Here is a 144179-nt window from a genome sequence, read left to right as displayed (position 1 = left end):
AGATATGTGTAACGACACGCCGAGCCTTATGAGGTACCTAAGAGCTCGAGATACGTGTAGACCCCTGCGCGCGAGTCCCGACGTCGTTGCGGGGGCTGGCGGGGTGCACGCCGCGCCGCGCGCCGCCGGTGAAAATTTTGCAGGAATCCGAAGCCATATTGCGAGCGCGCCGCGCAAAGTCTCTCTCTCTCTCTCTCTCTCTCTCTTTCTCTCTCTCTCTCTCTCTCTCTCTCTGCGCGTCTCCCGATATCTATCTCTCCGCATTGAAGACGCGGCGCGACGACGGCGGTGTAGAGTTACTTTGTATGACGGGACCTATCGGAGATATTGAAAACGCCGAAGCCTCGGGATTCTCGTTGCAAGAGGACGACGACGACGACGAGGACGATACGTTCCGCAGACCGAGCGACGGCGGAGGGATCGATCGAACGTAATATATTTTTCGGTTATTACCGATAATCGGACCGATTCTCACAGGGTGAGCTCGCGACACGTGACACGACCGTCTTCCTCCCCCCTCTCCCGCCCTCCTCCTTCTTTTCTACCTCTCGCCAGAGCAAGTGTACCGGTGAGAAAAAGCGCGACTTCTATACGTCGCCCGAAGGAAGACGGCCGTTCGGCCTTCGGCGAACAATAACGACGCGGCGGCCGATGCATCGCTCGGCGAATCGATCGGCCGCGGCGAGCGAGTGCTATGATTCTCTCGCAGAGAGCACTTCCGCGCTCGCGAAATATTTCTCCTAATTAATTCCCGGTCGCGCGCGCGCTCTCTCGTCTCGCTACCGCTGAAACGCCTCGGCGGGAGATCGGCGACGGGTTGCGTTTTAAATGAGTTTCGCTCTCCCTCTGGCCGTTGCCTCTCCCCTGCCAGCCGGAACTCCCAGGCTGCCTGGTGGTGCAGCCCCTCGGGGACGGTCAACGGCGCGCGCGATGCGGTCCCGCCAGTGTCGTTTCTTATTTTAATCGCGATAATGGCGACTCCCTCCCTCCCCCGCCCCGACCCTGCCGCCGTCTCCCGCGAGCGTGAATATCCCGCGGTGCGGCGACGTGCCGCCGCCGCCACCGCGCGACGATCGTCAAAAGTTTTACGACCGAACTTTCCGCGCGCGGCGTCGCGTCGTCGGCACGCCTGCTGTCTCGCGACTTGCGGCGAAACGCGCTCTCTGATCTCTACGGGATATTAATTTCCGATTAGACACGCCGTTCGAATGGCGTCGTCCGCTCGCCACTCCATTGCGACGCGGCTAATCGACGCACGGGATGCCGGAGAGTTGCTAGACAGCTCGGAGAATGATCCGACCGGCGCGGCGCGCGGCATCGAGAGATGATCGTGCGATCACTCTCGGGGGAAAGAAAGTCCTTTGATTTTGCGAGAACGTTGTTTTGGCGATCATCCGGAATTTAGTCGAATGCGATCGTAAGCGCCGGAATTTATCCGATTATTTGCGCACGTCGTTTCACGGCGTGCTGCGTCGCGACGAGTAAATCCGGCCTTTGTAAATTGGAAAGTTTCATTATCATGATAAATGGCGATTCAGATTGATATCGTGTTAAAATAATCGAGCGCGCTACATCGCGAGCTCGGTGAATCAGAATCGCGCGTGTAACATTGACTGGCGGCCTTCTTAAATTGTTTATCGCGCCATTCGCGATATCACGATGGCAATTTCGAAGCGTTCGATGTGTGTAGACGCGCACGTGTGCGTGTGCGTGTGTGTGTGTTTTGTGCGCACGCGTGTGTGTGTGTGTGTGTGTGAGCACCGGCTGCCGCATTGTGCGACACGCTCGCCAGAAGGGCTTTCCGCTAATTTTAAACAGCACGGACTTATAACGCTTATCAATCATTGCACGCGCTGCTACGCGCGATTTATTCGGGCTTGATCGAGGCAAGTTTACAAACCGCCCGTGAAATCGATCTAACCTTGAAAATTCTAACAGCTTTGTTGCCGCGACGCGACGACCAGTCGCGTAACAGAGTGTAAAGGAATTTCATCGTTAAATTACAATCGAGAAGAATCGGGTCGGTTTTGTATACTTCATGAAGCTGCGCGAACGTGGGGAATTGCGACAATGGCTTTCCTCGATATTTTCATCGGGAGAAAGTCGAGGAACAACGCGATAATAATATTGCAAACGCTTTATCACACTTCCTTAAAAAGAAAGTTCCCGAAAAAGACCTCAGATCCTTGTGGTACTGAATAAGGATCAGATGGAGTGACGAGAAAAGACAGCTCTGACTGATCGGGAAAGTTCGCCTGGACACGCAGCTGTGTTAAAAAATGTGTTGAAAACTACTCGGTTGGGGAGGAAACTGAAAAGCTGGGGAGGAAACTGACCTATTAGAAAGCTAGAAGAGGCTTTCTCGGCTCCCCGACGTCTCCCGTTTAGTCCCGCAGCGTTTCCCAATGGGAAACTCGCTTACGCTGAAGCGGAACTGTCTTTTCCTGTAATTTTCTGAGCTAGAGAGCTTCCGCGGGGAGAAAGTAGGCAGGGCAGATTTCGCATTAGGCTCGCGTCTATCTGAGAACCGTTCGCCGTGAAATCTCGGCAACTTGCGCAGCGCAGTTACGCGACTATCGCAGGGCTCGTCTTTTCGTCGCTGATGTATGAAGAAACGCGTTTATATAGCCTCGGCTCAGAATGGAGGGATACATCGGCTCGGGATAAAATACGGCGCCACCGCGCGAGCGAGCGCCTGTGTGTGTATCGTGTGTTTCGTATTATCCGTCGGCATACGGGCGCCAGGATCGCGTATCCTGCACCGGTCCGCGCGGTGTCTTCGAAGGAACATATTTAGAAAGCTGCCGCGATACCTTAATCTGGAGATTGATCGCGCAACGTCGGACCAATGCAGCCGTTCGCGATAAAACGACGATATGCAAAAGCGGCGGAGGAAATTTCGCGACGCATCGATCGCGAGCGTTCGATTGCCTGAAATAGATAATACGAGTTCCCGCTTAACGCACCAGCTCGCGATGCGATCACCTTTCCGCGTCGCGTGACCGGAATTCGTATGTGTCTCCTCCGTAGGTCCCCTCTTATCGGTCTGCTTATCGGACGGCAAGCGTAGAATCTCGCGAGAAGGCTCTGCGAGGCTCTCAGAGTCGGAGAACGCGAGATGAAGGTAATCGCTTTATCTGTAATGTCGCGCCCGCCGACCAGCCTTGGATGTTTCGTCACAATTTCGCGAAGCCGAACAACGCGGAGCTCTCACTCGGAGCCACTCGACGACAGCTCGCTCGCTCGCTCGCTCGCTCGCATCGAAAAGGCGAAAGTCGCGCGAGAGGCGCCGCCAAAGTTCTGACGATCCTCTTCTTTGATCACAAAGGATTTATCTACCAGCATACGATGCAATCGCGCACGGGCGTTGCTGCGTGCTATCTTACAGTTTTGCAGACAATGACAAAGCGTTATCAAAAGAAGCTTCCACAAAAGGGGATCGGGGATTTTTGTCGCTGCATTACGATAACACGCGCGCGCGTCACGCCGAGTCGAGCCGAGTCGAGCCGCGCGCGAGAATCATGTCCGATTTCCCCGGCGAAAAAAGCGTATTACTCCCGTCGCGGCTGCTTTTTTGCCCGCCGCCACGGGCTATTTCCGAAAGTCGAAAACGCATCGAAACGTCGAGCTTGGCGTTTTCCGTCGACTGAAGAATTCATAGAGAGATAGAGACCTCTCTTTTTTCTTATTTTCCGACCAGCGCCTTTCGACCGATGGATTGAGTTCCACACGCCGAGTGCGCGGCGATGACGGCGGCGGGGAAACGCCTGAAAATTGTTCAACGCAGATCGCCTTTCGTGACAAAACGCAGCCGTGCATTATCGCGGTTGATCCAGGCATTTTACAGAAATCCGCGCACTCTCGGTCGGTTACACCGCTGCGTGCAAAGGGCGGTTCTTAATCCGCCGTCGCCGCCGCCGTGCGAGGGATAAAAGCCCCGAAAATCATCCACGCGTCTGACGACAGACTAGAAATTTAATGTCGAAAATAGTACTCAGGTAACACAATGTATATCGCTACTAGTATTATTATTATTAAACTACTTTGCTAGATTTATCTGTGCACTGTGATTTTATGCTTATATGATGGCAAATGAATCTGCACTAGGAAAAATGTATATTGTTGCGTGAACCAAAATTTTGTTGTAACAAAATAATTTGGTTAAAATATGCCCAACAAAACTATTTAATTCCTGTAAACAAATATCTTGTTTGATTACGGTTTGTTCGTATAACGTAATACTTTTGTTATAGCACCTAAAAAGCATTAACTATATGAATTTTGTTAAAGATACTATAATTTTTTCTTAATATATAAAATCTAAATTTTAGTGCACAGAAAGACAAAATAGTATCCACTGGGCATTATTTTAGTTTATATAAAATAATATTTCGTTATTATGTAATTTTTATGGATAAAATAAAACTAAATTGCTTAATATTTATATATGAAGTCTAAGAACAAAATCATTTGGTCCAGAGGACAAAGCAGAAAAATATATTTAGTTGAGACAAGTAAATATTTTGTTATATAAAACAAGATATTTGGTTGCCTATTAAGAAATGCCTCAACTAAACAGTTTTGTTAGAGATACTAAATTTTCTTTCCTAGTGTGTTACGTGTATTATATGAAACGGATGAATAATTGTTCCAACTTAACCGCTGCGATGTCTTTGCGCTATCTTTTTTATTTAAAGCGTTTATGTATACGAAAAGATTAGGCGACTAGAGCATTAGATGAACAAAGATGTCAGATATGGCATATATGTACATCGGACATATATCATTAAAAGAGACATTATTAATCTCTCACATATTAATCTTGTTTGTCTGATAAAAATCCATTTAAGAGCACTCGCTTGAATCACTTGAAATAGTCCCAGCGAAATTCACGGCGCTAGGAAGCGGGTGGTTTTCGGAAACTCACCCCGCGCGAGCGTCGGAGAGGAGGCCCTCAGGGCGCACCCGACCGCCTCAGCGACGTTTTTGTCTCTCGAGGAATGGAGAGCGATTTCGGCCGAACGAGTAGCGCCGTCGTGTCGCCGCGTAATGGAGTTAATATTTTAGCGACGACGACGACGACGACGACGACGACGACGACAGAGACGAGAAGGGGTTTTGCGTTACGCGTACCCTTCACGCGGCCTGGAGGGACGGGGAGGACGGGCCCCTGTACGCGCCAACCGGCTGAGGGGAAATGACTGAGAAACTCCGTCGGGGAACTGTCGCCCGGTGAATGGGGGCGCATACATTTCACGGCTGTTTTCGTGACAAACGTTACGCGGGGAGCTCCGACACGCGCTAGAACGAGCTGCGAGAAGAACAAAGTGCCCTTCCCCGGCAGTTTCATTCTTCAGCCCCGTGTTAACCCCTTCGCGCCCTCGCCGTTTGCACGATGACGACGACGACGACGACGACGACGACGACGACGACGAAGGTAACGACGAGTTGCCTTCTCCTCCTTGCCTCCTTATTCTCTTTCCCTCAGCAGCGCGATAGCTCGCTATTTGCGAATCCGTCACGATACCCGTGCTGCAATTCCGAAACTCTTCTCCGCGACTCCTTTTACACGAGCTAAAGCTGCGAGAAATATAAAGGACGTAACAAGAGGTGTCTGCGTAAATACGACAGCAGATTAATAACGAATGAAATATAACAAGTTGACTCATAAATCGAAAGGGAGGATTTTTTCTGAATTTGTCGTGGAACGAAGAAAAACGGTGGATTATTTTCATCAGGTGGATTATTATCCAGGTACTCTCGATTATCCTCCATTGTGAAAATGAGAAATCCTTCTAAATTCAGCCGCGGCGAGCGCGGCCACAAATATTCCCCGCTCGCGTAATTTTAGCCGGACTTCCATTTGACTGAAGCGAGAACCGAGACACGACGAGACCTCCAGCTGTCCTCGCCGATTTCAGTTACACATATCGGAGCGTTCGACGCAGCTGCAGCTGCGGCTGCAGCATCCCCATCGCGCGGTCAGGTCAGACGCGGCTGCCGCAAGGATTCACGTGCGAGGCGGCTCGTAGATCAATGGACGCGATCTCACGGGGCGACGTAAGGATGTAAATACGCGACAGTTTGTTGCGATAAGTCGCCGGCGGGGGTGTGGGCTGGCTTTTACTATTTCAGCGATCCGTTTTACCACGTCGCGACCTTACGGCGGCGTACGACCTCGGAACGTGCAACCCCGATTCGTCTACGTCGTCCGTCGAAGCGTGATAAGTCAGCGTCGGCGGATATCGCCGCAGACAGACGATTGCCGCCGCCGCCTCCTCCTTCGCCCCGCGCCCATCGTCACGCTCGCGTTCCGCCGCGGTGCGCCGTGTGGACGGAATTATTCCGCTGAAATATTTTTCGTGTCGAAGACGTTCGACGCCGTCCGACGAAGCCGGGGGAGAGGGCGGACGCTCGCCTCGCTCGCTCTCGTCCGCTCCTCGGAGGAGCTCCTCTCCTTCAGCTCGCCGAGCCAATTGCCCGTAATCGGACTCCGATTTTACGACTCGGAGGACTCTCGGCCGCGATTGTTGTGAAACCGGTGTGTCACGGACGCGCGGATCGCGCAACGATTATAAAGCCGATCGTGCCTGCCTGCTGTCTCGGTTAATCTTCACTCGGATAAGGCCGAGTCATTGCGCGCTGCTCGCTATAGGAAATTCATTATTGCGACGTTATCGGAATATCTCTCTCCGGCGCGGCGCTGCGCGGCGCGGCGTCTACCGTAGGAGAGACACGCTGAGACACGTGACGCAGCAGACGGCGCTCATTTGTAACGCTGAACGAAACCGCTTGTTGATCTATCCGCCGAGGAAACGCTCTCATCCTTCTTCTCATCTCGAGTCCCGGGGCTGCCGCTCGATGTAAGTTTGCTTTCACGACTGCTCCCACCGTTACTCGCATTTCTAATTAACCGCAGCCGCAAGATTCCTCCCCCCTCCCCACCCCTACCACCCTCTCCGTGGCCTCTCTCGCTGACGGGGAATTTTCGACCCACGCCTTGGCATCGCATAAATGTCCCGAGCGACGGAATAATTCCTGATGTCTCGCGGACAAGTGGACAAAGTTCAGGACTCGCGAGCTCAACGTGCAAGTAAAATTTCGGGCAATTCTAAAGGCCCGCACGAGAGACCGGGAACGAGGTCGGGAACTTGCATTTCCGATCGCGATTGTAAACGCGGGGTTGCTTAGATTCAGCTTTTCCGGATGCGACAGAAGTAGCTCAGCCCGCGCACCACGTCAAGGTGCTACCCGGCGCGCGGGGCCACGGGTGAGGGAGCGGGGGGGGGGAGAGAGCCGACCCTCCAGTTCGATCGATTCGCAACGCTCGATGATTCGACTGCTCGGGCGGTCGGGGTGCCGAGAGAAACTCGCGAGAGCCGAGGTAGCACTCGCAGTCGAACCAGAAAACAAACAGCTTTCGTCCCTTCTTCCTTCGCGACACATCCAATTCTACAAGTCGAATGCCAACTATCCCCGTCATGTATCCCCGAGCCGAAAACTCCGGACGATTCAGCGTTCGACTCGACTGCCAGCCGGCGCGGCTGCGTCGGTCGTATTATAATCTCCCGAAAGAATTTACGGCCGATGCCTTCGCGATATGGAGGATCGTGCACGAGCGGCGCGATTTACCCGTTTCCGACCGCTCTCTCGCTCGCTCGTACGCTCTGAGAGGCGCAAATGAGCGACGGGCGCAGATAACACGGGCCGAGAGAGGCCGGCCGTCTACGATCGACAATTTCGACGATGCGCTTTGCGCTGTCGCGACCTCACGACGTATGAGCCCCGATACGTTCACGTCCGCATCCAAGTGCAATAAGTCAATGCGGTTGAGCATCGTCACCGGTCGGCCGGGATAACGCCATCGATATTTTATCCGGTATCGGGATGTCTCGCGCCGGCCGGCCGACGAGGGACGCGGCGGCGCGGGCGGAGCGAGAGGTGAGAAATGCAAAGTTAATTCCAAAGCGACCGCGAATGGAGACGCGTTAGAACACACACACACACATGTATATAATTGAGAAAAATCGGCGGGTGATAACGCGGCAATGGTTCTTCGATTAATGACCATCTCCTTCGAGATTAATAACTCCGACGTTTCACGCGGCAAACTTTCGCGAAACGAAAGTGTGCGGAGGAATGTTTTCGTTCACTTTGATTTGATTCGCGCGAGCGCACACGAGCCTGTACGGCGTATAAGATGTACCGCACTAGGAAAAAAAAATTTAGTATCTCTAACAAAACTGTTTAGTTGAGGCATTTTTTAACAGGCAACCAAATATCTTGTTTTATATAACAAAATATTTACTTGTCTCAACTAAATATATTTTTCTGCTTTGTCCTCTGGACCAAATGATTTTGTTCTTAGACTTCATATATAAAAATTAAGCAATTTAGTTTTATTTTATCCATAAAAATTACATAATAACGAAATATTATTTTATATAAACTAAAATAATGCCCAGTGGATACTATTTTGTTTTTCTGTGCACTAAAATTTAGATTTTATATATTAAGAAAAAATTATAATATTTCTAACAAAATTCATATAGTTAAAGCTTTTTGGTTGCTATAACAAAAGTATTACGTTATACGAACAAACCGTAATCAAACAAGATATTTGTTTACAGGAACTAAACAGTTTTGTTGGGCTTATCTTATCGTGAGAGATAACATCCCGCCGTTATCACGAATAATACCGATGCGTTTAGAAAAGAATTAGCAGAGCAACGCGTCGATACTTGCTTCCGCGCGCTCGTGGCGCTAAAGTGCCGGCGGCACTCCTCTCCTGCGGGCGTAAGGAGGAAATATTATATTTTACTGAAGTGCGGAGGAGCGCTCTCTTTCTTTCGCGTTCCGGTGTTATTTACTTTGGACAAAGTTCATTACCGCAACTTCGTGTACCATCCATTTACGTAATTTTCGTAAAATCTCATGCAAATCGGCGGAGGGCGCCTTTTCGGAACTTCGGCCATTACTTTTTTGCGCGGTGCAAGTCAGCGCGCGGTGCGAAGGAAGAGCGTGCGAACGATGGGCGGCAAACTCAGCGGCAGGTGGTTAATACCGGCGGAATCAGGAGGAAATAAATGGCCGGGCGCGCGCTCGCGCTCGCGCTCGCACGGCGCGTGCTCGCTCCCGCTCGCTATATAGTTATGCATTTATTTATTAACCAAGTTTTATTCGTCTCCCGGGAAAAATAACGCGAGCAAAAAAATGCGCGGGAGAGAGAGAGAGAGAGAGAGAGAGAGAGAGAGAGAGAGAGAGAGAGAGAGAGAGAGAGAGAGAGAGAGAGAGAGAGAGAGAGAGAGAGAGAGAGAGAGAGAGAGAGAGAGAGAGAGAGAGAGAGCGGACTCGAGAGCGTAAACAACGGCGCGGCTGCGCGACAACTCACGATCTGCCACCGCCAATTGCCGGTGATTCGTTTTGTCCCGACGGAGCGTCCTCGATCCGTCTACGTCGTACGTCGAGGCATGATAAATCAGCGTCGGGTCGCACCGCGTCCGCACGTGGACGAATAGTATCGTCGACGATGGGCGGCGTAGTCGCGGTCCACGAAGCTGGTGACGCGAATAGAAAGGTAAGCGGTGGAAACTTGAGCGAGTCGAGATATCCAATGCGGAGGAAGCTCCAAAAACGTCACTCAGCGATCTCGATGAGTCCTAAATAAGTTGGAACGAGTCGAAACTGAGTAACCGAGCATATGCACGTTTTACAAAATGCTCCCTTTGCGCACTTTCGAAAGAGTTGGAACAATTTCTCGTCTATAAAGCAACGCGTAACAGTTGGACAGACGCAACGGCGCGCTGCAAGTAGGTGCAGACGCATCGTGTCTGGCCCACTTGTACTCTCCGGTATCTTGCGATGTGCCTCCGACTACTTGCAGCTCGGTGTTTCCGGCTGGTGTTTCGAAAATGCAATTTCTAGAAATAATGTTACTAGACACAATTGCCTCTGCCGTGAAATCCGCTTTCCGTAATTTCGTTCTTCAAGAAATTTGGAAATTTCTTGAAAAATCTTAATAAATGATTCCTCGAAATATCGCCGTCGAGAGTGCGCCAGATATTTAACTTTTGCAATAAATGTGCATTGCCATGATCGGCCAGAATATCCCTATGCTATTAATAAGCATAATAATTAATAATAATATTATAACAAGCTACGGCTATTTTCCAGATGTGATCAATGTCGACGTGATATTTTTAGATATTTTTGGACTATCAAGTTTCCTTCGTGTAAATCGAATCTCGTTGCTGTCTCACGTATCAAACTATTAAAGTGATCGAACGTTGAATACTTCACAAGATATTTCATATTTTATTCTGATGTATTTCGACGTAAAAGTGAATGCTCTACGAGGTATTTCATATTTTATTCTGATATATTTTGACATAAAATATGGAGTATCTCGTAAAGCATTCACTTTTTTGATAACTTCATCTTGATACTTTTATACGCGGGATCAGCGTCTGTGTATATCCCGTGTAAGTAATTACAATTGTTTAGAAGAAACAATGGACCCCATTGGTCAGCGGTATTTCTCCCACGGATCTCTCTTCTTGTCTTTGATAAGTATTTGTTTGATCGTCCTTCAGATCATATTTCCTCGTAGATGTAGTTTCACGAGTTTACTCTGTAGCCCATACAATTCACATTATTCGTATTTTTCCAACGTTTTCGCGTACTCGCGATATTTTTCTAATCTCTGGAAAATCCGCGCGCATAGCCTCCTCCTGTTCCACTTGTTCCACTTGTTGTTCATCATACATCTATCATCGATACGCAGACATTCGAAACGCGGCAAGATTTCCGACCTCGGACTACATTCGAAGCAACACGAATTCGATTCTTCGTCCGATTGAATCGCTCGAGAGAAGTTTCAAGACAGAGACTCAAAGACTCAAAAACGCCCGTTACTAACAACATCTCCGCGCGCGTGTTCCGCTCGCGGCGCGTGCAACCGAGTGTCGAGGTCCCGTTCGTTTTTTGCCTGCTTCTCTCCCGGCCCCAGGTTGTTTATCGCGACAGGATTAATGTCCCTCTTTTTGCGCTCGCGAGCATGAAAAATTTCACGGCCCGCACCGCGCTCGATTCGCGAGCATTTTTAGCTTTTCTTCGGTTCTACCACATTAATCCGATCGATTGGCGGCCAACGGGAACTTTGTTCGCGTCCAGCCGCTGACTGGATTATGACGCGTACGCGTACAGCGCACGGTAAAAATGGCAAAACCGACACACAGTGAGGCCAGATGACATTCTTTGGTTCAAAATTATTCTCTAGAGACCTGAATTTCCAACCGATCATCGACACCACCGGATGAGGTTGATCCTGAATAAATTCCGAAGAGATCTGTCTTGCCAAAATTAAAAGAAAATTTTTTTCTCGAATTACTAACCTCAAAAGAGGAAAAATTATCGTTAAACGCGAGAAACTTGTGAAATACTCATTATTCGACACTTATTTCTATCTAATAGCGTATTCAGCGGATTGAAACTATAAAACCAATCAACAGACACCTCGAGATTTATCGATCTTGAACCAGAAACTTATTAACCCAAAACTCATATGCCCAAAATACAAAAACATCAGATATAGACTCGTTGAGCACAAAACCGAGGGATTTTAATCCTTAATTCTTTCTTAATGTGGGTTGAAATGATGAGTTTTGAAATTCTGAGTTTTCTAAAAGGTGACTATAAGTTTTGGGGTCTCGCATTTAGTATCCACAGGAGCTCGAACCCATTGAGGTCAAACCCAAGACACTGTACTTCAAACGATAAACTTTTAAGACAAATCTTAAACCCATGAACCCTAAATCGATAATTTTTTCAAAATTTCGGCTAAACAGATCTCTTTGGAATTTATTCAGGATCAACCTCATCCATTGGTGTCGATGATCGCTTGGAAATTCAGGTCTCTAGAGAATTTTCAACTAAAAAATGTCACCCCTCTGTGCGACGCGTCGGAAATAATGAGCTAATGTCGCGAGCAAAGTCGTGAGAACCGGCGTAACCAGTCACACATACACACACACACGCGCGCGCGCGCACACGCACACAACGGCGTCGAGGTTGCGCTCTTTGACGGTCATTCGCCCAATATGACTACGGCAGACTAACGCGCGAGTCCTTTCAGTCTTCCCTCTCAGGAAAATGAACCGACCGACGCGATCCGATAGAATCGCGCGGCCGCTCATAACTCGTTAACTCCAGAAGCGCGAGTTTACTACTTTCTGATTGTGCAATACACACCGAAACACGAAGGGCTTTCAGTGATCACCGACGCTCACTTTCCGGCGTGCGAGCGAACGAGTGGGAGACGGTGCTCGTGTTTCGCGGAAAATGCAGCGGTCGAGAGTGCGCTCGGAGGGAGCGTTGCGCTGTACCGAAAAATCCCTCGCAACCTCCATGTTCCACGTCGGGGATTGGAAATTGGACGGCCGCGCGAATGTGCGTGTGAGTCCTGCGCTGGCTAAATCGCTGGCGAACGCGCCAAGTTGCTCCTTCGAGCGCCGCGGAGACGCGGCGACTCCTCCCCTACGAGGAAAAATGCGCCGGGGCACCGATATGTAATAATTTTCAAATTGCAAGCGGAAAAACAAGCTTCTCCTGTTCCTTTTACACGAAGCGACGACGCGACGCGACGCGACGCGAAGCGTGGCGAGGCGAGGCGAGGCGAGGCGGTCGCCGAGCCAGCGAATGCCAAAAGTGCATTCTCCCGATGGTTCCGAGAGTGCAGTTTACCCCGAAATGAATATTTAATTTACAGACGCAGTCGCGGAAACGTATAACCGTACTCGCGAACTCGGGGAATCGCGAGTTGGACTCGTTCTCGTCTCCTTCGATATTTTCGACGGAGGGAAAATCGAGCGAGTGAGCGGAGCGCGGCGGAATTCGCCGCTGCGGCGAATAATGCGGCGCGTCTGAAAAAATCACGGACGTGACCTAATTATGCGAACAATTGGAGATCATTATTATTCGCGCTATTCGGGGCGCAGCCGGGAAACGTCTACACACCAGCGCCATTGCGGTGGAGTTAATAAAGATGGAGTCGAGACTGAAAATACATTCTCCGAATAGCTGCGATCGTCGGTCTGTCCAGCGCGCGTTCTCGTCTCGGAGCAGAGAGAGCGAGAGCGAGAGCGAGAGCGAGAACGAGAGCGAGAGAGAGAGAGAGAGAGAGAGAGAGAGAGAGAGAGAGAGAGAGAGAGAGAGAGAGAGAGAGAAACACACACGCGCACACACAGAGAGAGAGAGAGAGAGAGAGAGAGAGAGAGAGGGAGGTGGAGCGACTGAGCCCTAACAGGAAGAACGTCCGGACGTCTCGAGCCGTGACGAGCAACGCTGATCTCCGCCACGGACATCGAACGGCCGCGATTTCGACCGACTTCTCCGAGGCGGCCGGCTCACGCTGGCATTGCGCGAATAGTTGGGCGACTCTTCGGTATCCGCCGACCACTGTTTATTGCATACCGATGCCAAACATCGGAAACCATCCGGCGGATGAGGCATGACGGCGGCTGGGATCGCTGCCGAGGGAGAGAGTCTCTCGATCATCTCTCCGGACGAGGTCGGAAGGATCGAAAGATCCCGAGAATATCGGAGCGCGCAACGACCTAACGATTCGCGAATGCCGGTATGCGAGGGATCCCCCCCTCCCCCGGGAGGACATAATAGCTCCCGGAATCTAGGAGCTGCTAGGACGAAAAGGTTCGCCCGAGCCGTGGTGCGCCGAGTCGATGATGATGCGAGGAGCCGAGCCGAGCCGAGCCGAGCTGAGCCGAGCCGACAATCGATGGCTCCGATAATTTGCCCGCGCTTTTATCCGCGTAACTCGAGGGCGAGCGCGGCCATTCATCGGACAGGCGGCCAGGAAGGAAGACCAGCGCGCGCGCGGTGCTCCGCGCTCCTCGTAATCTGCCGAGCCGAGCTGTCACGCAGGCTTCCAGTCGCGCGTATTCGCGAAAACGAATTTCGAAATCTGAAGTGAGCCAAGCGGCCAGAGAGAGGCAAAATACGCTCGCTCCAAGTCGACGCGAGAGGAGAGTCGCACGGAGAGTTCCGAATAAGGAATTTCGAGAATCATGCGCAGATACACCAAGTGCCGTGGAGCAGACGGTCCGAAATCAAATTGGATAGTCACCGTGGACGAGCATCCGTACGCTAACACCGGGAAAGCCCCGGGACGGTTAACTTTTCGGAGCTCCGTGTGCACTTTCGAATATTTCGAGCAAATCGTGTCGCGGGGCATAAATAAATCGTCCCACCTTATGTGGATTTCAGGATTATGATTACCCGGAGCTTTGCATATCCACCATTTTCCGCCTTCGCGCTTCCACGTTGTCGTGTGTACGAGCGAGCGGGGGAAGCATCTTGTTTCGCGCATTTCGTATCGACCCACGACCAAAGGAAGCAGGGCTCTCTCCCCCCCTCTCACTCTCTCTCTCTCTCTCTCTCTCTCTCTCTGTCTCTCGAACGCGGTGGGTTACGATGAGCGTAATATATCCGAGTGAGCGTTCGTTTGTGGCGTTAGGGAAGAATGAAGAAAGAAGCGAGTAGATATCACGAGCGTCAAATGGCCGTGGAGAAAAAGCCGAGGTACAATGGCACGATAAATGTAGCAGACCGATAACGCGCTGATGGGCGGAGGAGGGAAGGGGAGGTAACGCGTTATATAACGCTAATGCACGCAATTTTTGTCTCCTGATGCACGACGCGTCCGTTCGACGCGTTTTTCATCCGTCATTTTGCCGGTACGCTTAACAATCGCATTTATCGATGCTGTTATTTCTCTCAGCGATTCTGTCGGTCGACATAGCGAAACGTCGAGCTGAGTATTTCCGTCAATTTGCGATCATTCACGGCAAGGAACGGCCGCCGAGAGAGAGAGAGAGAGAGAGAGAGAGAGAGAGCAGCTCCGCCGGACAATCCGACATTCCTCTCTCGTTCACGGAGGAGGGGAGGACGTGTGCGCTCCGAATTTATTTCCGAAAAATGTGCTAACGGTATGAGCGAAAATTATGAGGGATCTCAGAGGGGATCTAAAAAGCGCAGCAATCGACGAATCGGCAACATTCGCGAAATCTCCCGGCCGGCCGAGGAGGAGCAAATATTGCATTAGATCATTTAATATGAACACGAGAATTTCAGCTCACATGTTTGATAAAAGCTGGAAATAATTTGCGTTTCTTTGAAGTCCTGCCGCATTAGCTACAGGAGCATTTTCGCTTCTCTATAAAATAAAAATGCGTCTCCCGTATGCAGCGTTCGCACAAGAGCACGCGGAAGATAAACTCGCAGCACGTTATGGCGTATCTCGGTTATTATGGTGTAGCTCGGATTCGTCTCGCGAGTGTTTGTTAACATTTCAGATTTGTCTCTCCATATTCACGAGCGCAGGTCACGAGTGTTATTCTTTGTTCTCTTCTTTCCTCTCTTTCTTCTCGTATCGTCCCACTGCTTCCTCAATTTACATACCTCATGTTTCTGTCTCAAAGTGTCCACGCTGAGCGGAATTCGGCTTTCCTTCGAAAGAACAGGCCGCGGAATGCCGCTACGTACACGTAGCGCACCTCCGCAACCGGCTTGCGTTCTTGATGCTTCAGCGCCGCGGGTTACAGCATTAACGTCGCGGATGCTCGTAGAACGCATAACACGCGCCGTCAGGGATGTAAGTAGCGACGCTGCCTTGTCCATTAGGATGCCACGTAGTGTACGACGTAGTGGCCTGGCGCGCCACTTCCAACCGAAAATAAAATACAAGACACGGCTAGATGGCTCGTGAATTAAAAAGTCATAAGTGAGCTCAAGGCGGACTCGAGATCCGCTCGATAACATTGGGATCAGCGAGATGAACATCGATTACGAACACCAACTACGTTCCCCCCCTCCCCCCCGCGGTGCTCCCGGCTCGACGTTATCTCACCGCTATCGAGAGCCGCATGGATATACATAAATTATTATAAAGCGTCAGATATTCATCGTGCGACACAGAAACTCATCAACGACTTCTTTTTTCGATCTCTCGACAGTCACTCGCTCGGCAATTCTTTTTTCTTTCTTCGCACGACAAGTGCACGAGAAAATAATATTGCGAATTTCTCACGAACGTGTGTGTGTGTGTGTGTGTGTGTGTGTGTGTGTGTGTATGCTCCGAACGGGACGATCTGAATATCCCTTCTCGTCTTCAAAACGCTTCTTCGACCTGCCTCAAGCTCGGCATTGCTGGCTGCGCTCTCGACAAAGGGCATACGGCAGCATGGAAGGAAAGCTGGAAAACGGGCCTGCGTAAGTTTAGCTCTCGGTAGCCGCCGTTAACGAGTGGCATCGCTCAGGTGGAGCTTAAAGCCTCGTTAGAAGGCTAACAACCGGCCATGTGTCTTGCGAATCGCCGATTCGGAGCAACGTAGGTAGGGTTGGATAGGATGGGCTACCTCTCTCTCTCTCTCTCTCTCCCTCTCTCTCTCTCTCTCTCTCTCTCTCTCTCTCTCTCCAGATCGCGGCGCGCCGGAATCTACAAATTTATACGACCATCGGAACCGAGCCTTCCGACCGTGAGCTGTCTCGCCGTGACATTTGTCACCGCGGATTATTTTGTATCGGCGAACTTAACCGGGTATTAACTATCTCGTGGCAAGGAGCTACCTCGCTCGCTCTCGCTCTTTCGCTCTCCCTCCCTCCCTCTCTCTGCCTCTCTGCCTCTGCCACCCTCTTCTCGGTCTGTCTCGTTCTCACGTCGCTGTTCTTGCTCTGCTCTCCCGCCTGCCCTCTCTCTCTCTCTCTCTCTTCCTGTCTCTCTCACCACGAGGTAATCGATTACTGACGAGCGTCCAGACGAGCGCGCCGGCACGTCGCGCGTCGGAACGTGCGCCGTTTTTCGCGGCCCGATAACGCTCTCCCGCGGCACGACAGCCTCGTAATCTCATTTGTCGCGTGCCTTTTCGTCGGATATCGGAAAGTCTCCCCGCGGCTCGAGGAAGGAAGGAAGGAAGGAAGGAAGGAAGGAAGGAAGGAATCATACGTGTCAGCCGTTTTCCCCGTCTCCTCTCCTGCCTGCCCGTCCGTCCGTCCATCCGTCCGTCTATCCTCTCCTCGCGCGCGGGAGAGGAAGATGTGCGAAACGCTTGTCAAGTCTAATTCGCGAATTTTCTCGGGAGGAGATGCGCGCTAACGGGCGCACCCGGGCGTGCGATCGATCGATCGGGAATGTAACAGCGGAATTGCCGCGGAATCCGAGAACCGTAGGCGTTGTACGCGCGAGCCTTGCCGGCTGCGAGCCGCGGCGAGAGAGAAGAATACTTTGATCTCTTTAATCGACAGGACGCCGCTTATCGAGCCGGTCCGTGATACGGCGCGGCAAAGTACACGGCGGGCGCGCCGAAGAGAGATCCGTGTCTACGTATGTCTACGGTTGCCTTCCCGACTTCACAGTCCCGACGCGTAACTTCACTCGCCTCAGTCACATGAAAAGGAAAAACGCGAACTTTCCTCTGTACGCTGCAAAGTTCGCAGCATAGCTGAGAATCTCTCGAACGGAACTGTTTAACTAGGCGTTCGCCAGCGACTACCTCGCGAGGTACCTTTCGCTCCTCCTCCTTCTCCTCCTCTTCCTCCCTCGCTCTCCCCTGCCACGTCAAAAAAGAGAGAAAAAATGAAGATTCGCGCGTTACATTGCGAATATATCGTTCGAGCGATCGGTGCGGCTTCCTCTACTTCCCCCCGCTTCACCCCTGTGCGAGAGCAGCCGTTTTAACGCAGTAATCGTCAAATTTCGCGAGCTCGGCCAATCTGTGGCAGCTGCGCTCCTCAGACAGGATGATGTGTGCTTTGCGAGGAAAAATGCTAATTCCATCGCAAGCGCGATATTCAATAGATAACGAGAACGCGAGCGCCGTCGTAAAGACGTCTCGTGGCCGTAGGAGGTGGAAGGGGGGAGATGATTAATAATTTTGGGAAATCAATGTGAGAAGCACAAGCGAGTAAAGGAAAGAGAGAAAGAGGGCAAAGGGCGAAAGAGGCAGAGAGAGAGAGAGAGAGAGAGAGAGAGAAATAACGTTAACAGAAATAACGTCTAAATGACACGGCACTTGCTCGACTTGGAATACTTTCCGTTATACGACCCAATATAATCGGGGATCGCCGCTCCCCCGCGACGTGTATTGCTTAAAACAGGCGGCACGTAATCGTTCACGTTTTTCAGACGGAGCGAAAGCTCAGCACCTTCTTCTCGAAGCGGAGAGATCCGGGACGACATCGGGGGAAAACGAAATTTCTTTGGGCAACGGACGTACACGTATCCGCGCGCGTATCTCCTGTAATACGAGACAGCGAGGGGAAATATACGTACAACCGCAGAGAGCGGCATCGTGGGAATATATCGTGGAAATATGTATTTCGAGAGAATGCCGCCGGAAAGCCGCGTTATCTCGTTTAACGTCCGTTTCGCGTGTTTCGCGCTCGCGAAATCGCACGAGAGTTCCGCGGGCTGAAAGTTAACGACTGAGCGAGCGCGAGCGCGAGCGAGCGAAGAAGCGAGCGGGGAAGCGGGTGCAACGCGGGGCCAAGTGCCTAAGTAGGATAAAGAGCGGCCGGATTTGCCATTAAATTCGAGTTAGGACTCGGAATCGATCGCGGACTATTTTTTCTCTCCCGGAAGGCGGCGTGATTAAAGTTCGGCCGGATTTAAGCGCTCGGCCATACACGCTGTGGTATTGGAGGACATACGTGTTTGGCGACATCTTAAACTTACCGGCCCAGCTGCGAGCGACGTTCCGCCGGGAGTCCTCCCTCACCGCGAGGGAGGATACGCGGGAATAAGTGCGGGTTAAGACGGGAGCGGCAGCGCTCGCCGCTAAATAAGGACATCCTCCAATCGCCCACGCAATCGCTCGTGTAAAACGAGACGAGCGCCGGAAGTGGCCATCGAGGCTCGCCAAAATCTAACGGCGCCTTCTACTCCCCCCGCCCCTCTATATACAGGGTGTTTCAGAACACCCGGGTCACCCGATTTTTTCGTAAACGCGACATTTTAGAGAAAAATGTTTCAGACAAAAGTTGTAGGGCTTCGAGGAATCTATTTACTGATGCTATAAATTTGACCTTGGGATGACCTTGAAAAGCCCAGTCAAGATCAACATAAAAATCTTAAATGGAAACTCCAATTTTTTCTACAATACCGTCTTTTTCCACCAATTAATTTGAACAACTTTTGTCTGAAACATTTTTTTATTTGCTGAATATTTTTTGAGGTATTTAAGGATAACTTTTTCAATATTTAACTTACGATATCTCGCTGTTTGTCGGGATAAAAAATTGGTACTAGACTTTTCTACTCTACTTGGCCTCAAGAATATATTGGTACAATAATGTTCTATTTTTTGTTAATTTATCGATCTTTCGAAATTTCAAAATCATCAAATTAACAAAACCCAGAGCGCTATTGTAACGATATATTCTTGAGACCAAGTAGAATAGAAAAGTCTAGTATCATTTTTTTATCCCGACAAACAGCGAGATATCGTAAGTTAAATATTGAAAAAGTTATCCTTAAATACCTCAAAAAATATTAGGCAAATAAGAAAATGTTTCAGACAAAAGTTGTTCAAATTAATTGGTGGAAAAAGACGGTATGATAGAAAAAATTGGAGTTTCCATTTAAGATTTTTATGTTGATCTTGACTGGGCTTTTCAAGGTCATCCCAAGGTCAAATTTATAGCATCAGTAAACAGATTCCTCGAAGCCCTACAACTTTTGTCTGAAACATTTTTCTCTAAAATGTCGCGTTTACGAAAAAATCGGGTGACCCGGGTAGTCTGAAACACCCTGCCTGCATATGCAGGATGTTTCACGATAACGTGTATATATAAATATATAGCTCCCGTGTACGTGTAGGTTAGGTCGAATCGTGGGACGAAAACATTGCTCTATCATTTTGTGAATAACCGCGTAAAATTTCGAGATTAATTAGAGATATCGGTATGTAACCGATGCGTCCGACCAGTCACCGATCTTCTTTAATTGGCAACTCGAAATTTTAGCACTTGCTTTTTGCACAATGGATGATAAACGACTCTTTTCTTCAGTTTGACGTAATCTACGAGCACATGACGGCAGCCGTCACGGCCACGTAGCATCGAAGACCATTCAGCAATTTTCTTCGACTGACAACTCCAAATTTTACACGGTTGTTGGCAAAACGAGAGAGACAGAAGGGTTTTTTGTTCAGTTTGAACTAATCACGGAAGCTCTGTATGTTATTGTCAGGTTCTCCATACGTATGCGTTTCTCTCTCTCTCTCTCTCTCTCTTTCTTTTTTCCTACCACCCCCAATCTCCTTCCTAATACTGCCTGTTACGTGACTTGCTCGCTGTGCGGATCGAGGAATCGCGTGACACCAAGCGAACGAGTAATTAAAAGATCTTTAGAGCCTGCGCGACGCGGTTACCGCCTGGGCTATTCCCACCGCACGCAATTCGTATTTAAAGGTCGTATTTGTCCTGCGGCTCGTAAGCCACAGTGCGAAATGTCGCATCGCGCGAGCCCGTTCGGCGCTCGCGATCGCTTAAAATCACGCCACGGTTAATGGCCCCGTCGTGATGAGGGAGGGACGGAAAGCTCGCTGAGAGCTCGATATCACTCTCGAAAGCAATATAGACTGCCCGTTATGCATGTGGAAGTAACCGGACGGGCCGCTACGTTGAGACTCGGGAATAAGCCTGCGAAATGTTCCCCCCCTCCCGCGACGAGAGGATATGATAAAAAATCTGTTGCATGCATCGTATTTCTCCCGGGGATTGTGAAGCCTCGGTCCGAAATATTTTTCGTCAACTGCGCGCGCAACGGCGATAATTTAGGACTTGAAGCTAAAAAGAAAAATATATATATATATACTTGAAGAGCAACGCGTCTGCGTATCCCATCACGCATAGTTTTATCAATTAACTCCCCCTGCCCCCCGCCCCGCGCTGGCAAGAGGCACATTCAAAATATTTAAGATGCCTGAAACTTCCAGCATATTTAACCGTATTCAGCATATTCAAACATATTCAGCACATTCATGCGTATTCAGCATACTCGGCCGCATTGAGCATACTTGAGCGTATTCAGCATATTCAACCGAATCTCCAAGATTTTCCACAATATTTGACCTCGTACAATATCCGAAACGATTCCGTCGCGAGTCATTCCGATGCGTCTCGAGCACGTCACCGGCTAAAAGTAGGTAGTGGAAGTAAAAACTGAACCCCTCGGCAACTCTGTGCTCCTCCCTTCCTCCCTCCTTCCCCCTCTCTCTCTTTCTCTCTCTCTCTCTCTCTGTCCCTTAATTCCGCGCAAGTTATCGCGTATTATTATTTAGTACATGAGACTGATGACAATCGCGCGGTATATAAAATTCGGTCACGCGAGGTGCGACGACGCGAAGCGACGCGATACTACAGCTTCACGCGCGCGCGCGCGCACTCGCTCGCGCTGAGAACGCGCGACACGAAAGCGGAATAAAGCTGTCGCCTCGTTGGTTCGTTGCAGATCGGCATATATTCGCACGTGTTGCATGTTGTATAGCACGGCCTCTGTAAGAGGGTATATGAGAGTAAAATCTAAACGTAGTTTAGCGCGACTCGGCTTTTACCGTTTGATAAGCCGCACTTTACGGCACGGTTGGCCGCGCTGATGGCCAAAGCGCGTTTTAATCCGCTTGTTTTCTTTATAAATAGACCGCTGATGCCTAATGGATCAAAGTGACTAATGGATTCGCGTAACCGCGATTATGGGCCGGCGCGCGATTTAACCCATTCGCTACGCTCTCCCCCGTGGAGATACAATCCATTGTACAAAGAGAAAGGGGAGAGGGGGGGAGGGAGGAGGGGAAAAAGAAAGAGAACGTCGTCATTGTAAACACACAATAATTGAAACGATAATTATTGTGCTTCACGAAAATACAGACGGCGGAACTTTTAGAGATACATTGCGCAAGTACCATTACGCAATCAGGAAAAGTAGACTCGCGGGCAAATGTACGAGCGAGCTCGTAAATATATATATATATATATATATATATATATATATATATATATATGCGCCTTCGAAAGATCCCCCTCGAAAGGGAAAGAGCTTCTTTTAAAATTTAATATTTTAGAAACTTGCCAACTTAACGAGGCACATTTCTAGTTTCCTTTTCCTCCGCGGAAAGTATCCGTCAAGAGGTGCGCGGAATCGGCGGACGCAGGAAGACGCGAGGAAACGGATTCTTCGGAGCCGAGGCGCGCCGATATTCCGCGTGGCAAAAACGGAAAGCCCGGCGCGCGTAATCGCGGCTTCGAGCTCGCGATTAGAATCCATCAATCGGGCTCGTTAAATTGTCGATACGCCGCGCGCGCGCGCCTAGTCGTTCCGTTCTTTGTCCGTTCGTCGTTCATGCGCGCACACTCCCGGATCTGTCCGGATTTTGGATTTTGTTAAGCTATGCCCAATATGCCTGCCATATGCCGTGGCTGTCCGCGCGCGTCGCGACGCGTCGCGCCGGTCTTCCTACGTTACAGCGTTACCGAGGATTACCACTCAATCGCGAGCACGGCCGGCAATTTTCCGAAGATTAAAATCGACGCTCGCGGCTCGCGTGATCCGACTTTTATGACGCGCGGAATCGTGACGAGGCCGGAGCGACGGGCGCGCGCGCGAGCGCGATTGTGTACTTTTTCCTCTCTCTCTCTCTCTCTCCTAGTCTCAAATTTTGATACGTTTAGCCGCGCGCAGTTTTTCGCGTTAGCGCGGGAATAGGTCGGCGTATCGGATTTTCTGGTTCAGAGGTGCAAAGCGCTTGTCCGATTTGCGCTCGCGCACGCGACACGAGGCTATCAGCGATATAGTGCGCGCGTATATATACGTATATATCCCCTTCTATCTCGCTCTCTTTTTTATCACACGCCGACGTTGTTGCAGCTATAGCGCGATCAACGCGAAGCTTCGATTTTCGAGCTGTCTCCGCTACGGATCAATGAGCCCGACGGCACCGTGTGTACGCCGTGATTCCCCTACACGCGTAGCTCGCGGAAACGTTGATTAGTCATCTCTGCGCGTATCACTCGCGCGCGGCCTCGTTCGCACGCGTCGTCCTACTTGTCGCGCCATTTCATGTACTTTTTGATTCAACGCCAGCGATAAAGTCCAAGCGCACTCGTCCGAGCGATTTCTCGCGAACGGTATCTCGCCCTTCCCGGCCCCCGCGCCGTCGATTCACGTTGCAAACGCTGCAAACTCTTAGTCCACTTTCAGATTTAAAGGATACGCGCGCAGACACACCTGACAAGTCCGTAAACATGCAACTTTGCTCGTGAACACTTTGCCCGGAACTGTTTGTCCAATTTCAAGCGGTTAATTTTGCAAAAGGCTCGCGCGCAAAAAGCCCGTTAGATAAGCTATATAACAATACATTCCCATTAACTCTCTTAACAATTTAAACTCTGTGCATTGCTGCCGCGCGATTTTTGCCGCGAGGAATTTGCGCGATATTCCGTTACTTTGCGCGTTACTTTGGTTCATTATTTTTTAACTCGTCTACACATTGTGACGGAAATTGTGAAGCACGCTAATATAATATCGTCTCGTAGCAGGCAGGCAGAGACGACCGATATTCGTTCGTCGTCGGATCCCGTCATTGTATCCCGCTGGCTTATCTGAATTCACGAGTCGACAAATTTGCACGGTTCGACGCGATTCATTATATCATCCGAATCGCCTTTTACGCCGTATTGAGCAAAATTAATCGGTTATCTCCATTGTTTCGAGCTCCGGCCGTATTAAATTTTCCCTTCCTCCCGCCCTTCCTATCGCGCGATGATAATAACGAGAAATGATTCTCTTCGATTTAAAAAAGATCGGAGACGAGATTCCCCGTCGCTGCGTCGAAGCGTGCGTGCGTGCGTGCGTGCGTGCGACGTGTCACCGCGCTAGGAAGGGTTCACGGTTGCTGGCCGTTGTTCCTGGCGAAAGGTAACTAGAAAAATATCTGCCTGCATATGTCAGCGTAATTTGAATGCGCACACACGTCGCGTCGCGTCGCGTCGCGCAGTGCCGATACGCATCGGTGTCGGAGCCGCGCGCGCGCGCGCGGCGAGCTGTTCTGAATCGACCTTAATCCCTCGCAATTCACCGAGCGATCTGTTACGGGACTACGCACGAAATGGCTAGGCATCATCAACTACTGTCGCAATTTAGGTCGTCCAATTTGTACTTTGTCGTTTCGAGCATCGCCGGCGCGGCGCGGCACGGCGGTTTGGCAAAAAGTTGCGAATATGAAGACGGATAATATCTCGGAAATGAAAAATAGTAATAACACGCGGGGAGATCCACGTTGATTCCGCGGTTCACGGCGGCGAGGCTGCGAACCCACCGCCCCGTTATTCGATCATTAAAATGCGCACGGACGCGGAAGCAGCGTGAGCATATTTTTCCTCTTCCATCGCGCGCGCGCGCGGAGATTTTTAGAATATATTACGACCCCTGTATACCTGGCAAAAAGTCTCGATCTTCGGGAAATTAATTAATCGAAATGTATTACGCGCGCCGGTCTTCCTCCTGATATTCGACGTTTTTACGTTGTAGAGATTATTTAGATGTTTTCTACGTACGGAGGAATATCAGGGAAAAGAGTGACGTATAATATAGCTCGATTAATTAATTTTAATAATTATATATTATATATCACGGCGCGTGGGTGAACTTTGGAAAACCGCCCACACGCAATTAATGTGGATTTTGACGAAAGTACTCCGAATGATGTCAAATAAATGCCCTTAAACGGATTTTCACGCAGACGAAGCAATTTAACGTCAAAAAACTTTTAATAACGTTACATACCGTTGATAATATCGCACTGCCTTCCCGGTTAAATCTACTTACTGCGATCACACATTCGTCAACATTGAAATGTGTGAAAAGATGTCGCTGTATTCTTGTTGAGGATTCTAAATTAAAGGAGCGGCTGCATTGTGGCGCATTAAATTAAATTAACTTGTAGCAAATATTAATTTGTTATCATACAAATGTACAAACATGGCGCATAGATTAATCTGGGAAAATGATGAAATACTAATTGCGATATATGATATTATTTGAACGCTATGGCACTAAATTTATGGCAATTTGGCGTGGGTGGTTTTCGAAAGTTTATGCGCCACCGCAATAATTGTATGACACACTACAATAATTATCACGATAATCCCTCTCGTGAATAATGTTGACTCTGTAAGCAACGGATTTAAAAAATATATATCCCGTTAAATAACGACGGCGACATGTGTCGCGATAGCGAGGCACTCGCTGTCACACGCGCGCACTTGAATAATTTCACGTCTGGTATGTACTCCTCGGAGTCCGGAGCGGCGCAGACGTCTGGATTTGTGCTACACGTAAATATTTGCATTACGCATAAAACTACGACAGAAATGTTCAAGGAGAGCCACGCATCGGCGATCGATCGGCCGGCCAGTCGATCGGTAATACCCGCCTATGGAAAATTCACGTAGCCGTTCGTTGCATGGGTTTTCGAGTGCTTGACATTTTTCACAGCATATGGAGTGGAAATTTAAACGCGCAATTTGAAATCCGATCGGCAACCGCCGCCACCGTGCAAACTGCAGAGAGAAAAACAGAAAGAATGTGCTAGCGGGATAGAGAGAGAGAGAGAGAGAGAGAGAGAGAGAGAGAGGGGGGGGAGGGGGAGAGAGAGAGAGAGAGAGAGAGAGAGAATTATGGAAAAAGAGAAAGAAAAAAAAAACGTTTAACCGCACGCACCAACTCGCGAAACTCGGCGGCGCTAATCGGCCGAGCGACACGGGTATCGTGGAATTTACGACGCGTCGGACGTTCTCGCTTAAATACGCGCATAATTCTCGCATAATCGTATCGATAGCCGCGAACCCATATCGCGAACAGACGCGCTGCCGGCGCAGTTGAATCGCGCAATTCGTCGGCGGATTTCGCCGATAACGGTGATACGCGCGCGAGCGCGCTATATCGCGCGCCGGATGAACAAAGCTTGTCTCCTACGCGTTTAAGCGTTACGCTCCCTCGCTCCGCCGCTAATTAACAAGCGTACGTTAAGCAGCACGCTATCCGCGTCTTGGCGACGTATAAAGCGGCGGCGGCATAATACCACGCCGTGTAAAGAGCTTGCCAAGTGCCTACGAGGGCGGTTGTGCTCCTGAATGGCTTTTTCGCACTCCCCCGCGATGCGGCACGCGCGTGCACCGTGTCCCGTTAATTAACGAGCTTCGAACCACCCGCGTCGCACCGTGCTGCGCCGCGCCGCGCCGCGCCGCACCGCGCTGCGCGAGAATTATGCTGGGAGAGAGGGAGAGAGAGAGGGAGAGAGAGAGGGAGAGAGAGAGGGGGAGAGAGAGAGAGAGAGAGAGAGAGAGAGAGAAAGAGAGGGAGGAAATTCTTTTGTCCCGCTTGAAGCAATTTCCTTATCTGTACCATTAACGATCAGATTATTCTGGCGAAACATCTGATGCGAAAATCTCTCTGCTGCGTCGAATGAATTCCGCTGAAGCGCCAGCGAGTTAAAAAGTAAACGTCGCCGGCTGTTTTGCAGATAACTCCTCGCGGGTGGCGATGAAGCCGTCGCCAATGAAATATTCCGTACAAAATTCCGCTCATGCGAAGCTGCCACCCGTCGTCTCGATTTTGGATTCAGCTCGGTTGCTCGGTTCGACGAGAATGATCGAGCTTCGATCGCAAATTGCCTTGATCCTGTAAACGTCGCCCGTCCGCCGTATTTTTTTTTTGTCATTTTTGCGGGCTTTTATGTTGTTTGGATTATATTTCGTAGAGTTAAATAATACGCCGCGCGAGTGAATTTTTACCGACGAATAGCGCGAGGAAAACTGCACAATAGAATTTTTTACCGTAACATTACGTTTAAATTTACATCGCCGCGTTACTCGTCCGCACACCTGGACGTGTAATAATATATGCATGCTATAAATGTGAACGTACTGCCGGGAAACATCGCCCGTAGTTAAAATAATGCTCCGTAGTCAATGTTGAGAGTACGTAATAACCCTTATGATAATCAAAATTGTACGCAAGCTGCTTTAATTGGGTTTTTATCTTACACAATGATGCTCTCCGCGCAGCGAGTGCCTCGTTATATCTGCGCATTATTATATCAACACTTAATTAAAGCGCCACGTTTGTTACGAACTCATATTATTAGCGTTTTGCAGGAATCACAAACCGAGGCTTTCTCTTCTTGTCATTCTAGAATATTTACATTTCGTTGTACACATCGGTCCGTTCCGGTGGACAGGAATTTATTAATCGTTACTTTCAGAGCTGTTTAAAACCAAAGTGGCTCGGTCTCTCTTGCAACTTTCGATTTTGTCACTCGCCAAATTTGCCCGAGCGACATTTCACTTCACCTTGTCCTGCGGAATTTGTTCGTTTCCTTGTCCGCTCAACTAAAGGAATTTGTCCGCGTGAAAGATGTATCAAAACAAATTTACTCGTGCTCTTACTTTAATGGGAATGTATTTTCGTGCAAACCGCTCGGCTATCCGGTATTAAGCCGTGTTTTGCTGCTGTGTTTGCACAGAAACAGGCTAGCGGTCGATAAAACGGTACATAAAAGTGACATTGAAAATTTATCAGTGGCGCGCGTTTATCACTGCCGACTGCTGAAGAATAATGCATCTTTCGGCGGTATGAAAGCATAAAGGGGATGACGAATTAAATATGCAATTATCTTTTCATCGGTAGACGCGCGTTGAGCGCGCACATTCATACGCCCATATGAGAGGTGGCACAGTCAGGTGACATAAATCGCGATACACACGCACTCGAACTCGCACCGGCCCCACCGTGGTCTGCAAATAGACGATCTATCCCGTTACCGTTATTATTACACGCGATCTAAAGTACGGGAACAAATGACGAGCGCCGGCGCGCCACGTTGTGTCACAGGAGTGTGAGCGGCTACACATTTTAGGGGAAGAAAAGTAAGTTTCCGCGCGAATATTTTGTTCTGCTGGGAAAGCAAGCTCTAGATCGGTGCATCAACGCGCACAAAATGTGCACTTTTGTGCGAGATGCAATTAATTAAAACACAAATAGATAAATAAGAATGTCCTTAATTTTCGAAAAAAATTTTTCCAATATTCCAACATCAGCGATAGATTATTAAGTAATTTTTGCCTCACTCACGATAATTTCTCGACATTTATATTCCATTAGTTTTATGCCATTGTCCTCCTATTAGAAGCCCTGAAGCCAAAAATACTCTACTCTCCGCCGCGATACGCGTCGAAGCAGAAATTATTAACTATATAAAGCAAAATTCAATAAGCTATGTCTAAATCTGGGATTATTTAATTAATCTCTCTACTTGGAAATAGTATCAGGAAACACGGCACGATATTAAATACTCGTTTCTTATTTCGACGTTATCAAGCTTCCTTAATACAATGTGATATTCAATTCCAGTCACGTGTACAGTTTCCTGAGAAGCAAAGAAATAGTATTTCAAAATAATCTCGAGAAAAGAGTCAACGTTAAATAATTTGCATTGCGTTTCATCGTCATTAGACTCGTTCGATTATTATAATCAGTCTCTTTCATAGATCAAATTATGAATCGTATAAATAATGTCCGTATTTTGTATTCTATTCAAGTTCACAAAGAAACATTTCCTTTGTCTTATCATTGAAGTTTGATTCACGAAAAAAGGTCCTACGAGTATTTCGATCGTTTGAGACTGAGAAACTATCGAGGCCAAAACATTCACTCTGAGGAATAATTTGGAAATTTGAAGCTGAAACTTATAGATACTCATCTTATATATCTAGTGTTTGCTTCCGCAGGAGCTAAAATAAAACTCACTTCGACATAAAAGCACAATGGATCAATGAATAACCACTAAACCGCGTAAATCTGTAAAATATCTTTCAGCAAAGCTACGGTAAACAAAAATGTATTTGCACACTTTGTCTTATTTGGAAGACATTTGCGAGCGAGCGAGGGAAATATTGCTGTTGAAGATATCTATTAAAATATACCACTTTAGCTTATATTACACATATTTAACGTATTATTTTTACATTATTTATTTATTTATGATATTAGATAAGATAGAATAAAATAATGATGACAATTGGAATAACTTTATAAAAGATATGAGAAAATGAATATTTAAACTTTAGGTGAAAGATGAAACGCAACATGAAATGTAAGAATGAGATTCTAAAAGATATCCACTATTTATACTATTCACTGTTACTATTTCAGGTTTAATGGTACATATATGTATGTATGTATGTATGTATGTAGTATGTGGTATTCCCGTAACTAGAGTGGTACAAGCCAGAGGGTAATAATTTCACATGGAAAAATAAATAAAAAAAAATTTTTTTACGCTAGCTTTGTTTCCTAGCAAATTGACTTTGGAAATTGAAAAATCATCGACAATTCCTCACTGTTTCCAACCAAATTATACAAAAATTTGCTATTACCTTTGCAATATTTTTAATTTCCAGCATTAAACGTGGGAACGGCGTGTTACATCTGCATTACCGCGCTTAGGTCCCGAAGCTTAGGGCACTTTGTAACACAGTTACACGGTTACAAAGCATACCTCTTTTGTACTTTTGTACTTTTTAACATGTAACATACATATTAAATATATTTCTGAGCCTCTCGATGTGCTCCGATGTTAATATTTATAGCGAGGATTAAACGGGACGCGTTTAATACGCTTAATGATACAAGGCGCGAGCGAAAAAAGAGGCCCAGTTGTTTCCACTTCGCCCAAAATGGGTACGGTCTTTCATTTAATTATCATCACATCCAACGCGCGGCGATATCGAAGCGGCGTATTATCCCTGCCCCCTCGCACGCCTCCCCGCTGCCAACCACCTTCTATTCGAGCGCAACACGTTGGCGTGGGAGTGCGGCGTTGAACGAAGAAACCCGGCTCGTTGGTGGTAGTTGGGTCGGTAATGCAAATTCCAGGAACACCTGCACAGAGACCAGAGTAATGCACCCAACGAACACAGCAGCCGGTCGTTGTATTTATCTTCCGCGTCCGGAACGATAGGCGTGAGATATTCCTGGATTATGAGCTATACAGGAAGTTACGCGAGACAAATGTTCGGAAGAGATATACACACGCGCGCCTCTCGCTACACGCGGAATACCAAGGTGCGCGCTACTGCGAACGTATTGCAGATAGTTTTGTCGGATATTAAGGGGAGGGGGGAGAGAGAGAGAGAGAGAGAGAGAGAATCGTCGAAACCTCCGCGTTGTTGGAAGATTCAACACGCCCTCTTTTCTTTTCGGAGAGAATCACCGCGTTCAGGATGCCCTCGCAACACAAAACCTACAATCATCGGGGTTTTCTATTATCGTTAATTGCTTGTAAATTTCAAAGACCACTGATTAAGGATAATGCCGTTCGACGTCGCACGCTCTTGCGCAAAAATCCTGCAAAACGTTGCGAGTCTTTCTCAAGAACTTTGATCTTGTGAGTCTTTATGGTTTACGGTGTGGGAGGCACGTTACGTATTACAAAATCATCGATATTGAAAGGTGCAACGCGAAAGAAGGACAGCGAGACAAACCAGGGCGATCCGCGGCGATGCTCGGACCTAGGCCGGTTATTTAGTTAGCGCACGCTCGTCGAGTCGGCAGTAAAATATTCCTGAATTATACAGCACGCGCGAATTACCAGCTTTATGATTATAAATGAGCTGCATCGTCGTGACAATATATACGTCGCGGAGGGGACGCTATGCATTAAGATGTGAAAAGTTGTTTCCTCCGCTAGTCGCTAAACGAAGGCAGCTGGAATCATTTGCAATGCGAGGCGGGTAATTCCACGAGCGAGCCGAGTCGAGTCGACGACGGGACGACGACAAGGACGGTGTAAATTCTAGAAATACACGCGCGGCTACGAGCAGACGGATATTGCAATCTGTCGGGTGTCATTCCCGCTCGGAAGGACTGATCGCGCTTGCGTTGGTAGCCCTGTGGGCGAAACGGCATGGGAATTTTAGATAAAGATTAGTTAAAGCGACGGAAACATGTTTTATTTAGAGAACTGACGGAGAAATTAATTGACGTTATCGTCGAATCTGGAGCGGGAGATCTGGAGCGGAAGATCCATAGATTGGAGCGGTTTGTGAAAATTAATTTGCTTCATTCACTTTTGCATCACAATGAATGGAATTTTGTTTTCTCTAACCTGCGATTTTTGTCTTTCTAACTCGCTCGTATTAAGCTCAAAGTCACACCCTCAGTCGTTTCAACGACTCGCCGATTTATCTTCGGTTCAACATAAAATCGACCGATGTTTATGCATATTTAGAGAAAGTAAACATAAACGTTTAAATTTAATGACGAATTTAAAAATTTTTAAATTTGGATTCAAGCACTCGCGGAGTTAGACTTGACGGTACATTTATAAAATTAGTCGACAATACAGAGACGCGATCGCTCCATCAGCGGAAACAACGTAAGCTTTAAAATGTAATTTACTCCATGTCGTTGCGACCTTTCTGCAGGAAGGTACTGACGATGTCGTCAGACGAGGACCAAGACCGCTGACAATGTTACGCGCGGCTCCTCCTGAGCGGAGAGCACCGCCGGCAGCTATGAAACAAAGGCACAGGATCTTCGATGGACACTGTCGATAACTACCGATATTTTACATCATCGCTAACAAACGATATAGTTTATTTTAAACTATCGACAATTTTCGACAGCTTCTTTTCTTCGCAATTTTATTTTCAGAATAATATTAGTTCGCGATAAAATATTTCGATCGTTTCGTTAACGACTAATGAATTTACTTTTTTAGTCGAATCTTTAGATTCCCGCCTCCTCACGATAAGCTAAACCGTAAGCGAAACGGAGAATTGGTCGCAAAAATCGCCGAGAACAGAAGCTACCGCGATGCGGGGAAAGGAATGCGATAAAGGTGACCACTCGGTAGAATTTGACACGTACTCGAAGCAATTCAACGATAACAGACAACGATATTTATTCTCGTGTAATAATCGTAACAGAGCAAAGCGTAAGCGAACAAAGCCGTAAAGCAAAAAGCACAGCCCGAGCAAAGCAAGATCTCTAATGATGTCCGAGAAAAATGTGTCCCTTCATCCTCGTGGCTGCTCTTAAATCTCTCTTTTCGAATAGTCCTCGCGGACTTCTCATTGGTCCACGTCGATGCTGATGAGCCTCCAGTTAAAGGCAATGAGTCGTCACATTATTTGCGACATGAATATTGATATGTTGTCAAAATACATGCTAATCCTAGTCTCGCGAACAATAGCTAACATATTAGAATAACAACTTCGGTCGCCAAGCCTCTTTGTCCGAGATTCTGTTTATGTTCCTTGAAACTACCGGTCCTACCTAATATTCCGAGGTCTAGACGGAGTTTTATCCGTTAACTGTTTACACTTTTAACAAATTTCTTTATTTATCGGCAGGGGAGCGCACTTTAGAAGTCGCCTTTAAAAACAGCATTCTCTGCACGTGCAAGGAATCTCGGCGAAACATCGACCTACGGACATGAAACAAACGTCATTCCTCTCGACATTTCGCAACGCACGCTGCTTCATGCTGGTCGCGTGTGCTCTTGTCGTGAAACGCGGTCACATATATAATTACAACACATGATTAGGGCGATATATCGTTACACAAAGATGTCAGAATACATTTAGATTTAAGAAATAAAGCACCAGAAATTTCCATACGCGGGATACGTGTAAGTCGTTTGAAAAACTTCGCGCAAGGATCAGCAACTTTCAGGTTCAGAATCAAGCCGTCGATCGATTATATCATATCCATTTTTATAAATTACTACGATTCCCCGGCACTGACGAAAAATATCCTCTCCCGTGCCATTGCTCGTGATTCGTAAATTTGACTTCGTAAAAATGACTTCGTTCGTTCGCAAATTCATCAGTCCCGTCGGTAAGTGCAAAACAATTTCAATTCGAGCGAGAGAATCCACTCGAATGAGAGAGTCAACACGAGTTTATGCCCGGATAAAAATCTAATCCGAGTAACACCCAAGTTTGCAGCACGGAAGTCAACGAATGTAAACGCTAAGAATAGTACGTTGGGATTTCCCGTACGCGAGACGTACATACGTGATATCGTGTATACCGCATGCGAATGATTATAATCTCCATTCGTAATGCAGATTGCGTGCCGTGATGTTCGTTTGGAAGCTTTGTCAATGGACTCGCTTTATGTTCATTGTCCAGCGCATGTACCCTCCGTGCTTTATACACACTTGGAGTCCACAAACCGTCCGAATAGGCGACGATTGCCTTTTTCCACGTTAAATCCGGGCTGAAAGGAAATGAGCCTCGGCGATCACGGCTCTGGCGTGAAAAACGCCATTCGTTTGCGGCAGGCTAAATTGTCTGACTTTCTTGCGACTCTGATGTGATTCCCGCTGCCATCGAAACATCGTTACCCGATTAATCGTCCCCGCCCGTGTGTTCAAAGATCCGCAGGAAAGCGCGACTAACGCGATCTTGAGATGGCCGTTTGAAAGAACTCCACACACGTACGTTGCGCGAAACCCGTTTAATTGTTTCATAATATCTGCTGCGATAAAAGGGCGGAGAAAGGGGGGGATTGGAAGGCAAACAATCTGTTTATTCGCACAACAATATTGGTGGCCATTATGACCTTACGCTGTAATTAGTACTAAATTGCCGTCGGGAAAACGGTTACCAAAGCGCTAATTGCGTTGTAACACCAGCTTTAATATTAATTATCGTAATTGATAGTGATTGTAAGCGTAATTGCAAACAAACGTTACGCCACCGTTGTTGATGTTGATGTTTTGAACATTCTGTGACTCGCCGATGTCGCGCGTGTGTGAAATATTTTTCCGCAATTTCGGGAACATCTGAGCGCGCGCGCGCGCGCGAAACGCGGCCGCTACTCCTTTCCCGATGAAACGGCCGAGTTAACAAGACCGGGCTGACGAGAGACGGCTCGAGTGACTTCATCGTCGGATCTTTTCTCCCCGCGTACATGTGCAGCGCTTTGAAATTCGGCCATCTGTGGCCATAATCCGTCGTAACATTTGCGAGAGGAGAACGTTTGCCAGGAACGATTATCCCCGTTCGGGGAGACATGCTCGTTAGATGGGTACTGCCGCTTAAAGGCGGTCGCGATTACCGCGGTAGTCGTAAATGAATAATTTAGGGGCAATTTTTCCGCGCCTCCAGCGAGTTGGAAGTAGCCACGGAGGATCCAGCAGAGTTATCTCGGAAAACGGCAGCTATCTCAACGGTCGATCGTCGTGCGACTGTGTGCACACAAGTGAGCATATGTGCATATATAATGTGTGTATGTATGTGCGTGTGCGTGTGCGTGTGCGTGTGCGTGTGCGTGTGCGTGTGCGTGTGCGTGTGCGTGTGCGTGTGCGTGTGCGTGTGCGTGCGCGTGTGTGTGTGTATGTGTGTATCTGTATGTACGTGGTGGCGGTTATGGTTATTAATTAATTACCCTATTCGGCGGTCGAATTTAGAGCACACCCTGCCGATAATGCAACTGTAGCTAGCTGCATTTGCATATTTGAGCGTTGTGCGCGACACGATGTTGTGATGTTGTTTGTAATTACGGATCGAATCGTTGATTCACCGGTGACAGGGCGGAGGCAGACGTAATGTTTTCCTCGAGAATAAAATTTCATATATCAACAGCGAGAGAAGGGGAGAGATAACTGTCCGACTTTCTGCGAGTCGCTCGGACCTAAAAAGTCGAATCAGAAAATAGCGACGCCTACTTCAATGTATCTAAAATTTCGTGGCAGCTCTTCAGGCGTAAACAGCGATAACAGCGAATTTAATTAATAGATGCTTTGTTGCGAAATTACTCCTCCGAGAAAATGTGCACCATAGTACAAATTCGAGATGATAATCACCGGATAATCCGGTCATTCAATGATTCATTCATCGTCGGATGAATCAATTTTCTAATGAAATATCGACGATTCCGATTGAACATACCAGAATTCTGCACAAGATCACCAGAAATTGCCTATAATTCAACTAAATATTCTTCCCTCTCACCCTCTCTCCTCTCTCTCTCTCTCTCTCTCTCTCTCTCTCTCTCTCTCTCGCGAATTATAACACATCCCACGATTGCAGACAAACGCATAGCACGAGTGATTAGTGTCAACGTGTGGGCAGCCGAGTAGCGGGCCGCTGCGAAAATTAGTCACGTACCCTGGAATAGATCCCCGGAAACTATTCGGTCAATATTAACAATATCATAGGCAATTTGGGCACCCCCTCCCTTCTGATTGAAACGATCTAAATACCCGGAAGTATGACCAGCACGTTCAGCTAATGACCGGGTAGCAGGGTATCCGGTTAACTCATTATTCGATTCCGCCATCAGCCCCGGTGCCAACACCGTAGCCTTCAACCGTGCTGCTTGCTAAGTAAAATACAAAAAAGGTGTAAAAGTGTGTGTGTGTGTGTGTGTGTGTGTGTGTGTGCGTGTGCGTGTATGTGTGTCGGGAGAAGGACTAGGCCTACTCTGACGTCGATACAAATTTCGTGGGAACCTGAAACTCGCGTATGACGCTGCGACGACCCGACGCGGCACAACCACGATACGCAGCGACATCCGATGCTATTAGCTAGATGCTCCCTAAGATACCAACGAAGGTTGGTGGGGTAAAATGGAGTTACGTACTAATTTCCGCTCCAGCGTGAACGAGTTTGTATGCTTTACGGCGCCACCGCGCGGTGATAGATAGTAAATGTCAACGTGGGGAGAGCGAGCAAGCGAGCGAAAGAGCGAGTGAGCGGCTCCCGCTGCGAGCTGCCGCCTAACCTAACTCAACCTAACCTATTCTAACCTAGCCTAACCTAACCTAACCTCCATGTGCGCGTCGTGTATCAAGTCGCGCTCACGACCTCGGCAGCCGCTGTACCAGCGTCCATCTTCTCTCTCTCTCTCTCTCTCTCTCTCTCTCTCTCTCTCTCTCTCTCTCTCTCTCTCTCTCTCTTTCTCTTTCTCGCAGTGCCGCCACGTTTATAATTTACGAGTATTTCTTTTCATAAATCTTCGGGACAACGGGGGGCGGAGCGCGCTCCCGTCCGGCAGGAACTCGCCCGCTGTCACCGGAATCTCTCAGATTTCCGCGGGTTCAGTCTCTGGCTGAAGCTCGAACTCGCACGTGGTTGCGCACGCGACAATGTTGAGATGTAGTGGCCGATCGGGGGTGAGAACATTGGGCGTCAGCATCGACTCCGTCAGCATTGTATCTGCTCTTTTTCGGATAACTTGAATTTACATCATTTTGAAATCAGGAGCTGGAAGTCATTGTCACTAATACTCAAATGACATCATTATCTAGAAAAAGGATAATGCTTGGTATATTAAAAAGAAAAATGTATAAAGTCGATTTAGGAACCCAAGTTTTAAAACATCGAGTGAAGACTTAAAGACCGGTTTCGGCGTCTCCTCTCCCACAGACACAGAGATTTGTGGAGAAATGATTGTGTAACGGCACAACACAAGTACGAAAATAAAATGCGGGGAAGAGTGGTAGAGCACTTTGGAATCAGCGACTGGAAACGACTAATTAAGAAGGGGGAGAATGCGGTCGCGAGACAGGAACGGCGGCGGCGGCGGCGGCGGCGGCGGCGACGATGCTATTCCGCGATAAGAGCAGTTGGGTTGTTGCTTGTTTCGTGAAAAGCGAAAAACATCGATACGTACGCTGTCGTAAAAGCTCGCACGGACACGAGCATACAACCTGGCGCGAAGTGATTTATGTTCCGGAGGTTCTCGAAGCGTGCGCGCGCGCGCACGGTACGGCAAAATCATCTAACCGAGAAACGGGCGTGGGAGGCTGGAAGGCGAGCGAGGGGCGAGGGGGCGAAAGAGGGCGGAAAGAGAGAGAGAGAGAGAGAGAGAGAGAGAGAGAGAGAGAGAGAGAGAGAGAGAGAGAGAGAGGAAGCGTGGTCGGGTGGAAGAGAGGTTGGAAAGGAAGGGTGGCTGTGGGTGGGCGAAATACTTGGTGCACCGATAGCAGCCCGCAATGGCACCGTGTCCTCGCCTTCATTTTGATTCCCGGGCGGCGTTAGCGGGCCCGTGGGGAACATACCGGCCGCATTATGAAATGTGGCGCGTAGTCTCCGGGGCAAATAAGTTTTCGAGCTCAGAATACATCAGGCAACACGTGTCCCGCAAAAAGCCGAGTTTCGCGCCTCGACAATAAGTTCATGGAAATATAGTGCGCCGCCGGGAGTCAAGGCGGTATTAAAACTTTTTCGCCCGTTAACGTATGGATGCGATGTAATTGTGGCCGCGGCTGGGTGACCTCTCGCCGCCATTCGCCGCCGCGCCGCGCCGCGCCGCGTCGCGGTGAAAACGATATCTCTCGGTGCCTGTATAAATGCGAGCGTATTTACATCGCGAGGAATTATATCTTGACTGTTTCAGCGCTCGCGAGCCGCGCGAGCGAGCTTCAAGTGCGGCAAAGCACCGCTAATTGACAGAGCGCGAAGATAGATATCGCTAATTGATAGAACGTATTCTCATAACACACGCGAGCGGCCGCGCGCTGGAAGGAGAGGAGGATCGGCCTCCCGCGCTGGTGGAAATAGCAAGCGGTTAACAGCTTTTCCGCCTCGCGCGTCCCATTCGCCGTGCGTTTCGGCAGAATTGGAAACAAACATAAATCAAGGATTATCCGAGAGCCGTATTGAGCGCTATGAGCTCATGTTACGTTTCCTTACGCTTGACATCGTTAGTGAGGCGCCATTGTTTCAGCGAGGGAGCTGAACAAACCGCTATATTGTATCCTATTGCCATCTGTTAAACATGGTAAAGCCATGTAATCGGCGCAAATCTTACCTTCAATAACAGAGCTTAATTAATTTTAATGGCGCGGCGATAGTGTCGGTTGTGCAGATGCAAATTGCTCGAGTAACTCGCCCGTAGCCTCGCCCTCCCTCAGCTACCTGAAATTCTCGCGGTGTCTTTCCCCGTAATACACGAAGCGTCGTGGATAATACAGAGCTGAACCGCGGAAAATACATTTTAGAAAACCGCGCGCGGTGGAGAATATTTCCCTTCGACGACGCGAGGAAATTCTTCGCGGTGATTTGCTTCTTACGTCGTCGTGCCACGCGCGATTGCCATATCGAGCGTTATAATCACCGTATAATCAAGCGTTTGCGTAAAATCCACATACTGAGTAAAAATGGAGTAACGGAAAGTGGCCGCACCAGATTTCCTTCGTTTCATTCCCGTGCAACTTTTATTTCAGTAAAACGGATGAGAGGTAAAAGAGAAACAAAAGCGTAGATTCTTTCTCGGCTTAATATCACGGTCGTTTCACTTTCCGAGTGGTTTCGCAAAGATCATTTTGCTTTTTCGGCGACAATAAATCGGGAAGTGAAGGAAGTACCTTCTGACTTCTCTTAACAAACGTTGCAGCACGCGCAACACGACAATCGGCAACGCCGTCCGCGTAGGTTTTTGCTCAAAAGTTTAGTGAATCGGCGCGCGTTTCGACGATAACTAAAATGTCGTCGGGTACGCATCGTTGCGTCGCCGTGCTAGACCAAGCGTTATGACGCCGAGTAACGTCGCAATCAGCGAGAATCGTTAAAACTTTTGCAAAATTAATCGCGCGCTGGCGCTGATATAATCCTATTAAATCGCTGTATAAACGCTTTTAGTAAAGCTCCAGTAATTCCGCTTTCGTATCGCGCGCTTTAGCTGCAGCTCGACGCGGTCGTGCGAAGAGCTGCTCGCCACGACGAATCGTTAAAAAACGATCAAGATGCAATCGCACGGAGCGACTTCGGCCCAAGGTGACCCTTCCGCCCTCCCTATCAAACGGAGGAATTGCGTTGTCGCGTGAAGGCTGGCCTTAACATCCTTGATCCGAGAGTGAAAACGAATTTTCATAACCTAAGTGATAAACGCGGGACCGGGACCCTAATCTACATCGGCTCCCTTTAGATAAGAAGAAATATCGAAAGATTTTGCATAAACTCGTTTTTTGCGCAAGAGTAACGTGTAATAAAATCCAGGCGGTTAAAATTTTGAATTATTTACCATAATTCATACGCTAATTACGGAGGTTTTCCTTTCCTTTTCTCGAGAGGAAATGACTGTAACGATAATAGTCTTCGAGAATCGCAAATGACAGCCATTACAAAGACGATTCGCGACAAATTAAGCTTTCCTTTCCAGGGTTTTAGTAGTAGATAGAGAAAAAAACGTCCATTCTTTTGATTTAATTTACACAGAGTCGACTTATGAAGTATTCATGGCTTTGTCAATGAAATATTTAATGTTGAATACCGAGGGAAATAAGTGGAGAGGCATGGCTCCCAACAGATTTTCTCGTTAAGAATAGGATCAACTTCGAGTTGGTTCAAGAATTTTTTAGCATGAAGCATGGTCGCGGATATTCTCGAGCACTCGCTACACCGGACTATACGTGGGTGCTGTTGTATGTATACGATACATATGCGATGCATTTTGCGAGTATCGAGCAGTATAGCTTTAGACGTAAATAAAAATCGTCGTATTGTATTGTTTTTAGTTTCGTTTTATATTCTCCATTTTAGCTTTTATTTATTATTTGCTCTCGATCAACCATTTTTCAATCAAGCTGTCAATACGGAAGTCATCACCGATCGGAATTTTACCCACGAGTTACACGGCCGGCGGCCGGCGACCAATCGGCATCACGTAAATGCGACGATAATACTTCCGCGATGTAAAAAATTAAAGAAGAAAGAAAAAGAAAACAATATAATGAAGTGACACAATTTCATTCACAAAATGAAATTAATTGTACGATTCATTTTGATATTTCACGGAGTTGTTCGCAAACAATTTCCGCGAGTTACCCCCGTATATTGTACAAATATCAGAGGTATGTATTTTTCTGTAGCGCGCAATAAACTTGGTTTTCTTTTATTTTAAACAATCGTTAACCAACTTGATAAACCAACACGAGAGAAAAAGAGAGTATTACGCTCGTACGAGTAGATCTGCCGTTTTTCAATTAAACAATGTTAAGAGTCCGGTAGCTTTACAAAAATATTTGGGAGAAACTCCCTTTTAGACGAAAAAGAAAAATGTATCGAAATGTGTGTGTGTGTGTGTGTGTGTGTGTGTGTGTGTGTCGATGATAAACATTTCGATGAGAAATTCGAGAAATTTATTCCTCGGAATTACGTGAGTTTACTCGCAACTTTGTCCGTCCAAACACGCAACACGAGCCTTTTATAACGACTCGATAACAGACACTCGCACTCGCAGGCGACTGTCTTTGAAGCACCGAATAACAAATAATTACCGTCCATTTCGAGACAAGATGATCTAACTGGTAATTAGCGAAGACACAGTCATAGCAAACAGAACACAAACCTGCTAGCAAATGATACCGGGATAATGATGGCCTGGGGATACGGTGAACCTCCGCGTTACACAATTTCCAAATTAACAATCGATGGATTAACTTAGCTATGGTCCGGGATTGTCAGGGCAATGCTCGCGTCTACGTAGAGCTGGTAGCTCTGTTAGCGGTCGATGAATATTCTACGTGTGGAATATTTTAATCATCATTTTATACGCGCGCGACATGCGGACGAAAAAGAGCAATCAATTATAATCTTTCTTCTCGTCTCGCTCAAGTTTTGCACACGACGACGGTTTGATCTCAACATCCCTACGTACGCGCGAGTGTGAAAAATTTATTCGGCCTGAAAACACAAAACTTATCCAATTGATTAAATACAAATACAAGCTGGATGTCGAATTCACTCGTTCGGTTCATGATCAGAATGCAATTGTTACGCAGTTTCGAGTCTTTTAAAATATTGAACGAACTTGGTTGAGGAGCAAAATGATCTCGTTACGTTTTTCAATACGTTTTTCTTCTCTCTCGTTTTCCTTTTCTTTTTTGTTCACGAGGAGAATCATCCTCTCACAAGTTATATTACGATTTACCGGACATACCGTGCAAGATGGGTAAAGCGTTTCTTTGCGGTGCTTTTAGAACTCGCTACTTGTGTGTATTGTGACACACGTATTCCCGCAACGCTACAAGAAAACATATTTTTGTCGTACATAACACGTCCGCGGAACTTTCCGGCTTCGTTTACAGAAGTGCTGCCCCGCGGGACAAAAAGGCGCGCAATATCGCGCGCGGTGGATTTATCGTCGTCCGACGGTCGAAGCTTAATCGGTGTCGCCCGTACGAGAAAGCGTTAAGAATATCCGCTTGCATCTACTCTATTTACAGTGACTGCACACCCGACAGCTTCTCGAACGTCGCGCGCGTCGAGTAATGAATAACGATATTGTGTCCCGGCGGTGCCGAGATGGACGGAGAGCGCGCGGGTGGGAAAACAGGAACGGCGCGAAACGTAAGAGGTTTAAGAAGGATCGCCAAGGTTTACGGATAGGGAATGCTACAGAGTGGTGTCACGTCCGGGAAAGGGGCGGAGGTAACGGAGGGTGGGATGGGGCGGAACGCCCGGAACAGAGAGAGAGAGAGAGAGAGAGAGAGAGAAGCGAGCGACTTAAGTTCACGAGGGTATAGCCCGGTTCCGAGTAGAATAATCTGCCGCTACCTTCAGATACGCATTTGGTTAAATCGCTGAGGAGAACTACTTAGCGAAATTACGAGAACGCTTGCGGTACAGCGACTATTGTTTCCCGACAAAACACAAATTGTATTCTTTCGCGAAACGCGTAAGCAGCGATATTGGATGTTGGATGGAGCGGGTGGGAGAATAGATGGCGTGTGTGCCACAGTGTGCAGCTTCTAAACCCCTGGATGCGCGATGGAATATCTTCACGTACGACGCGCGATTTATGTACGATTCGACCTGGAAATATCTAAACCAGAATTAGGAGAGAAACTGGAGCATACACACACACACACACACACACACACACACACAAACTGCGGAATATATTATTGACGCTTACTGCGACCGCGTGAAAATGTAATATGCTGACATTTTACGCTGCACGTACGCGAATGTACGTATGCGTGGAGAATGAAATTACGCCTCCCGGCGTAAAATTGAAACTGCACGCGGTATTAGTTAGAGTAAATAAATTTTCGAAATTTTCTCAAGTATAGTCACGCGCACGGCGGATAAATTCCCCGGCCGAAAGTACCGGCGCTCCGTTTCTTAAAACGGTCGGGGATATTTTTCAGCTACGCTTCTCCTCGCTTCGTGTTCGGAATTAATCTTCTTAGAATAGCAAGAATCTAATTGATCCTGTAGTAACAACTTTCGACCGATAGGAAAGGCTCGTTAAATTACTAATGCGCGAGGAGGGAGAAAGAAAGAAAGAAAGAGAGAGAGAGAGAGAGAGAGAGAGAGAGAGAGAGAGAGAGAAAAAGAGGAAATTCCTTCCCCATGCGATGGAAGTCGATCGCGAAGAAGAACTAAAGCGACTAAATATTTAATTCAATCCATTTTTCCGCTTCGCGCGTTCTTAACCGGCTTTCGTCTTGCTATCTCTCTCTCTCTCTCTCTCTCTCTGCCTCTCCCCCCCTCCTCTCTCTCTTTCTTCATTCTCGAGGAAAAGAAATCCAGCAAAAACACGACGTACGATAAGGGAAGCGGAATTTTATTCTTCCCGCGTCCTGATCCTGACGACCTAATTAAGTCGGACGTGGTACCAGAGCGGCAGACTGCATCACAGCCACTCTTGTGTCTCCGCGGCCAACTTTAAGTCGTAAGACATTGACTTTACCGGTTCAACCGCGAACCAGTCGGCGATCTTAAGTGCCTACGGGGCTCATAGCGCTCTCTGTATATTGCCCGCCGGAGAGAAGCTCTCTCTCCCTCTCTCTCTCTCTCTCTCTCTCTCTCTCGCGAACATCTTCGTTGTAGGAAATTAATTTCTCAGCTGCGACCGTCGATATACCTGGTGATTCGTTGCTTGCGACTATTCTTGAACAGAATACCGCGCGGTACTCCAACTGGAAATCTTTCAATTTTAATTCTCATGAATCACTATGAGAGCCTTCTAATATTAAGCAGGTGTAATTTGCTGGAATTGGACCTACGACTGGATAATAGAAGTGCTCCAAAAGCCTGAGAAGAGATATACCTCTTACAGTATATATCAAATGAAGATTGCGAACTTACTACAATCTATTACGATCGGGATATCCAGAAAATGTAATCATCCTCTCTTTGAGCTGAGAATTTATATTGAACACCAACAAATGCCTCAGGCACGGGATTAGCCTCTCTCTTTCATCTCTTGTTATTATCAACGAGAAAGAAAGAAAGAGGTATGAGTGAAAATTCGGCACCGGCAGAGGCAATCGTGTTGCATGAAAATGTACTCGTAACGCCGTTTTATCAGCGTCTCTTCCGATGGAAGGTCTTTCCGAGCGATATCTCGAAGTGACGCGTTTAACGTAGGAGAGTGCCGCGAGAAAGAAGGCAGAAAGCCTTCTCGCTCTCTCGTGTCGCCCCTTCGCGCACGATCTCGCTCAGCTCTCTGCATTGGCCGCGGTTATAAAAAATGATAAGGGAAAATGGGACCTCGGCCCACGCTTCTCGCGCGCGCCCGCGCCGACCAGGCCAGGTACAAATTACTGGCGCGCTGCACGGAGTTGGATGGAAACTAGTCTTGGGAATTGAGGGAGGCGCGCAGGGAAATTGCTATACAGCTAACGGTGTTTTACCTCCGCGTGTCTACCAGTCCGCCCTCGCCTTACCCCTTCGCCATTCCTCCTCCTCATCCTCCTCTCATTCCCCGCCGGCTGTTCCTATCTACCCAACTGTTCCTTTCTCTGTCCTCTACCGTCCACTACGCCAACCAGTTCGCGCTCCCGACTATAGCCGCTGATATTGTAACGCCAGGCAAAGCCGTTGGTACCCATTCTTACCCTTCTGCCCTGCTTCTCCCTCGCCTTCCTCCCTCACCGTTTCTCTCGTCCTTCTACGAGCTTAGCCTCTCCTCCTTCTCCCCCGCCTCTCTCTCTCTCTCTCTCTCTCTCTCTCTCTCTCTCTCTCTCTCTCTCTCTCTCGCCCCTTCCTCTGTCTCGTGCTCTTGTGCTCGGTGTTTATGAGGGTCGAAGATTCGCGGCGTAACACCTGGGGCTTATGATTCCAGGCATTATTGCTGAAGTAAATTAACCGTGCGATATCGCTCGTCTCTCTTTTCTCCCCCTCCCTCTGGCCCCTCTTTTCTCTTTCCATCCGGTCGCTCCGGTCCTTCTTTCTATCTATCTCTGTCTCTGTCTCTGTCTGTCTCTCTCTCTCTCTCTCTCTCTCTCTCTCTCTCTCTCTTTCTCCCTCTCTCTCTGCTTCTTAGAGCCTTTGATCCTACCGACAGATTCCGCCAGGGTATTCTATTTTTTGCAACTTTTTTAAATTGACACTTTTATGGTGGTAGTACGATGATACGCGGGAACGTAGCTTAGACCCCTTTTCCTTCAATTCCCAACGGTACGTAGATTCTCTCAGACGGAAAGCGGTCGGAGCGTAAGAAATGTTTTAGTCGCGCGCAGCGGGAAAGTCCAAAGATCATAATCACAGCGCGTGCATGAAAGAATTCTTTGTGTAAATATCGGACCGACGACCGAGATGGACATCGGGAGGGATCAAACGGGTAGGACCGTTTGCATTAACTCGTCAATGGCACCAGCCATGATAACCGTAAATCCGCGTGTCGCTATGATTAACGGGAGCGACCGCGAGCCACGCTGACCGACGGTCGTAATAAAAATAGAACATGGCGCGTGAAGAAAAAGGAGGAAGAAATCTCGATCGATAAGAAGCATCTCGACGACGACGACGACGACGATGACGATGGCGGCGACGGCGACGGCGGCGGCGGCGACAGAAGGACTCTCCGCGCTCCGGCGTGTGTATTTACGTCTCTTCGGGGAAAGGGTAATTAATCCGCCGCGTACGCCTACATCGCGCGGCAACATCAGTCTCTCTCTCTCTCTCTCTCTCTCTCTCTTCTCTGTGAGCTACGCCTTTGTAAGTCACGCGGGAATATGAGCGCCACGGTCGATAAGTTTACGGCTGCATGCGCCCGAACGAGTTTGCGTTCGACGAAACCGCAATGAGTTACGTAGCGTCGCTATTGAAATATCGCCGGCCATGCAAATGCGTGCATACATACACACGCACGAACCGAATACGCGCGACCGAAGTTGCAATACGGCGCCGGGGAATCGGATTCGCATCTTTGAGACACGGGCTCTTTATTAGTCACTCTCGTGACTAAAAGCGGCATCGAGCGGATTCGTCGACGGGTGCACATTCAGCGGCCACATATTTCGCAGCGCGCGCTAGCGAGTTGCCGCTTCGGCTGCAGCAAGATGCAGCCGCAGCGCGTCGTGATAAAAATACCAAAAAAAAAATAAAAGTGTTCAATATTATCGATACAATTATCGCGCGCAAGTGCTTCGTCGCGCCGTCGAAAGTGTATCGTCGCGAGCGAATTTCGCGGTGCAAACTCCGGCGGTACTTCCCCGGCGTTTTATTCGCTGGAAATTACGTACGTGCGGAGCAACAACTGGTGCCCGCTCTGCAGCGGAGAACTGAGCACAGTTATATGCGCCGGCCCAGCGCTATTGCACTTGACCCGATTTTATCCGTGCGCATAAGAGAATGTATCGGTAATGAGCCGTATCGGATTCTAGCGCGCCGACTGCGCCTCGCAGCGCCATTATTGTGACGTAATGGAAAGTATAATTATCAGCTATCGAGCGCGAGCGACGCAAATGCGTTCGGCTTGAAGCGTCGCGATAAAGTTGTAGTCGTTTGCACCGAGCGACCTCGTTCCTGCCGGTCGGGCCGCTGCAAAAAGCGCAACAAGATTTAAATAAGAGTCGTATCTCTGCGCCGCCGTCGAGCAGAACCTAGTTACTCCGAGTGACGCCTGCGACTTCGAGTTTACCTCCTCACGCAATGATTTCGTCACATCGCGTCGCTTTTCACGAACGTTCTCTCCTCAACGTTCAACTGATCGAGAGCGGCGCGGCGCGGCGCGGCGCGGTGCGCGTGTGTCGCGAATTTCATTCAGCCGGAAGAATATTGTAAAAAAACCTCCGCATTTCGGGACCGAGTTCTCCGACTTTAGCTTTGGACCTCTCTTTCCTCTCGCTTCTCTTGAGCGCGAGCCCCGCGAGAGAAACGAACGCTTTATCATAGAAATCAAGTCAATTAATTTCTCAGGGCTTTGGCCGATGTGAAGCTTCCCGTCTCTCACTTTGAAGTTGAAAACATTAATCAGCGATTCCTTTTACATCGCCAGGCAGCAGGCAGTCACGAACCCGTAGGAAGGAAGGGCTAGACCTTTTTTTAGCCGGAACTATTCAATTCTCGCATCGAGGAGCCGTCGATGTCGCGCGCGCGTTTTAGAATTCTTACCTATCACGACCGTATGCATCGTCATACGCGAGAACGCGGAGAGAAAGGACAGGAGAGCGGGAGAAAGGCGAGGAGCAAATAAACGCGCTCTTCAAATGTGTTAGTCGATACACTCCGAAATAAAAAGAATCGATAATGGTACGCCCGGCCGCTCCGTAACTGCGTCGCGCGGATAACTTTCGCCGATACGCACATACCATAATGCCGAATATGGGATCGCGAATCGAAACGACAATACGAAACGGCGCTGTATCCGATCGCCGAGGGGGAGAGAGAGAGAGAGAGAGAGAGAGAGAGAGAGAGAGAGAGAGAGAGAGAGAGAGAGAGAGAGGGAGGGGGTGGAGGAAGGGACAAAACGAGAGAGAAATACGAGACGCCGGCGCTGTGTCGCGGTTCGCGAGGTAAAAAACAACTTGGATTCACGGTTTCGCGGCGCATGCAAGGCGCGAAATTACGTCAAGAAGTGCGAAAGGAGTTTTCGCCGACGGTACGCGAACTACTTATTCTTTCTCTTTCTCTCTCTCTCTCTCTCTCTCTCTCTCTCTCTTTCTTTCTTTCTCGCGCACGCATTCGAAATCGCTGCGATACTTTGCCGCGGCAGGCGGCGCGAGCGAATCGCAGCTTCGCTTTGTTATCAGATTATTTGGTGTTTATTCACCATTGATGAGAATTGATCGATATAGAGCGTGGCGATTCGAGCGGCCAAATTCACGGCCGCCGAACGACCGCGTCAAGAATCGCACCATCGCGCTCGCGTCTCGCGCTCGCGTCCCCGCGACTAGAAATGCGAAACTCTGAACGGGTTGGAAATGTCATCTCGCTCCCGACGTCGTTGTTAAATCATCGCGGGCGATTAATCGCGCGACTGTAAAACTGATGAATTTACCGAGCGGCCGGTGCAGCTGCCTCCTCGACAGCTGTTTCCATTACCCGCGGCCGCTCGCTCGCATGAGCGCAAATCGATCGGGAAAACCCCGGCTAATTACGATCAGGTATCGTGCTAATCAACACGCATGATACGACCCGTCGAATCGTTTCATAAGGCACTCCCGAGGCTTATTAACGTGCGAAGTATGATAATGCGAAATACGATCATCATCGGCTTAATTGGCCGGCGCGCATTATACAGGCGATACAGAGAGCGCAATCGTGGTGGATCGCGGGCGATACGCGGGACGCGATCATGGATCACTTAACACGTATCTGAAAGATACTCCGAGGAGATACCGGGCTGCGAGCAGTGAGTTCCACTCGAGCGAGTCTTCATTACGTCCGCAACAAATGACTGCGCGATTCCACGAGTGTGCTTCCGCGAGAACGGATACGCGGAAGTCGATGACGCGCGCTCGCGGACGAGATTTTCTGGCTGTTTATCAATTGGCGAAATCGAGACGAAAGTTTGCGGCGAGCTTCGCGATTATACTTCGTCCAACTCAATCGTCCGTTGATTACGACGATGAGGAATTTCATTACGTCGATGAGGAATTTCATCACAGGGGAATATCAACAAAGTGATTTCTCGCTCCCGGCATTATAGTTGGCGGTATAGTCGCATAAATCGAACGAGGGCGGGGAACGGGGGGGGGATTCAAACGAAAAAGAGACAGACACGAAATTAATTAGCGCGGAGAGGAGCGGAGCACGGAAAAGTCTCCAATTAGCGGCCCATAAACTCGAATTGCCGATAACAGCGAGTGTGGCCAATGAACGTGCAGTTTATCCCGCTCTTAACAAGCCGCTAATTAGAAAATATTTGTGGGCGACTTCGTAGCAATACCTCAGGGTATTGGGGCAGGACGCGACACAGTAGCGAGAGGAACAGTGATATTTAGCAATTTGGCCGTCCTAATCGTTGAAATGCAATTACAGAGAATTGCCCCCGCCGCCGCCGCCACCGCCGCCGCCGCCGCCGCCGCCGCCGCCGCCGCGCGCTCGGCTATTTAGTCCGAATGCGCGTATAAAATATCGCGCTGTCGTTGATACGAATCTGTGCGGCGGAATTGTGTGCGGCACGGCCTGTGTGTACGGACTCGACCTTTATTAGCATGCCGCGCGATTGTAATTAGCCAAGTTTTTTCCCCCTCCTCCGCCGATCGATTCCTACACACACGAGCGCGCCTTCGCGAGCAATGAAGCAGCTGACGCCATAGTAATTAGCTGATGCATCTCACATGTTACGGCTCGAATATTAGTACGGCAGTGTTGCCTCCGTGTCTTATGAATTTGTCGCACACTCGGCGACAACAACACGGTAATAACACTCTATTCTTACGATAAGCCGGTGTTTGAGAACACAGTGTGCGGAGTGAGAAAATACTCGCTATGAGTTGAAAATGAACAGTGAAACGATCGACAGTGCGGCAAAATAACGGCGGTTCGTTGTAAATTCGCGTCATCGATTCTTTCCAAATGCACCGCACAGAAACAACAAGCCGCAAGCCGAAATGCCGCTCGGCCGAGGTCTGATCGGCGATCGCTTAAATTTACATGTAAATTGTGGGCTCGTGGATCGCAATTAGCCACGATTCGTTTTCTCCTTCGGGGGGCGGGGAGGGGGTTCTATCCGAGGATTCGCGCGCGAACAAACGTCCACGCGAAGGAGAAGCGGTGAAGTATCTTGGCGAAAGCGCAACGGTTGGCGAGCATGTCCATTTTTCAAACGCGCTTCTACGACTAATGACACCGTTACTCAAGAGAGATTCCGCTAAGCGAGAAAAAAATCTTGATTCTCGTTGTCGTTTGCACTTAAGTTCTACGAGAACTTCGAAAGTTGCCCATTGTGCCTATATACATTGCCTGTGGCGTTTTTGTTTTCTCTTTGTTATTTTTTTTTCTAGAAATGAGGACTATACCTTCCGGCTGTAGTGAGGTATAACTTAAACCGAAATACCGCAGTGGTCCAAGTGTGGTCTTGCTATGTTTTTTTGCACACAGCGAGAATTAAATTTCCACTCAGCAAATTGAAACCGCTAGCATCCAACAAACTTTAATGGATTCAAGCGGATGCATTTTTTCGTCATTCTTAACGTGAAATCGAAATAAATGAACAAGAACGGAGTATATTGTGTTATCTAATGAGTTAATGTGTAATTGTGTATTCATACGATGAGGTTCGATAATCATTAAAAAGTACCAAAACCTCATAAATATGTCTATGTCAAAAATTATGTCTAAAATTTTATCCTGCTATTTTATGCATTTATACGCTCTGCGTATAAAATATATATTAAATTACAAATATATATAAAATATATATATTTGTAATTATTCATTTATTCGCAATAATTCCGTATCATTAAATTATTGCAATTACGCTTGCATCAAATCATGCTGGATATATTTTCGTAAATTTATTAATAATTAATAATAAAAATTAATTGTAATAAAAAGACAATATTTTGTGTGTTATATTTGTGTGTGTGTGTGTGTGTGTGTGTGTGTATCTTTCTCTCTACATTACATAATATTCTATTGATTAAAATAAAGATACTTCTAAAATAAAAATATTTTGTTATCACATATGTCTTATCATATATAAATTATATTCAATTAAATAAATTACATTCATATAAATTATATTCATATAAATTATGTTCATATAAATTATATTCATATAAATTATATTCAATTCCTTCTATTGTGAGGTACAAGCTATGAGTATCTTTATATGTATTTCTTATTGTTTTATCTTTGATATTTATATCAAGGAATAAAAGAAAATTGTATATCGTACAATATTAATTGTACATGAGTTAACGTTATATCGTTAAAATTTTGTTGATGTTAATGCTCTGACTATATTAAAATATGAGAATGATAAAAAAATAATAAGTTACATAAATATATTAAAATCGATATTTCCGTATACGGCTCATTAACGATACGAAAACAAAATATGATGAGCAAAACATTAGTATAAATATTACAGGAAGCAATACCAAAATTTGTTTATATTTACAACCTTATTTATTCCCGCAATTAATTAATTTTTATGAAAATTGTGCAACCTTTAACATAACGTTATCCAATTTATTCGATTTGAGAAGCCGACGCGTGTATTACTTTATATTACGAGTGTCTCTTTAAACGATTTTGCTTACTTATGCTGAAATTCCAGCAATTTCTCTCGGCGCTCCGTCGCACCGTTACGAACCGCGATGTTTCCTCGTTACGTTAAAATTTTCCTCGAACTAGTTAGCGGAATAAAATTGCATGACGTATCACGAAACTGTTGGTAAAGTAGCAGGCGGGGGGAACTTTTCTACTCGTTGTCGAAGCATATCTCACGATCTGCGTCGTGCGTAACAGAATGAAAGCAAATTCGCAAATTTATAAAATGTGTCGCTGTATCAGCGTGAAACCAAAAACTTAATAAATTACCTGACGATCGACAAATATGGCCACATCAATTATTTACATTATTTAAGATAGACCACCTATTTACATATTTCACTTGTGAATACACACTGTTTTGAACTAAAATAATTTTTTATCTCAAACAAAAGAAACAAATTTACCAACTGTTAATCAAATGACTTAAAATATTCATAAATAATATTTACATTATTAAAATAATGTTGACTAAACATTATAAGTAATTTGTGTTGCGCAAATATTTAAATTTACTGAAGGATTAAAATTTCACTCAAGAAATACTGGATTATTAAGACTTTCATAATATTTATGCATCAGAAAGGTTCATCAAACAGTCAATATGTTAAGATGGGTATAACGTTAATAACTTAGTAACACCGAAACATATCACGCAAAAGTTTATTCAACGGTTACCCCTAGATAAAAACTAAGACTTTTTTACATTTACGTACTGCATTCCAATATACTATTGAACACACACTATTGAATGATGGATGTATCACTGCTGCGTGGAATACATAACCGTAAAGTATGATACCGATGCACCCGCCAACTACAACGCAAAATGTTGCAATATCCTCTGTTGTTGTACATTCCAAATATGTTACGTCGAATATATTCTAATGCTAATGATATATTTTTTACTGAAGAGAAACACTCCAAAGATGCTGTAAACAAGCCTCTTACGGTCAGGCTGAACATTTTACTGCCCCTTTGCAATAGAAATAATATCAATTTTTGCACATGTAAAGGCGCTATATACCAGTTGCTATATAAACGTTGTACCTATGAAATTGTTTAGAATTTACTTTAGCTTATCTTGTTTTCATGTAATCATAAGTTTTATCTGTAATCCTTTATAAGATTATAATGATCCTGAAAATAATTTTATAAAGTGATTACATGTATAATTTTGAGCGTCACATAAAACTGTTTCTTACGCTGTAAGATACACGTGATTATTATGATCAGTAATTTCCTGGCCAGCATAGTTGGATAAAAACATTCTTCAATACCGTTTCTAGACGATATTATATGAAAGACCTAAGACATTATAGTATAATGAATTTCTATTTTATCTATACAATTCGTTTTTATATAATATATTTAAACCAACATAATAAACTTACGCGAAAAAGATTAAAACTTAAGCAAGCTACACCAACCACAATTAAAAAAAAGAATGTACCGTCAAAACTAGTTATTACATTTTTTGCGTACCTGCCAAAAATAAAGTAATTTTATTACAAATATTATTTATATATTGCTAAATAAATACCAACTGCATGGCTGTACGATGAATGTGTACCGCATAAGTTATCTTTTTATAAATCGTAATCTCGTTTTCCAGATTACTCTTGAAAGGACTATTTATTATCGCCAGTTTGATACGGTAACTGTAAACAATTTCTCTGTATTAAATAATCATCTCAACTTCAAGTGAGAAAACAACATTGTTTCGTTAGACACAATCATAATTTTACACACACTTCTACATTCACTTCTTCACCTGGCAATCTTGAATATACTGGCAGGCATGTTTAAAAGAGGCTAGGAGCCATGTTTCTGTCCCCGCCATTGCAATAGCTCCTATACAAACAGCTGCATCCATATGTAGCATAATGATACAAAAATATTTCTCTTGATCAATGAAGTATTCAGTTATAAGCGGCACAGTGTAACACGACCGAGACACATTTATAAACGGTACAATATTATAAATATATGGCCAGAATGGCTGGACAATGAGAACGACAACACTGAATACGGTCAACACTAAACATATTTAGAAGTATTCTTCTGGTACATCTTTTCGATCGTTCGATATCAATATACTCAATATTTATTCGCTATCCAATTACTATAGTCTTTGTCCCGAATATTATCTCCAAACTGCTTTGTTAGGTAATCATTTATTTTTTCCGTTCAATTAAAAATCCTTCATGATAATAACTTAAATAGAATACATCTCGTCTGTCACATATAATTAACGTCAATAGATATGTTCTTACATAAAATATTAATTGTATAACGTTTCGCATCTCGCCCATATTTTTTCTAAAATAGCTATCTCGTTCTTATCTCAATCACATCAATTCATCACATATACGCTGAAGTTGCTCCATTAAACATTTTACCTACAGAATCAATTACATAATATACTCGACTTGAAAAAAAAAGCAAAAAAAAAAACAAGCTGGATATATAAAAATATATATTACGATAAGTATTAAGAAAATTCAACTTACACTTTGGATGTTAATCCAAAATGAGTTGAATTTAATTGCTAAGAAAAAATAACGAGGCACAAAAGACTTCAATAATAAGCTGAACGGATAGTTGTTCGGTGATTAACGCTGTAAGCTATAAGCGATAAATTTATGAAAAATATGTTAGGAAAATTATACGTTTATTTCATCAGTAAAATGCAAATTTGAAGTAATCAATTGCTCCTTGATGTACAATAATGTGTACGTGTGTGTATGTGCGTGTATGCAGATAGAGAAATTATAAATATAAATGTACTTAGTGCACAAGCACACATTTCATATCAGCTGAAAATTTAATGCAAAAAAAAATTCGTGGCATATTCGTGTGCTTTGCGTAAGATATAGTATGAATTTTTTGAAAAATATACACATACGGTTTAGCTATATTACAATGATATACTATCTCACTTGAATTTATTAGCAGAGCGATACTAAAAGTCCATTTTAACTCTAATCCAAGCGAAGTTTACACACCGAAGATTTCATATAAATATTGCACACATCTAAAATAACTCGGAGCTTCATTGCGCATATAAATTGTGCATATACCTTTGATATCATGGGGATACTATGTATAAAAAAGTGTATATCCCAATATAAAATATATAAAAAAATATCTTTTTTCTATCTATATATGAAAAGTTGTTCCGATAAGCAATGAAATATGCGCGAATATTACTTTCACTTTACACTTTGATTACGTAAATATAACGTTGCAGAGGTTATTAACGAAACGAGGACATTCCTTACGACAAGACAAATTTCTCGATACGTAGACCCCATCGAAACTTATTTGTATTAAACACAGGTGCAAAGACTATAATATAATATAATAGTTATTACATAATAATGCGATTAAAATATTGACATACCTGAAATATAATAAAACTCATCAGGATGATAAAAAATAAGATGACGCGGAATCGAACGAATTTCGTTCGCTGATAGGGCCATAAACCTACAGCGAGTAAAAACATTCGATTAAGACTGAAATGTTGAGACTCGATGTCGATAATTTCTCTACGAGCGTCGAGACATGTTTGACTGCGACAAAGGTGACGGAAAATTGCACATCCTCTTCCTTCCAAGCGATCAATTGTATGTTATTGATGATTTATTTCTCTGCCTCATCTACTGTAAATTCGAACGTAAATTGCGTATTTCTACATAAGTGTGATATGGTGGCGCAATATACAGGTTGCGTGAAAAGTTCGCGGAGCGGCATTTATAAGTAAACGGTAGAATTATAAATTGTAGTCGGTTAAATAGAATCACTCTTCACATGAACCTAGGTTAGGTTTCATTTCCATCTGTCAATTCTTTCTGTGTTTACAAGCCAATTGAAGTTGACGTGTCAGTATATTTGTTTGCAATGGAAAATTTGAAACAGCGTGCAGTGATTAAGTTCTTTGTTAAAAAAAGGTTTAAAGGCAATGGAAATTCATTCCGAGATGGTAAATGTGTTAGGGGAATCTGCTCCTTCAAAAACAATGGTTTGTAAGTGGGCACTTGAGTTTCAACGTGGTCGTACAAGCATTGAAGATGATCCACGCAGTGGACGTCCAAAAAGCGCATCAACATCAGAAATCATTGAGCAAATACATGTTATTGTTTCTGAAGATCCAAGTGTGACTACGCATGAAATTGCTCATACCATAGGCATTTCTGATGAACGGATACGGCATATTTTGCATAAAGAATTACAAATGAAAAAGGTGTTTGGAAAAGTGGTGCCGCATACGTTAACAATTCAACAAAAACTCGCTCGAAAGCAAATTTCTCAGCGTCGGTTGGATCGTTTTAAGAAGAATAAAACCGATTTTGTGCGTCGTTTTATAACTATAGATGAGACTTGGATCTATCACCATGATTCTAAATTGAAACAGGAACATTTACAGTGGACTGAAGCTGGATGTTCAGCTGCAAAGCAAACAAAGCATGAAAGATCGGCAAAAAAGGTGTTGGCATCAGTTTTTTGGGATGCTAAAGGGATTTTGTTAATTGACTATCTGGAAAAAGGTAAAACAATTAACTCTGAATATTATTGTAACCTTTTGGATCAATTGGACGCAAAAATTCGTGAGAAAAGACCTGGTTTGCAGCACAAACAAATCATTTTTCACCAAGACAACGCACCTGCTCACACAAGTGTTTTGTCAATGTCTAAATTCAATGAATTGAAGTACAAATTGCTTGATCATCCACCGTATTCGCCAGATTTGGCACCCAGCGACTTCTATCTGTTCCGAAACCTGAAACAATTCCTCCGTGGGAAGCATTTTTCGTCGATTGAAGAAGCTATAGCAGCCGTAGAGGCATATTTCGCAGACCTTTCAGAAACACACTTCCGCGATGGAATAAAATTATTGGAGAGCCATTGGGCCAAGTGTATTGAAGTTAATGGAGACTATATTGAAGAATAAAATCATTTTTAGAATTAGGTATTCTTTATTTCAGTTTTGCTCCGCGAACTTTTCACGCAACCTGTACCATCGCGAGACCGCAACACTTGCATTTTAATTGGACTTTATCGGTGAGATCGCCAGCGATCGGGCTATCAACATAATACGGAAAGAATTCAACATATGTCAATTTCTCACAAAATAACACTTATGAGACAATTCGTCAACGCGAAATTCGCGCACACATAGTCTCTTTCAGTTACTTCATTCTGTCACAAGTACTCGTACGATACTCGTACGACGTTTGGTCTGTGAAAGAATATCACTCATTTGGCGCAAGTTTGACATCTCAACTGTGGAGTTATCGTCAGTGAAGTATAAAATTTTACTAATGTACAATCTAGTCTTATGGTTGATAGTACTATCTTATTTAGTGTATCTCGACATTTGCAATTAATAGAGTGATTCTGACTTCGCGATTTCACGAAGAATTAAAAAGAATTGACGAACCGTGTATTTCAAACTCTCCATTGAACGTAGTTCCCGAATGATTAATGTATCCGTTTGTATCTAAGGAATGTTAAATATACAAATATACTCAATAATATTGCTACGCTAACGTATCATATATTTAATAGTAGCGCTCATTCTTCCAATTAAAATTATTTTTCAAGATTTTGTTTCTTTGTTCGTCTTCGTTCAATTGACATCAATATTAGGCACTATTCCCAGAAACGTTTTATTCAACGACTTTAAGTAGCTATTCATTATACAAGTCATCAGAGATTGAGCTTTTTATATATTTCTTAAATACATCGCACCATACAAGTCTAAATACACAAAAATAGTTTCAGAGTTCAGGGACCTGAAATTACGAATTTCGAGAAAATTGTTAATATTATAATATAATCGTTAATTCTTTTTAATTACATTAAAAATGAAATGAGAGAAATCCATAAATAATATTACTGATGGGGCCACTTTATTCATGCAAGATTCGTTCAATTCATTATTAATTCATTACAGATACAATTCATAAATAACATTCGCACTATTAAAATAATACTGAGGCTAAGCACTATAAATAATTTGTGTATGCATACGCAAGTACTTAAATTTACTAAAAATTCAAAATTTAATTCGGTAAATACTGGATATTATTAAGATTTTCATAATATTTCTGCGCCAGAAATATCCATTAAATAATCAATATGTTAATATGTTAATCATAATGTTAATAACTTAGCGACATTGAAATATATCACGCAAAAGTTTATTCAACGGTTGCTTCTAGATAAAAACACTAAGAATTTTTTACAGATTTACCTTACTGTATTCCAATGTACTATTGAATGATGGATGTATCATTGTTGCGTGGAATACATAACAGTAAAGTATGATACCGACGCACCCGCCAACTACAATGCAAGATGTCTTCTGTTATTGTCCATTCCAAACATGTTATATTGAAAATATTTTAATGAATGATGCATTTTTTACCGAAGCAAAACACTCCAAGGATGCTGTAAACAAGCCTCCTACGGTCAGACTGAACGTTTTACTGCCCCTTTGCAACAGAAATAATATCAGTTTCTGCACATGTAAAGGTGTTATGTACCAGCAAACGTTGTACCTATCAAGTTGTTTAAAATTTACTTTCGTTCATCTTGATTTATCGTGTAATCTTGTGACTTGATTGTGTCTTTGAAAACTTTAGGTTTATTCAGAAATTATTTCTTTAACCTCCCTAAATTTATGCACACGTGAGAAATTACAATAAAAACTTAATTGTGGATCGATTGAATATAATTTCTATTATAAATTAGATTGTAATCCAAAGTTGTATTATGTTGACAACTTTCTTCATTAGTTATTAGTTTGTTGTCACTACTTTCCAGCATAAAACTTTGTTATTTTGAATCTTTTATTCTTAGATTTTCCATCATCATTGAGCTATTAATCTTCTTATGCTATTAATCTATCTTATGACACACATGACATAATAAAAGTATAAAATGGAGTATATGTTTAGTACGTTTCCAAGATTACAATTACTTTAACTTCCTCCTCTAACTTGAATTTTATAAAGCGGTTACACGTATGTAATTTTGAGCGTCACATAAAACTGTTTCTTACGCTGTAAAATATACGTGATTATTATGATCAGTAATTTCCTGGCCGGCATAGTTGGCTAAAAACATATATGTAATAATGATAATCCCTGACAGAAGACGTAATATCATTTCCTCCATATCGTTTCCGGACGACAATATCTGAAAAATCTAAGACATTACAGTGTAGTAAATTTCTATTTTATTTCTACAGTTCACTTTTATATATGTTTGTAAACTAACGTAATAAAACTTACACGGAAAAGATTAAAACTTAAGGAAGCTACACCAACCGCAATTAAAAAAAAGAATGTACTGTCAAAACTAGTTATTACATTTTTTGCGAACCTGTAAAGAATAAAATAACTTTATTATATATATTATTTATATCTTGCCAAATAAATACCAACTGCATAGCTTTGCAATGAATGTCTACCGCGTAAGTTATCCTTTTATAAATTGTAATCTCGTCCACCATATTATTCTTGAAAAAAATATTTATTATCGCCAGTTCGATACGGTAACTGTAAACAATTTTTCTATATTAAATAATCATCTCAACTCCGAATAAAAATGCAACATTTCGATAGACACAATCATAATTTTACACACACTTCTACATTCATTTTTTCACCTGGCAATCTTGAATATACTGCAGGCATGTTTAAGAGATACTACTAGCCATGTTCCTGTCCCTATCATTGCAATCGCTCCTATACAAAAAGCTACGTCCATATGTAATATAATGATGTAGAAATATTTTTCTTGATCGATAAAATATTCAGTTACAATCGGCAGGGTACAGCATGATCGAGAACCGTTCATAAACGGTAGGACATTATAAATGTACGGCCAGAATGGCTGGACAATAATAACGGCAAGACTGCATACGGTCACCACTAAAAATATTTTGAGAAATATTCATAAACTAAAGCTTTCGAACCGTTCGATATCAATATAGTCAATATTTATTTGTCAATTAACTACTAGTTTTCGTCTGAAACATTCTTACAAAAACTACTCTATTGTATAATAATTTTTTCTTTCCGTTAAATTAGAAATTCTCTTTTATAATAATAACTTAAATAAAATGCATCTCTTCTTTCACATATAAATAGAATCAAAAGATATCTTCTTACATAAAATATTAATTGTATAACGTTTCGCATCTCGCCCATATTTTTCTAAGATAGCAATCTCGTTCTTATCTTTCAATTCATCACAGATACGCTGAAGTTGCTCCATTAAACACTTTATCTATAAAATCAACTATATAGTACACTATCTCTCGTCCTTAAAACAAAAGAAGTTGGATATGCAAATATATATTACAAAAAGCATGATGAGGCTCTTACACTTACACTTTGAAGATTAATCCAAAATGAGTTGAATTTAATTACAAAGATAGAAAAAAATAACACTGCACCAGAAACTTTAATAACAAGCTGAGCGGAGAGTTGTTCGGCGATTAACGCTGTAAGCTATAAGCGATAAATCTATGAAAAATATATTTGAAGATTTATATACAATATTTATTTCATCAACAAATTTGAGATAATCAACTGCTCTTCCGTGTATAGTAATGTATGTGTATGTATGCACATATGTAAATTACAAAGTTGTAAATATAAATATACTCATTGCGCGAGCAACACATTCTACATCAGCTAAAAGTTTTAATGTAAAAAATATTCGTAATATATACTGAGCTTCTTGTGAGATATAAGGTGAACTTTTCGAAAGGAAAACATATGCTTTAGCTTACATCACAATTATATACTACTTCACTTGACTTCATTAATAGAGCCATATTATAAGTCCATCGCGACTCCAATCTAACATCGAAGCCTTTATATAAATATTATACACATCTAAAATAGCTCAGAGTTTCATTAGGCATATAAATGACGCATAAACTTCTGATGTAAAACAGATAACACTATATTAAAAAGAGTATGTATTCCAATATAAAATATATATCAAAAACATTTTTTGTCCATCTGGGATATGCAAAGTTGTTTCTATAAGCAATGAATTATGTGCGAATATTACTTTGCTCACTATATATATTTAATACATAAATTTCACGTCATAAATTATTATCAAAACGGATTTTTCTTACGACAGGACAAATTTCTCGATATGTAGACTCCGTCGAAACTAAATTGTGTTAAACTATACAGATACGAAGACTATGTAATAGTTATTATATAACGCGATTATAAAATATCGACATACCTGAAATATAATAGAACTCATCAGGATACTGGAAAATAAAATGACGCGGAATCGAACGAATTTCGTTCGCTGATAAGGCCATAAACCTACAGCAAGCAAAAGAATCCGATTAAGACTAAAATTTTGAGACTCGATATTGATCATTTCTTTACGAACATCGAGACACATTTGACCGCGAAAAAGTCGGTGAAAATTCCTACATCTCCCTTTTTCCGAACGATCGATCACGAATTATGTAATTTCCGTCTCGCCTATCGCGAACTCCAACGTAAATTACGTAATTCAACATAAGTGTGACACAAAGCGGCGCGATATACCATCGTGCGATTGTAACACTTGCATTTTAACGACTTTGTCGGAGTGAGTTCGCCGGCGATCGGACTATTAACATAATACGGAAAGAATTCAACACATGTTAATTTCTCATGAAATAACATCGTGAGACAACTCGTCAGCCGAAGTTCGCGCAAGCGCTCTTTTGTCGCTCTTTCAGTTACTTCATTCTGTCACAAGTACTAGTACAACACGTTTGGTTGGTGAAAGAATATTATTCTCATCTGGCGCAAGTTCAGTGTGTCGGTTGTGAAATTACCGTCAATGAAATATAAAGCTATTAACATATAATCACGTCTTGAGGTGAGTAGTGTTTCTTTGTTCGTTTTCGTTCAATTGATATTAACGTTAAGTATTATTCTCAAAAACGTTTAACTCAACGACTTTAAATAGCTATATATTATTTGAATGATGGTTGTGTTATTTATACTTCTTGAATATACCGTACACAATGCCTCTTAATTCACATAAAAACATATATAAATACACACAAAAATAGTTTGCAATTTGGAATTGCAAATTCCATAAGGATTATAAATTGGATAAAGATTATAAATTGGTTTTAAATACGCTAAGCCAGAAATAAAAAGACTGTTAAAATGTATGTGTGTGTGATTATTGAAATATTTATATATTAAAGATATCCAATAAATAGTTCACACAATAAATAATATTAATGAGTTAGAAAAATCGAAATATATCTGGTAAGTTTATTCAACTTTTGCTTTCATACAAAGAAACTACAAATGTTTTTTCAACGTTTACCTACTATATTACAATATTGAATGGTAACTATATTACTGCTGCGTGGAATACATAACGGTAAAGTATGATACCGACGCACTCGCCAACTACAATGCAAGATGTTTTCTGTTATTGTCCATTCCAAACATGCTACATCGAAAATATTTTAATAAATGATGTTTGATATTTGATTTACCGAAGCAAAACACTCCAAGGATGCTGTAAACAAGCCTCCTATTGTCAGGCTGAACGTTTTACTGCCCCTTTGCAATAGAAATAATATCAGTTTCTGCACATGTAAAGGTGCTATGTATCAATAAACGTTGTACCTATCAAGTTGTTTAGAATTTACTTTCGTTTGTTTTATAATCTTGATATATCGCGTAATTATGACTTTATTGTGTAGCTGTGTCTTTGAAAATTTTAAATTTATTCAAGAAATTCCTCTATCTAACCCCCCTAAATTTTTAAGCATATGTGAGAAATTACAACAAAACCTTGATTATAGATTGATGGAATATCATTTCGAATTTTACAATGTGGTTACATATATCATTTTGAGTGTCACATAAAACTGTTTCTTACGCTGTAAGATATATGTAATCATTATGATCAGTAATTTCCTGTCCGGCATAGTTGACTAAAAACATATATATAATAATGATCATCCCTATAAGGAGATGTAATATCATTTCCTCTATATCGTTTCCAGATGACATTACCTGAAAAACCTAAAACATTAAAGTATAGAAAATTTCTATTTTCTCTGCATAGTTCATTTATATAAAAAAATATATATATACATATATGTCTAAAACGTAATAAAACTTACGCGAAAAAGATTAAAACTTAAGGACGCTACACCAACCACAATTAAAAAAAGGAATATACTGTCAAAACTAGTTATTACATTTTTTGCGAACCTGCCAAAAATAAAGTAATTTTATTACACATATTATTTATATATTGCTAAATAAATACCAACTGCATAGCTTTGCAATGAATGTCTACCGCGTAAGTTGTCCTTTTATAAATCGTAATCTTGTCTTCCAGATCGTTATTAATGAAAGAATTATTTGCTATTGCCAGTTCGATACGGTAACTGCAAATAATTTCTCTGTATTAATCTCAACTCCGAATAAAAATGCAACATTTCGATAGACACAATCATAGTTTTACACACACTTCTGCATTCATTTCTTCACTTGGCAATCTTGAATACACTGCAGGCATGTTTAAGAGACACTACTAGCCATGTTCCTGTCCCTATCATTGTAATCGCTCCTATACAAAAAGCTACGTCCATATGTAATATAATGATGTAGAAATATTTTTCTTGATCGATAAAATATTCAGTTACAATCGGCAGGGTACAGCATGATCGAGAACCGTTCATAAACGACAGGACATTATAAATGTACGGCCAGAATGGCTGAACAATAACAACGGCAAGACTGCATACGGTCATTATTAAAAATATTTGGAGGAATATATTCATAAACTAAAACTTTCGAATCGTTCGATATCAATATAGTCAATATTTATTTGTCAACCAACTACTAGTTTTCGTCTGGGATATTCTTACAAAAACTACTCTGTTATATAATAATTTATTTTCTCCGTTTAATTAGAAATTCTCTTTTATAATAATAACTTAAATAAAATGCATCTCTCCCTTCACATATAAAGAATCAAAAGATATCTTCTTACATAAAATATTAATTGTATAACGTTTCGCATCTCGCCCATATTTTTCTAAGATAGCAATCTCGTTCTTGTCTTTCAATTCATCACAGATACGCTGAAGTTGCTCTATTAAACACTTTACCTATAAAATCAACTATATACTATTTCTCGTCCTTTAAGCGAAAGAAGTTGGACATGTAAAAATATTTTACGAAAAGCATGATGGGGCTCAACTTACACTTTGAACGTTAATCCAAAATGAATTGAATTTAATAACGAAGGTAGAAAAAGATTTCGCGGTACAAAAAACATTAACAACAGAATTAAGGGAGAGTGGACCCGTGATTAACGCCGTAAGCTGCAAATAATAAATATATGAAAAATAATATTTGGAAAATTATATATTTATTTCATCAACAAATAACTTAGAATTTCATTATGCATAAAATCACGCATATGCTTTTGATGTAACAGGTACTATAGAAAAAAGAGTATATATTCCAATGTCAAATATATATCAAAAACATTTTTTTTCTATCTGAGGTACGCAAAGTTATTTGTATAAGCATTGAAGTATGTATATATGCGAATACTATTTTGTTCACTATACAGATTTAATACATAAATTTCACATTATAAATTATTATTAAAACAAGTTTTCCTTACGATAGGACAAATTTCTCGATACGTAGATTCCGTAGAACCTAAATTGTGTTAAACTATACAGATGCACAGACTATGTAATAGTTATTATATAATAACGCGATTATAAAATATCGACATACCTGAAATATAATAGAACTCATCAAAATGCTGGAAAATAAGATGACGCGGAATCGGACGAATGTCGTGCGCTGATAAGGCCATAAACCTACGGCGAGCAAAAGAAGGCGATTAAGGCTAAAATGTTGAGACTCGATATTAATCATTTCTTTACGAACATCGAGATGCATTTGACCGCGACAAAGTTGACAAAAATTTTTATATCTCCCTCCTTCCGAACGACCAATTGCGAATTATGTAATTTCCGTCTCGCCCACCGCGAATTCTAACGCAAATTGCATAACTCAACATAAGTGCGAAGTAAAGCGGTGCGATAATATAATGACTTTGTCGGAGTGAGATCGCCAGCAATCGGGCTATCAACATAATATGGAAAGAATTCAAACACATGTTAATCTCTCACGAAATAACATTCGTGAGACAACTCGTCAGTCGAAATTCGCGCAAGCGTAGTCGCTCTTTCAGTCATTCTGTCGCAAGTACTCGTACGACACGTTTGGTCTGTGAAGGAATATCACTCTCATCTGGCGCAAGTTCAATATGTTTGTTGTGAAATTATCGTCGATGAAATATAAAGCTCTATTAGCATATAATCTCGTCTTGAGGTGAGTTCTTTGTTCGTTTTCGTTCGATTGATATTAACGCTAGACATTATTCCCAAAAACGTTTAACTCAACGATTGCAAGTAACTATGTGTTATTTGAATGATGGTTGTGTTATTGTTTTTATTAAATATACCGTACACAATGCCCTCAATACACATAAAAATAGTTTCTGGTTGCGATCTGAAATTGCAAATTTCATAAGAATTATAAATATTCATTTTAATTACGCTAAGACAGAAATGAAAAATCTGTTAAAATGTATATGCATATGACTATTGAAATATTTGTATATTAAAGATATCCAATAAATAGCCCACGCAATAAGTAGCATTAACGAGTTAGAAAAATCGAAATGTATTTTGCGTAAGTTTATTCAATTTTTGCTTTCATACAAATAAACTAGGTTTTTTTTTTACGAATGCTTTTTTAATATTTACCTACTATATTACGATATTGAATGATGACTATATCACTTTTGTGTAGAATACATAACGGTAAAGTATGATACCGACGCACTCGCCAACTATAATGAAAGATATCGTCTATTGTTGTCTACTCGAAATATGCTGCGTTAAATATATTCTAATACATGATGTATCTTGTACCGAAGCGAAACACTCCAAGGATGCTGTAAACAAGCCGCCTACGGTCAGGCTGAACGTTTTACTTCCTCTTTGCAACAGAAATAATATCAGTTTCTGCACATGTAAAGGTGCTATGTACCAGCAAACGTTGTACCTATCAAGTTGTTTAGAATTTGCTTTCGTTTATCTTAATTTATTGTGTGATTATGACTTTATTGTATATGTTTGTGTCTTTGAAAACTTTAGGTTTATTCAGGAAATTTCTATAACTTCACTAAATTTATGCACACGTGAGAAATTACAGCAAAAACTTGATTGTAAATCGATTAAATATCATTTTTAATTTATTTTAATTATAAATTATAATTATTTTAAATATAATTTTGAGCGTTACATAAAACTGTTTCTTACGCTGTAAGGTATACATGATCATTATGATCAGTAATTTCCTGTCCGGCATAGTTGGCTAAAAACATATATATAATAATGACAATTCCTAACAAAAGATGCAATATTATTTCCTCCATATTTTTTCCAAACGATATTATCTGAAAGATCTAAGACATATTGATATGAGAAATTTCTTTCTTTTATATAGTTTATCTTTAAATACATCTAAAACGTAATAAAACTTACGCGGAAAAGATTAAAACTTAAACAAGCCACACCACAGGTAATTAAAAAGAAGAATGTACTGTTAAATCTATTTATTACATTTCCTGCGAACCTACAAAAAAATAAAATAATTTTATTACATATAAATTTATATATTGCTATAAATATTTATAAATAATTATAAATACTGCATGGCTTTGCGGTGAATTTCTACTGCAAAAATTATTCTTTTATAAATCATAATCTTGTTTTTCAGATTGCTATTCTCCAAAGAGTTATTTGTTATCGCCCGTTCAATGCGGTAACTGTAAATAATTTTTCTATTGTTATTAATTTCAATTTCGATTGCGGAAGTAAGATTGTTTCGTTAGACACAATTATAATTTTATACACTACGTTCATTTCTTCACCTGGCAATCTTGAATATACCGCAAGCATGTTTAAGAGACACTGCCAGCCATGTTCCTGTTGCTATCAATATAATCGTTCCTATAGAAAAAGCTGCACTCATATGCAGTATAATAATATAAAAATATTTTTCTTGATCGATGAAATATTCAGTTATAATCGGCACGGTGCAATATGATCGAGACCCGTTTGTAAACGGTAGAATATTATAAATGCATCGCCCGAGTGGTTGGACAATAAGAATAACTAGACTGGTTGCGGTCAAAACTGAGAATATTTAGAAGAATATCTTTTATAAATTAAAATTTTATAGATTTCCATTTGTTCAGTATACTCAAAATTTATTTATCATTCAACTACTAGTCTTTGTCTCGGACGTTTTTACGAACTATTTTGTTATGTAATAATTTATCTTTTCCGTTTAATTTAAAAATCTTTCATAATAACTTAAATGAAATATATTCCTTTTATCACAAATAATGAAATTTAACAGATGTTTTCTTACGTAAAATATTAATTGTATAACGTTTCGCATCTCGGCCATATTTTTCTAAAATAGCAATCTCGTTCTCATCTCTCAATTCATCACATATACGCTGAAGTTGCTCCATTAAATACTTTACCTACAGAATCAGTTACATAATATATTCGTCTTAAAAACAGAAAAAAAGGAGCTTGATATATAGAAATATACAGGGTGTCTCAGAACTTTGGGACACGGGCTCCGTAGGGACATAGAGCTAAGTGAGAGGAACAAAAAAGTCCTGTACCATAATGTGAAAATCGTAATAGTTTTTTAGTAATAACTACGTAAAGTTTGGCGTTTTCCACGCCCATCGCGGCTTATAGACCTCGCTCCGCGGCGAGTATGTGTGCGTAGAGGCTGAGCGATAACGCATCTCGCGACTGACTGTCGCGATGGAGTCTTGGCGCTTTGACGCCGCGCGACGGTCAGCGCGAGCCGCGTTATCGCTCAGACCCCACGCACACAGCTTGCCGCGGAGCGTCTATAGGCCGCGCTGAGCATGGAAAACGCCTAACTTTGCGTTGTTATAATTAAAAAAGCTATTACGATTTTCACATTATGGCACAGGACTTTTTTATTCCTCTCATTAAGCTCTATGTCCCTACGGAGCCCGTGTCCCAAAGTTCTGACATACCCTGTATATTACGACACGTATTAAGAAAATTCAACTTACACTTTGGATGTTAACCAAAAATGAGTTGTATTTAATCGCAAAAGTAGCGAGTAATAACATGGTAGAGAAAACTTTAACAACAAGGTCAAGAGAAAGTTGTACGGTCATAAACGGTGTAAGCTGCAAGCGATAAAACATTTGGAAAGTTATTAATATTTATTTCATATTCAAGTTTGAAATGATCATTCGCTTTACGATGCATAACAACGTGCGTGCGCATGCGCGAATCGAAAAATTATGAATATACATAATGTGTGGACACATATTCTATATCTTGATATAAAAAATAAAAATGTTCGTGGTATATGATGTGAGTCAGAAAAAATACGTCAGATTATATCACAATTATACCTCGATTGAATTTATTTCAGGAGAGTCATATTAGGGGATACATATAAATTCATTTCGATTAATCCAACTTATATACTGAGGGTTTCATATAGATATTCTATATATCTAATTAGTTCGGATTTTCTTCGCATATATAAATTATATATATTACTTTTGATGTAATGAATATTATGTATAAAAAAGAGTAGATGTTTCTATATATAAAATATGTCGGAAGCTATTTTTTCCACTAAGTGTATGCAAATTTGTTTCGAGAAGCAATGAGATATGCACGAGTACTACTTTGCTCGCTCTACAGATCTAATACGTAAATTTCACGCTATACAAATTATTATGATAACGGCTTTTTCTTACGGCAGGACAAATTTCTCGATGCATAGGCTGCATCGAAACTAAATTGTGTTAAACTAAATAGTTGTAAAGACGGCAACGTAACACCTATTGCATAATACGATACGATTAAATACGGACATACCTGAAATACAATAGACCCAATTAGAATGCTAAAAAGTAAGACGACTCGTAATCGAACGAATTTCGTGCGCTGATAAGGCCACAAGCCCACCGCGAGCAAAAGAATCCGATTAAGGCTAAAATGTTGAAACTCGATATTAATCATTTTTTTACGAACATCAAGACACATCTGACCGCGACGAAGTTGACGGAAATTTTTATATCTCCCTCCTTCCGAACGATCAATTATGAATTATGTAATTTCCGTCTCGCCCACCGCGAATTCTAACGCAAATTGCATAACTCAACATAAGTGTGAAGTAAAGCGGTGCGATATACACCATCCTGCGACTATAACACTTGCATTAATGACTTTGTCGGAGTGAGATCGCCAGCAATCGGGCTATCAACATAATACGAAAAGAATTCAAACACATGTTAATCTCTCACGAAATAACATTCGTGAGACAACTCGTCAGTCGAAATTCGCGCAAGCGTAGTCGCTCTTTCAGTCATTCTGTCGCAAGTATTCGTACGACACGTTTGGTCTGTGAAGGAATATCACTCTTATCTGGCACAAGTTCAATATGTTTGTTGTGAAATTATCGTCGATGAAATATAAAGCTTTATTAGCATATAATCTCGTCTTGAGGTGAGTTCTTTGTTCGTTTTCGTTCAATTGATATTAACGCTAAACATTATTCCCAAAAACGTTTAATTCAACGATTGTACGAGGGTAGTCCCAGAAGTACCTGACCTAACAAAGAAAACACAAAAAAATTTCGGAAAAAATATCTTTATTTCTCTACATAGTCTCCTTTTAGCTCAATACACTTTTCAATAGCTTCGATACCCTGTTTATAGTGGGAATCGTCGAGCTCCTCAATATAGCCATCAAGCCACACCTTGGTCCATTGTTTTGACTATTCCTTTGTGTCAGGTATGAAGTGATGGACCCATGTTTCATCCATGGTTACAAATCGACGCAAAAACTCGGCTTTATTGCTGCGAAACTTCACCAAACACTCGATTGCGAAACATCCTCACGACGCTGTTTTTGTTCAAATCGCAGCACCCATCTTGCACACAGCTTTCTCATGTCCAAATTTTCAGTCAATATGCGATGTACAGCACTTTTTGAAATGCCTAACATGTCTGCTAGCTCGCGCACTTTCAGTCGACGGTCATCCAATACCATTTTGTGGATTTTCTTCACCATTTCTGGCGTGGTCACCTCATTTGGTCGACCACTGCGATGTTCGTCTTGGCAGCTCGCACGGCCTCGTTTAAACTCTGCCACCCAATATTTTACTGTTGTAAACGGAGGAGCAGACTCCCCCAGAGTAGAATCTAGCTCCGCTTTCATATTGGTTGGACTGAGGTCTTTCAAATGAAAGTATTGTATCACATACCGATGAGCAATTTTTTCCATGTTTACAAATTCATTGAGAGCGTTCACTATTGATGGCTGCCAAACAAATACTAAACAACGTAGCGAGTCAAACTTCAAACTTAAGCTTTATAAGGTTGGTACTCTCTACCATAGTCATTCTTTTCAAACAACAACCGCTATCTATACGTCAAGTCAGGTACTTCTGGGACTACCCTCGTAAGTAGCTATGTGTATTTGAATGATGGTTGTGTTATTATTTTTATTAAATATACCGTACACAATGCCCTTCAATACACATGAAGATAGTTTTTGGTTGCGATCTGAAATTGCAAATTTCATAAGAATTATAAATATTCGTTTTAATTATGCTAAAACAAAAATGAAAAGACTGATAAAATGTATATGTGTATGACTATTGAAATATTTGTATATTAAAGATATCCCATAAATAGTTCACACAATAAGTAATATTAATGAGTTAGAAAAATCGAAATATATCTGGTAAGTTTATTCAACTTTTGCTTTCATACAAAGAAACTACAAATGTTTTTTCAACGTTTACCTACTATATTACAATATTGAATGGTAACTATATTACTGCTGCGTGGAATACATAACGGTAAAGTATGATACCGACGCACTCGCCAACTACAATGCAAGATGTTTTCTGTTATTGTCCATTCCAAACATGCTACATCGAAAATATTTTAATAAATGATGTTTGATATTTGATTTACCGAAGCAAAACACTCCAAGGATGCTGCAAACAAGCCTCCTACTGTCAGGCTGAATGTTTTACTGCCCCTTTGCAACAGAAATAATATCAGTTTCTGCACATGTAAAGGTGCTATGTACCAACAAACGTTGTACCTATCAAGTTGTTTAAAATTTACTTTTGTTTATTTTATAATCCAGATTTATCGTGTAATCATGACTTTATTGTGTAGCTATGTCTTTGAAAACTTTAGATTTATTCAGGAAGTTCCTCTATCTAAACCTCTCTTAAGCTGGTAGGACCAACTGGGCAGAATCGATTCAGACCTATTGCATTATTTAGTACTTATTTTGTACTAATTTGTAACAACGATAAAAATTTTGTACTATGTGCCGTTTAAAAAAAAGACGTGGCGTTACTAGCTTAATATTAAGCTAGCAGGACCACGTTAAAAAAAAAAAAATAAAACAAAGGTAGAAATAAAAAGGACTGAATTTGTACTAATTTGCACCATTAAAAAAAACTTAATATACCAAACTATTTGAAACAACCTCTAATTGAATTCAAATCTGTTATACTCAAGAGTAAAGTACAACAAAGTAAGTATCTTTGCACGAACAGAATCAATCGTTATTTTTACATAAGAAGCAACATAATTTGTATGTTAAAATATAAAGTTTCAGATTTTGTATCCTCGCCGTTCCTTCGGAAACTATCCCGAACTCCATTAGCCTCAAGAGTAAAGTACCTTTTTGCATGAGCAGAATCAACCGTTACTCCTACATAAGAAGCAACATAATTTGTACCGTTAAAATATAAAGTCTCAGATTTTGTACCCTCGCCGTTCCTTCGGAAATTATCCTGAACTTCTATTATCCTCAAGAGTAAAGTGCTCTTTTGCGTGAGCTGAATCAATCGTTACTCCTACATAAGAAGCAACATAATTTGTACCGTTAAAATATAAAGTTTCAGATTTTGTATCCTTGCCGTTCCTTCGGAAACTATCCCGAACTCCATTAGCCTCAAGAGTAAAGTACCTTTTTGCATGAGCAGAATCAACCGTTACTCCTACATAAGAAGCAACATAATTTGTACCGTTAAAATATAAAGCACCGAATTTTAACATACAAATTATGTTGCTTCTTATGTAAAAATAACGATTGATTCTGTTCGTGCAAAGATACTTACTTTGTTGTACTTTACTCTTGAGTATAACAGATTTGAATTCAATGCACCGGTGCATCGGTGCTTAACGAAATAGTATGCGATTCGTCTAAAATTCTTTTCATCACAACTTACTTGTGCTTTTATGGGCTTCTTTAATATTGACGATTACATTTTGAAATTCTAATTTAAATGAATGTTATAATCAAATTAATGTCGCATATGCTATAAAACAAGTAATCAAAAACTGGTAAAACTTAAAATATTAGGTGTACAACTTTGCTTCCGCCGTTTTCCTATAGATGGCTTTAGCGGTAAGTAGTGGTAAGTAGTGGTCGAAATAAATAGATCATAGACGTCATGCAATAAACTTGGGCATCTGTCAACATAACCCCATAGAAACATTAGTCGATTTGTGTCTGCATCATAATGTTATTCTCGATTGAAAATGTCAGTTTACGAGACAAATTCTTGTCATTTGCGGGAGGTTTTAATTTTCTGCTTCAATATGAAGAAATCTGCGGCTGAGGCTCATGGAATGCTCTCAAATATTTATGGTGAGGCCGCTATTAGTGAAAGAACATGTCATGAGTGGTTTCAACGCTTCAAGAACGGTGATTTTCACGTCGAAGACCGGCATAGCGGTGGAAGAGAGAAGGTTTTCGAACATGTAGAATTGGAGGCATTACTTAATGAAGACGCGTGTCAAAGTCAAGAAGAATTGGTACGATCATTGGGAGTGACTCAACAAGCAATTTCAAAACGCCTCAAAGACATGGGAATGATTCGGAAGCAAGGAGATTAAGTGCCGTACGAGTTGAAACCAAGAGATGTTGAACGGCGTTTGTTTGCTTGTGAACAGTTGCTTGAAAGGCGGAAAGACGGAAGGGATTTCTGCATCGCATTGTGACTGGGGACGAAAAATGGGTTCATTACGATAACCCCAAGCGCAGAAAATCATGGGCATATCCCGGCCATGCTTCCACGTCGACAGCCAAACCGAATATTCACGGCTTCAAGGTCATGCTCTGTATTTGGTAGGACCAGCTCGGCGTAGTGTATTATGAGCTGTTAAAACCGACTGAAACAATCACAGACAATCGTTCTCGAACGCAATTAATGCGTTTGAGCCGAGCATTGAAAGACAAACGGCCGCAATATAACGAGAGACACGATAAAGTGATTTTGCAGCATGACAATGCTCGACCTCATGTTGCGAAAGTGGTCAAGACATACTTGGAAACGTTGAAATGAGAAGTCCTACCCCACCCGCCGTATTCTCCAGACATTGCTTCCTCTGACTAACACTTGTTTCGATCAATGGCACACGGCCTGGTTGACCAGCACTTCCGGTCTTATGAAGAAGTAAGAAATTGGATCGATTTGTGGATCGCTTCAAAAGATGACCAGTTTTTTCAACGCGGGATAACGTTGCCCGAAAGATGAGAGAAAGTAGTGGCCAGCGATGGACAATACTTTGAATCATAAATGTACAACCAGTTTTTTACAATAAAGCCTCGAATTTCGGAAAAAAAAACGGCGAAAGCAAAGTTGTACACCTAATAGAAAAAAATAAAAACTTTTCTTACGTGCAATTGAGCAACCAATATTCTTCAGAAACATAATAAAATTTTCAATATATTTTTAAGTCTATAAAATTTTAAGTGCATAGTGACCACTGTATAATTTTACGAAGGAAGAGCGGTGGTATAAAATATTAAACTTTATATGTTAGCTACACAAATTATGATTTCATCAATGTAGAAGTGACGATTGATGCTGTTTATGACAAGCTTTACTCAGCATAATACGTGTCGGAAACAGTTTTCGAAAAAACGGCGGAGGTACGAAATTTCTAACTTTATATTTTAAGGGTACAAATTATGTTGCTTCTAATATAGGAGTAACGATTGATTATGCTCATGCAAAAGGGTACTTTACTCTTGAGACTAATGGGAGTTCGGGATAGTTTCCGAAGGAATGGCGAGGGAACAAAATCTGAAACTTTATATTTTAACGGTACAAATGTTACTTTTTACGAGGGTAGTCCCAGAAGTACCTGACCTAACAAAGAAAACAAAAAATTTGGGAAAAATATCTTTATTTCTCTACATAATCTCCTTTTAGCTCAATAGACTTTTCCCAGCGATGTTCAATAGCTTCGATACCTTGTTTATAGTGGGAATCATTAGTTTTACCCAGGTGTATCGGACCCTTATAGTGGGAATCGTCGAGCTCCTAAAAATAGTCATCAACCGCAGACTCCACCTCTTCATTGTTGGCAAATCTTTTACCACCGAGCCATTTTTTCAAGTTTGGAAACAGAAAATAATCCGAGGGGGCTAAATCTGGCGAATAGAGTGCGTGAGGGAGCAATTCGAACTTTAACTCATTGATTTTGGCCATCGCGATAACAGATGTGTGAACTGGTGCATTGTCTTGATGAAACAAAACTTTCTTTTTCGCCAAATGCGGCCGTTTTTTCTTGATTTCATCACACAAACGCTGCAATAAGTTCGCATAATACTCGCCGTTGATTGTTTTCCTTTTCTGAAGATAATGAATGAAAATTATCCCACGCGCATCCCAAAAAATTGACGCCATGATCTTGCCTGCAGATGGAACTGTTTTCGCCTTCTTTGGAGCCGATTCTCCCCTTTCAGTCCATTGTTTTGACTGTTCCTTCGTCTCAGGTGTGAAGTGATGGATCCATGTTTCATCCATGGTTATGAATCGACTCAAAAACTCGGCTTTATTGCTGCGAAATTTCGCCAAACACTCGATTGAAACATCCTCATGACGCTGTTTTTGTTCAAATCGTGGCACCCATCTTGCGCACAGCTTTCTCATGTCCAAATTTTCAGTCAATATGCGATGTACAGCACTTTTTGAAATGCCTAACATGTCTGCCAGCTCGCACACTTTCAGTCGACGGTCATCCAATACCATTTTGTGGATTTTCTTCACCATTTCTGGCGTGGTCACCTCATTTGGTCGACCACTGCGATGTTCGTCTTGGCAGCTCGTACGGCCTCGTTTAAACTCTGCTACCCAACTTTTACTGTTGTAAACGAAGGAGCAGATTCCCGCAGAATAGAATCTAGCTCCGCTTTGATATTGGTTGACTGAGGCCTTTCAAATGAAAGTATTGTATCACATAACGATGAGCAATTTTTTCCATGTTTACAAATTCCCTGAGAGCGTTCACTATTGATGGCTGCCAAACAAATACTAAACAACGTAGCGAGTCAAACTTCAAACTTAAGCTTTATAAGGTTGGTACTTTCTACCATAGTCATTCTTTTCAAACAATAACCGCTATCTACGTCAAGTCAGGTACTTCTGGGACTACCCTCGTATGTAGGAGTAACGATTGATTCTGCTTATGCAAAAGGGTACTTTACTCTTGAAACTAATGAGAATTCGGGATAATTTCCGAAGGAACGGCGAGGGTATAAAATCTGAAACTTTATATTTTAACAGTACAAATTATGTTGCTTCTTATGTAAAAATAACCATTGATTAGGTTCGTGCAAAGACACTTTACTCTTGAGTATATCAGATTTTAATTCAATTAGAGGTTGTTTCAAACAGTTTGATATATTAAGTTTTTTTTAATGGCACAAATTAGTCCAAATTCAGTCTTTTTCATTTCTACCTTTGTTTTATTTTTTTATTTTTTCTTTAATGTGGTTCTGCTAGCTTAATATTAAGCTAGCAGCGCCACGTTTTTTTTTTAAACTGCACATAATAATAAAAGATTTTTATCGATGGTACAAATTAATACAAAATAAGTACTAAATAATGCAATGGGTCTGAATCGATTCTGCCCAGTTGGTCCCGCCAGCTTAAGAGAGGTTCTATCTAACCCCCCTAAATTTTTAAGTATACGTGACAAATTACAACAAAATCTTGATTATAGATCAATGGAATATCATTTCGAATTTTACAATGTGGTTACATATATCATTTTGAGCGTCATATAAAACTATTTCTTACGCTGTAAGATATATGTAATCATTATGATCAGTAATTTCCTGTCCGGCATAGTTGGCTAAAAACATATATATAATAATGATCATCCCTGTAAGGAGACGTAATATCATTTCCTCCATATCGTTTCCAGATGACATTACCTGAAAAACCTAAAACATTAAAGTATAGAAAATTTCTATTTTCTCTGCACAATTAATTTATATAAAATATATATATATATATCTAAACATAATAAAACTTACGCGAAAAAGATTAAAACTTAAGGAAGCTACACCAACCACGATTAAAAAAAAGAATGTACTGTCAAAACTAGTTATTACATTTTTTGCGAACCTGCCAAAAATAAAATAATTTTATTACACATATTATTTATATATTGCTAAATAAATACCAACTGCATAGCTTTGCAATGAATGTCTACCGCGTAAGTTATCCTTTCATAAATCGTAATCTTGTCTTCCAGATCGTTATTAATGAAACAATTATTTGCTATTGCTAGTTCGATACGGTAACTGCAAATAATTTCTCTGTATTAATCTCAACTCCGAATAAAAATGCAACATTTCGATAGACACAATCATAGTTTTACACACACTTCTACATTCATTTTTTCACCTGGCAATCTTGAATATACTGCAGGCATGTTTAAGAGATACTACTAGCCATGTTCCTGTCCCTATCATTGCAATCGCTCCTATACAAAAAGCTACGTCCATATGTAATATAATGATGTAGAAATATTTTTCTTGATCGATAAAATATTCAGTTACAATCGGCAGGGTACAGCATGATCGAGAACCGTTCATAAACGGTAGGACATTATAAATGTACGGCCAGAATGGCTGGACAATAATAACGGCAAGACTGCATACGGTCACCACTAAAAATATTTTGAGAAATATTCATAAACTAAAGCTTTCGAACCGTTCGATATCAATATAGTCAATATTTATTTGTCAACTAACTACTAGTTTTCGTCTGAAACATTCTTACAAAAACTACTCTATTGTATAATAATTTTTTCTTTCCGTTAAATTAGAAATTCTCTTTTATAATAATAACTTAAATAAAATGCATCTCTTCTTTCACATATAAATAGAATCAAAAGATATCTTCTTACATAAAATATTAATTGTATAACGTTTCGCATCTCGTCCATATTTTTCTAAGATAGCAATCTCGTTCTTATCTTTCAATTCATCACAGATACGCTGAAGTTGCTCCATTAAACACTTTACCTATAAAATCAACTATGTACTATTTCTCGTCCTTTAAGCGAAAGAAGTTGGACATGTAAAAATATTTTACGAAAAGCATGATGAGGCTCAACTTACACTTTGAACGTTAATCCAAAATGAATTGAATTTAATAACGAAGGTAGAAAAAGATAATGCGGTACAAAAAACATTAACAATAGAATTAAGGGAGAGTGGTCCCGTGATTAACGTCGTAAGCTGCAAATAATAAATATATGTAAAATAATATTTGAAAAATTATATATTTATTTCATCAACAAATAACTTAGAATTTCATTATGCATAAAATCACGCACATGCTTTTGATGCAGGTATTATAGAAAAGAGAGTATATATTCCAATGTCAAATATACAGGGTGAAGAAAAAACCCCGGGACCCCTGAAAATTTCGAAAAATATACACTTTATAAAGAAATATTTCAGACAAAAGTTGTAGCGTTGAAAAAGATCTATTTACTGATCTTAACAATTTGATTTTGGGTGGCGTCATCAAGGTCAGGACAAGGTTGCCTCGGATTTTTTAAATGGAGCTTCCAATTTTTTATTGCATATTCTTGTAGCCCTTCTTCAGACCTTTTCAAAGCACTATGGTTTTATCCAATTTGAATAAGCTGTTCTGAAGTTATCGAGTTTTTTAAAGTAAGAAATCTAGCCAACTAAGGCAAGTCGAAGGATGATCCGGCCAACTAAGGCAAGGTCGTAGGATGATCCGGCCAACTAAGGCAAGATCGGAGGATGATCCGGCCAACTAAGGCAAAGTCGGAGTATTCGAGCCAACTAAGACAAGATCGGAGGACGATCCAGCCAACTCGTAAAAATAATTGCGCGACTACCTTCCAGGCGTTGGCTCCTATTGGCTTGTCTTAATTTCGTTGATTGATTTATTTCAGTTATTTATTTATTTGAACTATTCTGCTGTTCGATGTTTATTTCTTCCATTTACTCATTTAATACTCATTACAGTTTAGTGAATCGCAAACTCGACTGAAATTCCTCTATTTTTTTGAAAATTATTAAGAAACAGTTTGAAGCTAGTTGTAAGCTGACTTAATTGCACTTCATTCCGTGCTCATTATTATTCTTCAGCACTGTCTTTAGAATAATTTTGAATTGATCCAAATATTAATTTAGTCGATTAGATTAAGTCTTATCACTTCTGCTTGTCAATATGGCAAGTCTTTCAGAACGAGAACGCGTATCTCTTTTGATGAGAGTATGGGATGATCGACTAAGGTCGTACAATGATGTGAGGCGGCTTTTTAATGAAACTTTTCGTAAACAGGGTAATGCCATTTCAAAATCTACCGTTGAAAGAACGATAAGGTGTTTTCAGGAAAATGGAAGTGTGAAAAATCGTGCAATACTAAGTAGGCCAGTATCAGCAACAAGTGTAGAAAAATCATTAGATGTTCTACAATCCTTTATCGAAAATCCGCATGATTCGACTCGCAAAGTAGGACAGCAACATGAAATAGATCAAATGTCTGTGCTTAAAATATTGAAAATGAATAAATTTCATCCTTATAAGATCCATCTTGTACAAGAGCTAAATGAAGATGATCTTGATAGGCGCATTGAATTTTGTGATTTGATGATGGAAAAAATAGCCGAAGATCCTAACTATCTATCAAATGTAATATTTTCAGATGAGGCAACATTTCAGTTAAATGGCCACGTTAATCGACACAATTGTAGATTTTGGTCAGATACAAATCCTCACTGGATTAAAAAAACACACACGCAGTATCCACAAAAAGTGAATGTTTGGGTTTAAGGCATTTTGAATAATATTCTCATAGATCCACTCTTTATTGACGGAAATCTAACAGCGATAAAATATGAGAATATGCTAAGAAACGAAATAGTTCCAGCGATACAAGCAATCATGGATGACAATTTCGAGCATACATGGTTTCAACAAGATGGGACGTCCGTAATTATCTGGATACAGTGTTTCCTCATCGATGGATAGGTAGAAGAGGATCTATAGAATGGCCTCCTCGATCACCCGATTTATCACCTAACGATTACTTCCTGTGGGGCTATTTAAAAGATAGAGTTTACAAAACGAAACGAAACCACAAAATTTGGATGATTTACTAAATCGAATTCTTGATGAAGCTGCTCTCATCCCTGCTGATTACATTCAAAAAGTCGTTTCATCTCTCTACGATAGATTAGCTTATTGTCAAACTGTTGATGGCGGACATTTTGAACAATTATTTTAAAGCTCTCCAGTATTGCCTTAGTTGGCCGGACAACTCCTGACTTTGCCTTAGTTGGTCGGATCATCCTACGATCTTCCCTTAGTTGGCTGGATCATCCTTTCTGATTTTGCCTTAGTTGGCCGGGTCATCCTCCGATCTTGTCTTAGTTGGCTGGATCATCCTCCGATCTTGCCTTAGTTGGTTAGATATCTTACTTTAAAAAACTCGACAACTTCGAAACAGCTTATTCAAATTAGATAAAACCATAGTGCTTTGAAAAGGTCTGAAGAAGGGCTATAAGAATATGTAGTAAAAAATTGGGGGTTCCATTTAAAAAATTCGAGGTGACCTTGTCCTGATCCACCCTTGTTGATGACGCCATCCAAGGTCAAATTGTTAAGATCGGTAAATAGATCTTTTTCAACGCTACAACTTTTGTCTGAAACATTTTTTTATAAAGTGTATAATTTTCGAAATTTTCAGGGGTCCCGGGGTTTTTTCTTCACTCTGTATACCAAAAACATTTTTTTTCTATCTGAGGTACGCAAAGTTATTTGTATAAGCATTGAGGTATGTATATATGCGAATACTACTTTGTTCACTATACAGATTTAATACGTAACTTTCACATTATAAATTATTATTAAAACAGGTTTTCCTTACGACAGGACAAATTTCTCGATATGTAGATTCCGTCGAACCTAAATTGTGTTAAATTATACTAATGCACAGACTATGTAATAGTTATTACCTAATAACGCGATTATAAAATATCGACATACCTGAAATATAATAGAACTCATCAAAATGCTGGAAAATAAGATGACGCGGAATCGGACGAATTTCGTTCGCTGATAAGGCCATAAACCTACGGCAAGCAAAAGAATCCGATTAAGACTAAAATGTTGAGACTCGATATTAATCATTTCTTTACGAACATCAAGACACATCTGACCGCGACAAAGTTGACGAAAATTTTTATATATCCCTCCTTCCGAATGACCAATTGCGAATTATGTAATTTCCGTCTCGCTTACCGCGAATTCTAACGCAAATTGCATAACTGAACATAAGTGTGACACAAAGCGATGCGATATACACCACCCTGCGACTGTAACACTTGCATTAATGACTTTGTCGGAGTGAAATCGCCGGCAATCGGACTATCAACATAATACGGAAAGAATTCAAACACATGTTAATTTCTCACGAAATAACATTCGTGAGACAATTCGTCAGTCAAAATTCGCGCAAGCGTAGTCGCTCTTTCAGTTATTTCATTCTGTCGCAAGTACTCGTATGACACGTTTGGTCTGTGAAGAAATATCACTCTCATCTGGCGCAAGTTCAATATTGTGTTCAGTATTTGTTGTGAAATTATCGTCGATGTAATATAAAGTTCTATTAACATATAATCTCGTCTTGAGGTGTGTTGTGTTTCTGTGTTCGTTTTCGTTCGATTGATATTATCGCTAAGTGTTATTTCCAGAAACGTTGAACTCAACGACTTTAACTATGTGTTATTTGAAAAATGGTTGCGTTATTTATATTTATTAAATATACCATATACAATGCCATCCAATACACATAAAAATAGTTTCTATTTGCAACCTGAAATTGCAAATTTTGTAAGAATTATAAATATTCGTTTTAATTACACTAAGACAGAAATGAAAAGACTGTTAAAATGTATATGTGTATGACTATTGAAATATTTGTATATTAAAGGTATCCAATAAATGGCCCACACAATAAGTAGCATTAACGAGTTAAAAAATCGAAATGTATCTTGCGTAAGTTTATTCAACTGTAGCGTTCATGCAAAATTCATGAACTACGTTTTTTTTACGAATGCTTTTTTAACATTTACCTACTATATTACGATATTGAATGATGACTATATCACTGTTGCATAGAATACATAACGGTAAAGTATGATACCGACGCACTCGCCAACTATAATGAAAGATATCGTCTATTGTTATCTACTCGAAATACGCTGCGTTAAATATATTCTAATACATGATGTATTTTGTACCGAAGCGAAACACTCCAAGGATGCTGTAAACAAGCCGCCTACGGTCAGGCTGAATGTTTTACTTCCTCTTTGCAATAGAAATAAAATCAGTTTCTGCACATGTAAAGGTGCTATGTACCAGCAAACGTTGTACCTATCAAGTTGTTTAGAATTTACTTTCGTTTATCTTAATTTATCGTGTGATCAAGATTTTATTGTATATTTGTGTCTTTGAAAACTTTAGGATTATTCAAGAAATTTCTATAACTCAACTAAATTTATGCACACGTGAGAAATTACAGCAAAAACTTGATTGTAAATCGATTGAATATCATTTTAAATTTATTTTAATTATAAATTATAATTATTTCAAATTATATATTATAATTTTGAGCGTTACGTAAAACTGTTTCTTACGCTGTAAGATATACGTGATTATTATGATCAGTAATTTCCTGTCCGGCATAGTTGGCTAAAAACATATATATAATAATGACAATTCCTAACAAAAGATGTAATATCATTTCCTCCATATTTTTTCTAAACGACATTATCTGAAAGATCTAAGACATATTGGTATGAAAAATTTCTTTCTTTTATACAGTTTATTTTTAGATATATTTAAAACGTAATAAAACTTACGCGGAAAAGATTAAAACTTAAGCAAGCCACACCACAGGTAATTAAAAAGAAGAATGTACTGTCAAACTTATTTATTACATTTCCTGCGAACCTACAAAAAACAAAAAAATTTTATTACATATATATTTATATATTGCTATAAATAATTATAAATAATTATAAATACTGCATGGCTTTGCGATGAATTTCTACTGCATAAATTATTCTTTTATAAATCGTAATCTTGTTCTTCAGATTGTTATTCTTCAAAGAGTTATTTGTTATCGCCCGTTCAATGCGGTAACTGTAAATAATTTTTCTATTGTTATTAATTTCAATTTCGATTGCGAAAGTAAGATTGTTTCGTTAGACACAATTATAATTTTATACACTACTTTCATTTTTTCACCTGGCAATCTTGAATATACCGCAAGCATGTTTAAGAGACACTACCAGCCATGTTCCTGTTGCTATCAATATAATCGTTCCTATAGAAAAAGCTGCACTCATATGCAGTATAATAATATAAAAATATTTTTCTTGATCGATGAAATATTCAGTTATAATCGGTACGGTGCAATATGATCGAGACCCGTTTGTAAACGGTAGAATATTATAAATGCATCGCCCGAGTGGTTGGACAATAAGAATAACTAGACTGGTTGCGGTCAAAACTGAGAATATTTAGAAGAATAATTTTTATAAATTAAAATTTTATAGATTTCCATTTGTTCAGTATACTCAAAATTTATTTATCATTCAACTACTAGTCTTTGTCTCGGACGTTTTTACGAACTATTTTGTTATGTAATAATTTATCTTTTCCGTTTAATTTAAAAATCTTTCATAATAACTTAAATGAAATATATTCCTTTTATCACAAATAATGAAATTTAACAGATGTTTTCTTACGTAAAATATTAATTGTATAACGTTTCGCATCTCGGCCATATTTTTCTAAAATAGCAATTTCGTTCTCATCTCTCAATTCATCACATATACACTGAAGTTGCTCCATTAAATACTTTACCTACAGAATTAATTATATAATATATTCGTCTTAAAAAAAAAGAAAAGAAAAAGGAGCTGGATATATAGAAATATATATTACGACAAGTATTAAGAAAACTCAACTTACGTTTCGGATGTTAACTAAAAATGAGTTGTATTTAATCGCAAAAGTAGCGAGTAATAACATGGTAGAGAAAACTTTAACAACAAGGTTAAGAGAAAGTTGTACGGTCATAAACGGTGTAAGCTGCAAGCGATAAAATATATAACATTTGGAAAGTTATTAATATTTATTTCATATTCAAGTTTGAAGTGATCATTCGCTTTACGATGCATAACAATGTGCGTGCGCATGCGCGAATCGAAAAATTATCAATATACGTAATGTGCGAGCACATATTCTATATCTTGATATAAAAAATAAAAATGTTCGTGGTATATAGTATGAGTTTTTCAGAAAAAATACGTTTCAGATTATATCACAATTATACGCGACCTCGATTGAATTTATTTCAGGGGAGTCATATTACATATAAATTCATTTCGATTAATCCAACTTATATGTATACTGAAGGTTTCATATAGATATTCTGTATATCTAAATTAGTTCGGATTTTCTTCGCATATATAAATTATATATATTACTTTTGATGTAACGAATACTATAAAAAATATATAAAAATATATAAAAAAAGAGTAGATGTTTCTATAATATATAAAATATGTCGGAAGCTATTTTTTCTACTTAGTGTATGCAAATTTGTTTCGAGAAGCAATGAGATATGCGCGAGTACTGCTTTGCTCACTCTACAGATTTAATACGTAAATTTCACGTTATACAAATTATTATCAAAACGGGTTTTTCTTACGACAAGACAAATTTCTCCATGCATAGAAACTAGGTTGCATCGAAACTAAATTGTGTTTAACTAAATAGTTGTAAAGACGACAATATAATATCTATTGCATAATACGATACGATTAAATACGGACATACCTGAAATACAATAAACCCAATTAGAATGCTAAAAAGTAAGACGACTCGTAATCGAACGAATTTCGTGCGCTGGTAAGGCCACAAGCCCACCGCGAGCAAAAGAATCCGATTAAGGCTAAAATGTTGAGACTCGATATTAATCATTTCTTTACGAACATCGAGACACATCTGACCGCGATAAAGTTGACAAAAATTTGTACATGTCCTTCCTCCTGGACGATCGATCGTGAATTATATAATTTCCGTCTCGCCTACTATAAATTCGAACGTAAATTGCATTATTCAACATAAGTGATATGACACGGCGCAATATACTCCTTCGTGAGACCGTAACACTTGTATTTTAATGACTTTGTCAGGATGAAATCGCCTACGATTAGGCTATTGACATAACACGGAAAAAATTCAACATGTGTAATTTCTCACGAAATAACATTCGTGAGACGACTTGTTGACCATAGTTCGCGCAAGCGTAGTCACTCTTTCTGTTGGTTCATTGCGTCGCAAGTATTTGTACGACACGTTTGGTCTGCGAGAGAATGTCACTCTCATTTGATTCAAGTTTGACATGTCAACTGTGAAGTTATCGTCAGTGAAGTAAGCTCTACTAACGTGCGGTATCGTCTTACGGTTGCTAGTGCTAAAAAAATTTAGCGTACACACGGATACACTAACATTGTTAAAGTTATAGCTATATTCAACGGTCGAACCGCACTAATACTTGGCGCATCTCGACATTTGTGATTAATAGCGTGATTCAATTTCACAATTTTGCGAAGAAATGAAAAGAATTGACGAATTATATATATATATATATATATATCAAGCTTCTCTGTGGGCACTCGATCGGTCGATATATTCATTTATATCTGATGAACATTAAATACGCAAGTGTATTCGATCTCATTAAACGCTCACCTAGCATATCTCCCATGGTATTATCTATCACGTTGTTCGGAATAAAATTATCTTCCAACAAGATATATTGGCGTCAGCGCGATCACCGGATACACTTTGAGTCATTTAAAATGATTAGATTTTACTAAAACCATGTTTGCATATATTTTACAATTTTCGATGTATATAATAATAAATGAATATACTTTGACACTTAAATATTTTAAATGTTGCATAAAAATTATGATATTGTACGAATTTGCATAAAATTAGTTGTAAATTGCTTAAAATATTTCGAATAAAATGGAAACTTGAGAAAAAATAATATATAGGACTGAAATTGAAGTTTTTTTTATTAAGAATATAGTTGAAAATTTGTCATCCTTACCTACTACATTCCAATATATTATTATATGATAGGTGTATTGTATGTCTTTTGTACAGAATACATAACGGTAAAATAAGATATTGATGCACTCGCTAACTGCAAATAAAGAAGCATCAACTTTCGCACTCGACCGCTCGAGCCTTAAACATATTTAGATATACGATATATTTTACCGTTGCAAAACATTCTAAAGATGCGACAAATAGTCTACCCACATGCAACCCAAAGGGTTTACTACCCCTTTGTATCAGAAATAATATCAGTTTTTGCACATGTAAGGGCGCTGTATACCACCGAACTATGTATCTATGGTACAATGATTAAAATGTAAATTCGAGGGAAACAAAAAGACAAATAGATGATATTTAATATGTGTGTTGCACTTTAAAAATTACATTAAACTTTATGTTGATCCAGAAAATAGCTACTAGTGCACAAATGTAATTACAATGTAAAAATATTTCTTACGCTGTAAAATATATTTGATCATTATGATCTGTAATTTCCTGTCCGATCTCGTTGGCTAAGAACATGTATAAGAGAATAAGAATTGCACATATAAAACGTACTAAAAGTTCCTGTTTGTTATCTCCGGACAATGCAAGCTGAAAAAGCTAAAATCAAGTGATGTTAATATTGTAAATATCATTGGTTTGGATAATATCGTTTGTAAACATTGATATTCACACAGATTGGTTTTATACTCAATTATCTTGAATAAATCATTAATAAATTTTTAATAATGTAAAATGATAATTTATATTATTCATGTTTTTTCTGTACATGTTGTCAATATATTTAAATATTATATTATGAAACATTAACTGCTCGTCCATAGATACGTTTAAAGAAAAAAAGGAAAACTCACTCGGAAAAGATTAAGACTCATACTAGTCACGCCGAACGCAATTAAAAGGAAGAACGATCCTTCAAAGCTGGATATTAAAAAATCGGAGTATCTTTAAGAAGAAGGGAGTGTTATTACATTTACTAGAGAGGTAAGTGTTATCGAATAAATACCGACTGCATAGCTTTACGATGAATGTCTACCGCACAGATTATCTTCTTACAAATTATACTCTGGTCCGATAGATTAGTATTTTGTGGCATATTATTCGCAATTGCTCGTTTAATACGATAACTGCAAATTTTCTCGCTGTAATTATATGTGTAATTTTTTTAAATTTACTTAACGTGCAAAACTAAATTTTAATTGTAATCGTAAATTTTCGTATCCATTGTTATATTCGTTTTTTCACCTGGCGATGCTAAACATTCCGCAAGCATGTTTGAGAAACACCAGAAGCATCGTTCCTGTTGCAATCATTGCAAATAACCCTATGCAAATAGCTACATTTATATGCAGCAAAACTAAGTGAGAATATTTTTGTTGATCTACAAAGTATTCTGTCACAATGAACATTTCGCCACGTGACCGAGATTCATTCAAGAACAGAAAAATTCCAAGAATGCGAGACCAAATTGGCTGAACAATAATAATAACTTGAGTGCACACGATTAACACTAGGAGCATTAAAAAATCTAGTTATATAAATTGGTATTTTCTAATATTCGGTAATAAAGAATTGTTAAGACAAAGAATCATCGTGTAACCACTTCTTACATACATATTAATATATATATATATAATTAAAATGTATTTCAACAGAAAGCTAATAATCGAAATACTTCAATTTGTTCTATTTTTAATAATAACTAAATTCTCAGATGTCATTGTCGAAGTATATTTAGACTTGTAATTCTGTATTAGTAGATATTTATTATATTTTCGTATTTTTGTAGTAGTCTAATATTAAATTACATATATATATGCCAAGTAACAAAGTGGTTAACCGACTAATTTTTTATCACGATTTTAACTTATTACGCTTTCCAACATGTATCAATAAGTCTCACGGACGTTATCTTACACGTAAGAAAAACAGTAACATGTTTCGCCTTATCGCCGTATTTTTTTATAATTGCAATTTCATTCTCATCTTTTAGCTCATTACAGATTTCCTGGAGTTGTTCCAGTAAATATTTTACCTGTCATGTAAATAATATTTTATGTTACTTGTCATATAATATTTGACAAACTTTCTGTATGTAAAGATTCACGTGTTGATAATATTTAGTGTGTAAAGATGCTAAACAAAATTTCAACTCACAATTCGGGTATTACTCCAGAACGAGATAAATTGAATCAATAGAAGAAAGCATAATAATGCAGAAGAGAAAACATTGATAAGTAGATCAGTAGTGCATTTTGCAGTCAGAAACACTGTACTCTGCGAACAATAAATTTATTGAAATAATAACATTAAAAGCTACTTTATTATTTAAGTAGCAAAGTGCCAATTAAAAATAGTCAATTACTTTTATGTATATTTGTAATAAAATAATGTAGGAAAATTGATTTATAAAATACTTGAAATATTTGATTTGATTTCTGGTTTGCACGTATGTATCGTATCCATCTTGGATTTGTTTCCGACGTTTCGTAAACATTCCAATTCACTTCTTCAAGGAGAGGAACACTCAGAAGCAGTTTCTGGCACAACAAAGACAACACACACACACACACACACACACATGTACAAATCCAGAAAACAAATCAAATATTCCTCTATACCGTGAAAGCCGTAAAATATTATACCTGACATATTATAAAACTCATCAAGATACCGAAAAATACGATGGTCTGAAAGCGGACAAGTCTCGATCGCTGGTAAGGCCATAAGCCAATTATGAGCAGAAGAATCCGATTAATATTAAAACGTTGAGTCTCGATGGAAATCATTTCGCTACAAATGTCGAACAGCGTTTGATTGTAGAAAAGTCGACCAAGGTTTCGCAAGACCTTATTCCAAGCGATCAAGCGATTATTCTATGGCTCCTCTTTGTTTAGCATAATTTTTAGAGGAAATTGTATAACTAGATATAAATGTAGGATGACGCGCGAAATATTACCGTGAGATCGAAGCACCGGTATTTTAGTGACTTTGCTGGGCAAAAGGTCTGCGATTAGGCTATCGATCCGATTTCGAAAGAAATTCAATGTACACATGTGTTTATTTCCCATAGAATAAAACATCCATAGAATGACTTGTTGATCGAAACATTCACGCAAGCGCACTTGCATTACCCCAGTCCTGCACGCGTTTCATTATAGAACGAGCAGCCGTAAGTCGCGCATGGTCTTCGAGAGGAACGTCGGCGAACCCGTCGCAACTGCGAAATGCCAGATATACGGGATTATCAATCAACGGTAAAGTATAAATCTAATAGCTTGAATGTTTCCGTGGTTTACTTTTAAGTAAAGCATCGAAGACGATTATCTTACTGTTACGTACTGATCGTCATGTCATTCATACAACGATTACTAACTATATTGCAATATATACATATATGTATATATCGTCGAACGATGGCATTTTGCATCAACGTTGTGTAGAATATATGACGGTAAAGTAAGATACCGATGCACTCGCCAGCTGCAATGGAAGATGTTTTCTATTACGTCGTGCTTGCAATACATTATGTTAAATGTATCTCAATGCACGATACATTTCTTACCGCGGCAAAACATTCTAGGGACGCTACAAAAAGCCCACCTACATGCAAGCCAAAGATTCTGCTACCTCTTTGCAATACAAACAGTATCATTCTTTGCACATCCAGGGACGCTGTGTACCATTGAACGTTATATCTAGAAAATAAGATTCTTTATTTCCTTGTTTACCCTCTTCTTATCGATTAGATTGAACACGAAAGATGTTTCTTCCTCGTACCAGCCATATATATCTATGTGAATTATAACGTGGTGTGCGAAACATCGTGTTAGTTCTTTATAAAAGCGATCTGAAAGCTTCAAACTTTTATTTAAAATGCTTCCTCCGAGATCCAGTTATAATTTTCTTTGCATCGAATTACAAAGATTTGAAAGAATCAGAAAGAAACAAGTAAAAAGATGAACTAAAGATATTCAGAAATTTTAACATGTTGTTGAAAATATATTAACTTGTACTTTTATCTTCACCACTAACTTTTCAAAGCAACTACTTGCATATAATTAAAAAAAATATCGAATAAAAGTATTAATTATATCTTACGCAGTAAAATGTACATGTTCATTGTGATCCACAATTTGCTGTCCGATATAGTTGGCCATAAACATGTAGATAATAACTGCCGATGCACATAATACACGCATAGAAAACTCGTACATGTTGTTTGTCGTTGATACAAGCTGAAAAATCTAAAGCAACATGATAAAAAATTATTTAAATGTGTGTGTGTGTAAAATTCGTTTTGCAAAATTAATAATTTTTTGTTTAGAAAATACGATTTATATGGTAAAATAATTAAGAAAAAAGAAGACATGTGCGTCACGTACAAAATGTTTTCCTAACCTATGTGTTCCTACTCTATTTATGACAGTTTATAATTTTGAATTTTGATACTATCGTATTTTGGTCGTATTTTGATACTATAAAATAACCTGGAGAATTTAAATTTTCTATTAGTCTTACGGTTGATATTTCCACTCATATTCTACTCATCATGCATTATATAATCTATATATTTAAAAATTATGTAACATAATTTTACTCGTTTAATTATATATTTAACAAAACTTACTCGAAAAAGATTAAAACTCAAGCAAAGCACGCCAAATATAATTAGCAAGAAAAATGATCCCTCAAAATTAGAAATTAAGAATTCAGAATACCTATGAAAAACAAAAAAATGCTATTGTCAAAAGTAATATTACGTGCGTTAAATAGACGATATCGGATAAATACAAACTCCATAGCTTTGCAGTGAATGTCTACGGCATGAATAATCCTTTTCTTAATCGTAAGCTTATGCGTTAAATGATTTCGCCGTGCATCAGTTGTCATAATTTGTCCAAGACGATAACTGTAAGCATAATTTTTCTTGTTGCAGTTATATATTCGGTAAATATTCATCCTTACTTACCTCTTCCAAAGACACTGACCTTGATGTGTATTATCAAGATCATAGTCCTGAATAATTTTCAACAGGTCATCAAGTAAGGATGAATATATTCTGAATATTCTGACTCATTTGAAACGACATTTTTTTGTTTATGGCCAAAATTTTCGTACTTCTTCGTACCACTATTATATTTAATTGTTCACCTAGCAACGCTAAATATTCCACAGGCATGTTTGAGAAGAGCCAAGAGCATCGATCCTGTCGCTGCTATCGTAAACATTCCTATACAAAACGCTGCATTCACGTACAGCAAAATTAAGTAGAAGTACCTGTCTTGCTCGACAAAGTATTCAGAAATCCAAAATGTGTTATGCGACTGAGACGTGTTTATACACAAAAGCATACCAATGATTCGCGGAAGAATCGGTTGCACAAGAATAATAAATACACCGCACACAGTCAACACTAAAGGGCATTTAAAAATGTAATGTCATGAAAGTAATCGCTTTTAATTTTTCAAAAAGTGTTAAATTGTTATATATTTGTTAATATTTTTAAGGAAAACTGTTTATATACGTGTGCGCATACTTAGACCGTTTCAGTTAATATGTATACATCTCTATTTTCAATAATTTTATAAAATTTTACTTTTAATAATAAATATGATAAATTGTCTCATTGAAATATATTCACATTTATAATTTTGTTTGTACAGATATTTTTTTTATTATATGCTCGTGTAGTAAAATATTCACAATGTCCAGTTAAACACAAAGTAGTAAAGCAGCAAAATGGTTAATTATTTGTTTTACACTCTGACTAATTTCACTCTGTTACGCTTATATTGTCTTACTTATAATATTAGTCGTATAACGTTTCCCATCGTATCCGTATTTTTCTATAATAGCTACTTCGTTCTTGTCCTCTAATCCATTACAGATATGCTGAAGTTTCTCTAGTAAATATTTTAACTACAAAACAAAAGTTGGTTCGTTTATAAAAATTTCTAAAATGTAATTATGAATCAATATTCTTATTATTATGAGGTACTTATTATAAGACAAATATAATTAAGGTCTAACTTACAGTTTGAATATTAATATAAAATGAGCAGTATTTAATCAGGAAAGGAATAAAAAACAATATGGAACAAATAACATTGACAAGAAGATCAATAGTGCATTCTGTAGTTATAAACGTTGTCATCTGCAAACAATATATTTACTGAATAGACAAATTATATTAAAAAAGAAATGTTTTCATTTTTAATTATTGCTATGTTTAATTCATAGATTATTATGTATGTGAGAAATTGTCGGGTCTTTCGCTTATCGTCAGTTATTAACACTAATTAAACACAGCTATTATATTTAAAACGTGCGAGAAATAAACACTGACTACAAATAATGATGCATTAATTATTGCTACAGCTACTACTATAGCTAATATCGACATACCTGGAATATAATAAAGCTTATCATAATACAGAGAAACAAGGCAAATTGAAATCGAACGAGGCTTGAGCGCCGATAGGGCCATAAACCTGTCACGAACAAAAGAATTCGATTAAGATTAAAATGTTGAGTCTCGATACAAATCATATCGCTACGAACATCGAAACGCGTTTGACTGTGAAAAAGTCATGAAAAGGTTTTGCAAAACCTTCACTTCCAATCGATCGAACGACTATATTCTATTACCCTCTTCTCGTTTAGCATAAATTCTGCAAATTGTACAATTAGAAATAAACTCAGGGTGATATCACCGTGCGGTCAAGTCACGCGCACTTTAATAACTTTGAGGGGGAAGAAGCCAGCTATCGATCGATCACAGAAAGAAATTCAACATATGCATATGTTCATTTCCCATAGAATAACATCTGTGAAACAATTGTTGGTCGAAATGTCCACTTGGCAGTGCATTTGCAGCACCCCACTGTCTCGACTGATCCGTCGCTACTGCAAGGTACCGAGTACAGAATTACCAATGGTAAAATATTTACCTAATAACACTTGAACGTTCCCGCAGATCTCTCTTGGAAAAGGTTCGAAGACTTAATGCACGCACGGACACATTATCATTTTGCAGCTCGCCAGCACATTATAGTCGCGTCTCCTCCAACGTTACACCTCGCCGACCGTATATCGATGACACGCGAATTTCGACGTTGCGGATCGCCGATATCATATGTCAATGTCGCGACAAGAAGAAGGCGATTAGTTAACGATTACACATGCACATATGATTAAATTGAGTAAGTTCTCTTGTATCGACATTTATCTGCAGCCGAAAAGAAAAACTAAATACGGCTTTTGCAGGCAACGTTTGCTTGGGTCAAATAACGCGACAGCTTCGTGCGGAGTGCGAGCAACAAAGTGCTAACAAATACCGTATCACTTAACGCGTACTTGCCATACCACTGAATAATGCTCCAGTCGTAACAAAGAACGTGTGTGTAACTATAGACGAAAACGCATCAACAATACGCGAGAGGATTGGAAGCACAATAATGACAAATAGACCGTATGTGGTAAATACCGTAAAGACAATTAAATATAGCAGTAATAGTCATATGAATGAGCAACTTTCAATTGCAATGAATTTTCGGAGGAGTATGTTTATTTAAAATTTATTCACCGCTTAACCACTTCCTAGCTCTGTGAATAGATATATCTGCAGAGAATTGATAAACTCTAGCGAGCTTCATAGTCTTGTTAAATATTTAAATTCTACTCTCTATAATAATTAAAATATTACTTAGTATACTAATGTAACGAAAATCATTAACACACTTAAAATACAATAAAACTCAATAGAATATCATAAAACAAGGCGATTTGAACTCGCACAAACTGTGACCGCTTGTAAGGCCACCTGTGAGAAGAAGAATCTAATACGCGTTAAAATGTTGAGTTTTGATACAAATCATTCCGCTACGAAAATCGAGGAGCATTTAATTGTGAAAAAATGGACCAAATTTTGCACATCTCTCTTCTTCGATAGATGAATTGAGTTGTCTATAACTTTCTTCTTCTACTGTACATTTTAGCGTAAATTGCTTAATTCAGCATAAATGCGGCACGAAATAGTGCGATACAAAACATCACCGTGAGACGGGAACACTTGCAGGTTACCAACTTCACTGGGGAAGTGGTCGGTAATTAGGTTATCGATCTGACACGGAAAGAAATTCAACGTACATTTATTCCCCTTAGAATAACGCACATAAAACGACTTGTTGGTCAAATTCTATGCAAGCGTATATTTGCTCTTCTTCCCCAGTCCCTACAATTTCACACACGGTAATTTAGCGTGTACTCGTATAAGATACTTCTGTTCTTTAGAAAGAATATCGTCCGATATTCTCCCCGTCTCCTTCTCCATGCATCAGCAGTGAAGAGATCGTCGGTAAAGCATAAAGATTCCACATTGTAATATGAAGCTTTTTACGATACGAAATACGATTCTTGTACGTTTGACTATCATGTCTTTTTCATGATATCACTTATCTCATCAAGCAAAAGCAATTTACACAAAGTGCAGCTTAATACACGGGAGAAACGCTTTAGTAATAAATGTGACTTTTAACATTAATGAAATATGATTTTTGTGAAGAAATAGAAACATATATCCTCGATAGTTTTATTCAATATCTAAGTAGAAGCGAAGACATGGGAAACTGTTTGCATATATCTACCGTGTTTTTCAATGTACTATTGAGTAATGATAAATCCTTTCACTATTGCCGGATCGAATATATTAAAGTAAAGTAAGACATCGATGCATTTGTCAGCTGCAATGGAAAACATGCTTGCATCAGCTGTCCTAAATAAGTTATGTCAAATGTCTTCTTACACATGACAATTGTTTACCGTGGCGAAACAGTCTAAAGATGATATAAACAGTTTACCTACAGTCAAACCAAAAGTTTTACCACCCCTTTGCAAAAGAAATAATATCAATTTCTGTACGTGTAAAGGTGCTATATACCATCGAATATTATATCTGCAAAATGACATTTAAACTATAAATATTTTTGTATAAAGTAAAAAAAGCTAGAAAGAAAGAAACAGTTCTGGATAACGTATCAAATTAAAATAACAGAGGCATCATGTCAAAATATTTCTTACACAGTGAAGAATACGTGGTTATTGTGATCTGTAATTTCTTGCCCAACATAATTGGCCATAAACATGTATATAAGAGTAATAACTACATATGATACATGATATAACAGTTCCTTCGCATCAGCCCCATACGATATAATCTGAAAAATCTAACACGCCATTTTGTGATTGTATTATAATAAGCGCTCCACGCGAATAACCTACAATAAACAATAAATAAAAAATAAATAATAAATGATCATATAGGGTAAACAAATTATAAAGTATTAAATCTTTCCTTAATTTCCTTTTTTATCAACAAATTTCCAAATTTTACACTGCTTATCAAAATATGTATGCACAAAGGCGCGAGGGGACTCACTTGATAAAGATTGAGGCTCAACGAAAGCACAGTAAACACTATTAAGAAAAGAAATGTTATCTCAAAGTTAGACATTAAATCCGTGGAGAACCTTCAAGAACAAGAAAGTATTATATTTCATTGGTAACATAAATATTTCAGAATAAATATACCAACTGCATGGTTTTGCGATGAATGTCTATGGCATGAATTAAACTCTTATAAATCGTAATTTTATCCACTAAATTAATATTCATCACCATAGTAATTGAAATCGCTCGTTCGATACGATAACTATAAATAATATTTTCGTTATAACGTTTACATATTCGTTCTAATTTGTTTGAGGTGAGAAATGAAGTAAATATTGTCAGCATACATTAATGATCGTACAACTGGAAATACGACTCACTTATAATCATAATGTTCGCATATATTGTTACATTTATACTTCACCTGGCGATCTTAAACATTCCACAGGCGTGTTTAAAAGACGCTATGAGCATTGTCCCTGTCGCTACCAGTACAATCATTCCTATACAAAGAGCTATGTCCACATGCAGCAAAAGTAAATAAAAATACCTTTCTTCGTCGACAAAATACTCTGTCGTAATCGGTATTTTGTAACGTGAATACGATGTGTTTACAAATAAAAAAGCATAAAAAGTATGCGGCAAAATTGGCTGGAGAATGATAATAAACAGACCGCACACAGTTAACACTAAGAATATTTAAACATACAATCGTATAAGTTGATATTTTCTACCTGCCAAAATATTGAATTGTATATTCGAAAGATGTGTATTCACCACTTAACCACTTCCCTGTTCAGTGAATATTTTCGCATAAAAACTAATCATTAAGAATTCATTTTATTAAAAAAGATTTAAGTGATAATAGTTTTGCGTTTAATAACCATTTCGATAACGGAAAAATCTCTACTAAAATATAAAATAAAATATATTCTTCTCTACTAAATATACCCTACTTTTTGTATGCTTATTTCGATTGAAATACAACATCTAATTGCGTAAGCAACGAAGTGATTAGTCATACTCTTTTTATCATGATTCCAAAAAAGAAAGTTACATAAGAACAATAAATGGTTGCCTTACATGTAAATCTAAACGTAGAACATTTTGCATAGTACCCATATCTTTCTATAATGGCAATTTCATTCTCGTCTTTTAACTCGTTACACATATGCTGCAATTGCTCCAATGTCCATTTTACCTGCCATGCCAGCAATACCTTATGATTCTCATTATTTACGATAAATTACAGTATATTAAATCTTCGTTATCGTGATAGCTTTTTAAGATAAACACAACAAGAATCCAACTTACAGTTTGAGTCTTAATCCAGAATGAGCTATATTTAATTACGAAAACAATGAAACAAAATATGGACGAGCAAACTTTGATGACCAGTTTAAGAGAAAATTCTGCAGTTATAAACGGAGTAAGCTGCAAGCGATAAATTTATTTAGCAGATGATATTAACAGGATTAATTAATAAGATTCTCTTAAATTCTCATTAAATCTGTCAATTGTAAAGTCAAAATAATTCCTTGTGTAACTTAACAGGAAATTTAAAAAATATAATTATAAAATATAAAAAAATATAATATATAAAAAATATAATAATAATATAACACAGCACTCTATAATTATAACATGCACTCTCGCACAATTAATTTTATATTGTATTGTTAGTGATTGAACATGAAAGAATGTATAAATCTCACAAACATAAATGGTAGCGACAAATAACGTGTTAAAATGCCACAAGTAACAATGTATTGATTATTACGCAAAAATATGATTAATGATGATATTACAACTCACTTGGAACACAATATAACTCGTCAAAATGCTAAAAAGAAATATGGTCTGAAGTTGAGCGAGTCTCGATTGTTGATAAGGCCATAATCCTATCGCGAGAAAAAGAATTCGGTTGAGGTTAAAATGTTGGCTTTCGATACAGATCATTTCTCGACGAGCACTGAAACGCGTTTGAGCATGAAAACGTCATCGTATATTCGCGCACCTTCTTTCGACCGGTCAATTGAATATCCAATAGTTCCCCCTTCTAGCGTAAATTTTAGACCAAATGTCGTAATTTAGCATCAATATAACGCGCGCTAGTGCAACATACCACTGTGAGAACGGCGCACTTGTGGTTTAACAACTTGTGGTTTCACTGGGGAAGTGCCGACGATTAGACTATCGATCCGACAACGAAAGAAACTCGACGTATGTTTATTTCCCATACATTAAAAATTCGTAAAATGACTTATTGATATAATTTCACGCAGACGCACTCGCCTTTCCCAGTCTTTGTAATTTCACGCGCTTCAACGTACTAGAAAGTGCGTGTACTCCTAACACATTTACTCTTTGAGGAAATTATCGACTATTTCATCTTCGTGAAAATGTAGCTGGTAAAATATAAATAATCTTACACTGTTAATACTAATAATAATAATACTCAGTTTGTATGTATATAACATCTGAATGTTTGACTATCATGTTTCTTTCATGGTGTCATGTATCCCTCTCGAGATGTTTTGTTGGTCATAGTCTGCGCAAACGCAATCGCCTTTCCTCAATCCCACATACTTCATTTTAACACGTAAGACACCTTCCATTGCCGCGACGTTTGTCAGTCGATTTGTATAGAGTGTAACAGCAACATACAGGTCAGTATGACGGGTTGCTTGTCCCTATGATAATGCGGATGATAATGCAGAGGTTTCCGAAAAGATCACTCGTTGACTTTGTTGATAATGATATTTGCCGTGTTCCCAGTTATGACAAATGCAACTAACTTTGCACTGTGTTCGTTATAACAGTTTATCGACCATTTACCGACAGGAGTCGAGCCTCATTGAATTAAAAAAGATGTTTAAAAAATGAAACTGAGAAATAAATATTACGGAATAAAGCGGAATAAACAAGAGTAATATTTAAAGAGATAAATAATACAACATATTTCCTGGTTTCGCATAATTTCTTAATTGTTTTCTCACGTTGGTAAGTTCAATAGAAATTGGAGATTAGAAAGAACGATACAGAAATATTTAAAAGTCTTATATACTGTATTTCATCCATGTTTCTATCAAAAAATCGCTTCTGCAAAAGTATGAATAGACTACAAACGCAATATATATATATATATATATATATATATATATATTGGTTGCAATTTAATCGATTGCAACTATCAAGCTGCAAAAAATTTCGAGAAACAGGCCCTTTTCGATAAAAGATACAATACTATAGTGATTCTATAGACTATAAAAGGCCCTATTTTCGATGCCAAGATACAAGACTATAATATACCGAAAATATGTCGCTTGATAGGTGCAGTCGATTAAATTGTAACCAATGTTTATACTGCGTTTCTAGTCCGTTCATACTTTTGCAGAAGCGATCTTTTATAGAAACATGAATGAAATACAGTATATAAGACTTTTAAATATTTCTGTATCGTTCTTTCTAATCTCCAACTTCTATCGAACTTGCCAACGTGAGAAAATAATTAAGAAATTATGCGAAACCAGGAAATATGTTGTATTATTTATCTCTTTAAATATTCCTCTTGTTTATTTCGTTTTATTCCGTAATATTTATTTCTCAGTTTCATTTTTTAAACATCTTTTCTTATTCAATGAGGCTCGACTCCTGTCGGTAAATGGTCGATAAACTGTCATAACGAACACAGTGCAAAGTTAGTTGCATTTGTCATAACTGGGAACACTGCAAATATCATTATCAATAAAGTCAACGAGTGACTTTTTCGGCAACCTCTGCATTACTATCCGAATAGGGGCAAGCAACCCGTCATACTGACCTGTATGTTGCTGTTACACCTATACATGAGCTGATTACAGCCGTTATACAAAACAATACCTATAATATACAGGGTGGGGCAATAAGTATTAGGGCCTTAAATATCTTCGAATCTATAAGGCCCAGAAGAAGATTTGTGTAACCAAAATTGCACGGTACGAAGGGGGCTATCATATAGCGATAATAATTTTTGTCCAGGTGGAGGCGCTTTGGAGACACCAAGGTCATCTTCATTTTTTTAAATGGGTCCGATATGTTTTTTTTCCATAATATAATAGAGAAGCTCGAAACAAGTTCAGAACTCACGACACAAGATCATTGAACAAGATTTAAAGTAAAGAAAAATCGATAAAAATATATTTTTATTATTGAATGAAATTTACGTTTACAAAAGATGTTCGAAGTGATGGCCATCATTATCGATGCAAGATTGGATTCTTCCGATCATTGATTGGCTTGCTCTTTTAATAACGTCAGGAGTTATTGATGTACAGGCTGTGAGAAATCCGTTGTTGCATGTCTTGAGGTGTAGTTGGTTTTTCTTTGTAGATCATGTCCTTTAGGGTTCCCCATAAAAAGAAATCCAGTGGTGCCAAGTCTGACGAACGAGCTGAATACATGAAGAATACAAAATTCTTGCTCGCACTGAATTTTGTTGACATTCACCATAAATTAAAATCATGTCAACTTGTTTTTCAAATGGATACATCTTGCATGATTGACTGATTTGTCGATATTAATCTTGTTTACTTTTATTAGATGTTTACTTTATTACTACTACTACTAACTTATTAAGATGTCCTTCAAAGAGTGTTTGTTTTCATTGAAGTGATAATACGTGAGTATTTATTTTCACTGCTGAAAGACATCTGAGCAAGTTCTCAGGATAAACTAGACATGAAAATGGATTGAAATAAGATTAAAATAAAAAGAAAATAAAAATCAGTCAATCATGCACGATGTATCCATTCGAACATCTTTTGTAAACGTAAATCTCATTCAATAATAAAAATGTATTTTTATCGATTTTTCTTTACTTTACTTTAAATCTTGTTCAATGATCTTGTGTCGTGAGTTCTGAACTTGTTTCGAGCTCCTCTATTATATTATGGAAAAAAAACATATCGGACCAATTTAAAAAAATGAAAATGACCTTGGTGTCTCCGAAGCGCCTCCACCTGGACAAAAATTATTATCACTATATGATAGCCCCCTTCGTGCCGTGCAAATTTGGATACACAAATCTTCCTCTGGACCTTATAGATTCGAAGATATTTAAGGTCCTAATAGTTATTGCCCCACCCTGTATATAGATTTCTCCGTAAACAAGTGCTTCGGTACTGATAACTAAGTACTTCGCTGGCATCGCTCGGAGATCGCTGTACCCGCCGAGAAGGACACTCAAGGGTTCATCGAGTTATCGATCATTAGTCCGCGGTGTCAAAGTGACCGGAATCGCGCCTTCGTCCGAAGCGCGTCTTTACACTCGCATCCCTAACTTTTCGCCCGGTATACCCACTCGATATCCCCTATTGAGCAACTATCCGATCCAATGTCCCTTACAAATATTCGATGTCACGGAGACGAAGTCTCGTCTCATTTTCTCAGGAAATTCTTTTTATCCTTTGTCTGTATATACGGTCTCCGCGCAGACGAAGAGAACACCGCTCCTCTGAGGAAAACCGATAGGCGGCCGTCTCTACTCTTCTCAGATACTCCCGTCAGGTACCGCTCTTCTTCTCTCAGTGGTACCTTGAGATAAGTCAGATCGGAAACGGGCAGCGTTTCCGACAAACATCACCCGTGCTCCCTCCGTGACCTCGCTATTGCGGTAAAGAGGCAACGTCGCGCCGCTTTGTACCGTAACGCCGCACAACAGAGGGAGGAGAAAGAGAAAGAGAGCAGAGACGGGGTGGGAGAGTGGAAGATGAGTAGGTCCGCGATGGAGAGAGCCGAGCCGGAGAAAGTTAACCGAGCGGAAGTGGAATCTCTCAAGCCACTTTAAAACGAGAGGAGATAATCACGCGTAGTCGCTCGACAAATATTCGTCGCTGGGTGCGGAAACACGAAGACGACGAGGACGAGGACGAGCTCGGGACGACAAAGCCGACAGCGCCAAGTTTCTCGCCTATAGCCGAAGGAATTCTGCTAAGAGAGAGAGAGAGAGAGAGAGAGAGAGAGAGAGAGAGAGAAGAGAGAGAGAGAGAGAGAGAGAGAGAGAGAGAGAGAGAGAGAGAGAGAGAAAGAGAGAGAGAGAGAGATAGAGAGAGATAGAGAGAGAGAGAGAGAGAGAGAGAGAGAGAGAGAGAGAGAGAGAGAGAGAGAGAGAGAGAGAGAGAGAGAGAGAGAGAGCGAGAGAGAGAGAGAGAGAGAGAGAGAGAGAGAGAAAGAGAGCGAGAGAGCGAGCGAGAGAGAGAGAGAGAGAGCGAGAGAGCGAGCGAGAGAGAGAGAGAGAGAGAGAGAGAGAGAGAGAGAGAGAGAAAGAGAGGAATCGTGAAGAAGTATCGACAGGTGTGATAGAGTGGAGCCGCGGCCTAAATCCAACCGAAATATATCTTGCGTTGTTTCTTCGCGAATTCTCCTACATGTGCCACTGTGAGATCATTGACTCTTGATATAACGGCTATGACAAATCAACTTTGTTCCTATAATAAAGGGTGTCCCAAAATTCACGCAAGAAGTAATTTTGATAGAAAACACAGGTTTATAATTAAAAATTGTAAATTTTTTATTGATTCATAAAGTATACAGTATAGGGTTATGTATGGAATAGCGGGTAAATGGCCTCCACAGCTTTGCTGGCACATATGCACTCTTTTGTTGAAATTTTCCATGACCGTTTTGCATAAATGTGGCTGAATTTCGTTGATACAACGCTCAACTTAATTTCCTCCTTCAAGGCGTGGGCTTATTGGCATAAACCTTAGACTTCAAAAAACCCCAAAGAAAAAAGTCCAACGACGTTAAATCGCATGATCTGGCGGCCAAATCTGATCACCAAAACGGGAAATTACACGACCAGGAAATGACTCATGTAGTAATTGAATTGTTTCTCGGACTGTATAGCATGTGGCACCGTCTTGTTGAAACCACATGTCGTCCACATCCATATCAATTTAGGCACAAAAAACTGGATTATCATCGCGATAGCGAGCACCATTAACTATTGTTGCCTGACCAGCCGCATTTTCGAAGAAGAATGGTCCGATGATGCCTCCAGCCCAAAATCCGCATCAAACAGTGACAGGTTGTGGATGCATTTGTTTCTCAACAATCACTCGTGGATTTTCTGAACTCTAAATGCGACAATTTTGTCGATTAACCAAACCATCAAGATGAAAATAAGCCTCATTGCTGAAGATGATTTTGTTCGAAATATCAGCATCCACTTGTTGTTGGTCCATAATTCATTCAACGAACTCTCTTCGTTGTGTGTGGTCAATTTAAAAACCCTAAACTGTCAGCTGTCACGTTGTCTTTGTTTTTCGTTGGCAACACTTTACCACACAAATGGCACAAAATTCAAATCTTGCGTGAATTTTGGGACACCCTTTATATCGTGAGACCAAGGAGCGGAGCGCACAGAAAGGCGAAGAAAGAGGAAGAGAGAGAGAGAGGGAGAGAGAGAGAGAGAGAGAGAGAGAGAGAGAGAGAGAGAGAGAGAGAGAGAGCATTTTTCCCTGCACGTGTCTTCTCGTGCTCCTTCTCTTTTTCTCCCTTTTACTGGCTTACAGCGATCGATTAGGAACGGTGCATCGTATAGGATCATGTCGAGAATGGGATTTCGGGAACATGAAATTCTAATTTAAGATGCAGGCACTCGAATCGATCTGCGCCCGTTTGTTCTTATGAATATCACCTATGAGCCGGTCCGAAGCTCGACGAATCGTTCGGCTTAATTGCGAAGCTCGATGCTTAATCCATCGGGCTCCACGAATTATCACCGCGCACAGCGAGAGCTGTACAAGAGCGCTTTGTGTGTATGTGCCGCGCACGCAGACACACACACACATATATACAGTCAACATAAAATCGAAATAAAAAGGAAAATGCATCTGCGACCAATTCTAGACACGTTTGAGTCATATCCGTAACAGACAGGTTAGCCATCATTACGGAGGTAACGTGAGAGATAATGAGCGGCAAAGCGGAAGAAGAGAGAGAGAGAGAGAGGGGGGGGGAAGGAGAGCAAAATCGGCCACGGCAAAGCGACATTGTCGCCGTCTCTTCGCGATACCACGACGGTCGCGACAATGGCGCGCGCGGACGTTCGTGGGGTTTAATTAAGTTCAGTAATTTTAATTAAATTGATATAGAACACGCGAAGTAACTCGCGACGAGAACGGTGCCGCCTCTAAATTTATATTCGATGGATCGCGCCGCGGCTGATCGTTCGCAAGGTACCTTTGAGAATTTCCGCCATGCCGTGTATAGGGCTGCGCACTCGCACCGTAGTAACGTGTTCAGAATTTAATTGCGGAATAAATTAATGACGTACTTTACCACGGGGTAGACAGCCGTGCGTAGGAAAAAGGTTACCGTGACGTAAACCGTGTCGTTACCGACGTATCTTTATGGCCGGACGAGCAACGTTAAACCTTACGCGAGCAATTTCGAGATGTATAGCAAATAATTAATTTACAGATGCCTAAATGTGCTAAAATATGTTTCTCTCCAAAAAATGGCCAGTTGAAAAGAGTATCGATCAACGATTAATTGCCTGCTCGTTAAACATTCGTCGACTTTCTTAGAACATTATTATACATCAATATGTTATCTCATATTTATCGGATCGATTCATACAATAGTCGTAAATGAGTAATTTATATATATAACTGGCTTTCATATAAAATATCCAGCAATGGAATCCAATCTAATATATTTAATATGCATGTCAATTGTTATTAATGATAATACATTCCTATCTCTAGCAGGCAGCTTATCGATTATTTCTACGTAGATATTGAAACAAATATGAATATTTAGCGGGGGTTAATTTCACAATTCCCCCAACTCGGCAGGGCCGATCCACGCGATATTTGCTGAAGCCGTTAAAATGTTTTTTAATATTAGCGGCGAATGGAGTCGTAGAGAACGAATCAAATCGTGCGCTGCGCCGCGCTGTCCGATGAATGAGCGCACATCGCCGCCGGTTGAATCAGTCACGAGCGAATGTGAAAATATTATATTAATCGCGGCGTAGGTATATAGCGCGCGAACAGAGGATAAGTTTGTAGCGCGCGTGATGGAATACCAGCAGCAGCAGCAGCAGCAGCAGCAGCAACCGTATGCGCACGTATCCGGCAAAACGTCATCTCCCTAATGACATTACTTACAAGACCGAAATAGTAGCTATGAGGAGAGTCTTTAGCAATTCGGTGCTGCAGGCACTATCAGAGAGAAGCCATTAACAAGATACCGCGAGCGCACACAGAAGATCGACCGGAGGTCGACGAGTCCGCCTACGGACCTCCGGTCTGTCCGGAGGGACCGCTGAAGGAGGATATCGGACGGATGGACAGACCTCGCCGACAATACGGTCGTTACGTAATATCGTTATACCGCCTGGATCGCGCACTCGTCATACGCATCGGGTTACCGCGAGCGCCGAGTGATGGATCCGATAAGTCGATAATCGCCCGCACGGCGTATTTCTAATGATTCACTGCGGTAATAATGCAGCACGGTCAATTGATTCCGCCCTATCTTGAGAATAGTCCGGATGAAACTGATTAAGTCGAAGAGTCGAGATACGCTTTAATTTCAAGCGACGCGTCTCGGTAATCGGGGACGGCACTCTCTCGTGAGCTTGAAGGCGCAGATTATTGGAGAATTTATTCTCTCTGCGACGGCTAACGTTACCTGCGTGAGAGGTGTAAAATCTTACAAATAGTCACCGAATAGTCACGGGGAGAAACGATATTCTGCTGTGCGAAAGGTGTCGATGCCTCTTACGAAGTGTATCGCAGCCATCGCTATCGGCGTCCAATTTCGAAGGCGAGCGAGCGGATACGGACAAAAGGACCGTTCTGCCTCGACAAAGAGGCGGCCGGAACGTGACTGCGGGTCATCTGGAATCGAGCTAATTTGACGGACGGTCGGTGCCAATGTGGTTAGAGCGAAAACGCGAACGAGAGAAAAAAGGTCGAGCGGGCCATATCGAGCTCGGCAAATGCAAACGTTTCGACTGAATTTGAACGCGGTGAAACACTTCGGGCCAGCTGCATCGGCGCAGCATGCATCGATATTCGCGCGCGCGCGCGCGCGTATTTTCGCAGCGCGAACCCTGAGGAACGGCTTTGGGCGAGCGCACGCCGCGGCGCGGGCGCTCCGACAAATCACGAGGGAAGTTTAGCGAAAAGCATTTCACCGTTTCGACGACTGACTTCTACTCAGACACGTATATTTTTATAACGAATATTTTAAGCCGGACTATTGCATTTAACCCGCGCCCGCTGCTGTGATTTATGACAACCTCGCCTTGCGTATTCAGCGCATACCGAGGGTATACCTTACACGTATATCAAGTTGTGTACACATTAGAGGAGTGCACGTACACACGCTTGGACAATGCGCATCCGCAGAGATCCGCGTAACTTTACGCGTTAACCCTTTTAACAGCCTGAATATTTTAACCCTTCCCGCCCGTGGCCGTGCCGCCGGACTATGCTCGGCGAGGGCACATTGTGAACCCGAACTATCGCGGGAATTAAATTCTGCCCATCTCTCTCCGGCTCGTGTTTATTGAATTGTTTCTTTTTTTGTTTATTTGTTTGTCGCTCAGTCTCCTGGCCACCCCATTTGATCTCTGTATGTCTTTCCGTTGTTTTCAGAAACGTCCTTATAATGCAAAAGAAGTCTGACGAGGCGATGAAGCGAGATATGCGCGTACAACATATGCACCGTAAGTACACTTAGCGACGACATTTTCTTGTTTTATTCAAATACATTGCTTATAAACGATTTAATAACATAAGAGGAAATTTGCGAAACTGCTACAAGCTGCACGTGATGCTTGCAAATTACAATTGCGTAATAGCAAGTTTGCGCAAAGGTAGCATATGAGGGCATATTGTGTGCGCTGAGTTACTATGTTTCAACGTGAGGTACTAGAAAGAGCAAGTAAAATAACTTGTTACTTGTCTTGCACTTTCTTCTGTAAGTTTCCTCGGGTTTCATCAACTTCTCAGGAGGTTTCTTTTGATTGCTAACACTGTGTGTGTGTGTGTGTGTGAGAGAGAGAGAGAGAGCTAACTCTTACAAATTTAATCTGTTTTGCAGAAATTGTTCATAGAATGCTACAACAGAATTTAGTGCAAAAATCTCAAGATTTCGTCATTCGCTTCGAGATACGCGGATTAATCCTCCGAGTCTTCAAATTGTCGGCTAATTCGTGCAGTTTGAATTGTTTGAGCTGCAACGTTAAACGACGTGCTGCAGGGAGAACGAGCAGAAACTGAACACTGGGTTCGTTCGAATTTCTCCCGATAACGAAACATAGTCAAGTCCCCAGACAATACAAATCAGCGCAGACGAGCATACCGAACAGAGATGAGCGAACTATTCGAACAGTTTAGTCACACGATTCGTCCGACCGAGACCCGATTCAAACGATTCAGGTATACTCGCACGCGCTCGGTAAATCCAGACGATTCAAGTTCGAGTTGCAAAAGAGAAACTGTCCGAATTGTTCGAACGCCCGGAAATCCCGACTGCTAAATACAAACGGCTCGCTCAATCAAAGTCGCTTACAAATTATTCAACCGCGCGACAGGAATTTGGCGAAGCGTCGAAGCGCGGCCCCAGCCAAATCAGTGATCCACGACGATGCGAAGCGGCAGCGCGCTCCCCGGAAGTTGGCGAATGCCATTCAACTCGGTATGGACCAAACACGTCGCGCAATGCAACGCGTCGCGACGCGTTGTCCAGCCAGCCAGCCAGCCAGCCAACCGGCCAACCGGCCAACCAACCAGCTAGCTAGCAAGCCGGCCAGCAGCAAGCCTATCCTATCGTTCTCGCATTAACGGCGATATCGCGCTTGAGCTTGATGCTCTCGCTGGCGGTCGCAGTCACGCGTTACCGCTGCAACCGACACGCACTAATTATGCAAATGAGTTTAGAACGGCGTGAGCCGTTGTTAATGAGCGACTGGCACGTGCATTTGGGTTACATCGAGCGGAGAAACGCTTTTCGACTGAGTGCGACGCACGTACGCACGTACGCACGCACGCACGCACGCATGCATGCACGCATGTAGCACGCGGGCGCGCGCAGCCACCCAGCATGGTCCACAATCGCGCGCCGCGCCGCGGCCGGTCACATCGGGCGGTGACATTTCATCGCGGCCGCGTGCCCTTATTTTTCCTGTCGGTTGCATATTGCCACGAGCACGGCGTATTGACAGAAGGAAGAACGGCAGAAGCCCGTTCCGGTCCCCGAGCAGAAGGGAGTCGAGCGCGGCGCGGCGCGGCGTAGCGCGTCGCGTCTGCCGAAATTTCTCGCGCTCGACGGATCCCCATCTCGATGCGCGAACGTCTAGATAGAACCGTCAGCGTGGCCATATGTGGGGATAATTATGAATACATTGCGGCGAGCTGCAGCGCACGCTTGTAAAATTTGCCCAATTTACGAGGGAGGATATTCTAGCGAATCATATGGAAATATTCTACATTTTATCGTCTGCTTTGAGAGCGTTTCATTCAAACAGATTAATCTAGTTGTCGGGTCCGTGTAAAACATATATATTATATATATAATGGAGGCAGAAATGACTCGTCCGTTCATCATGTGAAAAGACAGCTTTTCGCTGCTGCTAAACTCCTATAATGAAAAATTCAACGACCAGCCATGGGAATCCGCCGGTGGAACCCACTGTGAGACAAATCACGCAAGAGATGACATTGCGATCGGGAAGCTAGTCGGATACTCGCGTTTCCAATAGAAATCATAAATGGTTCTCGATAGCGCTTCCCGGACCGCCTCATTCCATGTGCGAAACATATGCTGGAATTCAGAGCATGTTGATGACATGTATTTACGAGAGAGAAAAGAAAGCAAGAGAGTGCGTATGTATGTGTACGAAGAAGGAGAGAGAGAAAGGGAGAGTGAGTGAGTGAGAGGGTGAGAGGAGAGTGAGAGTGAGAGAGAGAGAGAGAGAGAGAGAGAGAGAGAGAGAGAGAGAGAGAGAGAGAGAAAGAGAAAGAGACGTAGGCAGGAATACAAACGACACGGCACGGCGGCAGTAGAAAATCCATTCGCCGGATCCGCGCCCATTGTCAGAACTCGACTGCGTCGTGGTTACTCCGTGGCGTTCGGTTAAACGAGAACCTTTTATACATTCCGTGTACGCCGTTTCCGCTGCCCTTTTTCTCCCCGCCCATATTTTAATTAATGGTAGCTTCCCATTGCGCGAATGCAACGTGCGGGAAACGAAATCACGACGACGCGACCGGAGTCGTTCTATCGCTTCCTCTCGCCGCCGTGTTTCCACCCTCTCCACTCTCCTCATCCACCCCGTCACATATGTGTGTGTGTGTGTGTGTGTGCGCGCGCGCGCGCTCGTTCGTGCAAATATATGTACGCACGAGAGTTTTCGCGAGTCGGGTTTGTTCTCTCCTCTTTTTTTTCTCTCTCTCCCTCTTTCTCTCTTCCTTTCTTTCTTTTACGTCATCCGTTCCTTCGTTCCTGCGCACAATGTTAAAACTACGTATCCCTTTCTTTCCCTTTCCGTTGGGATCTTTATACGAGGGTGTCCTGCATATGCATAAGTGACCACGCCTTTTCGTTTTCTCAACTAAAGAAGATGTACTAATAAAACAGGAGCTCAACAGTTCATATCGAATTATGTGTTTTCCCTTATTACTCTTGTTATAGCCATTAATATAATTGTAATGTATTAATTATAGTATGATATAATTAATACGTATTCACGAAAAATACAGCGAGTACCTTACCTGTTGAGCATTGAGAAATAAGAAAAACTCGATTCATTTAGTCGCCGACTTAATACGAAAGATGTCAATACATTCCCAAGCGTCCCTTTAATTTTCTTTAACAGATTCTTTAATTACTTTGGAATTGATTTCCCTTTAACGAAAGTGTCGAAGTACCAATAGCTTCCGATTTATAAACACCTGAAAATGAGCTTCACGAGACTTAAGCTTTTAGCACCGCGAATAAGAAACAGCAATAGCGCTTTACTAGGTGCGCAACTAAGTTTCCGAGTTTTTTTGATCAATGAAAAATGGAAAATTTCAAGAGAAATATAAAAAATGGTTTATTCAAAGTATCGTTCCTCGCTAACTATACATTTTTGCCATCTCTCTGGCAATACATGAATACCGCTACGATAAAACAACGCGTCTTTGGACCGAAACCATTCATCCAATCAATTTTGCACTTGTTCGAAATTGGCCAAGTGTTGCCCAGCCAAGCCATGCGCCATCGACCGGAACAAGTGATAATCGGAAGGGGGCGGATCTGGCGAATACGGCGGGTGCGGTAGCAGATCCCATTTCAGCGTTTTGATGGTGTCCTGGACGATGGAAGTGCGATGGCACGCAGCGTTGTCGTGCTGCAATATCACTCGTTCTCGTGTCTCGTGTCCCATTCTGGCCGTTTTTCGAGCAATGCATGGTTCAAATTGATCAGTTGTTGTCGGTAGCGATGCCCATTGACAGTTTCGCCCGGTTTCAGCAGCTCATAGTACACGATTCCTTTCTGGTCCCACCAAACGCAGAGCATTGTCTTCTTTCCGAAGCGATTCGGCCGTGCCGTCGATGTTGATGCTTCGCCAGGTGAAAGCCACGATTTTTTGCGTTTGGGATTCTCGAAATATATCCACTTCTTATCGCCAGTAACAATTCGATGCAGGAAACTCTTTCTTTCATGCCGCAAAAGCAAAATTTCGGAAGTGGCTCTTCGATTTTCCATCTGTCTCTCAGTCAACTCATGCGGCACTCATTTCCCTTCCTTTTGAATTTTTCCTATGGCATGTAAACGTTTGGAAATATCTTGGCGAGTCATGTTTAATGCCTCCGCAAGTTGATTTTGTGTTTGCGTATCATCTTCATTCAATAACGCTTGCAGATCGGCATCCTCAATTGTTTTTGGTCTTCCGAAGCGTTCCTTGTCCTCAGTGTCGAAATCGCCATTTCTGAAACGTTTAAACCAATCTTCACAGGTAGTTTTCGATGGTGCATGTTCGCCGTAGGCCTCCTCAAGCAAACGACGTGCTTCAGCTGCACTTTTTTTCAAGTTAAAGCAGAAAAGCAAAGCTTCCCGCAAATACTGTTTATTTGGCACAAAACTCGACATCTTCGTTGTTAGAAAAAATATTTTTGTCCAAGCTATAAAAAAACACAACTTCAGACATGTATGTCGACTACATGTGTCGTTAGCGCCATCCATGTGTGAAACCCGGAAACTTAGTTGAGATATTTAATGTTAAACGTCAGGAAGTTGTGCAAGAGAGAAACAGAATAAGTCTAGTCCATATAGATATAATCGCACGCAAAACCGCAAATATATTTGATGTTTAACAGCGCGTGTGCGCGCGCGAGTCAAATATAAATTTATACAATCCTGGTAATTCGAAAAATTTCGCAAATAAATTTTTTCTGCGTATTTCTGTTAAAAATACCCGCAAATTTAATTTCAATATCCAAATATTCGAAAATCCGATTTAAATTAAATTACTATTTGTCAATGTGAGCAAAACTACTAGAAGTTTCAATTCTTAATCTTTTTAACCGTGTTTTAAAATTCATGTCTATCATTTTGGAATTTTTACGGATGAGCATTCAGACGTACGTAGCAGTCGCGACTAGTTATCGCGAGTCGCACTTACACCCGAAATAACGCAAGGGATGAAAATAAGATATAGGTAGACGAAACGAGAGAGCGGAAAAGGCGAGAGGACCGAGAAGAGCATGGACGAAAGAGGGATAAAGAAAGAAAGCCATCGTTCACCATCGATTTCTCGAGACAGGTCCGGGTGAGTGACGGTAGCACAGAGTAAACTCTGAGCTATAATTGAGTTCGATGTGACTTGGGAAGGCGAACGTACGTCGCGATATATACGTACATATATACATCGTACGGTGTGTGTGTGTGTGTGTGTGAAATGTAATACGGTATCTCCGTGTACCGTGTGCCGTACATTCGCGCGCGAGGCGAATTCCAACGATCGGCAAACGCATAACGAAATTTAGTTTTTATCGATCGGCCGTCGGCATCGGTTGACGGACAGTTTAATTAATTACTTTTAATTAACGCAAAACCCAAACGAGTGTCTAGAATCACTCTGCCGTCGCGCACCGAGTGAAATACTAGGGACCAATAAATTCTATCATGACGGTTACAAATATCGGAACCGCGGTTAACGGACAATTACGACGGCAATAACAAACGAAAAAAAGAGTTAATTCAGTCGGACGGTTAAACTCAATAGGCTGTGCGCGGAAAACTAGATTCTACAATAACCGAGTGAGAAGTTCAACAAGTCAGCTCGAGATAACAATGATACGGCGAAATTCCGTCGTCGAATCGATCGCGTGGTTATAATTTTATTTAACGCGTGTATTTGCCTTGGTATCGCCGCGCGCAAAAACCAGAGGAAAATCAATATGAATTTGTTAATTGTGATACGGGAGCACGCGGTTCATAATGAAAAGGACAAATTTTATTTGAAAAATTAAATAACTCGAAATGAAAATGCAAGGAGCACACCTGATTACTTGAAGTTTAGCAGACTGTAAAGCTTTAAATACTTACGTACCACGGTAAAATATTGGTCTAATTTTAAACATGAAATACATACATGTTTCTTCGAGATTTTTAAGAATATTTTTAAGAATATTTTTAAGAAGAATATTTTTTTTTAAGAACAATGAAATGAACTCCTCAGGACAATGGAAACGCAGCTATATCTTTTTAAGCTATTCTTAAGTATTCCAACAAACGTGAAAAACGCACGAACAGGAGCCAAACTTATTATTGCGGATTACTGTACATTGACAGATGAATGTTAAACACAAAGTGATACAATAGAAATGATATTGTCAGAGAACTGCACATTAATTAACCATAGTTCCATAAAAGCATAAAAGCATCATAATTTATGCCTTTAAATGGCGCTTATTAATTTACCGTTAATCAAATTTAAGTTATAGCCAGGCTGTTTGGATATAATAATAATTACATTCAATGCTACTTATATTCACGTTTTATCGTGTAAATAAAAACGATGAGCTTGCGTTGCTTTTGCAATTTACATAAATTGTGCAAATAAAACATTTAAAATCATATAAGGTCCCCCGATGATTATTATGTTACGAAATAATATGACAGATAATATTACTGAATATTGTTACATTACTGAAATTATATTACCGGAAAGTGCAGGCAAACACGCATACACGCTGAATGTACGATGCATAATGTAACACTTGAATTTGAGACTTGACCGGAAAAATCAATATCTCATTTTGCTATCGCGTGAAAGTCGACGAATCAAGGCAAATCGAAATGTACGATTAAACTCGGACAATCTTCAGATTTTGAGGAAAATATTTACAACTTCAGAAACTTGTAGAACTAAAAACCGGGTGAATTAACGTCGATCCAGCCCACCGCACACTATGGACAGTAATTTAAATTTAAGACACTTCAGAAGCAGACTTCAATTACTCCCTTCCAAGCTAATTCGAGTGCGGGAGGGACTAACTGTCTCTACCCCGGTAATTTCATCAAGCGGCATCTCACCGCTGTCCACCCAGCAAATACAATTGCAAATACGCTGTCTGGTAGCGAGGCGCACTGGCGCTCTAACGCGCGATATTTCGTACTCCTCATCTAAGTAGCGATCATCGGGTATGGGCGAACATACCGCGCGCTGACTTATACGAGCGCTGTAAACGTTCGCTTCAGTGCGCGCCGGCTTTGCCTATCTTTCACGTATTTCACGGCAAAGAGATAGAAGCGGCGGCACAGAGAACGAGATCTCAGAGAAACATCCCCGAGGAAGCCGATCTCCCTCTACTGTGTCCGCGTATATAACAACGCCGTCTGGATTTTGACATATAATTACCATGAGGTATTTTCCCTATTTTGGGATGTTTCCCTCCGTGTGGTATTGATATTCGAACGAATGTTTCCCGGGACCTTCAAAGGATAATACAACCGCAACGGGGATGCGTATATACAACTGGTAAGTATCTCAGCCGCCGCGTTTGTTCTCCGCTTTCCTGTCCTTTGCTCTTTATCTCCCCGCCCCTTCTCCCTCACAGGACATACTTCTTTCAACTCTCTTAAAAAGGCGGATTAAGTCAGCCCTCGCACTCGCACTCGTGCATACCATTTGTTCTCTATTTGTAGTGGGCGTCCGTAATTCACGATTTTTAGCAGTTTCTGCTGGAGAAATGAAATTTCGGAGTTGCTCGTACGCGTCGTCCTACCGCTCGTGTTGCAATGCGCGTATCGCGGGAATAATCATCCGGAGGATATTCTAATGTTAGGCTAACACCGGTAGAACGTCATTTATTTCGCTAAAGCGGTGAGACATCTCCGCGCGTCGCCCTCTGTCTTTACGATCCCCTCTCTTTCCCGCCATGAAATTCCGGATGCGCGCGCGCGCGACAAATACCGTTCCGTAAAGAGATAATGCACGCAAAGCGAGATCCATGCGCAGGCGGGCACTACCTTTAACGCGGATACTTCCCCAACACTCTCTAAATGCACATATCGCCCGTACTCATTCGTACATACGCTCGTACATATTTAATCGTATCACTTAAGAGGAACAAAGAGAGAGAGAGAGAGAGAGAGAGAGGCAGAAAGAGATTGGACGTTTCCCGCAACAACGAGAGAAACGATATTTACCAACGATTTAAATGTTTACCAGCAGAAATGAACGATATATTAATTCATTCTCTCTAATTATCCATATCGTGGAATAACATGAATTTTTATCCTTGATAATTGCAACGGTACAACTCATTCGTTTCTATCGTTTTCATTTCAAACAACACAAATTAAAGCAGTCACGAGCAAAACTTAAAAATGTATTTACAAGTGACGTAAATAAGTTTTTCTATTCTTCATTCGTACTGAAAAGTTTGCCCGGATGAAATTCACTCGGATGCTCATACATATTACGTACGATAATCGATAAGTGGGACGCAACGCAACCCGTGCCGTCCCGGAGCTTCCAGATCGCACGTAATTGTCAGGCCGCTTTTGTATTAACGAAGCAATCCGATCCGAAGGAAATATATCCAAAGGCAAGCTGACGTAATAATTAGGCGAGAGTCGAGTGAGTTCTTCGTGCTGTAGTTCTAATTTACTCGGATATTTTCGTTCCCCGCGGGGTTTACAAACGTTCGCGATATATACTTTGTTTCGCGCGGTTGTATCTTCCATGGAAGGCGGATTTGTTCCATTTATACGAGTAAGAGTCGCGATATTGCTCATAGAGAAGCACCGAATCAGATACGCTTTAGTCCGCGAGCTTGAATTCCTTTCACGAGCGATATACAGGGGAGTTAACTGAATCGCGTCAGAGGCTTAATTGTGTCGAAACAAACGCTTGAAGAATCAGCTATTTCGACAAATATCTATTGCGAGCGCGTGTCGTTAATGCAGCAGCGTCGCGGCTCAAACGTAATTACAGCTGGATAAGTCATCTCATTTATTTCGTTTAGCTCGCGTTTAAGAATCACGCTCGAGCATCAACACGCGAAATACTTCCTTTTTTCTCTCTTTTCTCTCGCAAGGCTGACATAAAATACTACTGGCCATTTTTGCAGATGACTGATTAATTAACACGACATCAGAAACATCAGAATAATTACGTCGCATCGCCGCTAGCAGATCCGAGCGCGATACATACAAAGAGACGGGATTTGCGCCGAGAACCGTATAAATACGTAAAAACGTAACGAGACCCGCAGGTGTACTTGTTGTAATAGTACCCTCCAGTACCTTTCGAAGGAACGAATCGTTGAAACGGTAAACAAAGAAGTACACGGATAAGAGAGCTGTACGCGTGAGTAGATGCGTCAACTGGTGCATGAATAATTTAAAATATGATAATCAACACTATAAAAGCTAGAAAAATCACAAACTGTTTCAATTGCGATCCACGGTCGATGACAGCTCAACTTTCCGAAGTAGCTCAAGTTACCCTGCAAATTACCGATTGCATCCAAGAAATTCATAAGGAATGCATAATGCGGGTTAAATTTGAACGCGCACTGAACACTTTGCCGGTGAAAGCAGAGTTGTTCGAAAGAACGATGAAACGTAACACCGCCAAAACGACGAGTTGAAATAAAACGGCGACATTAGTGAAGAAAAGAATCGTCACTTTGGCATCGGTTCGCGAATGGTTTTTCGTGCTCGTTCGGATCGTAAGTTCGACGACAGGTTGCACGACAGGTTCGAGGTCGGGACGATAAAACTTTTATGCATTCAGCCCGTCGTCATGCTCGTCGCAACACTTTCGGCCGGTCGTAGCTCGCACGGTTTCGCACATATGCGGTCTGATGTCAGAATGTTCGAGCTGAATAATTGAAATCGCACTCTCCATTTCTCCAGAGTGGACGATAGCATTCACAGATTGAACATGCGAGCTACTCCAGCGATAAGAGAAACCACCCTCACTTTATTAACTGAATTAAATCTCTATCGTCCCAAATCATTTTGCATGCTTGTCTAACGTGCAATGTAGTAGATTTCTACGAGTTATACCTTTCGACGGAAATAACAAAATAACTAGGGAACTAGGGTTTTAAACATCTTGAAAAGTCGTTCCGTTGCTGATGAAAGCGACGTCCGTCCTCGTGCGAATTAAAATTAAATATATCTCGCGTTGTTATTTCTTGTCGAAGCAAACCGAGTCATCTCTTTCTAAACTGGTTAAATGGCATCGTTGGATGCTGCCGGTTCAAGTCACGGAGCCGTGAAATCGTGACGCAGCTTACTCGTTTAAAAATTCCTGTTGTCGCCTTCAACGTGTACTAAAAAAGCCAAGGCTGCGAGCGTTTCTCACTGATTTTGATGAGCCCCAGATACATTGTAAAAACGTTAAACAAGACATGTATATATATATTTTTTTTTATAAATACTTTCTCGCGTAAAATTATACTCCAAACGCAAATTATGAATGCCGCGCTGTAACTTATAGTTGCACACGCGCCGCCGAGTATCGTGTATAGGCGGGCCGGACGCAGCGTGTCCGCATCTACTGAGAACGTCGCGCTCGAAGTAGTTGAAGATGCATTTCGTCAGACCCGCTTCTACGCAGCACGTATGACGCAGAGTGTCTGAAGCTACTTGTAACGCGTCGTCTACAGCTTGTATACTAAAAACGCGATCTCAGAAAGTAATTCCATTTACACGTGGTTGGATTTAAACGTTTGTCTTTTAAAAATTTTAAAGTTCGTAAAAATAACAGTAGATGAAAAAAATAAAGGGTGAGAGTACGTTAAAAAATATTAAATTTTTGTGAAATCTGAATGCGTAGATATACAACATATATTAAATACCGTAAAACTTTTGTAGAAAACATTTTTCCATGTACTTCACTATTTTAATAATATTCACTCGTAACCAAATACATGGAATTAGCTTCGAGAGATTGCAATCCAAATTCAAATTATAAATATGCGAGAAATACGCGAGAAATAAAAACAATACACATGTGTTATTTTTAGTCTCTCTGCAATATATTCGAGGCTCGTCGAAATTGTAAAATAGAAAAATTTTCGAAAACTAAATGCGGCGAGTACATCTCAAATGCTATGCTTACACTCGAAGAAACGCATCGTACGACGACGTATAAGCAACATTCAATTGTGAAAATTAATGTTTATCTCATGAAAATATATGTCAACTCACGTTTATCATGTAATGTCATCGCGAATAAACGACGATGCCGTAAAGTAACTAAGAAAGCAATGTAGATGACGCGGAATAGCATCGCGATTTGTCATTATTGACAACGACGTTAATGCATGAACGCTGCGCGTTCGCAGGCTGTACGGCGAGATTTTCCGCTCCAGAATTCGTATATCATTTAATCGTATGTACGTTGCATTTTTTTCGAGTAGCCCGCGGGCTTCAAAAAGTAGTTGTCGCTCGTTACACGCGCGGCTTCCGGCCCCCGCCGCGTTTCGTAATCACCGCCAGACTTGTAACGATGTGCTTCCCCATCGTTGGTCACCCTTACGGCTATGAGAACGTGACATGCACACTTGTGAGAAATAAAAAAATGCCCGCTAGTCTGCGCCCGGGGCGTAGCCGTGTGAATGCAACTCGCTGCAATTCGCGCTGTGCATCGTTTGCGCACCGTGAGAAATCGCGAGTATGGCCCGCTTTTATCCGCGAATTTACGTAATTCTTCCAGCCGGGTCAAGTAGATTGTCCGCGGACGATCATCTGCTCGGAATGAACCAGAACATGTGTCACAAAACAATTTATATGGCAGAGGTGCAAAACTGTATTCCACTGATATTTAAACTACTCGTCCTATTTTCTTGCCTTGTGCGCTTACGTTAAAATAAAGGACGTATCCGTAGGCATCACTATTCATAAATGGCAACCGTATAAAGGGGTAACGAAATAGAAAAAAAAAATCTGTAAAGAATTAATATCATAGCCTGGTTTGACTGTGCGCGCACTCTTTTTCCTTTTCGTTTAAGCTCCATATTGCTTTCACATACCAAAATAGTTTTGCATTGCGGACTATCTAGAGTAAAATTTAATAACGGCCTCTCTACGGAAAATAGGAGGCGACCGTACCCTTCGACAGATTGTGTACATTGAAATTCCTATGGTGTTTGTGTATCGAGGATCATGTAAATATCGAGCCAAGGTCGCTTTATCGATTCCGGCCAGCAGGTAGGAGACGCCGCAATCGGTCAAAGGTATAATTAATATTCCACCATTTTCTCTCTTGCAAATAATATTCACTAAACTTTCGTATAGTTACCCCGCGAACTTTCTCTTCCGTTCTCTCTCTCTCTCTCTCTCTCTCTCTCTCTCGCTCGCTCTCAGCGCACCACTCTCGCACATCGAGTTCGCTCGTTGGGACTCGCGTATCGATTCGTTTTCCTGGTGAACCGTACACACGTAATAAATATTTGTGGCTATTACCGTTAAATTTTTAATTTTAGCCACGTCACAATGTATGCGTGTAGACAAACCACCTCTCGTAAGACACTTCCCCCGGAAATTCAAAGATCTCGCGTTACGCAACGTAAACTACGTTCAGTGGAGTCAAACGCAGTAGATACAGACGCTTGTCGAGAGCGGAGCCGGTCGTATGTGACATCCGCTATTTCTCTGCTTCTCTATTCTACAGGTCATATTCCTGCCTGGCGATAAAACAACCTATTATATCTTCTACTATTACCGTAGATATCGCATATCAAGCAAGTTTTGCTATGTCACTTGTAAATAAAGCTCTACATTCGTTATTTTTTCGTCATTTTTTATTGTCCTTCTCCAACATAAATCTGTCGGTCCAGCGTCAGATCTCACTAATAGGAAGCAAAAGCTTCCTAATCGGAGACTGGTGAGTCCTGACTTTCGATAAAAATCGAGAAAAAGGAAGATGACAAGACGCAGGAAAACGAAAAACATGAAAAAATAAGCGGAGAAAATATATACCATGGCGTGTCACGGCAAAATTAAAGTGAAAAGGGCGCATCTTCGCCACAATGTGAATGGACCTTAAACTCGATTGTTCTTTGTCGGCCCGCGCGAGTGTCAATCGATTTCGAGGGGGGGGGGAGAGAGAGAGAGAGAGAGAGAGAGAGAGAGAGAGAGAGAGAGAGAGAGAGAGAGAACCCACACAGCGGCGTTTCTCAGCGAGAGAACGTGTGGGAGTACCTGGGGGCCCGTGTGCTACCGAGTCCTCGCAAAACGATAAAAACGACAGCCGGTCCGTTCGGACGGACGGCGGGCTTTATGTGCCGTTATGCACCAGAGAAAACGATACCTGACAATTTTATGGAAGGACACGTTCGTATCCGAACGTAGATATACACGCGTGTCTGTGTCTCTCGTGTGCAGACATATGTGTTCACAGAGCGCGTACGCGCGCGCGTTTACCGCAACAATATCTTTCGTTCCGTGTCCGATCGAGCGTCTAGTTTCTGGAAGACTGAGTTCCACATAGATTCCCCGATACGACGACTACGACGACGACGACGACGACGACGACGACGACGACGACGCAATGTCATAAGGTAAAAGTGCGCACAGTTGACATCAGCAAGGTTGGGAAAGCATTGAAAAGTGTGTTGTAAAGGCACAAAAACCGATTTAAAAAAAAAAGCTTGAAATAAAAGTTGTATTATTTCGTTTAGTCCTTCCAATTGTTCGATAGCGAAAGAAAGTGATGAGCCTTGTAGTGTTTCAACTGCTTTTTATGAAAACGTTGTAACCGCCATTCAATATCTTGAATATATAAAACGATTATTACTCGGAGCATCTTTTTCTAAAATTTATCCTTCTTCAAAGAAATTAATACATCACACTTGACGCGCTTTGTGTCCTTTCCAACTACGCGTACGTTGTTACGGCATAGCCGATTCTTATTCCGACTTCCTTCGCGAGATTTCTCTAAGAAGTATCGGGTTATTACATCAATTATGCAAATGCCACGTTTGTGAAAAGGATCATGCGCGTGGGATTTATTTAAGGGCGGTCCTCTCGTGTCGTCGACATTGTCATCGTCGTCGTCGTCCTCGTCTTCGACGCCGCTGCTGCCGCTTCGGTCGTCTACTAGTCCCGGCACGTTAGAGTATTTTTATAAGAGCCCGGGGTCGCGCGCGAGATACTGGGGGGAGTAAGGGAGAAGCAAGAGGTGACGAGAGATGAAAGGAAAGAGCGAGATACCCGGGAGAGCTAGCGAAGAAGTCGGCAAAAGATCGCGGTAGCGGATGACATAGAGCGAGGGCAGGGAAGGATGTGAAAAATGGAAGCGTGCCGAATGAATGCCACCCCGGCGAGAGGGAAGACTAAAGACGCGGGAGGGGACCCAACGTCGCGCAGGGTACATGGAGAAAGTGAATGAGCAAGAGAGGTAGAAAGTTTCATACGCGTATGCCACGCGTATGTGTATGTACTATATATATCGAAAAAAAAGTAATAAAATAAGGCGCCAATTGCACGAAATTCTGAAATTTCAAAAATAGGGGTACCAGAAAGTCGCGCCAAATGGAAATGAAGAGATTATGTTGTGAAAAGCAATATTTCTATAGAAATCACTATTTTTGCAAGGGAAATATCGCACAACTTGACTATTCGTACAATTTCATTTTACCTTTCTTTAAGGTTAATTTTCAATCGATTTTCTCGCCCAGCTTATTTGGTTTTCAACTTTTTTACACATATTTTCCTACTATATGCATTGTAGCAATTGACTAATATCGTAGAATTAAGTATTGATGATGAATTAGCAGCTGCGTACGAATTATTTAATTCATTGGCTTCATAAAAATTTAAATTGTTTATCACATATGTACATATCAATTATCAATCAAATATTATCAATCAAATATATAATATGACTGCTTATTATACTTGTATATATATATTATGCAAAGGATTTTTAAATATCATCCTGTTAAAGAATAAAGCATTTGCCAAATATTCAATTTTTATTTCAATATTAAATATTTGCAACATCATAATTAATCTTCTAAGTCGAAATTGCAGTATAATAAATAACGGTTCAAAAATATCAACAGAAGCATACAAAATGGCATATTTGCAGGACTCGCAATATTTTATCGCGTTGGAGCACAAAAATGCTGATCGCGGTATAGTATAGTTTTTCTTCAGCTTATAGTTAATTTGAAGCGATAAATATTATTATCGGTTCGATTAAATAAAATAATAGAAAAATTTTTCATTCAAGCTTCCCTCCCGATTCGAAACGACTATTTCGCGTACGCACTGATAAATTTCATCTCGATAAAACCTCAGAAAATGCCACTGAAATGTGTATTCTCAATAAATAATAACGGACGTTAAATCATCCGTATGCTCGTAGTTTTACACATTAGCAATGTATGGCTAATTCTACTTTTTTTTTCCGGGAGAATCAATGCGATTTATAATCATGCATGCACTACGTTATATGACACTCTCAGAGTGTTAGAATGCAACGCTACCATTACGCGTTCAGATTTACTGGTGTGTAAGTCAAACCAGCCGACGCAGTCCACCCGACGAAACTCCGCATCCACTGCATCGATAACTGCGTCGTTCCGCATCCATCCAGCCGTCCGGTTCTCCGTTCTGCGTCGTCTCACGTTGATTGCACTTCACTTCACTTGCAATATTTCGGCACATTCGCGATGCGATTAATATCGACACGTTAACGACGTAAACACGTTTCGGCCAATGACTCAACGGCGTCGATCAAAAGCTCCAGTGTGTCCGGAAACGAAGTCGAACGCGAACGAAGCGAAATCGGATTTTGCAGAATTGTTTAATGAATATCGCGGTACGAGCGCAATCCTGGTTCTTTAGAAATACACTCGCGGCGCGACCATTTCCGACATTTCGGCAGTACACTCGCGATACGACAAAAGCTCGTCACTTCGAAATACACTCGCGAAACGCGTGTAAAACATCGCGAGCCGAAAGCCGACCGCTCGCGAATCGATCAACACGGTAACGCGGCCGTAATAATCGTTGATTGCGGCGTGAAATGTTCACGCATGGTGGCTCTCCGCTGTATCTTAGCGAAGATATATCCGCGATATTTTTGCGGAAACAGTTTCCCTCATAATAACGGCCATGCGAACGCAAACATACGAAATTGTACACGAGAAACGGTGGATATCGCAAGAAATCCGCGAACGCGCTTCGCGAGCAAAACATTATTTCCATTATTTGAAGTTTCTATTTCTTTCCCCATCGTGCAATCGTCCGGAGTAAACAAGCGAAGAACTTTTTATTTACTATCCGTGGCTCTCTCTATAAATAATGATTCGCAACTGGCAGTATCATATCTCGCGCTAAATTCTCTATATACGATGCTAAAAACTAAATGCCGCGACGAAACCATGTGATGAAATTAACGCGAATAAACAAATAACAGCAGAGATACGTGCTCACGATCATTGTGTACCGGGTTGCTTCGTGATAAATCACTCGCCAGAGTTTTTCTCCGCCGTACTTTCACGAATTTAACTTGACTGTGAACTGATATCCACTTGCAAAAAATTATTATCGCGATGTAAATGTACGTATGACGAATCTAGAAAATACACGACTGCGATAATCGCGAAATCTAAATCAGCGCGAGCAATGTATTCGCGAATTCCACACACACGTTGGCGTGTTAATGCGTTGGCGCAATTCTGTCTGCGTATTATACACCACTCAAAATAATTAGAAGAGCACACTAGCTATATAATTCCGTTGAATATGTTTTTCTTTAATCTCAAAGTATAATGAGAACTAAACAATTACATGGTTTAAATAATATTTCGTAATAAACATTTCCGTGTGTTTGCTAAGGATTGTTAAGAATACATATATCAGAAAAGTATCAGTATTCGATCCTTTAAATTCTTACTATAAATAATACAAATGTCTGAAAAAATGACCTTCTAATTGTTTTGAGCGATATATTTACGTAGGCAGTCTGAAAAGTTCTCGACCTGACACATACATGGCATTAGAAACTGTCAAACTATAATTGTATTGGAAAGTGGCATCCCTGATATAAACCCATGTAAAATTTTATTCGATCTGTCAAATCATTCGAGTAGTACCAGTTGAAAACGCTTTGTGCAAAATGGGTGCCGCATTTGCTAACAATTGACCAAAAACGCATTCGAATGCGCGAATTTCTCAAGCGTGTTTGGATCGTTTTAAGCAAAACAAAATGGATTTCAAGCACCGTTTTATAACTGTTGATGAAACTTGGATCCACTATACACCAGAGCGAAAAGAACCTTCCGGAATCACACTTTAATGATGGTATTGAATTATTGGAAAAACGTTGGAATAAACGTATTGAAGTTTCAGGAGATTATATTGAAAATAAAACATATTTCACGGCAAAAATATTTTTTTTCATCGTTAGGCCGAGAACTTTTCAGACTGCCCTCGTAGTATGTTGACGAGCACAAACATAAAAAATCAACAGCAAGAAAGAATCGCATTGATTTCGTTATATTAAACGTTCCTATCCATTACCATTCAACTTTTATGCCCATTTGTTTTCCATTTACTGAACGCTGCAGATTCAGGGCTGGTCATGTTCAGCTTTCAGATCTGAAACAAAAAGGTAACAGTTTGCTTTAGATTAGATTGAGGAATTCGATGCAGTAAGCAAGTGTCGATATAGGACAGGTTAATACTCTCTCACGATCATATAACTCAAATTTACATCAACAAGAGCATCAACTCTGAGCAAATATCAACTCTCGATCGTTAAAGATTCAACGATGGAATACGAAGGAAATTCGTGAAACTTACCTTCGAACCAACCCTGCTCGGCCCGAACCGGTTCCTCCGGTACGGCTTCAGCATTCACTGCAACCTGATTCGCCTTCACGATACAGCCGCAAGCTCCACCACGTCTGATACAGAAAATAATTTGGTAAATATATAGAAAAGGATACACCTTACCGATTTTTTTCATTTTGAAATGTGTTATAAAGAATGAAATTCTGAGTGACTTTTCCTAATACAATTATATGGGGGTCGCTTATAGTTTCTGAGATATTTGACTTTAAAGTTTTTAAAATTGTACGTTGAAGTATATTTGAAGTAGAGGTAAATATATAGAAAGAGGTACACCTCACCGGTTTTTTCATTTTGAAATATGTTATAAAGAATGAAATTCTGAGTGATTTCCTGATACAACTGGTATCAGGATACCAGAAACTGGATATGAGGTGTCGCTTATAGTTGCCAAGATATTTGATTTTAAAGTTTTGGAATTTTTATTATCCTGGAATTAAATTCCAGATATCATAAGCTGATGTTATTTACAGTACAATCCAAACAATTAATCCAAACATAATGTATACATAGAAATATACGAAACAGTACACATAAGCGGGAGAGAGGCTCCGCTCCTCCCCCGCAACCCCCTTTTGTTTTTTGGTCACGCAGGGGAAATCCATCATGGATACCCTCGGCCCTTGGGGGGGCCGAGAGTTATGTCAGACTCCTACTGACTAAAACCCCTGCGGGATGTCTACCTGTCGGACTGTGAGGAGGGGAGTCAGGGGAACTGCTCCCGCATTCCCTCCCCAACCCCCCGGCCCCAGGACTCCCTTTCGGGAGCCCCTCGCCACCTGTATACCGCGCCCTGTTCCGCAAAGGGAATCCAGAGCGCGTTCCCCGGCGGGTTGCCCCGCCGGTTGGCCTTCTGGTGTCTCCAATGAAGAAGAGAGGGGACATCCACCCTCCCTTCTTACTCCCCCTCCCTGCTAGTCAAGGAGGGGAGGATTTTGGGGGAGTGGACCCAGCCCCAACTGGGTGTCCCATTCCCCCCTGTCCCTACTTGTCCGACGCGCGGAGGGAACCAGGAGACCCACTACGGACGAGTCCTTCAATGGACCCGCCCTATTTGGATTCCCCGGATCCCCCCCGCGGACGGAGTCGGGCCCGAGGCGGCCGAGGAGGACTTGGCCCCCGGTTGTCCAGAGGTCCTTCCTCTTCCTCGGCTGGTGCCATCTCAGGTCCGCTGCCAACACCCCCCCCCTGGGGGAGCACCGACCCCGCCTCCTCCTGAGGCGGTTCTCCGGTCGACGCTCCCACTCGGCGGCCTCCTTCTTGGACATAACGTTCCTTCAGAAGGAGGCCGCCGCTTCCCACACCTCCTCGCTCCCGCACATGGCCTGAACCAGGTACGGGAGCGAGATGTCCTCCTCCCAGCACCCCACCGCCCCGGCCAGGACACGGCGCTCCTCACTCCAGGCTGGACAAGCAGCCAGAGTGTGGTGCGCCGTGTCCATAAGCACGGGGCATTGGGCATCGGGTGGTGAGCTCCTTCCCGATCCGGTGCAGGTACTTATCGAAGCACCCATGCTCCGTGAGCACTTGCACCAGATGGAAAGTCAGTCCACACCCCCGCTTGCCTGCCATTTCGGGCAGGCAAGGGCGGACAGCCTCGGCCGTCTCGCGCCCGTATCCCCGTGCGTCGGACAACATGCCCCCCACATCCCCAGGGTCTCCCCCGCAACCCCTTTTTTTTTTTTTGGTAACGCAGGGGAAATCCATCATGGATACCCCCTTCCCTTGGGGGGAGGGGGTTATGTCGGACTCCTACCGACTAAAACCCCTGCGGGATGTCTACCTGTTGGGCCGTTGGGTGGGGAGTTAGGGGAACTGCTCCCGCATTCCCTTCCCAACCCCCCGGCCCCAGGGCTCTCCGGGAGCCCCACGCCATCTACGTACCGCGCCCTGTCCCACTAAGGGAGTCCAGGGCGCGGTCCCCGGTGGGTTGCCCCACCGGTTGGCCTTCTGGTCACACCTATTAGGAGGAAGGGGACATTCACCCCTCCTCCTTTACCCCCCCCTCCTTGCTAATCAAGGGGGAGGGTTTTAGGGGAGCGGGCCCGGCCCCAACCGGGACACCGCCCCCCCTTACCCTACTTGTCCGACCGCGCGGGGGGGAGCCAGGGAAACCAGTCCCCCCCGCCCGGACGGTGGCGGGCCCGAGGCGGCCGAGGAGTCCCCGACCCGTCGCTATCGACGGGCGAGTCCTCCTCGGCCGACGCCACCTCGGGTCCGCTGCCGATTCTTCCTTCGGGGGATCGTCGACCGTTACGTCGCCTGTTGCGACGCACTCCCGGTCGACGTCCCCACTCCGCGACCTTCTTCTGCAAGATGATCTCTTTGCAGAAGGAGGCCGCTGCGTCCCACGCCTCCTGGCTCCCGCACATGGCCTTGACCATGCGCGGGAGCGAGAGTACCCCCTTCGACACCTCACCACCCCCTCGAGGACACGGCGCTCCCCGTCCCATGCCGAGCATGCGGACAGGGTGTGATGTGCCGTGTCCTCGAGGATGGGGCAGTGGTAGCATCGAGTAGTAGGCTCCTTTCTTATCTGATGCAGATACAGACCGAAGCAACCGTGCCCGGTCAGCATCTGCACCAGGTGGAAAGTCATTCCACGTCCCCTCTTGCCTGTCACCTCAGACAGGCAGGGGCGGACAACCGCGGCCGTCTTGGGACCGGACACCTTCGGATCGGACAACTCGTCCTTCCACTTCCGGAGGGTCCGGTCTCTGGCCTGGAGTTTCAGGCCCTTCAAGTCCCTGCCCCTTAGCGTCCCCTCCGCGCGGAGCGCCAATAGAGAATTGACCTCTCCTCGGCAAGGAGCTCCACGGGAGGGACGCCGGCCAGAGTGGTCGCCGCCATGTATGACACGGTCCGATACCCCCGAATCGCCCTGATCAATACCGGCCTCAAGGCCTGCCGGAGGGAGCGTTTTCCCCTCCGGCAGACCAAGAGGCTGGGCGCCCATATGGGCGCCCCGTATAGGGCGATCGAGAGCACGGCCGTGACATACAGGCGGCGTGCCATCCATCCCGGGCCCCCTGGGCGCGCATGAGGCTGGCTACTGCCAGGCCCGCCTTGCACACCCGGGGGGCTCCCCCGCAACCCCTCTCCAAAAAAATCCTAACCTAACCTAACTTATTGCACCTTTATATATTGTTGGCCGATGTTGAAAAGATCTCCTTAAAACCCACAACACCTAATTATATGCAGATATTATAAATTAAGTTGAGCTAGATGATAGATTTTAAGAGAACTTTTTTTCAACAATGTCCAAAAATATATAAAGATGCAATAAGTTAGGTTAGGTTAGGATTTGTTGGAGAGGGGGTGCGGGGGAGGAGCAGAGCCCCTCTCTCGCTTATATGTACTGTTTCCTATATTTAAAGTGAATGAAAACTGCTTGTCTACTTCAAATATACTTCAACGTACAATTATAAGACTTTAAATGTCAAATATCTTAGCAACTATAAACGACCCCCATATAATTGTATTAGGAAAAGTCACTCAGAATTTCATCCTTTATAACATATTTCAAAATGAAAAATATCGATGAGGTGTACCCTTTTCTATATATTTACTTCAACTTTCGATCGTTAAGGATTCAACGATGGAATACGAAGGAAATTCGTGAAACTTACGTAGGGGAGACCGGGGACAAAAGTAACACGTTATGAAAGTAACAAGCCTCCTATAAATTAACAGAAACGTTTTGAAGTGTAGTTATAAGCGCTATATAATGCAAACGTAGGCTCCCTCTCGCGTGAACTAGTCGTCATACACCACGACGCCGATAACACATGTTGCAAGACTTTTCGTAAATTTTCGTCATCAAAGTAAGTATTTCTCGTTTTCATTTTATTGTGTTTAGTATTAGTAAATGTCTTTGAATCAATGTACTTATATGCTTGTGAATTCTTGAACGATGTGTTTATTAGTTTTGACAATTGATTTCTACAAATTATGCATGGTTTTAAGGTTATGGAACATTTCATTAAAAAAATATGTCTGGAGACAAAAGTAACAATACAATCTGTGGACGAAAGTAACGTGTTACTTTTGTATCAAAAGATATTTGTTTGAGATGTAGTTTAAAATATCTTTTTTAAGATGCCACGCTGCCGAAAAAGAGAAACACTCAGAGGTACTACCGACACCGGTGTTTACAAACAAGCAGCGAAAGATCATGATGACGAGAACTTGAGTGTCAGAGCCGCTGCAAGAAAATATGATCTTTGCCATGTCACACTCGACAGATTTATTAAGAAGCTCAAGTCAGGAAATACCAGTGCGAAAGTTGGATACGTAGTGTCAAACGTGTATTTTCTGATGAAGAAGAGACTATTCTTGAAGATTACATTATACAATGTTCAAATTTATATTTTGGTCTTGCACCAAAAGAAGTGAGAAAATTAGCATACTAGTTAGCGTTAAAATATTCAAAAAAGTTTCCAGCAATATGGTACAAAAGTCAGCTAGCTGGTACGGAATGGTTAACAGGATTTTTAAAACGTCATCCAGCACTGTCACTTAGAAATCCTAAAGCAACTAGCTTATTTCGCGCGACGAGTTTCAACGAGCATAACGTTAACTGTTTTTTTGATAACTTAGTAAACGTTATGGATAGATATAGATTTGAGTCTAAAGATATATGGAATGTAGATGAAACAGGCATAACTACCATCCAAAGACCTGACAAAATTGTAGCCAAGCGAGGAACAAAACAGGTAGGAGCAATTACGTCTGCAGAACGAGGTAGATTAGTAACAGTTGCTGTAACTATTAATGCTCAAGGAGGACATATCACACCTTTCTTTGTTTTCCCCCTGAAGAGATTTCAATACCATATTATTCGAGACGGTCCTGTTGGGTGCGCTGGCGCAGGTAATGGTACTGGTTGGATGCAAGAAAACGAATTTTTGTTGTTGTTAGATCATTAAAAAAAACAAGCAAAGCCAACATTTGAACAGAAATGTCTACTCGTACTCGATAACCATGAGTCACACTTATCTATCAAAGCTCTTGATTTTTGTAAAAACAACGGTATTGTCTTGTTATCATTCCCTTCACACTGCACTTACAAACTACAACCATTAGACCGTGCAGTGTTTAGACCATTTAAAAAAATTATTAACACCACTGCCATGGATAGCTGGATGCGCAACAACCCAGGTCGTACAATGACCATTCATAACATTCCTTCCATTGTAAATGCAGCCTTTCCTCTTGCAGTTACAAATGTAAATGCTATTGCAGACTTCAGATGCACAGGAATAAGTCCATTTAATAGAAATATATTTACAGCGGTTGATTTTGCGCCAGCATCCGTTACGGATCGACCTCTAAAAAATTCTAATCAAGGTGATTCAAACAATATTGAAATATTATTGGGTGAGTGCAAAAGTTCGTGCGGAGTTTGTGAGTAAAAGTCACACAGTGATTAGGCAAACAAAAATCTTTATTCAATCAATGATATATTCTCCATCGTTTTCTATAATCTTTTCCCAACGTTCTGGCAGCATACGGATGCCTCGATCATAAAAACTGCGCGGTTTAGATTCGAAGAACGAAGAGACGCCGTTTTTTAAGGCCTCCAAAGAGTCAAAGTTTTTTCCATTTAAATAATTTTGCAATGACCGAAACAAGTGATAGTCAGATGGTGCGATATCAGGAGAATACGGTGGATGCGTTACGACATCCCATTTCAGGCTCTTCAGTTTGCGCAGCGTCTTTTTCGAAACGTGTGGTCTGGCGTTGTCGTGATGAAAGACGACTCCCTTGCGATTTGACAAAATCGGACGTTTCTCTTTTATTTCTCGATTCAGATTGGTTAATTGGCGACAGTACTTGTCCGAATCAATCGTTTCGCCAGCGGGGAGAAGCTCGAAATAGATTATGCCCTTGCAATCCCATCAAACAGAGAGCATCCCCTTCATCGGGTGCAAACTGGCCTTTGGCATTGCGTCACCATGCTCACCTGATTGTTTCCATGTCCGTTTGCGCTGAACATTGTTGTAGAGGACCCATTTCTCATCGCCCGTCACTAGTCGAGCCAAAAACGACTCGTTATTGAGCCGCCCGAGTAAAGAAACGGCTGCAGAAATTCGCTTGATTTTGTTCTTCTCGGTCAGCAAATGGGGCACCCATATATCGAGCTTCAAATCGAATCCCATCTTTTTTAAACGCCGAAAAGCGGTTGATCGGTCAACGTTTAGTGCTGTAGCAACTTCTTCTGTTGAAATTCGCGGATTATTGAGCACTAAAGTACGCAAAACATCGTCATCAATGTCAGAAGGTCGACCAGAGCGTGGCTCGTCTTCAAGGTTAAATTCTCCGTGCCGAAATTTAGCAAACCATTTTTCCACAGTTCGTTTAGCTGGTGCTTCATCCTGATAAATATCCTGAATGTTTTTTACGGCTGCGGCAACGTTTATTTCCTTCCGAAACTCGTAAAGCATAACATGCCGTAAATGCACCTTATCGATACTCATTTTTAAAGTGATATTTCTCGAAGCAGTTTGTATGAAAACAAATGATTTTTTTTTTAATAACAGCTGAAGACGTCACCTTTCCAACGTTATATAATATGTAGATGGAAGTATTAATGACAACACTTTACGACGCTTATAACTCCATCTATTGAAACTCCGCACGAACTTTTGCACTCACCCAATATTTAAAGATACCATTCAACCAGAAACTAGTGGCCTACAATTGCAAAACAATTCTCAAGCTGACTCAGTGTATGACAAAGATTCTTTAAGCATTCCATTATCGTCTCCAGATTAGCAACTAAGTACTAGTGGTCTACAAACACAAAAATATGCAGAATAATACTGGATGTAGCAATAATCCTGCAACGAGTCCTTTTTCACCTCAAGATGTTTGACCATTCCCATAAGCTGATCCAAGGCTCCAAACAAATACAGGACGCAAAAAGCGCAAGACTGCCATATTAACCGATACTCCAGAAAAAAAAGCTATTCAAGAAGAGTATGAGAATAGGAAAAAAGCAAAGAAATCAATTTTAACTTCTGGTAAAGAGAAAAGTAAAGGGAAAAATAAAGAAAAAAAAATTAAGAAAAATTAGCAACAGAATAAAGAAAACAAAAAGCAGACAGAAAAGTTGGATTCCTCAAGTGAAAACGACTGCTTGGTATGTTTGGAAGCTTTCAGTAACAGCACTTCACGAGAGCAATGGGTTCAATGCACAGATTGTAAGAATTGGTCCCATGCTGAATGTACCAAAGGTGATTTAAACTATGTGTGGCACAACTGTGAGTCAGAATAATTGAACTCTTAATCTCTTTGACTTAAGAAATTATTATTATTTTTAGCCTTAATTTTTCTAATACTAAAAAAGTACAAAGCTACTAATTAAGAAAGATTATTTTGTTTATTAGAGATAAATTCTATTTTTTAATTTTCCTAGTTTGAAAAATGCAAAGCTTTAGTACTGACTTGGCTGACTTAGTACTGACTTTATTTGACAAAGAAATGTTATTTTTAATTTTTAGTTTTGAAAAGATACAAAGTTTTTAGTACTGATTAAGCACTTTGTACCTAATAAAGAATGATTATTTCTATTTTTTAAAGAAACATGTAACAATTTTTATTTAATTTCCTTTATTGTATGTTTCAAATTAAAAGTATTTCATCATAAAGTAAATGTTTTATTGACTTCCTGTGAAAATCAGAATCGTTACTTTCATCCCCATATCATGTTACTTTCGTCCTGGGCCTAAAGGATGAAAGTAACAATGGCTTCGAATGACAAAGAGTCCTGTAACTATTTTAATGTCTATATTTTGATGCTTAAATATTTATGTTATGATAAGTCAAACGGGGGACTTTCTTAAAGTTTGATTTATTTTATTCCATCTCTATAAAGTCAGATTGTAGCAGTAGCAATCAGATAGGTTGAAACGGACGACGGATTTGAAAAGAGCATACCCAAAAACCATAGGGTACCTAGTTTGGCTGCAATACGTCGATGTTTTCTTTAATTGCTAGTAACATTAAGAGAAGAAAAAATTTATGCCGTTTCAGGACGAAACGGGTTAACGAACGTGGTGCAATGTTTACCTAATGAATTTCAGGATGTTCTCGTTGTCCATGACAATGTCCATACGACGAATAACGCGACGATAATGCGCACAAAGTATCATAAATCCACCCGGCGAACACTCAAACGCATTCGAAGAAAACTTTGAAAAGATCGCGAAGTCTCCGTGGTTGCCCCCCCTCCGTCCCCCGCCCCCAATGACCATGTTCGGCGAACTGTTACGTTTGCCACAGCTTATGATTCAGCGAAACGAATATTGGGAAGGAACGAGAAATCAGCTTTTATGCCTCCGACTGTTAACTGACTTTATTTTATAATTCTCAACAAGAGTGTAATACCGCTCGAAAGAAAGGGAGGGGCTAGGTGTTCGCTTGAGGATTGCTAGCAGGGAACTGAACTGGTGAGCATAGGAAAAATGACGGTAAGGAAGGGAAGGGAAAAAATAAAATTCCTGCGAGGGTAGTCATGGCCGATGATAAGAGATTCGGTAGGAATTCGGGGATATGATATCTATTAGTTTGTTATTTTAGGATGAGATCGGTCATCAAGATTAGATAAGGCAGGTATGGAGGAATATACGTCGTGGTCGCAGTTGCGATGATTCACATAAGATAATACAATTATACAGGGTGGTTGATTATAAGTTGCCAACTCGAAATGTGAAGGTAGATTGGGTTAAGATAAACATAAAAGTCCCATACCGTTTTGCGAGATTCGCAATAATTATCGAGTTATTAATGACAGAAATCTGAGGAATGGGAGCGCGCCGACATAGATGATTGGAGAAGCGTCGCAGCTACTCAGGCCACAGCGCGGCCCATTCGACCCAGCAACTGTTGGCGGAGTGCGGCGAGACGTAGGTCCGGCGAGATAAAACAATGAATAGCAGCGCATTGTCTTTCCCCTCGCCGCGCACCGGCAACAGTTTCTGGATCAACTGGGCCGCGCTGCGACCTAAGCAGCTGCAACGCTTCTCCAATTATCTATGTCGGCGCGCTCCCATTCTTCAGATTTCTGTCATTAATAACTCGATAATTATTGCGAATCTCGCAAAACGGTATGGGACTTTTATGTTTATCTTAACCCAATCTACCTTCACATTTTGGGTTGGCAACTTATAATCAACCACCCTGTATACATTGCGGCACGTAACAGAACGCGTTATTAACACGGACTATTGCTAACGCGTCAACCTATCTTTCTTATATAACCCATTGGCGACAAAGACAGAATATGTTTTCGTTGATGGTATGCTCCCCGACTGTGTTTACAACGCAATAACCGTTTACGTATACGTCGCGCCAATGCTGTTAGAAGGGACAGAGGAAGAATGCTATTTTTCAACATGAGAAGTGAACTTCTTATCGGCTGCATATTATCGTTCAATCGTCTTAAGATGATAATTATTTGGTCAATAAAACGACTTTATATTTCTTGTTGAAAAGTAAACTTCTGTAGGATGGCTTATTTAAATTAGATTTTCATAAAAGAATTCTAGACGTAACAACAAATCTTTATTCGAGCGGGGGGATATGGATACATCGAGTGCTGCGCGGACCGACCTAGCTGCTTATCCTTCGAGAGCCGAATTCGAACTGACTCGGTTGCGAGTCCATCGAGCTCGCCACTTACGCAGGATTCGTTATCCGAACTTAAATAAAAAGATCCGTCACCTAGATAAGCATCTGTCGGCACCTTTGAAAATCGCCGCAAAGATTAGCCGCCCATTGTAACGCCGCGCCGACAAAACGAGCCGAGGACGATGACTCCTCATGCGCATGCATTTAAAGAGAAGCCGCGGTGCCGAAGTGACTCACGGCGTCTTTTGAACTGAACAAAACATTTTAGTGATATGTAGTGCCCGTGGATCAGTCACAAATCGCCTAAACTTCTTACTTTCGTTTCTTTACTACCATTTAGTGCGTAGTTACGCATGTAAGGCACGCGAGAGGCACGCCGGTAATACCGCGCGTACGAAGAAAACTGCGTGACCTTCAAAACAATACACACCAAAATAATGTGTGTGAAGTTAGCATCGCCATTTCATAATTTCGCAAAAAACGAAATTGTGTTGAATTTGTGCCATATTGTGCCGCAAGAACCTATCGCCTATCTCAAAAAACAAAGCGAAAAAAGAAACAATTTTTTGGCCAATACCGTCATTTTGTTTTTTCGAAAAAACAAAAATTATGCTGGTTGCAGCCTTGGCTATTAAAAGTTGTGCCGCAAAGATAAAAACTCTGTTTCTTTCCGTTCAAGAGAAAAAAATATCAAAGGTTTCGAATTTAAAATATAATGTTTATTCACATAAAACTTTTGAATCGTGACAAATAAACGAATTCTGCGACATGTGCTGAGTTGTGCTAGATTTGTGCCACGTTATGCCGCAAGAACCAACCGCCTATCTCAAAAAACAAAGTGACAAAATAAAAAAAACAATTTTTTGGCCAGCACCGCCATTTTGTTCTTTCAAAAAAACAAAAATTATGCTAGTTGCAGCCTTGGCTACTAAAAGTTGTGCCGCAAGGATAAGAACTCTATTTCTTTCCGTTCAAGAGAAAAACAATATCAAAGATTTCGAATTTAAGATATAATGTTTATTCACATAAAACTTTTGAATCGTGACAGATAAACGGATTGTGCAACATGTGCTGAGTTGTGCTGATTGAATACAACCAGAAACTATTAAGACATGTTTCGAGAATTGCACAACTTGCAAAAAAATTGGCAAAAAGTGGTAGGCCAAAAAAATTTTTTTTATGTTTTCGAAATTTTGAAAGTTGTGCCATGTTGTGTTAGTCAAACCCAACAACTTTTCCTGATGGCAAAATTATGCCAATAATGCCACCGTAATGACAACAATTTTTTTGGTCCACCACTTTTTGTCAATTTTTTTGCAAGTTGTGCAATTCTCGAAACTCTTAATAGTTAACTTTTAATAGCTCTTAGTAGTTTCTGGTTGTACTCGATTAGCACAACTTAGTACATGTCGCAGTCTGTCACGGTTCAAAAGTTTTATGTGAATAAACATTATATCTTAAATTCGAAATCTTTGATATTATTTTTCTCTTGAACGGAAAGAAATAGAGTTCTTATCTTTGCGGCACAACTTTTAGTAACCAATTGTGCTGCAACCAGCACAATTTTTGTTTTTTCAAAAAAACAAATTGGCGGTGCTGGCCAAAAAATTGTTTTTTTATTTGTCGTTTTGTTTTCTGAGATAAGCGATTGGTCCTTGCGGCACAACGTGGCACAAACCTAGGACAATTCAGTACAATTTCGTTTTTTACGAAATTACGAAATGGCGATGCTAACTTCACACACATACCAAAATACGAAAATATTCGACGAAACTTTTCGTCTACAGTATGATCTATTTTTGTCTCAGACGATATTGTACATACGTACACGTAATTGAATTACGTTAATCTATGGAGGACCTAAAATTTTCCACTCACGTCGATTGAAATTTTATGGTCGTAGCTGAGAACGTGTATGTGTGCGTGTGTGTATGTGTATGTTTCCTTTTAATCTGTCGTAATACACGTATATTTTAAGCATTTTACTTGAATTATCTAAAAGTTCAATACAAATTACAGTATCGCAGTATTATTACATGTACAAGAGGTCGTTAACGTGCGATAAATGCATTTTATTAATCGTTATTCGGCAACGGGTATTAATCAATACGCGAATTGTATCGTGGAAATATGAGTCAGTTTGTAATATGTCGTTAAACCGTACGGACCATTATTTATAATTTCGAGAACATGCTTTTATCGTGTTAAAAGTCCTGTTTTATTAAATGTAAATGTTAAAACGCCCTCTGTTATCGTATTCGCTAAGTAATTATATGGCAGTAAAACGAAGAAAAATTTCATGTTTGTATTAATAAATATTCCATTGTAAAAATTATTTTTTATCAAAATAGCGTATTCCAAGAATCATATCATTCTAAACATTTATTTGTTATTATTCCCGAATAAAAATTTTAATTCTACATTAATTTTGTAAATTCCGTTGAATTTGAAGAACCTACATAGAATCTCAAGTTCACCTTTAATCAATTTCACCAGTATTTAATCTTCATTCTCAATTGCAATGTATTAATTACAATATTCGCTCAACTACAAATAGAATATATGCGAAAAACAAATATTAAATAATTTTGATGAATATTGATGGATAATTTGATAAATAAAAGAACAAACTTTCTTTTTCCCTTGTAATATCTTGCATAAAAAAAAGATTCCCATCTAATGCGACAATAAACCGCTTTTCCATTCTTCTCAATCTTCTCAAGCCACTGACCATTATTAGGATTGCCCAGAGCTGTGGCCAACAAACCCAAAACTAAGCTTAGAAAAGATTCTTTCTCAAAATAAAACCATCTCTGTCAAAAGAACTCAACACATTCGAGACATGATAATTCTATTGCCAATACAACTGAAACTATATTTTCTTGCAGAAAATCTTCCTTTCTAAAATAAAAGTCCAAAACAAGACAAGATATGGCCGCCGAAACAAAAAATGTCCGGGACTCAATAACCTAAAGCAAAGGACTCAATGACTCAAAACAAAACAGACTCAAGTCCTTATTTTTTACTGAAACGTTGTTTCACAATCCTGTATAATGAATGAATTTTCCTGGCTTTCCGACCCGACGTTCTGCTTCTGTGTGTTCCATCCTTCTCATTTGTAACATTCACGATATGACCGCATCATAGAAACGTGTGTTAATTAACGCGATAGCGAAGAGAACCCGATCAAATATTTTAAGAGCTGGCGAAACACTTTAATCACACCTGACAGATATTATAACTAACAACCAATACACATATTACGCATCGCTCGGCGGCTCGAAATGTAATGCAATGAAAAACTAGTCGTCGCATAGAATCCTGATGGCTTGGATCGTGTTGAAAATACGCAGTTTGAAGCCGTTGATCTTTCGATTCGAAGAGCCGTGTCATTAAATTAGTGGACGACGACTGGCAAAAAGTGATTTTATCCTTTTTCACCGGTTATTTCGAGACTCATACGTTATGTACTTCTCCACAATCGAACCTTTCCCTTTCAAAAACAGCAATAATTAAAGATTTCTATTGTTCACCTCTACTATTTGTCCATTAAAAAATATTTACTGCAAAATGAGGTTTTCCTGTGGAAAAACTGCATTTTTACAAAATATTCCGAATTTTAAATCATTTGAAGCTTAATAGTCTAGTTTAGCAGGCCCAAAAATATAAGGATAGACCAATTTCATATATTTCCCTTGCAGGTAAATTTTGACCTTATTTCAACGCCCTTCTTTAGAATGTAGCAAGTCTCACGAGTGCTCCTTAGGCTGCGAGTCTCATATTGAATCTGTCAATATTTTCTCTTCACTTTTATCTTTGTCTTGGATGTGTTATTGCAGCGAAGTCATATTTAAATATCTATTGTTGCACAATATAATTGGATGTATAACTGTGATTTCGGTGAAATTTATAAACTTAACGTAAAACCAAAATTTCGACTCGAATAGTCGAATCGATTGCATATAAAATTCTTTTGTTCAGTCCGTTGCTCAGTTTCTGGTTGTTAAATTTTTGAATTCGACAGAAGACGTCATAATATAAATCTTTTTGTGCATTAAAGTTTACCTAAGAGAAGTTTTCAGATATATTTCGGCGCGAGAAATCTGGGCGTTGGTGACAATTATTTCGTAAAATACAGTTCAGATATTCAAATTTACGAGACGTATATATATACTTATATATTAGACGTATACATATATGCAATATGTATCAATCTAGCTATAATAGCCGACCTGGATGAGCAGACATTTGCCACTGGCTGATCCTCGCATGTTGCAATAATAATGAATTTACATCGCGCACTCGTTTGAAAATATGCTGGCACGCTGCGCCCGTAATCGTGACAAAACCGAAGCTCGGATGTGCCGCGTAATTCGCCTGTATAGTCACCCAGCTCGGCAAAGATTCGCGAGTACAATACGTCCTTAACACGAGTTACCGTCACCCTGCACGGATCTCGGCGACGTGAGCAACAAAGGCTTTCGCGGAGGCGCGACGCAACGCCGCGCCAGTAGCTTGTTTAGTCTCTCTCTCTCTCTCTCTCTGCATTCTTCCTTCACAAATGAAGCGCAAAAATTGCTTCGTCTCGCCTCCGTATCGATTCTACAACATATATATATTATTATTATTAAAATGAAAAATATCTAAGAGTTTGTGAGGTTCTTAGTCTGCGTGCACACACCGAAAAAATTGTATTCTTATTTTAAGAATTTCCCACTTATGTTTAAGATAATTTCTTCTAAAATAGGCACTAAGAACATTTTCTTAACTTAAGAGGAGAATCTTCTTAAGAATGTGTTAGTACTAGATATTCTTAAGAAATAATCTTAACGGATATTCTTAATGGATATTCTTAATGTATATAAATATTAATACAACCATATACGATAGATCAAAATAAGTAAAAGCCAACGCTGCTATCAGATCGCAACTTCAAAATGAAATTAAAAAATATAGTGTCGCAAAAAATTAAGGGAGATTAATTAATTTAATATTAAAAATTAGGAATCAGAGCTCGACACGGAAAGTTGATTCACATCATATATACACTTTCTGCGTCAAACTGGTTCTAATTCCCAATTTGTAATATTTAATTAATTAACCTCTTGCACTATTAATCCTCTTGTAATGCTACATTTTTTAATGCAATTTTAAAGTTGCAATCCGATTTCAATGTTGGTTTTTATTTGCCTCTGATATATTGCATATAATTATACTGCGAAAGCTGTTTTTGAGATAAAAAAAAAGCACACACTTTTGCATAAAGGCATAATGCACAACGCATAAGGAAATGAACTAATCAGTCTTTCACTTCAAAAGAAATGAGAATTCTGATTGGTTCTTTTCCTTATTGTGTATTATGCCTTTATGTAAGAGTATGTGCTTCTTTCTTAATGACCAATCGACGACTTGTTTCTTGCTAGGCAGTTATTCTAAAAGAGTATATTTTTAATTTTAGTATGTATTCTAGACATATCGATAAAAAGAAGAAAATATTCTTATAGCTTAAGAATATCTGTTAAAAAAGCTTAAAAAGTATAACATTTTCTTATATTAAGAATACAATTTTTTCGGTGCATAAATGTATTTTATTGCATATATAATTCACTTTTTATCCTTGTCTCTCTCTCTCTCTCTCTCTCTCTCTCTCTCTCTCTCTCTCTCTGAAACGTTTAATTTCTCACTAACGGCGCTTATTTTTACGCCATGCATTAAGTAAGCACTGTCGCAATTACGAGCGGTGGAACGTTCTCTTTTTTCAGAGGGTCATAAGACGGGAAGGGAACTGTATATCGGCCGGTCCGTAAGCCCGTGGGTAATTGAGCTCGCAAAGAATACACACACACACACATATACACACACATGCACGCACGCACGAACACATACACACAAATACACATACACGCGTATACTTTTTTTCTTAAGGCATACGGTTCATTTTTTAATTGCTTACTCGTGCTTAGCAGCAGCGTGGCCACTTGTTACGAATTTAAGGAGCACCTGCTACCTCCCGCTGCCGTTGCCATCCGCGATCGCAATTAAGCACTTTTCGCATTTTATTATATTTGCATCTTCATTTCGATGCGCTTTTATGTATTCGTACTTAGCGAAATTGTCTGAAAGAGATATAACGTTGCTTAACGTCTCGCGCAAATTAGAAGAAATATCGATTTTCATCGTCTTTCACCCGCGCTTCGCCCGGCTGCGTTTTACGACCTCGCGAACGATGATCCGGTTAGTTTACGACGATATAAAGACTCCCTCTCCTCTCTCGTAGATACATTAACATGCAAAATATAAAGATGAGATATCAATGCCTCGACTCAACCGACGAAACGAGCGCGACGCTCGATGTGTTTAGCGCTCCATTTCTATATCATTAGCACTCATTACGCGCTGCATATGACGGAATACTTTCTTTTTGCTAAAATCGAGAAAGCATTTACATAATATCCAGATAATAATTCAATTTGGTTAATTAAGTGGAAAGATATTAATAATTTCAGCGAATTCGAACGGTATACGGGTGATATATGTCCGCGATTTTGGACCGCTGGAGTGTAAATTACACTCCGTCCAACATTTCCCGGGCTAACGGAAATTTAATTGCGGACGCGCTTTTTCCGAAGTTCTCAACTTCTCGCATTATTTAGTTACAATTGATTATTGCTTGAGGAATAATTACAGTCGTATGAATATATTACGATTACTCCACATTTATTCCTGCAAAGACTCTCGTAACTTCCAAATAACTGATTCGAGAGAAAGCTAATTGACGAATCTCGGCTCATGTTTCATCGAATGGAAACTCATTATGTAATCGTCAAATGATGCAGCTTGAAATAATACATGAATGTAACCACATCTTATAATATACTATGTACATTATATATATCATGTAATGTGTATACATTATGTAATGTGAAATATCATCCTTTTTATGCCCACACATTATTAGCACATCGACGATCGCTGTATCAATTATAAACGTATGACACGTTATCTCAATATGTCGATTCCGTCTGTATTGACGCGCCATTCCGTCATACTAATAATTATGCGGAGAAGGCAAAACGTTTTCCCGCGATAATAATCGGTAAAGCTCGGGAAGCACGCACCTAGCGCAATCTCATGAATTTCATGTTCTGCCCGTCACGCCTCCGCTCGTTGCCGTTCCGGCCAAAAATCGCCGGAAGCGGTGGCACGCGAGCAGGAGAATGCAAACGACTACGGTGACTTTAATAGCGCGGATTATAAAACAGATCCCGAATCCAAATCTGCGCGCCCGCGCGTGCGTAACGCCACGCTTGAAAATTTAAATCCACTCTACGGATCCATATAATTCCATTATGCCCGCATTTGTAGCAAAGAGCGGCCCCAGCTTACTTTATCGCGCCCGGCCGCGGTTTGAAGAGTGTTTACGCGCGGGACGCGTCCACAAAAGAAGGAGAAAATGAATCCCTCCTCGGCCGGAGAAGAAATTCCTTAACAATCTATTTCGCGCTCGTATCTCCCAGATTGCCAGTGACTGTATATATATACGATTCATCATACTAGTCTTATTAAACGACCGAGAAAGCTTTGCTTAAGCGCGTGTCCGAGTTACAAGTTGTTTGCACCTTCGACAGTGTCGGTGGAAAAAAGCCAACATGCAATCTACATTGCACGCGACTGTGCGATCGTTTATTTTCAGAGGCTGTATTTAAAATCGTGACAACCTTTGGAACATGACATTTCAGAGATTAGGGACAAGTACAAAGTGAATTTCAACCATTACTTTCTGGGCTGGGTAATCAGATTATTCCCACCCCCCCCTCCCCCGTTGCTCAAACTCGTTAAGAGGAATAATGAAATTTTGGAAAATTTGCACGACTGCGCGCAACATGTACGCTGCAATCTCTCAGTCTTGCAAATGACAAAATGAATATTAAACGAGGGAAAATCGAAAAACGGAAAATCGATAAACGAAATGGCCATTTGAAATGCAAGCGACGATAAACTCTCCGCTGTGTTCGACCTTGACACATGATACCAGCAACGAGATCCGGCCGGTTCTTAAAAAATTAACGAGAGTAATAAAGCCGCTGAAATATTTCGCAGCAATTTCCAAACATCTTGTAATTGCGAACGCGAATAAAACACCGGCGCGTTTGCGCGGTTCCCGTTAATGAGGCTCGTTTATCGTCAACGAGAGGATCGTTTTAGACCGTTCTACACGCCGACGTAATTGTTCCGTCGACCGTCCACCGTCGGCCCATCGTTATTTCTGATCGATAATTATTTGATCTCTCCCGACTCGCAAGCGGCTAAAATACTCGAGCACGGGAGAGACGAGCGTCGCCGTTGTCTCGTTGAGCAATAGCGTACCGTCGCGTCGGTTTTACGACGCGCAAAAAGATAAACTGCACCCTCCAAACTTGATTCCGAACGCGCCGATTCTTCCCTATTCTCAGACTGATTCGATTATCTCGAGCGGTCGCGGCCGAACGTGCGAACATAGTGCCAAAGAAGTGAACAAACGGTGAACAAATGCGCGATAAATAATGAGATTTAAAGACTAATTGCCGCACATTCTGTAACCTGTTAGCGAAGCGCACCGGGTGAAATTTCGTTCACACCGTTCGTACATCCGGCGGCACGAGAGAAACTTAGTATAGAACCGAGGAAACGTTGTTTAATGTGATTTATATTAATCCAATGTATGTATATTAAATATAATAAATATGAAATATTATATCAAAGAGCCCGAGACTGATGTGCCTGTAATAATCCCGTACATAATCTCTTCCTCAACTTTAGAGATAACTTAACTGTAAGTACGTTTAAACGTTTTGCAAGTTCCCAGGAATATTATTGCAAGCCAAAAATGAAAGGTGTTCATCGATAAGTTTCGCTTTTAGCTTCCGAAAAGGTATATAATCCTTCCGTGAGATATCCCAAGGTGTAAACAGGAAACTGAAATAAAGAAACTGTACCGTGCGTATGAAAATTTAATTTTCCAAGGAGAGAAAAAAATACGAGATACGAGATGTAAATGCAAAGTTATTCTGAAAATGCATTATCCCGCATTGTCATCGCGGATTTGGTATTTCTCTCACGTTTAAATTGTCGAGATACTGTCTGCTTCGCTTGATTCCGGAATCGTGTTTTTTCCAGGATTTAGCATGCATCGCTCGTGGATTTCGGGCGGGAAAAAAAAGGCAAGATATCTCGAGTCGACGCAATTTCTGTACGATAAATTTCCGGTGTACGTTGTTCCGCATTTCTCATCTCGCCGTTCTAATTTACCGATGTTTCACATGTGTTTGCCGCATTGTCCGTCGCATTATTAAGTTAGTAGCTGAAGGTGAGATAAAAATAACGAAAAAAAAAACGATTATCATAAATATTATATCCCATCTAAAAAAAAAAATGAATATTCTCATTGGTTCCTGATGTTGTCCGCAATGCCGGTCAGTTACTCTCTCGATCTTAATCCTTGATGCGTCGACATTATTCGTACATGTATTTATCCTTCTGGAATTCAGCAGTGGCATTATCCCTGAATTTTGTGGGGATAACCACCACCCATTATTTTTATCATTTAAATAAAAAATTCTCTCATTTCTGAATGTTCAGTATGTTGACGTTTATCGACTAAAACTTGCTCTTTGTTTCAGATTCGACGAAACTCGTGACTTGGGTACGTTTCTTGGAAAATACAATTTCGCTGGATGAGGATACTGTACCTGTATATCTGAGGATCTCGCTCGGGCTGAACAGAATTGACTTCACTAATCGAGATTATTGCAATTTACGTGGTTGAGCTAAGATCTTTCTTAAATTTGGAAATATTAACAAAATTCTAAGACTTTTACAATAAAACATTCAAAAAACAAACATCAATCCTTTTTCGTCCAATCTACGAGTATATATTTCATAATTATCGCACAGAAGGGTCAAGTAGGAGTCACTGAAAATGAAGGAAGATCTGCAGAGAGAGAGAGAGAGAGAGAGAGAGAGAGAGAGAGAGAGAGAGAGAGAGAGAGAGAGAGAGGAAACAGGAATAAAAAAGAAAGAACAAAAAAAGAGATAGCGAAGAAGAGAGATTGCAGGGTGTAATCTCTGAACGGTAACGAGATAAACGAAAATGAAGAGGATAGTTTATAACAGTCTGGAAAGATTTATATCGGTGGAAGAGCGTCGAAACAGAGCAATGTACAGGCGGTCCGATGCAGCAGCTGTAACGGCGACGCGTCGCTCTGGTAAAATTAGGTAACAACTTCGATAACTCCGGCGCGCGCATATAACGCGCTTAAGCCGAATGTATTGCGGCCGAGAGCAGGCTCAGCGTCGACACTCTGCAATGTTGCTCCGCCGCAGCTGCATTAATTACACCAATCGACTATCTTTTCTTGTTCGGTAATCACCGAGGCCGGCCGTATTCTCTGTTCAAACAATTATCGTAGTAGTTCAATCCCTATCTAGTCTTTCCCGATTCAATTTAGCCGTGTTCGAATTCAGGATTCGATTGAAAATTCTCACCGCTCGATATCCCTTGCCCACTCGCATGTGCGCAGTTCGAAGAGATTTTCGCCGGGACGAAAATAATACGAGTGAAGTAATTCGGATAAATCTGTTACAGACTATGTCCTTGTCAGAACAAATGTCTCTTGACTTTACAAGTAACATTTATATCTATCGCGACGAGCGGGGACGGATTCCTCGCTCGAACAAGTACCTTCGTCGCGGAAAAGATTCTCCGCGATTTCCCCGCGAGCATTCCTTCAGTTTCTCGTGATTTCTGACAAAGTCGAGTCTCCGGCATCGATCGGCCACGCACGACACGGCACGACACGTTACCGACCGCTTGTAATTCCCATTAGAGACGCACATACTCGAAGCGTCCGCTCGCTGTAAGGCGCGGTGCATACAAGCGGTCGACCCGCACGATATTACAACGTGCAGGGACATGGTATCCTGAGTAACAGCCATGTCCGCCGGCATTAATTAGCGGGGAAAGACGACGCGGAACAACGCGATAGTTGCCGCGTTTTCCGATGTCGCCCCGTTGATCCGAGCGTCGCCTGTCGGTTGCATCTCTCTAATGCGACGTTCCACACGTGAATTTTCCCCACAATTAACTCTCAAACATCGAATCGATCTTAGATGGTTTGTAATTCGCGACAGAATACCCGCGATTAATCCGCGTCTTAATTTCTATGTCTTGTAACTATGAAATTACACTGTTATTATAAATACGCAATTAAACATACGCTTTTGATATGTTCTGAAAGTTGATTTGCTGAAGGGATGTTGAAGTTATTATCTCTACTGCCTCGTACTCGCGCGCTAAGTGACTGCTAAGTGAGGAGACGGACCGCACAGTCTGACTAGCTATTTACATGGTGACGGAGTAGGATAGGTCAGAACGTAGACGTACCTGGACTGCGCGTCCTCCCAAATTTCAGGAGGTAGATCTCACGTAGGAGAGGATGTTCTCTTTCACGTACACACAAGAGAAATTTATAATTATTTGTGATATGAATTAAGATTGCTGCTGCGTCCTGAGTAGCAATGTTCATTTTTATTCATGTTTTTATTTATTAATTTATAACATTCAGTTCGTAACATTGAAGTCCATAATAAAACACTTGGTTGAATGCATTGATTTTATGTCTATTCTTGAGCAAGGTTAATTTCTGGAATATCTATTTTGTCAAAAAAGAAAAAGTCCACGTATATACCTTTTGTTGCACACTGATTTGGATATTTTCTCTCCTTTGTATCAATACTTGATATATTACTTTACTTTGATATATTACTTGTAAAGTCTATTTGTGAAGTAGATAAAATCGGCATAATTTCGGCGATAGGTCAAAATGTTATTGACATTTTTAACTTCACCCATAGACGAGGGCATTTTTCCATCAGAGATTGTCGTCCACTTTAGCATAGTCCACTTTAGCTCAATACTATATAGTTAATATTATTTGATAATTATCATATACATACGTGCGATTTTATACACGCGTATAAAAATGAAAGAGGCGTGAAAGTATTCTCGAAAGTCAAATCACATGCACGCACGCACTATCACTGTGTATAATAATCTCAGAAAAGTCGTTCGATATTTACAGAGGTGCATCCTCGCGTCTTATCGGGCCAATTTCTCTCACGATTGAATATCCAAGATAGGCTAAACTTTTTCCGAAGAATTATCGTACGACGGATTAACCACCGCCGTGCTGACGCTGGCGTTATCCGGCGTATTTCTCTCTGTAGCCGGTCCCCACAGTGGAGAAGGTCGGAACAAACTTCGGTAACTCTGCGAACAATCAAGAAGGCGCAAATTAAATCGTCGCCGATCCGATAACGGATACACGCCGCCGCGTCCCTGCCGCGGTCGCTGCCACTTATGTACTCTCACGGGGTGATATCTCCATGTGGAACCTCCGCGCGAGTACCTCCGAG

At 41.2% G+C, this 144179-nt stretch overlaps 9 protein-coding genes and 1 pseudogene across 13 annotated transcripts in view; all 10 read right to left on the bottom strand.

Annotated features, from left to right (window-relative positions):
* Positions 1-56440: 56440 nt before the first annotated feature.
* On the bottom strand, positions 56441-60582 carry LOC105189249 (odorant receptor 67b-like). Its single transcript, XM_025299550.1, has 9 exons — positions 59830-60582; positions 58953-59072; positions 58731-58848; positions 58226-58490; positions 58002-58115; positions 57849-57939; positions 57617-57762; positions 56981-57113; positions 56441-56898 (listed from the first exon to the last, which is right to left on the bottom strand). Exons 1-9 carry the CDS (start codon positions 59995-59997, stop codon positions 56845-56847), a joined length of 1209 nt encoding a protein of 402 aa, XP_025155335.1. The 5' UTR covers positions 59998-60582; the 3' UTR covers positions 56441-56844.
* Positions 60583-60858: 276 nt separating this feature from the next.
* On the bottom strand, positions 60859-61635 carry LOC112588749 (uncharacterized; annotated as a pseudogene).
* A 1490-nt stretch (positions 61636-63125) lies between these two features.
* LOC109504420 (uncharacterized) lies at positions 63126-68330 on the bottom strand. 2 transcript variants are annotated; one of them, XM_025299521.1, is made up of 10 exons: positions 67613-68330; positions 66787-66906; positions 66093-66210; positions 65590-65854; positions 65368-65484; positions 65201-65291; positions 64976-65121; positions 64586-64608; positions 64418-64503; positions 63126-64160 (listed from the first exon to the last, which is right to left on the bottom strand). In XM_025299521.1, exons 1-9 carry the CDS (start codon positions 67778-67780, stop codon positions 64445-64447), a joined length of 1107 nt encoding a protein of 368 aa, XP_025155306.1. In that variant the 5' UTR covers positions 67781-68330; the 3' UTR covers positions 63126-64160; positions 64418-64444. The 2 variants fall into 2 exon arrangements, with proteins under 2 accessions (XP_025155306.1, XP_025155305.1); XM_025299520.1 differs by lacking the exon at positions 63126-64160 and having other exon boundaries at positions 64424-64503; positions 64586-64718.
* A 1146-nt stretch (positions 68331-69476) lies between these two features.
* Positions 69477-76006, bottom strand: LOC112588748 (uncharacterized). Of its 2 annotated transcripts, XM_025299525.1 has the most exons (7): positions 75979-76006; positions 75474-75738; positions 75254-75370; positions 75101-75191; positions 74862-75007; positions 69721-69853; positions 69477-69631 (listed from the first exon to the last, which is right to left on the bottom strand). In XM_025299525.1, the coding sequence occupies exons 2-7, from the start codon at positions 75662-75664 to the stop codon at positions 69578-69580; spliced, it is 732 nt and encodes a 243-aa protein (XP_025155310.1). In that variant the 5' UTR covers positions 75665-75738; positions 75979-76006; the 3' UTR covers positions 69477-69577. The 2 variants fall into 2 exon arrangements, with proteins under 2 accessions (XP_025155310.1, XP_025155311.1); XM_025299526.1 differs by lacking the exons at positions 75101-75191; positions 75979-76006 and having other exon boundaries at positions 74862-74998; positions 75250-75370; positions 75474-75785.
* Positions 75944-79928, bottom strand: LOC109504421 (uncharacterized). Its single transcript, XM_025299546.1, has 3 exons — positions 79104-79928; positions 76193-76312; positions 75944-76096 (listed from the first exon to the last, which is right to left on the bottom strand). The coding sequence occupies exons 1-3, from the start codon at positions 79269-79271 to the stop codon at positions 75944-75946; spliced, it is 441 nt and encodes a 146-aa protein (XP_025155331.1). The 5' UTR covers positions 79272-79928.
* Positions 79929-80044: 116 nt separating this feature from the next.
* On the bottom strand, positions 80045-83714 carry LOC105189246 (uncharacterized). The gene is made up of 9 exons (XM_011151212.3): positions 82968-83714; positions 82098-82217; positions 81872-81989; positions 81369-81633; positions 81147-81263; positions 80981-81071; positions 80756-80901; positions 80360-80492; positions 80045-80277 (listed from the first exon to the last, which is right to left on the bottom strand). Exons 1-9 carry the CDS (start codon positions 83133-83135, stop codon positions 80224-80226), a joined length of 1212 nt encoding a protein of 403 aa, XP_011149514.3. The 5' UTR covers positions 83136-83714; the 3' UTR covers positions 80045-80223.
* Positions 83715-84218: 504 nt separating this feature from the next.
* LOC105189245 (uncharacterized) lies at positions 84219-89703 on the bottom strand. The gene is made up of 12 exons (XM_025299527.1): positions 89421-89703; positions 89065-89178; positions 88897-88987; positions 88368-88513; positions 87832-87964; positions 86184-86301; positions 85512-85776; positions 85277-85393; positions 85121-85211; positions 84721-84866; positions 84426-84558; positions 84219-84348 (listed from the first exon to the last, which is right to left on the bottom strand). Exons 1-12 carry the CDS (start codon positions 89618-89620, stop codon positions 84274-84276), a joined length of 1629 nt encoding a protein of 542 aa, XP_025155312.1. The 5' UTR covers positions 89621-89703; the 3' UTR covers positions 84219-84273.
* Positions 89704-89930: 227 nt separating this feature from the next.
* On the bottom strand, positions 89931-91172 carry LOC109504422 (uncharacterized). The gene is made up of 3 exons (XM_019844224.2): positions 90675-91172; positions 90304-90423; positions 89931-90188 (listed from the first exon to the last, which is right to left on the bottom strand). Exons 1-3 carry the CDS (start codon positions 90816-90818, stop codon positions 90057-90059), a joined length of 396 nt encoding a protein of 131 aa, XP_019699783.1. The 5' UTR covers positions 90819-91172; the 3' UTR covers positions 89931-90056.
* A 1673-nt stretch (positions 91173-92845) lies between these two features.
* On the bottom strand, positions 92846-95762 carry LOC105189243 (uncharacterized). 3 transcript variants are annotated; one of them, XM_019844219.2, is made up of 9 exons: positions 95532-95760; positions 95031-95150; positions 94800-94917; positions 94141-94405; positions 93862-93978; positions 93706-93796; positions 93348-93493; positions 93090-93222; positions 92846-93010 (listed from the first exon to the last, which is right to left on the bottom strand). In XM_019844219.2, exons 1-9 carry the CDS (start codon positions 95673-95675, stop codon positions 92957-92959), a joined length of 1188 nt encoding a protein of 395 aa, XP_019699778.1. In that variant the 5' UTR covers positions 95676-95760; the 3' UTR covers positions 92846-92956. The 3 variants fall into 3 exon arrangements, with proteins under 3 accessions (XP_019699778.1, XP_025155308.1, XP_025155309.1); XM_025299523.1 differs by having other exon boundaries at positions 94141-94231; positions 95532-95759; XM_025299524.1 differs by lacking the exons at positions 92846-93010; positions 93090-93222 and having other exon boundaries at positions 93453-93544; positions 95532-95762.
* Positions 95763-143294: 47532 nt separating this feature from the next.
* LOC105189218 (sodium- and chloride-dependent glycine transporter 1) overlaps positions 143295-144179 on the bottom strand; it is an 11710-nt gene continuing 10825 nt past the window's right edge. The window contains exon 10 of the mRNA XM_019844234.2: positions 143295-144033. Coding sequence (XP_019699793.1) covers positions 143905-144033 — 129 coding nt within the window. The 3' untranslated portion in view covers positions 143295-143904. The remainder of the gene's footprint in view (positions 144034-144179) is intronic.

This window comes from Harpegnathos saltator, unplaced genomic scaffold, assembly GCF_003227715.2.
Source record: "Harpegnathos saltator strain DR-91 unplaced genomic scaffold, Hsal_v8.6 scaffold283, whole genome shotgun sequence".
NCBI classification, from domain to species: Eukaryota; Metazoa; Arthropoda; class Insecta; order Hymenoptera; family Formicidae; genus Harpegnathos; species Harpegnathos saltator.
The sequence above is the reverse complement of the archived record's forward strand: the minus strand, read 5'-3'. Positions and strand labels throughout refer to the sequence as shown.

What these genes read in the sequence shown, in the direction of transcription:
- LOC105189243 (XM_019844219.2), bottom strand. Translation starts at nt 95,675, where the DNA reads ATGATCTGTATCGAAAGCCAACATTTTAACCTCAACCGAATTCTTTTT. An exon ending in CGAGTTATATTGTGTTCCAA is followed by an intron (nt 95,151 to 95,531) that starts GTGAGTTGTAAT and finishes TATCGCTTGCAG; the next exon opens with CTTACTCCGTTTATAACTGC. An exon ending in TCTGGATTAAGACTCAAACT is followed by an intron (nt 94,918 to 95,030) that starts GTAAGTTGGATT and finishes CTGGCATGGCAG; the next exon opens with GTAAAATGGACATTGGAGCA.
- LOC109504421 (XM_025299546.1), bottom strand. Translation starts at nt 79,271, where the DNA reads ATGTGTCTTGATGTTCGTAAAGAAATGATTAATATCGAGTCTCAACAT. An exon ending in TGAGTTCTATTATATTTCAG is followed by an intron (nt 76,313 to 79,103) that starts GTATGTCGATAT and finishes TATTATTTGCAG; the next exon opens with CTTACGACGTTAATCACGGG. An exon ending in TTTGGATTAACGTTCAAAGT is followed by an intron (nt 76,097 to 76,192) that starts GTAAGTTGAGCC and finishes TTGATTTTATAG; the next exon opens with GTAAAGTGTTTAATGGAGCA.
- LOC109504422 (XM_019844224.2), bottom strand. Translation starts at nt 90,818, where the DNA reads ATGATTTGTATCGAGACTCAACATTTTAATCTTAATCGAATTCTTTTG. An exon ending in TAAGCTTTATTATATTCCAG is followed by an intron (nt 90,424 to 90,674) that starts GTATGTCGATAT and finishes TATTGTTTGCAG; the next exon opens with ATGACAACGTTTATAACTAC. An exon ending in TTTATATTAATATTCAAACT is followed by an intron (nt 90,189 to 90,303) that starts GTAAGTTAGACC and finishes TTTGTTTTGTAG; the next exon opens with TTAAAATATTTACTAGAGAA.
- LOC109504420 (XM_025299520.1), bottom strand. Translation starts at nt 67,780, where the DNA reads ATGTGTCTTGATGTTCGTAAAAAAATGATTAATATCGAGTTTCAACAT. An exon ending in TTATACAATTAATATTTTAC is followed by an intron (nt 65,855 to 66,092) that starts GTAAGAAAACAT and finishes AAATATTCTCAG; the next exon opens with TTTTGACCGCAACCAGTCTA. An exon ending in CCTTGGAGTGTTTCGCTTCG is followed by an intron (nt 64,504 to 64,585) that starts GTACAAGATACA and finishes CTTTCATTATAG; the next exon opens with TTGGCGAGTGCGTCGGTATC.
- LOC105189249 (XM_025299550.1), bottom strand. Translation starts at nt 59,997, where the DNA reads ATGTGTCTCGATGTTCGTAAAGAAATGATCAATATCGAGTCTCAAAAT. An exon ending in TTATACAATTAATATTTTAT is followed by an intron (nt 58,491 to 58,730) that starts GTAAGAAGATAT and finishes AAATATTTTTAG; the next exon opens with TGGTGACCGTATGCAGTCTT. An exon ending in ATTCATTGCAAAGCTATGCA is followed by an intron (nt 57,940 to 58,001) that starts GTTGGTATTTAT and finishes TATTCTTTACAG; the next exon opens with GTTCGCAAAAAATGTAATAA.
- LOC105189246 (XM_011151212.3), bottom strand. Translation starts at nt 83,135, where the DNA reads ATGTGTCTCGATGTTCGTAAAGAAATGATTAATATCGAGTCTCAACAT. An exon ending in TTGGGTTTATTGTATTTCAG is followed by an intron (nt 82,218 to 82,967) that starts GTATGTCCGTAT and finishes TATCGCTTGCAG; the next exon opens with CTTACACCGTTTATGACCGT. An exon ending in GGTATATTCAAGATTGCCAG is followed by an intron (nt 81,264 to 81,368) that starts GTGAAAAAATGA and finishes AATTATTTACAG; the next exon opens with TTACCGCATTGAACGGGCGA.
- LOC105189245 (XM_025299527.1), bottom strand. Translation starts at nt 89,620, where the DNA reads ATGCTTTTGTGTATAAACACGTCTCAGTCGCATAACACATTTTGGATT. An exon ending in ATTCACTGCAAAGCTATGGA is followed by an intron (nt 88,988 to 89,064) that starts GTTTGTATTTAT and finishes TGTTTTTCATAG; the next exon opens with GTATTCTGAATTCTTAATTT. An exon ending in GATCAAATATATTTTACAGC is followed by an intron (nt 84,559 to 84,720) that starts GTAAGAAATATT and finishes ATTGTACCATAG; the next exon opens with ATACATAGTTCGGTGGTATA.
- LOC112588748 (XM_025299525.1), bottom strand. Translation starts at nt 75,664, where the DNA reads ATGAACGGTTCTCGATCATGCTGTACCCTGCCGATTGTAACTGAATAT. An exon ending in ATTCATTGCAAAGCTATGCA is followed by an intron (nt 75,192 to 75,253) that starts GTTGGTATTTAT and finishes TATTTTTGGCAG; the next exon opens with GTTCGCAAAAAATGTAATAA. An exon ending in CCTTGGAGTGTTTTGCTTCG is followed by an intron (nt 69,632 to 69,720) that starts GTAAATCAAATA and finishes CTTGCATTGTAG; the next exon opens with TTGGCGAGTGCGTCGGTATC.